This window comes from Macrosteles quadrilineatus, unplaced genomic scaffold (genome assembly GCF_028750875.1).
Source record: "Macrosteles quadrilineatus isolate MER2022 unplaced genomic scaffold, UCM_ALF_1.0 Scaffold_6__1_contigs__length_79288215, whole genome shotgun sequence".
In the NCBI taxonomy this organism is placed as follows: Eukaryota; Metazoa; Arthropoda; class Insecta; order Hemiptera; family Cicadellidae; genus Macrosteles; species Macrosteles quadrilineatus.
In genome coordinates this window covers 23,870,319-23,986,423 of record NW_026542599.1, presented here as the reverse complement: position 1 = coordinate 23,986,423, position 116,105 = coordinate 23,870,319, and the positions used below count along the sequence as shown (strand labels likewise).

The window sequence follows — 116,105 nt, the reverse complement described above, 5'->3', positions numbered from 1 at the left end:
CCGTACCCGAGGCCTAATGCAACGCTGGTAACAATTTGATTTAAACCAATAAAAAAATTTTAAAAAATGTCTAAGTTGGTAAATACTTGTAAGTAATCCAAAAACAATGATTACAATTCAATTTTAATATATTTTGTATCTTAATTACCAATACACCTCAGTAGTTTTATCAAATTTCTCAAATAGGGATTAAGCCACATGTTTTGAACATCTCTGAAAGAAGAAAATCATGGACTCATTGTGATGTAGATAGGATACAAAACTACATCCCGACCAATCATTACAAGCAATAAATGCTTAAGACACCAACATGTAAATTGATTGTAGCATGAATTTTTTTCTCTGTTGGTTCAAAGTGTCTTTATAAGCGTTCCGATTTCCTACATGCCTCATTGTCGGAGAGCACCCAAAGAGAATTTTTTAAACAAAGAAAATATAAGATTGTTTTAACTTCGTTTTGTATGAAAGCAAATTGGAAAATAGCTTCATAACCTACTTTCAAAGTAGTAGGACAAGTATCCAATTTAATTAATAGCTTATTTCCATCATCTGATAATTATTCCCAATTTTCGAAGTCATATTTCATAGCTGATAAATTATTCCACTATTCAAAAGTTTTCCCGAAAGGAGCAAAACAGCTGGTGAAACATTAAGATTTTTTTTATATTTTAGAGTCAGTCTAAATGCAAATTTGTTGTCTTGACGTGAAATAAGAACTATGTAAAATTTTCTTTATTCAACAACCAGAATTAGATACTGAACTAAAAATTTAATACTAAGACACTACAGTATATTAGTAATTCTTAATCTTTTTAGAGTCATTGTCCTTTTAAAATATTATTTAATGTATAATTTAATTCTTATGCCTGATTAAACCATTAGCATGAAAAGTATTTGTAATTACAAATGTACTAAAATAAGATCAAAATTTCTCAAGGATAAGTGACTTACATCTTACATCTTACATACATCTTACATAGGTCCTCTTCATCGCAGTCGTAGAGACTGGAGAATCGTCATTTAAGTTCCTTCTTTCTCTTCTTATAATAGCCCTATGTGGTAGTTATGATCTTCATAGAACTCTTTGATGGTGTAGTATGGTCTTTGAAGGAGGTAGTTTTTTAGTGCAGCAGTGAATTTTTTTGCGTTGTTTATTGTTTTGAGTTGTTGTGGAAGTAGGTTGTAGAGCTTTGCTCCCATTGCAGTGGGAGTTTTGTTGGTTTTGTTTAATCTGTTTTGTTGGGTGTTATAGTTCGATTTTGATCTGGTGTTGTGGTTGTGGCATGTTTGTCTGGTTTCAGGCGGATTTTGTTTTATGAAATTGATGGTGTCAAATATGTATTGAGAGGTTAGGGTTAGAATTTGGTGTTTTATGAAAAGGGGCTTGCAGTGTTCGAGGTAGTGGGATTGGTCTATGATTCTGGCTGCTTTCTTTTGAATGATTTGTATTTCTTTTAATAGGCTTTCGCTGGCACTTCCCCATGCAATTAAGCCGAATTTCAGGTGTGAAGAGAAGATTCCATGGTAAGCCATCTTAGTAGTTTCTTCGTTGGTGATTTCCCTGATTCTTCTGAGGGCATAGATAGCTGATGAGAGTTTTCGCTGGAGCCTTTCCAAGTGGGGGTGCCAGTTTAGTTGCTGGTCAAGAATGATGCCAAGGAATTTGGTTGTGGGGTTGGCATTTGTTGTGTCTTCTTGAGTTAGAGGTTTGTTTGTTGGGGTGAATTTCAGGCAGACAGTTTTAGATTTGTTGATTCGGAGATTTAGGCTATTGCAGATTTTTTTTGCTGTGTCTATTGTTTTTTCTGTTAGATTAGGTGTTGGTATGCCCGGGACTATAATGGTCGTGTCGTCAGCAAACATTATACATGTATTGTCTGCTGGTAGGAGGGTGGGGAAGGTGTCTATGTAGATCAGAAAGAGTAGGGGTCCTAGTACTGAGCCTTGAGGTATGCCTTGAGTGATGGTTTGCAGTTTTGATCTGGATTTGGTAATGAAGTTTCCACTTTGGTGTTCAATTTCAATGAGTTGTTGTCTATTGTAGAGGTAGCTTTTTATCCAGTCTAGAGCTTTGTTTTTGATGTTTAGGGCTGATATTTTTTGGAGAAGTAGTTTATGGTCTAGGCTGTCAAACGCTTTCTGGAGATCCGTTCTTGAATCTACTCAAATGTTTGTGTGCTGTATAAGAAAGCGTAAGTGTAAAGATAAACAGTACTCCTAAATATTTGCCCTTTGTAAACTTTTATGTATGTACAGCTAAAACAATTACTAAACTACTGTAGAATTTGACTTATTCTACGATCCTATGCAAAATGTTAGCTTCAAATAATCCACAAATAAAAATAATGCTTTAATGCATGATTATAATGCTTAAACACTGATGATAACTATATATTCAATGGAAACAAGAGGTAATTCTATGTCAAATAACAACCAAATCTCGCCTAAAATTTTACTCAGAAATGTTGTATACAAACAGGTACACCTCCTCAGTTTTTATCTCATTAAGATTCAACATTCTAATATGAATGTAAAAATATCTATCTATTTGTGGGAATTAGAATTGCTCTATCGCCTCTCAATCAATATAGATTTATGAGTGAGGTGAATTTTGCATAATTTCTTTCTAAAAATGTATAACCCTACAAAGACAATATATATATTTTTTAGTTTTTTTTTTAATTGAAGCACTTTAACCCTATATCTGCCAATCGGCTCATGCAGGGGGGGGGGGGACCTCTGTGATGTGCCATGGTTCATAAAATAAGATCCAGTATTTTAAAGTATAATTTTTTAACATATAATAATTTTGTAAAATGGTGCAATCCGTTGGGAAATAAATAAATTAAATAAATAAAAAAAATTACCTCATATTTTTCATTGACTTGGAAAATTTAAGGTCGGCTGATAAGTCATTTTATAAACAAACAATATAATAAATATAATTTTTATGGGATATTTTACAACAAACAATACCTATTTATTTCCAAAATGTAGTTAATATTTCCTATAAAATTGTATTGTATAAAATGCAGTTTTTATTCCGATAAATATATATATATTAAGAAGACACTTTTGGTACAACCTATAAATAGAGATGTATTAACGTTGCGGTTAAATTTAACCCCTTACAAATAACATAATAATATTCCCCATGTTTCTTCTTGAAGCAAATTTTATAGGTACAGGTTTACAATAAATTTCTTATAGATAATATTTTGTATTAATTTTTAAAATCGCAGCAAAATGTGCTGACATTTTAGCGAAGCGAAACTAATCGACAGTTCCAGGACCAGGGTTAAAATGTGAGATATACATCGAAAAAATCAAAAATGATCCTTTACTTTTTTGTATATTAATTTTACAGTATTTGTTTGATATCAATGGTTAAACTGTCTTAATGTAAAGTTAGTTACATTTAAATAGGTACAAAACATCACCACAATATCATCACAAGAAGACAATGCGAAAGGCAATTTAAAATTCTCTATTGTGCCAATTACACTGTACAGTAGTAAATCTCTATTGTTAGTGTTAGGGTAAAAAGGTTTACAATAATAGACCAATAAAAAAAGTAACAAGAACAAGACTCTCTTCAACCTTTGTCTAAAAAATAATATTTTTATTTGTTTAGGAATTTTAGGATGAAAGTAAGAAATGCGCAGCGCATGTATGAAGCACTAGGTCTACTTATTTGCACACCTTTATGCTTTAAACTTTTTCGTGTCCAACGTTATCAATCAATAGGAGATATACCTAAAGCTAAAGTAGTTGATACATTTATAATCTAATGTTAAAAATTAAATATGTAAAGCCAATAAATGAAACTGGGCAAATAGTATTGTTAATTATCTTTTTTTAATTTACAAACGTTTATTAAAATATAAGACATATAAGAAAACTTGATTAAATAAATTGTTTTAATAACAGTTTTCACACTCAACCAAAGCATTGGTTTTGAGTTTCGCCGTATCGACCAATCAGCATCGCCGGAGAGGTCACGTGCATTTGTTTATTGTCATTTCATCACGGAATCCATGTAATGCATAAGGGGTCCCCGTAGCTACTCTCTCGCTCTAGTAGGCTACTAGAGTGAGAGAGCGTGTCGTGTGTGTGAGAGAGTGATAGACAAGGAAGAACTGGGGAGAATGAGAGAAAAACAAGGCCACGCCATATTGAATCAGTTGTTAATTTTTGCGTGAGCTTAAAAGTATTTAGTGATTGATAATTAATGTGTTAAGTGTAAAAAATCATTTTCGGTTACTTCAAATACAACTTTTTGATGTGTTTTAGAGTTCGGTAACTTTTTGAAATGTAATATGTTGTTACACTGAAATTGTAATCAACACCTTGTCGGTACTTTTGTAATCGATTTGTCAACCAGTTAACAAATTGGGACGTCCTTGATTGACCCCTTCAGGTATGTTTTTAATAAAAAAATAAGTTTATAAATAGTTTAAAATTGCTAGAAGTTCAGTTTAAAGCGCCTCGATGCATTTTAAAGTAGTTGCTAGGTTATGTTTCCATTTATTTGCGGTCAAATGAAACCTGCACCACAGGATGCTGCTGCAAGTAATTAAACTAGCTTAAGCTTTCATTTTGTTGACACAAAGATGTCGCACATCACCTTCCAGTGTTCGAAAACCTTTGCATTTTATTTAAAACAAACGTTCACCCAGCATGGTGATATTGCTTTTGTTGGCTTAGCAGGTTAAGATAACACAGTTGTAATAGCAGAAAGCTTTGAATAATCTGCATCAACCATTCAAAACCCAGGTGAGTGAACTCACCTCTGAACCATCCAGCTACCAAGTTTTGTGATAGTTCTAAAGTCAAATTAAAGAACTTTGTAACTAAGTTAAATGATAAGCTCAACTTTGTTTGAACTAGGCATATCCTACCAAAAAGGTTAGCATTAAAAAATACCATGTTTTGAAGATCATAAGCTAACTTGGTATGCCTACTCGGGCCTACTTAAGTTGTTGACAGGTCTACTTTGGTCTGCTGTGATTGTTCATTGTTGTGTTGGAATTTTACTTTGACAAAAATGGATTTTGCTTTACACTTTGTTAATAAACTTGATCCTGATCTGTCAATAGGCTGTTATTCGAGTTATTTAAGTTAGCCTATGTTTAAATCTCAAAGGCTTGTAACTTAAGACATTTTAATTGGTTGTAGCACAGACTATTCGGTAGGCCAATTAACTTAATTATGGTCTATTTTGTCTGTGGTTGTGAGCTTTGTTTCTTAAGTTTAAAAGGCTTGGGCTGTCTTCTTGAATGTTTTTAAAGGTCTTAAGTTAGCATAAACAAATTCTTATGTAGAATTATTGGTTCAATGCCACATTGATTTAATATTTAATGTAAAGCCATTTTACTTAGCCTAACTAAGATAAGTTAGAGGTATTGAGTAAGTTTTGTCATGCAAAACGTTAAAATTCCTCTCTAGACTCTTAAGTTTAAAACGAAGTAACTTAGGCTAACTTGACCAATGAGCACTATTCTTACCTTAGGCTATTCCAAATCAGTTGATCAAATGGGTTGATAATCGTTTGGCTGCACTTTACTCTACGTCCTAGGTACACCCATTGAAATGAAAAATTTTGACATAGGCATATAGATTATTCTATATAAGTTATCGATTATTTCATTCAGTTACTTAGTTAGGTTAGAACCTAACCTATAACTCAATAATAACTCTCAATAACTCGTTTATTAAACCAAAGTAACAAATACAAATTTGCATTAGTCATGTCAAACAAAATATGTCTTTACGTCTAAAATTAAAATAAAACAATTGTGCTTTAATCAACTAGATTTACGAGTGACAATCTTCTTCAAACTTAATTAAAATTAAACCCATCAGCGACACATTCACGGACACTGTAGCAACTTTTGGCCAAGAGTAACCCTTTTACTTGCCTTTTGAAGCGGACCTAACTAACCAAACTTGATATATCGATTGATATATTCATTCGAATGAGTGTGGAACGTAAAGTGCAGCCCATCGTTTCTTTGGATTCAACATAATGCCATACCAGTAAGTAACTTAGGGTACAGTTTCTTAACTGGGCTATGCTAATATTGATTGAAACTATCAATTCGATTAGTAAACCTTCATGTGATTTTTTTCATTATCAGCAAGTTTGGTTGGTTAGGTTAGGTTATGATAGTTTAATTTTATAATAGATATATTTAAAAATATAGATTATTTATCAATATTTTCAATTTTACTTATAGTTTCAATCGATATTAGCATAGCCCAGTTAAGAAACTGTACCCGTAACTTAATCCTCAAGTCGTGCAACAGCTTTACTAGTGGGGTAGACTTCCGTATCTGTTGGCACAAACAACCGAACGAAAATATTATTTGATTGTTTCATTTGATATATCGTTTGGTTAGGTGCCCGTATTTTAAGTACTTATGGTAATATATATGGTATTACCTTATGGTATTATAAGTACCAATAAGGCAAGGCGTATGAAAGAAGGTGTGTGCATAGTGACGTCAGTGCGAGCAAAACATGTTTTATTTATTTTACCAAATCATATGTTTTCTTGTAATTTTCCAAAGACTTTCGAATGACAATCATTACGAATTAGCATTGAATATATAACACTATTTAGCGTTTTATATCCGATATATATAGTGTTGTATTCAATATTGAATATAGTCATAGTGTTATAGAGTCAATGGTGGTAGTATATAACATTTTGATATTGAGTACATTTTAATCGAAAAAAGTAAAGCGGTAAATACTGTAACTGTGGCTGCCAAACAGACAATATATTTTTAAGTGACCATATACAAATAGTTTTTAATATAATACCTTTTTTGCAGCTTTTTTTGCATGTTTTATATAATTGAAAAACTCTCATTTAAGTACCCTTAGTCAAAAATAAATAGTTACAAATAAATTGACAAGATTGTATTTACGTATATTTAACAAAAACAACACAAAACGAAATACAGTATATAGCTTAAGTTGTAGAAACTTTATTACACTTTAGTGACATACCCAAGTGCTATACTAAACCCGTATGAAAGCCCCTCGAACTTTGGTTTTTCTTAATAACTTCAAAAATTTACGAGACGCTTACCGAATGGTCTGTCTCGTTGCAAAATCGCGACCGCAGCAAACCATCGCGAATACAGGACGTCACAGCAATCACAAGAAATCATCACGGCTGTTGCCGCTATTGAGATATGATCCGAGATATGGCCGCAATCACAAGAAATCCATCGATGTATAATAACTCTACATTACAGTTAGTTATTATACATCGATGGAAATTATCACGGCTGTTGCCGCAATTGAGATATGATCCGAGATATGGCCGCAATCACAAATATTGTCATGGATTCTGAGATAATCGCGGATGCTGCCGAGATTGTGTAAGACACGTATAACGTGACTGCAATTATTATTATGTAGTTTTGTGCTGTTTTGTTAAATATATGTAAATACAATCTTGTCAATTTATTTGTAACTATTTATTTTCCACTAAGGCTACTTAAATGAGAGATTTTCAACTATATAAAACAAAAGTAGGAGCTGCAAAAAAGGTATTGGGCCTATGTTAAAACTATTTGTATGGTCATCTAAAAATATATTGCCTGTTAGGCAGCCACACTGACAGTATTTACTGTTTTACTGTTTTATCAAAATGTTATATACTACCACCATTGAATATCCTGTATAACACTATGACTATATTCAATATTGAGTACAACACTATATTGTATATAAAACGCTAAATAGTGTTATATATTCAATGCTAATTCGTAATGATTGTCATTCAAAAGTCTTTGGAAAATTACAAGAAAACATATGATTTGGTAAAATAAAACACGTTTTGTTCGCACTGACGTCACTATGCACACACCTTCTTTCATATGCCTTGCCAATAAAGTTAACCAAACGATATATCGAATAATCGATACCTATCGATTGATATTTTCATTCGGTTGTTTGTGCCAACAGATCCGGAAGTCTACCCACTTAGTGTAACTTAGGGCTAAATTAGGCATTGTAACACAACCTAAACTGCAAAACGGTAGGGCTAGGCCTTCAAAGTTATGGTAAGCGTTTGGATTGTTGGTTCAGGTTTTTTTAGTAGGCCAGACCCATTAAGTTAAAATTGAAATAATTATTTATATTTACTTACTTATGTTTAAGTAGGCTAAGTAAAGTTAACTTATATATGGTAGGCCCAAGTTATGTAAGTAGTTACAAAATATTAACTTACCTCCTTAGTTTTTAAGTTACTGTCAAAAGATTAATATTTATTGGGAGACTTAATAACTTAAATTGTTGAATTAGGCCTAACTACAGTGGTTATCTAGACGTAATTCTGCATAACTTAAGCTCACAAGATATGAGGTGAAATCTTCTGTCTCCATAAACTAACAATTTACCTACCAAATAGCCTATAGGCTATTTTTTCTGATTGCCGTGTATTTTTTACAGCAGCTCCAAGATAGGCATGAAGTAACAAATACGAGTTTAAACATTTTATTAATAACAATAAATATAAAATGGCTATTTAATGAGTCTTAACTCCGCTGTCTTTTTTCAGGATTAGGTAAAAAGAGGTTAAGTTTGTGAATCATATTGATAGTTGCTTGACTGTCTTTGTAGAGGCTATGTTGTTAGCATAAATGAAATATTAACAATGTGTGAAATGTTGTGGATCAAAAATTTACAACAATAGATCTTTACAATTGATAAACCAAAAGTTGTGAGTGGTGCTAGTACAAAAACTCTTTGGACAGTAATATAATCATTTTGTTGATTTTTTATGAATATTGACATTTTGAAATAAACTAACTGTAATTCTTCTAAACGCATTCATGAGTGATTATGCCACATTTCACAAAAGAAGACTTGAGCGTGATCAAAACGTGTTATGAGAAAAATGGTTGGCACGGGAAAAGGTTAGTCAGTGAATTTCCCGAGAAAGGCTGGTCGGCGCGATCAGTGAACAAGGCAATCAAACGTTTGACCACCAAAGGGTCGATTTTTGGAAAGAAAGGAAGAAAGCGATTGGATTCTGATAGCCCTTCTGGAAAGAAAAAAGTTGCAAAATCAGATACAAACACCGTTCAAGACTCTGATTCTCTAGAAGACGCAGAGTCGACCGCTTGCTCTAGTAATCAGTCAGACCAGACAAGGTAGGACGGCAACGTTGTTGGGTGTTGTGCCGTAGTGCGATGAACTAGTATGTGCTTGTGGTCAGTCGTTGTGTTGTAGTCTCCTCACTTTGGAATTTCATTTTGAACGTTTTATGTTACGTTTCCACTCTTAAGGTGTAAGTTATTTTATTTCACCATTACGAGTGTGTGCATGATCACTGTGTATTTCCATTTGTGTTTGTTACGTTAATGTTATGCACCGGAGGAATCTGTGTCCACATCGTTGTCTTAATTTGCACAGTGGTGTCACTGGTATCCGCCTATTTTATTGGGACTTACCTATTATAAATAGGCTAATGTTATTAGATATAGTATGCCTGTGTCAATTCAGTTTTAAGGAAACTGCTATTGTAAGTTTTTAAAATATAACATTTTATAGGCGGTTACTAATGTTATTTGGTTTATTATTAACAAGACTAATGTAATAGACTAATAATACGTACAATAAAGCATTACAAATCATAGTAAAATGCTAATTATTGTTTTTTTTTACTTCTCACTTGGTAATATTATATTAAACGGACCTACGTCATCTGTTTTGAATCCACAACCATTGATAGCAGTGGAACAAAGTTGCCTAAATGGGAGAAACTACACAAATGATCCATACTGTATACATACTTTATTCTGAAATGGGGACCATACGATTGACTAAATTGCATATACGGCACTAAATTGAGTAATAATATTACTCGACGATAATATTTTGCAACGCTATGAGATATTGATTTTTTTTTTCTTTTAACCCTGCTTACATTAGTTTTTGATGAGTTAAAAACTTTTTATTTTTATAACCATACACAACACAGTCAATTTTTATCATAAAATTTATAATATGTTACATAACCTACTGTACCTACATACAATTTAGTAGGTAGGCCTGGATACTATTTTGTTGTTTTTGTCTGTTGTTCAAGACTACCTACTTTGATTTTCAAATTTTTATTTTAGACTCAAGAAAAGGAAAATTCCCTCAGTAGAGTTATCTTAAACCATAAATAATAAAATACACCCACTGCAAACCTGCAGACTAAGCGAATTTCCATTTGCCAGATTGGATTTACACTAAAATGTCTCCTTAAAAATATCACATTTATTCCCTATTTAAACAGCATTAGTTTAACGAGTATTTAGGGTTGCTGCAATAGGGATGGTAAGAAACATGTTTTTTTGAATATGTCAATAGTTTAGTAAGTATTTTGAAATTTGATAAAAAAAATGTGATAAACAAGCAAACTACAACAGTTTACTTATTCTCCATAAGAATAACATGGGAGTTTTTTAATTACATTTTTTTGTAATTTTCTCCGTACCGTAACTTATTAGGCACAAAACAACGCTTCAATTCTACATTGTTAATTTTTTGAGCTCTAAAAAATGGGATGGAAATAAATTGAAAATTTTTATGTTTTGGGACAGGTCAAAAATGGGAAAACCCAATTTTTACCCCTTAAATCCCCCATAAAAAACGTTCCCATAGTCTGATCATGCTGGCTCGCGAACGCGTTCAAATAAATCTAGGTTTACATGTTTTTACCAAATTTCATCAAAATTTTTGCTCAAGTTATCGTGCTAGCATACAGTATACATGAATTTGAACAGATGGTGTTTTTGGTCTCTAGGGACCTCAAAACGAAAAAGTAAATCGGTCCCGGGTCCGAGTCTTACCATGAGTACTATAGCTTATTCCCAGGAAATTCGCTAAAACAAATCAAGAAATCTTTCTGATTTGTAGCTCTTACAATTTGTTAAATATTTAAAAATATGTCGATTGGCCAAAAGCAGTACCGGTATGTTGTACAGTATTATGAATTTAAAATGGGAAATTCCTACATTTAATAAATCAATGTGAAATTTTACACAAAAAACAAGATTTTCTGTCTGATTTGCACCCTCTATCTGCACCTCACTACTCCTTTCAATATTTCTTGATGTTTGCTCTATCCATAGAATCTGCTTAAGAGGCGTGCACCCCCACATTGCGCTGATCCCCTGGTGTTTATTAAGTATAAGTGTTATTGTATTTAATTTACCAAAGTAAATTTTTAAAGTGTGTAGCTAGATTACATAGACCTATCAAATTTAAGTATATAAAAACATTCAGCTAATTTGCACCGATACAGGCAATAAGATTTATGTTTGTACAAAAAATTTTCTTTATGTTGACGTGGGACGTTTTCTACATGCCTGCTGAGAGTGATCTTATAGGCCTACATGGATGAGTAATTTTCCTTTGCGATTAAACATGTTTAAAATTTAACAATATATCACATAAAGTTAATTCACAAGTTCAAACTAATATTTTGAAAAACTGATCTGACTTTAATACTAGGCTAGGTCATAAGTTGACCATATTGCCTTGGAGCCCAGCCAAACCGGGTGGCACCTAGGCTTTTGTTTGTATAAAGCTGAGTCAACTTATGATAGTAATGTAATACAGCAAAATTGTCATATTCAATTTTGTTTAAATTTCCACTAGGTACTTCACAAATAATAACCCAACTCAGTAGAAGAAGAATAAAAAGTTGTTAAATGAAATAAAATAATAATGATACAGTGTTTGCACGTACACACAAATAACAATGGTCAAAGACCGTCTGTTTTGTGGTTGTCATACTGATTTTTACAAATTCAATACACTTTAAAAGAGTCTGTGAATCACACCGTACAATTATTCATAAAATAAACTGATTTCCAGTATAAAAATATATACACAACTATACATACTACTTACTAGTATTTTACATACTAAAACAGAAAAGATTATTGAATAAAAAATAAAATTGAAATATGAGAAACAGTATCCCCTAACCCAACTCAGTAAAAACAAGGCATACAAAATGCAATAATGTAATTTACTCAATGTACAAAATAGCATAGAAATTCAAGGTAACAGCCTTTCAAAAGCTTCTAGCATAGGCTACATGTTTATTTATTTACTCGATTTACAAGTCCAGTGTTGCCTTTAATCCATCCACATTTTGGAGAGAGGCTTTTTTTAGATGTAGATTTAATCCAATGCAAATAATTGGTCCAATCCACTATGTCAAAATATTTTGTTAAAATATTAGTCTTTAGATTTACTAAAATTGGAATTATAATTAGCTGTAACAAACATCTTGGGTTGGAACAACTTAAAAGAGATTGGTTGCCACATCAGTGTTGTAAATTGGGAAGTTTTATTAATCTCGTGTTCGGCTTGGACTGAAAGGTTGCTTGAGCAATATAATATAGTTCCGTACAGATACAGAGATAACAAGTCTCTTATCTGTGAACAAATGTTTGAACAAGTGTGTTATTCACACAGAGGAAATAAGGAAGATGTATCTCTTGTTGATTATGGGGAGGAATGATGGTTTTTAAAAATTAAAATTGCTCTGATACAGTCTTCTAAGCGTAGTTTTAGCCTTTTCTGTTCACTAAAAGATTATTAGGAAAATAACAGACTAATAATTATAATAATAACTTGGGTCTTTAAATCTACTATAAAAAAACAGTTACTCACACTTGCCATGCAAATTATTCAGGCAAATATCAATCTTACTTTAATTCAAAATTTCAATTAATATCTCTTGTGTATTTAAGCATTAAAGTTTGTATGCAGAGTCAAAACTAATAACATTATCATAATGTAAACATCTATATTGAGAATCAAAAGATTAACTTAGGGAAAAGTAAACAAACAAACTAGCTTATAACTTATAGGCTAAGTAAAAACAAATTCAAGAGCTGATGCATTTTCAATATTTAAATTTGATTAAATAGAGCCTTTTAATTGAAGGTCGTACCCTTAGGAGAGGGTTTATCAAAATTAATTCCATTTGTTGATTTTAGATCTTAGCCTACACTGTAAAAATTGTGATTTACCTAACTCAACCAGTTTACAACTAAAAAAGTAGCCCATTTAAATTGATTTTCATTAACTGTTTTGTCTCTTGTTCAAAATTTTACTATGGTTTAACCTTCACAGGGTTGGTACGGTCAGGGAAAACCTGGAAAAGTCAGGGAATTATGAAAAAAATCTGGAATTTCTCCTGAAAGACTACCTTTTTACAGATATGCTACGTTTTGCTCTAAACAGGTCTTTGTCAGGGTGATGACTTATTGCAAAAAGAACTACATAATCACTGATGCACATTTTTATATTGATAGTTAGTTATCAGTAAGGGGGAGGAATCAATATGTATATAGTTTGAAACAAGTTTTGTATTTGGGAGTGAAGTTAAATATTTACATTTTTTCTAATATTTCTTGATTTTGATTAGTTGATATCAACTTACAGTATACCTGGAAAAAGTATAATATCAGTCTGGAAAAGTCAGGGAATTTTATTTACCAAATTTAGTACCAACCCTGCTTCAACTGAAGGACCTTTTTGTTAGATTGCAATAATACATAGGCTATACAAAACTTTGGAAAGAAAGTTGGCCAGCAATCTTTGATAGTGAACTATAGAAATAGTTGTATAATTTGATAGTTAAAACGCAAGGGGAGGCGAAGCCCTTAAAAAATTACCTTTTTCGTTACCCTTTGTCACTCCGCTAGCTCATAAGCTTTGACACCTCAATTGTGAAAATTGGTTAAGTAGGACATCTGAAAACCAGATGTTACAGAGAAAACCCTTATTGTATTAAGTATACTGGAAATCAGCAAACTGATACATAATTTCTCCCATTTCCTTTACAATAAAATTGAACATCCCTCTGCTTCTATAATAACAATTGGGTAAGCTGCGGAAGTAACTATGGGGTTTTATCGGGGAAATCTCCAAAATTACAATAACTTCTGAACCATAAAATTGATAGTGCTGGAGTTTGAACCATGATGTTACAGTCTTCTAGTGTAGTTTAGTTATCTTGGTCTGTTCATTGATAACTATCTTTTAGATACTGAAGGAAACACCCCAGCTACATACACCATCTATGGCTTTAAAATAATAGGTTACTTACCTGTCGTCATCAATCCTATATTTGTCGTGGATGACTAACTTAGTTTTGGTGTTAAAACCCCATTTTCAATTCCTCTATTGCTACGACAAATAACTTATAGGATTGATGACGACAAGTTAGTAACCTATTATTTTTGCCATTTAATCAATCCTGGAGGCAAATTATGAATAAACTAGTGTCCCTGTTGCTCGAATTCGAGCAATTGCTAAGTATTGCAGGCGTTATTTTAAAACTAATTTCAACCAAGTCAGCAAGTTTGTATAGCAAACTGTTAAATCAGCAAACTTATTGACTGTTTACAATTAACATATGCTCTTCTTCTCACTTTTGATTTCTGACAACAGCTGGAGTTTCATAACAATGTTTGTTTCCCATGTTAATCTTATGGAGAAATACGAAACTTTAAAGGGCTCCAGGGCCTCACTCTCTAATTATTTCCCTAAAAAGAAAGTTTCCTGCACAAATTCACGTTACCCTCTTTCCAATGACACCAAAAACATGTCAATCGGTTCAGTAGTTTCGGAGGAGTAATTGTCACAAAAAACCTGCTTGCGTATTAAATAAGTACTAGTGGTCGTCCTGTGGTCGAAACTCGACCAAAAATAATTAATGTACAGACTTCACTATTTTCTCCCCACACTGTAAATAAAACATGTGATTGGAATTTCTTCCATTTGTTTTGATTTTCTGTTTACATTTTGTTGTTATTTCGTCACCATCATGGCAACCCATATGGTCCATGTTAATTTTTTGAAGTTTTCAAATTCATTTTTTGTTCTTATTTGTTAGCCTATTTTAATTTTTAAAAGCATTCTGCACATCTACAGGAAAATATCTTTCCAACAGTATGCGTAGATTTCCCCTGCGATGCACACGAGCTGAGAAAAAAGGTTTTAAAGAAACATGCTTGCCTATTAATATATAGATAGATAGATAATAGATAAAAAAAAAATATTTACTTAGCTAAGGCATAGGTTATGTCAGTTATTTCATCTTGGTCTGTTCACATAAAAGTAATAATTAAATAACCAGGCTTTTAATACCTAATTAAGGCTAGACTTTCCATTTACGTATGGATCAATTAATGTAACAGTTTTTTTTCTTAGAGAGAACATATTTTGTAATGAGGGGTTTACAAAGTCTTCTATTATCCTCTTTACTTTAAGCTTGAAATTTCTGGTCAGCGGATGAGTCATTAAACTAAGAAAAAGTCGCATCAATAATATAAAGCTGCATAAATAATATTTTGCATTTATTTATAAATTAACTATGCAAAATGCACTGGCATTTTAGAGAATCTACCAACAATTCCAGGGTTAAGTAAGAACCTTGTATTTGCCTCAGATATTAACCTGTTTGCTTATCGTAGAAAGCTCGGTGGAGACCTTATGAATTTAACTTTTCTAATTGAATATTTGACTTTGTTGAGGCCTACTGTACAATGAATGTTGTTGATTCCAGTGAAAAGATGGAACGGATGGAGGTAGACGAAGATGCCTCCGTAGTAGACCTCAGTGTCAAGTGAGTATTGATTTTTTATCTTTGAAGATGGGTTTCTTTACTTATTATTTGAAATATTTTTGCGGGTGTAATTATAAACAGACCGAAGAACTGTTATGTTTGGATAATTTTTTTTTTTTACTTTCTATGTGGAAAGTAGATTGTTTTGATCAAAATATTTGAGTTTTGGGTTGAAACATCTGTCTTGGGTCCCCTTGAACCAAAGTGGAACCCTGTAGATCTTTGTTTAGCTCTTCTCTATTACATAATTTATAGTTTAATTATATAGATTTTTAAAATGTGTTTCTTAAGTCTCTTCACAGTGATTTGGTATATGAGTACTAATGTAAATAAAGATATGAATCACTTCAAACCCTCAATAAGAAAGCCAATGCCTTGATAATGATATTTAAGCAGCCCTTTTGTCAGATTTACAACAACATGCTTAAAACAACCTAAACACCCCAACACTTGATATTTCATTCGACTTGGGTGGACCAATGCTTCTAGGTGTCAAACGAGGTAACTCACCCCTCCCTCGGGTTTCCCCTCCCTCGACGGGTTCTTGAGATATAATTGAATATATTAAATAATTACTACATTAAAAAATTATATTTTAGGCCTAACTTACACAAATTATTACGTAGTATCAAAGCTCTAAAATTTACTAGAGATATTAGTGATTTAAATTTTGTCATGACTATACCTAAACCAAAAACGATTTAGCCTAATTAACTTTGTCTGCAGTAATCGCAGAACAGACAGCAGTCCAGCTGCATCCCAGCCGTCCCCTCGGCCCACCAACATGTCAGCACGCAGGAGTCTGCGGCCCCGCACAGAGCTGCGCAGCTACGCAGAGTCCCCTGACGTGGTTGTGGTGACTGATGATGAGCCGAGGCTCAACGGGTTCAGCAACGGCAGTATGGATAGTGATAGTGATGACGGGGAGATGCCTCCTCTACCTCCGATCAAGGTTTGTGTTTAAGATGTTAGTTTAGACTTTTATCAAGTTAATGTTTTACAGCCACCGTATTACAAAATGTGGTGGACTGAAAAGTTTTAATTTAAGGTGTTCCCACAAAAATTTTGGTCACAAAAATTAAGACTTTTTCTTTCCTTTATTGTTACATGGTAAAAACAAGAAAAATATTTCTCTTCACAAGCAAAAACGTAAAAAAATCAACTTAGATTTTAAAAAGACAACAACTTTGCAATGTTAACTATTTGCTCTTATGTATTGATCCTGTCGTCTGCAGGAACTGAGCCCTTCGGAAGTGTTGGAGCGTGAACGTCTAGTGAGGCGGCTTCGCGAGGAATTACGAAACGAGGAGATGAAACTGGTGTTGCTGAAAAAGTTGCGACAGGTATCTGCTTACGTACTATTTTGATCAACTTCCATAACAAACTGTAAATTTACTCAGAGGTGTTAGTATATTGGACGGGCGCTTCCTGGTCTGCTCTGGAATCACAACAACCCCTGTTCTGTGTAGCACTGCCCATCAGTTAACACTCAATCTCAAACACATTCTACAATCACTGTTGACATTTTAAATCTTCTAAATTTGCTTGTAAGTTAAGGCATTGTTTACGCCAGTTAAATTAAGCAGAAATGTCGTCTTCCAAGCCAAAGCAACCTAGAATTTTTTAATCTTGTTTAAAAAAATTTGTGGGCATGATTTACTTTTAAATTTACCAAATACTCATCCACTAGTCTACAATTATCAAATTGAATGTGTACTTTCCCACTTTCAAGCCCTTTAAATACCAAACTTATTTAATTAGAATTTTTTGTTGATTTACATTTTTGTAATGATCTTTGGTGTTTGAACCTTCCAAATCCTATCGTGTTATATTTGATTGTTCTGCACAGTCACAGCAGATGAAGGAGAACATAGCTGTGGTGCCGCCTACCACGGGGACAACCAGTGGGGGGGTGACTGGGGTGTCTGCCCCCACTGTGACAACGGGGCCTAGCAAACCTTCTAGTGCTGCTCCCCCGCCACCACCGCTAGTACGCAACAGTCACAGCAAACCACCCAGTGCTGTGCCTCATCTCCTACGTGGGGTAAGTTAATAGGCCTACCTTCAGCTGATGAATTTTAATGATAGTTCCGTCCAGTTCATGATTCGGGTCTCTCGGGTTCTGGCACCCACAACAGGACCCTGTTGTAAACACACCACACTAACATGACTATAAACTAATTTGTTATTTGAAATTTCATAATAATTCTTTTTGCCAGCAACCTGCGCCGTCATCGCGAGGTGCTCCCAACATCCATGCGCCGCCTCCCATGGGCATGATGTCCAAGTCACTGGCGCCAGGCATGCCTCCCAACATGCACCCCACCACCCCTACTTTGCAACGGGGTGAGTAGTCTGTATTGTTGTAAATTATCTAGTTAATTTTTTTAAGTCATCTTCCGTTCTGGTTAGTTCCAGATCTGACTACTAAGGCCTCTCCGTCTTCTCTTATACCTCTACTTCCTTTCCTTCCCCATTTGCTACCTAGTGCCCCACTTTACTCCTTTTTCTTTCCTCGTCTATCCACATTCTTCTTCATTCCCTTGGTCTCCTTTCCCCTGTTATCAGCTCCATTTTCCTAAGAATTCTTCTCACATTCTTCTTATACGTCCAAAACATTCTCGTCTTGCTTTTCCTACTCTCCGCCTTAAGCTGCCTTCTTCTTGTCTCTTCATTATTACCTTTCTACTCTTAATGATCTTTAAATATCTTTTCAAATCTTTAAACCTTTAAATATCCATTCAATTGGCCTTTTACTAGTTTTTTGTGTGGAAAATAAATGTTTGAATTGAAATTTTTATAGCTGTTGTATGGTTTTTAGAGAGATCTTTATTACAATCAGAGATAGTTCCCCTTGCCTAAAAATGTATCTCTTAGTCTTATTACTTGAGATGGGCTCTAACCACTTAGTCAGTGCATTTTCATATCTAAAAGTAATTTGTGATTGACAAATTAGAACCTGAACCTACAAAAAATACAACCCCCATGCTATGCTAACTAAACCAGTTGATTCCCTATCCAACCATCCAGTTAAACTTGACGAATGAAAGTCTGAGATTTTGTTTTAAAATTGTAATACTACACCAATACACATTTTGTATTTTTAAAATTATATTTGACCCTTCAAACAACTTATTAAATCATGTTTATTTACAAATGAAATGTTAATGAGCTTATAACACTTGGAGATGTTGGAATGTGAAACATTTTGTCAGCTGATTGACTGTTGTGTTGCAGGAAGCAGCAGCAGTGTGTTGGCAGGTAGAGGAGTGCCGCAAGGACTCAGTTTGTACACAGCTGACAGGACCAAGGACTCTCGCCACTCCCCCGCCCCCTCCCCAGCGGCTCAGCAGGTACAAACATTTGCCAGACGATTGTTTTACTAGAGGTGTGACGATTGTTTAATCCTGAGCCTTGAGCTTTGTGGTAATGAATTTTACGTAATTCAACACATTCACTACTGGGTGTCAGGACACTCTACATACATACTTGTGTGTCGGCTGGTAGTGAATATGTTTAAATTCAAGTTGAAGTATGATTTAGAGTTGATGATGTATGATTTAAATAATGTACAAAAAGGATAATAACAAGGACGTGAATTAACAATTTTACCTAACTTTATTATTTTCTTCAAAGGGCAACATTTTATGGTAGTGTAGTCATTAAGAAAAGCAAATAAATATCCAAATAATAAACAAATAATTCCAATAATAATAAACTTATCATATTAAAATTTTGATTTGAAATTAAACACAAAACTTATTATTTTAAAGAAATGTTTTAGACCTATAGGCATATAATAAAATATGTTTTTCAACACTTTGATACATGTCCTACGATCACACATTCTTCACAGACCGTCCTGTGATTGTGATGGTAAAAGTTTGCCAAAAAAATTTATCCGCACGCACACCTCTAGTTTAACTATGTTAGTAAATTGAAGGATTGAGATAGAATATATTGACATCGCAATCTTATGTGACAGTGAGACAGTGATTTTATTTCATGTCAGCCACTGAGAGTTTACTGCTGTTAAATGCAATTTTCATTCTTATATATGAACTTTGCAAAACTCAGCGTGGCGTATTGTAAACTGAATCATGTTTTTGTTCCATTAACTCTCATAGTGTGAAAAACTGTACAAGTAGGACTTCAAATGTGTGAATGGGATTTAAAAAGGAACTTATGTCAATTTTTCCCTATACTTAACCTGTTAAACTGGTATTTTGTAAAAATTCTATTATACACCTGTAAATTGAAGTATAAAACCAATGAGATGCTTTGAAATGTTGGTTGGTATGATGGTGAGACTAGTTGAGAGGGTGTTTGTCTGTTACAAGCTGTCAAGTCTGGTGGATGTCAAGTTGGGAGTTGGAATGCAACTCTCTCAACTATCAGAACAGGTATTTCTTAGGGCCACCCTCCTTTAACATACATGCTAGTGATGAGCAACGATGTACTGATAACAGCATCGTGAAAACAGGGCCAAAACATGAATTGTTGACATTTTTCTTTGCTTTCTTCGTCAGTTAATTAATCTAGATACTAGTTAGATAGTCTAGATTGGCAGTTTTTCTTTCGTTTGCATTATGCAAGATTAGTATTTATTGATTATGCTAGAGCAGGGGGGCTGCCGCTGAAATTGTTTACAAATGAATTGTTTTTGGGCAGCATTTAGAACAAGCGTTTTAACAGGGTAGATAGTTAGTTATATGACTCTACTCAAAGTCTAGTCTAGTTCCAGTTTGAATTATTTTTTGACTATATTTCACCAGCCTCTCAATAATAATAAATATACAAATATTCAACTTGTTAAAACTAACATTGATATTTTGATAGTTTGCTAAAAACATCTCAGTAACCTACCATCAATGTTTCAAAAACATCTGTTATCGATGCTCACCCCTAATATGCCCAAGTTTTTCCTGGGTCTGGGCATCTCCATCTTGTCCTATCCATCCACAGTTTTTCTATTACCATCTGCCATCTCTTTTCCTTATTCCTCTTCACCTCTTCCCTCCACCTTCTCCCTTTTGATCTCCTTCCCTACATCACCATTATCTCCTTTTTCCTAAGAATTTTCTCGCATTCTTACAAGTCCAAGCCATGCATTCTAGAGTATTATTTCTTAGGTTACATGCTTAGGCCCTACATGCCAAGCTCATGCTTATTGAATTAAACTTTGGGTTTTGTACTGTCCTAAATTAAAGTTTAATATTTTTTTATTCATGATTTGTAAAAATTGGAAATAGCATGGATATTTAATGGTTAAGTTATACTTCATGAGTCTTACCATATTGTCTACCTAATTTATATCAACACAATTGACAAAAAGCATGTAAATTCATGTAACATTTAAAAACTAATATCTAATTTTTCTCAAGTGTAACAATCCGTTCAAGCTTTTTTCACAGCACTTTTACAATATTTCAATCTAATACCCATTAGAAAACGTGTTTAACTCTGACACACAAATTGGTATAATTACTCAGGTACACACAGCTGGTTGTGCTTAAATGACAAACAAGTGGGAAAATGATCAATGAGCTGTACAACAAATAAGAGGAGGTTCTACAGTGTAACTATGTGGGATGTATGGGAAGCCTTTTATGCTGCTTACTCTTACACTGCAGTGGTTGTAGAGCAAATCTTCTGTGTACAGGACCGTCAGAGGATTGAGGATGCGCAGACTCCTGCGCAGAGACAAGCCGCAGCCAAACTGGCTCTGCGTAAACAGCTGGAGAAAACACTGCTGCAGGTAAGTGTGTTTTGTGTATCTACAGTGTGTACTTTTGGTCTGCTAGTGTATTTTCAGAGTAGCCACTCAACCATGAAAACCTAAAAACTGCTAATTTTGGGGTGGAACCTTGAGAATAGGGGTGAGCGTATTCTTGATTCTTAAACAATTTTAACACCAGTGATATTGAAGAATTGTCAGTTATCTGTTTTTAGTGATTTTGAAATCAATACCGTTGTTTCAACTTGTTTTTTTACATTCTTTGTTATCATTAACGATTATAAAATTTGACATTAGACTAAATAACGCTGCACTCGCCATGTCATCAGGACATAGGTCGGATCACAACCAACACCCCTCTTTATTCAAGTTATGACATGTATAATTTCCTCTTTCATGGCTTTGATGATCAATTATTATTAACTTGGGTTATCTTCCAGTAGAATATCCATTGGAGGCTCTAGGAGTACGAGGCTGTCTGAGGTTCAATAGGTTGGTCTACTTTGACTTCTTGACTTCAATAATGTCATTATTCTGGTTGTGTTGCAGATTCCACCACCCAAGCCACCACCACCAGAGATGCACTTCATCCCTAACCCCAGCAACACGGAGTTCATCTACCTGTTGGGGCTGGAGTATGTGGTGGACTTTATCACCAAGGACAACAAGTCGCCACCACCACCGGAGCCGTTCAAGTGTTCCCAGTGTGGCACCAGCTTCACTCCCGTCTGGAAGTGGGAGAAGAATCCGTCTAAAGGTCAGTGCTAGTGGTGTCCCGATTGAATACTTCATAGTATTTTTTACCAAATAGTCGAACCTTTATTAGATGAATTTCAAGGGGTAGGGTAAAATTTTTTATTATCGAGGTATTCTTAATGAAGAGGGAGGTTTAATACTGCTGTTATTCGTATTATAGAAGTTTCTCCACTGCACACACACGTGCCAAACAATGACTATGGAAGAGGGATGGATGGGGGATTCATGTTGAGACAAGCTTCTGTTAGTTTTGAAAACTAGGTACCATGGAGGTTGTTAATGAGAAATTTGTGTTATAGAGGTCGCATTTGTTAAAGATGTAATTTATTCATATTATAATGTCCATAATAGTTATGTTAGAAAAGAACATATGATGTTTCCTTGGCAACAGAGTTTAGTTGTTTGTTATATTTTGATGAAGTAAGATGTATACACAAATCTAAGTTTTTCATTCTATCAGTTTTACTATTAAATTAACTTAATTTTTGATCCACAAGACGACTTGTTATTTTAGACGATATTTCCAACATGGTAGCAGAACAGAGTGGTTAAATTAATTGAGAAGAAGTTAATAGAATAGTGAATGATGAGTAATGAAAAACAGATTGAAAAATTAAGAGGGACTGAGAATTTCACAACATGGAAAATAGTCATGAAGGTAATCTTAGAATGTGAAGGAGTTTATGGAATTGTTAGTGGAGAATTCGGAAAACCAACAGCAGGTACACCAAATTATGACGAAAAATTGGTAAATTGGTCAAAAAATGATGCAAAAGCCAGAAAATATATTGTTTTATCCCTTGAGACGAATCCTCTACTTAGAGTAAGCAATTGCTCTACAGGAAAAGAGATGTGGGAGAAACTTGTCCACATTTATGATGTCAAGTCAACTGAAAATATTGACATATTGAGAAATAAGTTCCATAACATTTCTTGGGAACCTACCCTTGGAATGAATGGTCATCTGGAAAAGTTTGACGAAATCCAAAACCAATTAACAATATACGGTAAGCCTATTAATGAAGACGATTTGTGTGCTCGACTCCTTCAAACTCTACCAAAGGAATATGATCACATATATGTGACTTGGCACGACTCACCAAGGGAGGTGAAGACATGGGACATTCTACAGAAGAAATGTCTCAACTTTGAATTACGTCTAAAGGACAGAGACGAGATGGATGTAGCAGTAGCCATGGTTTCCAAAATAAAAGTAAGTTCTAAACAGCCAAAATATATGGGAGCCAAAAATTCCAAAAAGGGAGACTTGCAAAAATTAGGAGCGATAAAATGTTTTTCATGTGGCAAAAATGGTCATCTATCTAAAAACTGTCGAACAGGTCTAATTTGTTTTAAGTGTCTCACAAAAGGACATAAATCAAATGAATGTACCCGTGAGATACAAAATGCTGCAATGATGACTCGATCAAATCTAGAGGTAGGCCTAATTGATAAGTCATTTTTCAGTGAATGTGACAACTGGCTTGTTGACAGTGGTGCTTCTCACCATGTGACAAACCGCAGGGACTGGTTCGCCACTTACAAACCATTTGATACTCCTAAAAAGATGGACAGTGCTCGCCAAGGTGTTCATATTCAGGCCTTGGGGTCAGGAAAAATAGACGTTATGGTTTTTGATGGTAAACAGTGGACTTACAGGTATTTCGATGATGTTTGGTACTGTCCTGATGTTGCTTGTAACTTATTCTCTGTGAGGAAAGCAGGTGAAAAAGGCATTCACCAGACTGTGAAAAACAATGGTAAGTCATGGGTGTTTTCTCAAAATGGAACAATCATTGCTTTGGCTATATTTAATACAGCTAATCAATTGTATAATATGGTTGTTAAGGTCATTCCACCAAAAGAGTCATGTTTTATTTTGAAGAAAATAAACAATAACGATGATAAACACTACTTTAACATTGAAGAGAGTAGCAATGATATCGAGCATGATCCCCTTGACAGTAGGCAATCAATTCTAAATGATGAGACCAGAAATCAGCTTGTTGACAGTAATCGGGACAATATATTCCATGAAGAAGAGCAAGATATTGTGTATCCAGGAACCAATGATACTGATGAGCAAGACATGTTGTGTCCTAGTGATGATATCGCTATTCCAGGTGATATATTACAAGAGGAGACTTATAACCTGAGAAAACGTGATGGAATAAAAATACCTATGAGATATAGAGATGATTCTGTCATGTGTGTCAGTGACAGAGATAAAAATGAGCTTTTAGCTTCTGCAATACTTACAAACGAAGTACCGGAAAATTATGATGAAGCAATTAGATCTGAGCATGTCGTCGATTGGAAATCCGCTATGGATGAAGAAATAAATTCATTAATAAAAAATAAAACTTATGATTTGGTTGATCAACCAAAAGGAAGAAAAGTCATCGATAATCGCTGGGTATTTGCACTGAAAACAAATTCTGAGAACGAGATCATTCGTTACAAGGCGCGTTTGGTCGCAAAAGGATTTACTCAGCGTCCTGGTATTGATTATGGTGACACTTTCAGCCCTGTAGCTCGGTTTAAGACGATGCGAACTATGTTAGGCTATTCAGTTCAGTACAATCTAGCTATCAAACAGTTTGATGTTAAAACAGCATTTTTGAATGGCAATCTTGATGAGACTATTTGGAAGAGTAAGCTTCAACGGTGTGTTTCCCAATCTTCAATGGAAGCAGAATATGTTGCCGCTAGCGAGACCTGTAAATCCCTTCGTCTTGTGAAAGAGATTGGCGCAATTGAAGAAAAGTCTATTCCTATACTACATGTGGACAATCAAAGTGTGATTAAACTTATGAACAATCCAATGTTCCACGATCGCTCTAAACATATTGAGACGAGATACCATTATGTTCAACAGTTGGTCTCTGGGAAACAGATCACTGTCAGATACATTCCAACAGAAGAACAAACCGCTGATATTTTAACAAAGGGCTTATCATCATTGAAACATGTTAAAATGAAAACTTTCATTGGGATGGTGACCTCTTAACTAAAACTTATTTTTCTAAAATGTATTATGGACATTACGGGGGTGTGTTAAAGATGTAATTTATTCATATTATAATGTCCATAATAGTTATGTTAGAAAAGAACATATGATGTTTCCTTGGCAACAGAGTTTAGTTGTTTGTTATATTTTGATGAAGTAAGATGTATACACAAATCTAAGTTTTTCATTCTATCAGTTTTACTATTAAATTAACTTAATTTTTGATCCACAAGACGACTTGTTATTTTAGACGATATTTCCAACAGCATTCATAGAGGTTTTGTGCTAAAAATATTCGCTGTATAGAGGTTAATCAGTCCTAGTCCATGTCACAAACAAATTTGTCTTATAGAGGTTTTCAACCTAATTGTATAGAGGTGTTTTTAGCATTGACCTTTATGAAAGTTCTAAGGGGATTTTTAAAAAATTGTCTCATCGAGGAATTTGTTTTACCGAGGTTCGTACTTAAGAGGTTCGAATGTATTTACATTTTACGATTAACTTTTGTATACTGAAGTAGACTCTCTTACTCTCATGTTAAGGACCAGCTGTACCTTCTAAGCAAATTTCCCCCATACAGACCTTTTTTTGTGAGCGAGTGTGCAGTGTGTGTGTGTGTGTGATGAGTTCTGTGTTTTATCCTCCCATTAATTGCCAGTTGCAATTAGTGAAGTAACCACTGTACCTATGTACAATATAATTGATGCAATGTAATTTCATGTTACAGTACCTTCAATATTTAATTAAACTGTCAAACAAAACCTCACATCTTTGGTAAGTTATTATAATAAGTCAATAAGTATAATAAGTTTACTTTGTTTGATTAGTATGAATTACGTTACAGGCAAAGAGCCGAAGGTGATATGTGAACAGTGTGTCACCACGAATGTGAAGAAGGCTTTGAAAGCTGAGCACACCAACCGTCTCAAGACTGCGTTTGTGAAGGCTCTACAGCAGGAACAGGAGATAGAGCAGAGGTATTGTTATTATTACTCCGATGGCATGTACACCCTAAACTCCATTTCATGTTTACTGTGTCTACTGACCACAAGGACAATTTAAACAAACATGATGTTTCCAGTAATGTCAATAGAATGACTCACTAGTCGCCAATAATACCTGAGCTGCATAGGGAATGTAGAATGGAATGCACGTCTATCCATAGTCAAAGATAGCTAAGATGGATTTCTCTTAGAGGTCAGTTGAGTTTGTTTTAACCTTGGACTGTTTGTCTAGACTGGCGCAGGGCTCGCCGCAGCCTACACCAGAGCCTGCTCTGCCTCCTCCGCCACAGCCCAAGGCGTCCACCCCAGCGCCTAGACCTGCCCCCACACCCCCCGCACCTGTCACACCTCCCTCCGCCAGGGAACATCCCCTGGCCAAGCTGGCGGCAGAGAGCAGCAAGTTCAACAGTCACCACGCGGCCGCTGCCCAGGCACTGCACCAGCAACTGATGCGTGGACTGCCTCCACACCAGCCCTTGCCTGCTCACATGCTGCCATTCTCACCACTCTTGTATCCCTATCAGGTATACTCAACAGTCTCCTCAGTTAGTTTTGTTCACCGGTTTGTTTCATATTTTACTCAGAGAAGAAAGGTACAGAGTAAACACGTCAATAGGACAACCGTGAGCTTTCATGTCTGGTATGTTCCGGAAATGTACTTGTGACAAGCAAAGATCCCAAACAGTGAGCACTGTGTGGAAATTACTATCGCACAGGGCACAGGGTCCTCCTCCACTGTGAGTGTTGTCGAATATGAGAGCGAGGGGGGCAGTGTTGGACTTTGCCCTAGACAAACACCACTAGTGCTAGACACCACTTTAGTGTACATCCTCTGTTCCTTACATCTCTGTGTATATCATCAATTTCACAACTATTTTATCTTAACAATACAATCCTTTAACAAACCATTGGTTTTCTTGTCTTATTAAACAAACAGAAAAGCACAAATTTAACAATCTATAAAGAAAAAAAAACTAATGAACTAGCGAAACGTCAGAAACATAAAACACATAAAAACAAGGTTAGTATTTTATTTTTTTCTACTACTAAGTCTTCTTTTGTTCTATTCAAAGTAAATGCTTCAAATGTAACAATAGGAAAGTCAATGGTTTTATTCCCCTGACAAATTTGATTTCAAAGGAAAGACAAGTGTTTTAGGAACAGTTTTGGAACATGATTGGGGTTAGCTAGCTTTTACTTGAGAAAGATTAGTGTCTAGGGACTAAATACAATCCATTCATGCTGAAAAATATAGCTTGCATTCTTAATTTTTATTTGCTTTACCATGAAGTGGATTAACGAGCGTCAACTGTTCTAGTCATTAATGTCCCACATGTTTTTTCAGCTGGCCATGGCTCAGGCGGCCGGGGGCAAAGGTCCAGTGGCAGCCGCAGCGGCCAACCTGGTAGAGCTACAGAGACAGGCAGCCGACATTCAGCGGCAATACCTGCTGGACATGATCCCCTCCCCTACTTCCTCACGTTCCCACCCCCACTCTCTCAACAACTGGAAAACGTGATCCTCCTCCACGCCTTCCGTTCGCTAAGCAATACGTGCAGATGGAACAGTGGCAGATTGAAACGGTTTGACCTGGAGAATATCACGTTCTCAGGATTTTATTTTTTCTAAGATGAGTTGAGAGAATCTCCATTCAGTATTAGAATGCTGGAGGAATTAGTTGCACAGTGTTGTTGCTATAGCCTGTTGTAGGTGGAAAGATATAGCAGGGAGTTTGGAAAATATGTCAAATTTGCTACAAGTGGCTAGATTAGAATGAAATTGGGGTGTAAGTTTACTTCTGCTGCAAGCTCGATATATTTCTGTTCATGGTCCAACTAATTTATCTCCCACAAAGTTCATGTTTGATCAGTTATTGGGGTTTGCTAAGATCACTTTAGCGAGTATTATTTAAAACTTGTAGTAGTAGGTGTGGGAAAGAGTAGGGAATTTCAATTGACGATCTTCACCATATAAGATGAATGATAAGATGCCTATGATAAATTACAGGCTGATAAGCTGTATTTTAGCCAGGCCATTTATTAAAAGCCCAATGATCAAGGGCAGCTGGGTCCAGTTTTGAACTATCAAAAAGCTACACACTTTTCTTATGATTGAACTAACAAAGTTTTGAAAATAATCTTCAACATGTAAAAGGCCATTGAAAAATTGTAGAAATAAAATAATTTAATGCATTTTCTTGTTTGATACTTTTTGAAATGTAATATTTTAACTTAGCTTCACTCATAGTTTTAAATACAGACAGATATAAGTGCAATCAGTGTGCAATTTTTTATATTTGAAACTCAACACTGTCTCCATGCTTAGTAAATTTGGATGTTTTGTAGATTAACTATTATGATTTAGTTGAGATGGGGAACACAACCTAGGTATTTGAACCCAAATATGAGTGTAGAATGGAGTGAGATCTCTGTAGCTTTATTACTGACTAAGATCAGCTGTTTCTTTATCCAGGATCATTTTTAGAGCCCAATTATCAAAAACAGCTGGGTCCAGTTTCGAATCATCAAAAAGTTACTGACTTTTCTCAGGGCTCAAAGATTGTATGACTTAATTCCGGCAGTAGCTCAATGAATAGTAAACTAGCCAATGTAACAACTTGGTGCGTTCAGTCTGCCACTGGTTTTGATCTGTTACTTTTCCAACTTTTATTGTGAGAGGTGTTTTGTTTACTACATGAATGTTAGATGGGACTCGAAACTACTTAATACATTCTGCAGTTATTGTGTGTTTAAATTTGTTGTGCTTTTAATTTTGTTCCTTGGTGTTCTGTTGTCGGCAACGCACATGTTATGTGTACACCTTTTCTCCATTAGCTTTACTCGTTTCATGTCCTGTATCTTGGCCTAAAATTTTACTGTGTGTGCATTTATTTTGTTGGTTTTCAATAATTCATTAATTCTGTGTATAAATAGTTTAATTTTTGTAAGAAACAAATAATTTAATGCAAAAATTGCATGCTTTGAATGGTTAAGTAGCCTACACAGATAGACAGTTCTTTTAGAGTTACTTCATTCTATATTTTTCTTAATTGCTTTAACGTAATTTTTTTCTTTGGTAATTGATTTTTTTCATTTTCTTGAGATTAAAAATATGAATGCGTTTGGCTTTTATATTACAATTCTTTCATTAACAATAGCTAATCAAGAAGTTATTTTATTATTTTCACTAGTGAGTGTTTTAAGGTGTTTTTGATTCCACTTGTTCTTTTATGGCAAAACATAGATTTGGTTGGGCTTCTTTAAATTTAATAAATAATAATTTCAATCAATTGGGATGGATATTTCCCTATGTTTTATAGCCAATACCTAATGCATATTTTGATCAGTTTATCGATTATTTAATTTTGTCCGTTTAAATTCTGTAATAAATGACGACACTATTAATAAAATATGGAATTATTTTAAATTAAAATCAACTTTTGTATATTGAGTGTTTGAGTGTATGTGTGAATACTTGCTGGTATTAAATAAACTGCGTAAAATATAGTTCACTGTAAAGATTAAATCTTAAGTTTTGTTTTGTTGCACAGTTTTGATTTTTATTTGCAGTTACTTAGGCGAAATAAGTTTTGCAATGGTTTGTAACTTAGTTAAGGATAGATGATACTAAGTTTTAGATTTAGCTGTGAAATATTTGTCCATATACAAAGTTAATATATAATTTATTTTAAATTTATTTAATTTATAGACGTTTCCTGTCATATTACTGTAAACATAAGCTTTTGATAGTTTATAGTAATGAATGGGGTTATTAAGCACAATAAGTATAATAAGACTGTTAAGTAATGGACAGTTGTATTTCTTAAATACTTAAACATCTTTTGAGTATATTATGAGGCTTTATGTTTTTCCTCGTAACCACACAGAAGTTATTGGAACAGCTTTTTGTATTCATTGCATCATGCTGTGATTCTTTTCATTGAAAAAATGTTCAATTTTTTTTATACAGCCAAGTTCGAAATAATATATTTATTAATTTATAAATAATATATATACATCACTAGGCCTAAGGTGACTCTTTTCGACCCGAGCTCAAGTTTCAAGCCGGCGAATCCAAGGTCAGAAATGAGTGAGGGTTGAAAAGACAATTTTTGTCCGTGTGATGAACTATATTTTTTGTCATATTGCAACATTTTAACAAACAAAGTTAGGAAACTATAATACTTTTCATGTAAATATAACCTCTCAAAACAACTTGTAACTTGTTTTAAATTTTGTTAATGCAAACAAGCAGCTGTTTAGTAAGTGATTCCATCATTTTGTATATGACGATTGTGTTACTGTACGTTATACTATCGATATGTTGAACTATTGACATAAATGCAACAATTAGCTACTGATTAAATCAATCTATACATAATTTTGATACATGCAATTGCTTACAAAGTTTAAAACAGTTTACAACAGCTGACTTTACTCCCTAGGGACTAAACAGGCTCTTACTCCCTAGGGGTTAAAAGAGCTACTCTAGACCTGCAACGTATGTATTAAAAACCGCTGTTTTTGCTGCAGTATGACAAAAAATATTAAACAGCTATGTAAGTTGGTGCACACAATAGCTCAGATCTAAGATTTTTATATTGAACATTCCTTTAAGGTTGCACTCTACACTAGTTTTCATTCAAAGTTATACCAAAGTAGCACCTCGGTTATCTGTCACCTACAGTTAAGTAATTATATATATGTTACCGTCAAAAGGGGAATAAGGGGGGAACACTTATTTTAAGTACTGTGTATCAAACAATGGGCACGCTCTGGGAACATGTACCGGTGCAGATTAACCGGTGATTTATTCACCGGTACCGCCCCGGGGCAAGAGTCTTGGTATCCCAGAACGGTTATTCACCGGTTTAAGATACACATCGGATTATAATATACACATTCACCTTTTATTTACTTTATAATCTTTAAACCAAACAAACTTGTTCTCACAGAATAAATTATTTGAAAATTATTCACTTAATACGTTATATAACATTCTCATAGAATAAATTATTCACTCATTACGCAACATAACCTATGAAACTGATGAACTATTAAATTATTCGTTGGACCCGCCATCTTGCTTGCCGTAGCTGCATGCTGTTGTCGTTGTCCAAGAAACTGACCAATCAGAGGCCACCGGTGTATTATGCACCGTAGAATTTCTCCGGTGCATAAATCTTGCACCGGTGGAGGAAAAAGAGGAAATAGCTGTCTGCTAGGTTAGACGCGCTCACTATCTTTGGTCTATGGGTAACATCATTCCTAGTTAGCTAATACAATCAGCTGTTTTAGTTTTAATTGTTAGGTACCCAATTAGCGCAAATGCTGTACACAGTATTTAAAAAATTAGTTTTCTCCACTGATGCTGTTACAAAATATCCTTTACAAAAGAATTGTTTACTTCCATTTCTTTAATTTTGAAAACATTTAACACAACTGTATCAATACTGAATTTTAATAATAGATAAGAGGGGAAATCAAACAATAAATCATTCTGGCTCTGGACATGGATTAGGAAGACCTGAGGTTCGGATAAAGGAGGTGCACATTTAATTCAAATTTTCTTTCACATATTAGCAAATTCTTAAAATACGCATTTCTTGAGTTTCATTGGTGTATTTGTTTACTTACTAGGTAATTAAAATTTATATTAATAAAAACACATAAATTATGATTAGCTTATTTTCCTTAACTTCCTTTTGAAGAAGGGATAATTTCTTAATACAGAAAAACCATTTTAATGACAAAATAATTGTTTCAAGTTGTAATGAAAGTTGTTATTGGCATTGGTGTACATTTGTATGTTTACATGTAAGCTAGGTGAACCATGAGGCAGTATTTAAATTTTTATATACGTAAAAAAGTAGAGAAAATTCTGAATTAGTTAAATATTTTTGAAATTGATCAATGTTGACCCTTAGGAAGTGGTAGTCCACTTAAGTCTTGTGATCTTTAATGTAATTATTGTCGATGTAAGTTTCTATTCCCTCTCAGTAATGTATTTGTTGATAACGAAGTAGTATTAACCTACATTTGATCAGTGTCTATACTTAACGCTGATAGGTGCGAAAGTCAGGCTGGAATAAGCCTGTTTTGCAATAATTATGATGATCTTTTTATGTATAGTGCAGCTTTTTGTATTAATAAATACAAAATGGTTTTATAAATACTTCTCTTGTATATATCTTATATGGTATGATATTGGTGCTCTACAATATTTTGTCCTTAGCTTTTATAAAGTTATCGATATATTATCATTGTTTTGTACATAAGTCTTTTTTATGATGTTAACTTAACATTATAATGTTGTAAAATGTGTCTATATTGATTTTTTGAGTATTTAGTTTTCAAAATGTTCTTAGTTGTGACGGTGATCTTGGTTGTATTTTCATTCCGATCCTTTCCTCGTGTTTCGTAACATGTATATTTTCTAACATGTTCGAGAATAAAAGATTGCAAAAAAGTAAATTGTATTTTGTTTTAATTCATTTTCACCCATAAGCTCCTCATTTTTACAATTTATTTTCCCTAAAACTTATCACGTTTGACATACCTACCTGAAACATAGGGGAATGTTGCTGAAAGTCAACAGTCCCGGAAGATCAAATAATTTATACCTGTGCCGCTAGGTCAAAAACTACAATGTTTGCAGTGTCTGTAGATCAAAAATCCCAGAAAGTCAAATAGTACAGTCCGGGCTAAAAGTTTAGTCTATGTTAAAGCAATTGACTTATTGGGAATTTGACCTAATGCAACAGCAGGATTAATATAACGAAATACGGTAAAATACAAGTTCAGTTTCGCTGAGTCAAAAGTGTCGGAAGATCAAAAGCAATAAAAGTGAACGTCGATTCAGTGTAAAGTAGACCTCCTGCAACGCTTACTACACCAACAAAACTCGCTTTTAGTTACTTCGTGTTTTGTCATAATTAGAATAGAGCTAAAATTATCATATTTGGTACATAGCTTATTTATTAATGCTTCTTGCCAACTGTTTGGTCAACACTGTAAATAGGTATAGTTTATGTAATGAAAAGCCTTTCGTCAAAATTTGTGGCATAAAATACACGCAAGGACGATCTGAACATTTCTGGTTATTATATACGTTTGTAAAAGGAGATCCATTTAATTGTAGAACTATTTTATGAGTTATAATGTAGTCTACATATAAACTGTGTAATGTATTACGCCACGGAAGGGTTGAAACCTGTCCAAACTATCATATATATTATTATAACGTAAATGGGGTTTTTTCACGATTCTGAATCAACCAGTCGATGGATTTTCATTAGTTTTGTGTTGAAAGAAAGACCATTTTGAGAACTAGATAATTTCAAAGCCATAATTTAAAATTAATGTCCCAGTTTTTTATAAATTAAGTTTTAGTTTTTAAAAAGTCTAGCAGCCGATGCTAACCTTCTCCAATAAGTCAATGCTTCTAGCTAGCTTTTAGTACATTATAATTTGCTTAACATAACAGCTGTAACATTCAGTATTTGTGACACAAATTCAGCATTTGGAAGATAATTCAAATACATACTTATGGTTGACTTATTTATACTATGTATGTGTAATGCTGACCATTGATACATTTAATTCTTCGGTACGAGGATGGCAGTTTAATTAAATGTGCATAGTAAAATACAGTAGTAGGATGTTCAAATTATTTTTTAAAGTATTCTTTGTAATCATCGATTTGTTTTAGTCCAATATAATTTGTTTTAACTAACAGCTGGTTGAATGTGCTATGTATACTCATGTATACTTATAAAAGGCAAAGCCCTCACTGACACACTCACTCTCACTCACGCATCATCACTAATTCTCCCACTTCCCATTTACCTAGGAGGCTGAAATTCGATACACCGATTCTTTGGGCATTAAATAGGAAAACTAAGTAGTTTTTATTATGATCGGGCATTCGGGCTCCGCCCCAGTGGCTCTGGAGTTTCCCATCTTAACCTTATGATTTTTCATATTTAAAAGGAATTAATGAATCATAACAGCTGTGTCAATTTAACAATTTATGACAACAGCTAATTTGCAACCAAAAGCTGAGTGAGCGTTTCGAACGAACTTCAACCTGGAGGCGAGTTAACCCCAAGGCAAGTGAGCTCAGCGAACGAGCTCCAACCTAAAGGTGAGAGAGCGTAGCGAACGAACTTCAACCAGGACTTGATTGAGCCATGCGAACGAGCTAATCTTGAAAATTAATTAGTTTAACGGGGCAAAGCCAGCGGGTACAGCTTGTTATTCTATAGAATTATTAGGTTTTTTAGCTGTCATCGTTATTCGGGGACCGAGCAGGTCCCTAGCAGCGACCACAGAATTAAAATTTTAATTTTAATTCTGTGGTCGCTGGTCCCTAGGGCCGCAAAATTAGCTGCCCGCTTACTTACTTAAAACATGAATGCATATTAAATACACAATCAGTATCCATAGAATTATTTTATTGTCACCGTTGCCTAGCAACAATTTATTTTTATTTTTGCTGAGGCCTCGAATTATTTCTTCACATAACCTTAAAGTTGTAGTTGTGCTAACCATCAGTGTGCATTATTATAGAGGTGAATAGTGGCAATAGGGTATAGTGTGGTGCAAAATAGCGTTCGTACCACGGACCGAAATGGTTTTGCAGCTCTCGATCGAGACGAAGTCGAACTATCTCGAGCCGGCAAAACCTTATTTTCGGCCCTAGGTACGAAATATACTATTAAATGGGTTGTAGCTTAATCGGGTTTCAACTTTATTTAATTTACAGTCTGTTTCAAAAGTAGAAAAATAAGCAAATACATTAACAATAATACAACGTTAAAAGTATAGTGATTTACCACTCTCAACACTAGCTGACAAAGATAATTTTGATAACACAGCCGAATCTGAATGGGAGGTTTAAATGTCGTAAATGGTGTTGTGATTGTCCAATAAATTTAGTGCAAGATGAGAGCTCGCCTTGTGGTCGGAAACTTGACCAAAAGTATGTATTTTTCCAACTTATCTATATTTACCCTATGCTATAAATAAGACATGTAAATGGAATTTCTTCTATTTGGTTTTATTTTCTGTTTACATTTAGTTGTTATTTCGTTACCTACATGGCAACCCATACGGCCCAAGTTATTTTTAAAATTTTAAATTCGTTTCTTGTGTTTATTTTTGAGCCTATTTTAATTTATAAAGGGATTCATCACATCTACAGGAAAATATCTTTCATTTGGTACCAACCGCGTGTAATTCGTTCCAGTAGTATGGTCAGGCTAGCTGTCATAAGTTTTGCAAAAGTTGTTTTGTATAAGACGATTTTGAATGATTTTCCAATTTGATTATCTTTTTTCACTAGATTTTGTAATTTCTTCTTTGACTTTTCAAATTCTAAGATTATTATGAAGTGTTCTGTTAGTAACAAACCAAGGTGCGTTGACAATTTTACGTAGCAATTTTGATTGGTATCGTTGAAAAATTTCAATGTTTGATGTACTTGATGACAGGGCCGGACTTACCTATGGGCGAAGGGGGCGAACGCCCGGGGCCCCCGAGCCAAGGGGGGCCCCGACAGGGGCCCCCTTTGTACAGTAGTTTTTATCATTAACTTCGAAAATTGATCAGACACTTACCAAATGGCCTTCTTTTGTAACAGCTTTATTTTCATTTTCGCTATCCTATGTTCAAGGCTATTGTTAGGTGCATTTTAAGGCATTACTAGGAATGAAATTCTTGACCCTAAGGGACTTTTTCTCAGAGTTGCACTGGCCCCACGCTTAGGCCTGGTTTACACAAGCATATGTGCTAGGCTGTGACGGACAAGTTTCAGTTTCAATGAAGCCGCTCGCCCGAACGTACGGCCGCGGCGAATGAGTTGAAGGGGGTCCCGCGCTTGGGGCAAAAATACAATAAATATGAAAACACTTGTCCCAACGTAGAACGTAACTTGTAAAGTTGTGTTGTTTTAAATGGAGATTCACTGGTGTTCAAATACTTTAAAAAATAAAAATATTGCTCCGTTTATGTTTTATTAAATGTTTTTCTTTTCTTTTACCTCTAAGTATATACCAATCAGGATTTTAAGGGGTAGAAGTATATTATCCGTCCAATCTAAAGGTTTTGTAAAATAGTAATTAATTAAGTTATGCGTCAAAATTTTGATCTCCAATTTAGTCTTTGGAGTCAAATTTAAAATAAGCGAATAAGCAGAAGCAGCTGCAACAGTAAATGATAATGAGCTGATAAGGGATCCTGTCTAGTCCTCTCTGTCTCACGCACGCGCATACACACACATAAAATGCCTTATCGCCTATCCAAAACAATTTAAATCACTTTACTCCCATAGTTTGTCCTTTGAGACTAGAGGTCACGTCAAGTTGGTTGAAATTGTCTTACGTTGATTCAATGCTATGTTTGTGTTGTATTAATCGATATTGGATCCATTTAAACATCTTTCAGTTTCTCATATAAATAGTTAGCTTGTGAGTGTTTATTAGACATTGCAAGATTTTGCTCGTCAATAAAAAACTCAACCTTGAAAGTCCTCAATGGTAATTTTCATGCTAGGACTTTAACATATTATAAAAACGAGAAAGATATAGGTACCAAAAACATTATGAAAATAAAATAATCACACCTATATTGTAGTAATATTGAAAAACCATACAAATCGTCGGCAATAATCGATAATTTAAATACGTAATAAACAAAAATATATCAATACTTCTAATCCAAATATATTATGGTAGCCTACCATGCTACAAAGCACTAGATTTTTATTTTTGTGTATAAAATTAAAATATGTAAAAATAGTTATATTTTAGGAACAATTTTTTATATAGAACTTATTGCTTATTTGGCCCTTAATTGCTCTATTTGAAGCCTAAATTTATAAATTTTCCCGGGGGGACCCCCCAATCTCACTGGAGGACCCCCCCCCCCGAACTGAAATCCTAGGGCCCCATTGGAAAATTTGCCCGGGGCCCCTGTAGTCCTGAGTCCGGCCCTGCTTGATGATCCCCAAAGTTGGATCCCATAAGTCCAAATTGGTTTTATAACTTTTCTGCAAAGTAACATTATTTTGTGTACTAAGTTTTGATTTAGATCCAAGAAGACAATTAAGCTTAGTTATTTTAAAATTTAGATATTGTCTTTTAGTCCAGATATGTGCCTTCCAATTAAGCTTTGCATCTAAGTGCATGCCCAAGTATTTTATTTCTGTTACTTTAGGGTGGTAAATATTGTTCATGGATACTGGAGGACATGTAGCCAGATTTAGGGTAAAAGTAATGTTTTCTGATTTATTTTCACTAATTTTGAACCTCCATGTTTTAAACCAATGTGAAATTTCATCCAAGTTTAACTGTAAATTTGCTGTAGTTTGAACCGGTTTGTCGTGGACAGATAAAATGGTCATATCATCCGCAAATGTGGCAACGATAGTATTTACAATTTCTGGTAGGTCCGATGTAAAGGGAATATACAAGTATGGTTCAAGTACGCTTCCTTTGGGGATTCCTGATTCTATAGGGTAAAGGTCAGTTAAATAATTTTGATGTTTAATTTGGAAAGTTCTGTTTGTAAGATATGATTTTTAAATATGAAAAACTGAATGGGGTAGCTAAATGTGGCATTCTTGTCAATAGTTCGATATATCGATAGTAATATACACTAACACAATCGTAATAAACGAAATAATTTAATTATATTTACTAAACAGATGCTTGTTTGCATTAGCAAAATAAATAACAATTTAGAAGTCATTTTGAGAAGTTATCTTAGTATTTCTGTTAAAGAAATGACATTTCTTCATAATCTTAACATCTCAAATTACTTTAATACTTTCATCTGAAATGGCTACCATACTAAATTCAAACTCACATAACAAGAAATTAAATAACATCTAAACATAAATTAAAAAGTTTTACACCACAATTAAAAAAACAAATGTACGATTGCTCTTGCTCATTCTTCGTCAGATTAGGCATAGGCACGAGACCCTCCTTCATTGCGCAGTCTGTAGTCTTGGAGATAAGAGAGATATGCGGTAAAGATAAGCAAGAACTGGAAAGGTCCGTTGTGGGTTTGCAATATTTATCTCAAAATTCAGCGCAAGGTTAACTAAATTTTGGAATTAGGGTCTGAATACGTGATTGGTGAAATCCAGGAGGCAATACTGAACTTGCACTACTTATGTTTTATCGCATTTTTTACCTTATCTACCAAAATTATGCTATTTTCCTTTGGCACTTTAGGGGGAAACGACTATTTCACCCTGAAAATCACGTTTGGAAATCGAGAAAAGCTTTAGAAATCGGCGATTATAAGCGCTTGAAAAATCTTTTTTTCTTTTAATGGAAGCCTATTTTTTATTATTCGAGTCATTTCAAACTTCTTTTCCTCTTGCACTTTTTCAGCAAACACATATTTCACCACGAAAAACACGTTTGAAAATCGTTAAAAGCGTTATAAATCATTAATATCGCCACATTTGACTGGTAAGTGTCAATAAAAGAGTGTAAAAGAGTCCTTGGAGCCTAGACGTTGTAACTCATAAAACAATGTAAGAACTACAAAGACAATTTATAATTTAACAATATACTAGATATTTAAATTACAATCAATCTGATGTTTGAAAAAATACTTTTGGACTGTAAATAAATCTCCAGCTGCTGTCTGAAATTAACGTAATTAACATCGCTCTTATGGGGGACAAATCCAAGATGGCTGTTAGCTTTCATTGACTCCACTGGAGAACAATAAAAAACTACAAAGAACATTTCTAATCTCACACTATACTCGATGTTAAATTATAATCACTTTGGTGTTTGAAAAAATATTTTTGGACGATAAATCGCTCTTCAGCAGCTGTTTGAAATTATCCAAAATGGCCACTAGCCTCCAAGGACTCCCTAAAATAACCTTTAGCTGAGCTCCTCAGCCCTAACCTAAGCTGGGTTTACCCAAAATCGGTAATTTTCGGCACTTTGCTGATCTAAGCATGGGTTAGGTTAGGTTAGGTTAGAGTAAGCTAGGTTGGATTACTTTGGTTTACCCACAAATTGGTAATTATCGGCACTTTGCTATTTTTTAATAAGTAAGGTAAATTAATAAGTACGCAATTAATAAGTACGGTAAACCATATTACTGCAGAGGCCGGTCTTTATAAGTTATATTGTCTATGAGAGATTTATTTTGGACCTATTTGCATAAGTATGGTGATGCAAATGCAGTTGTCATCGAATTTATAATCATCGATCAGTCTAAGTTTTATTTTGTCAATAAATGTGAATATCCTTTTTGGTTAACAAAGGATGCAACCGAATCTGTAAATTAAGACAAGTATGCGAAAAACTTAAGTTTTCCAACCACCATTATTGCCTTGTTTACAACTATAAAATCGGAAGTAAAAATAACAATTAGGACAGCGTATACTAACTATTTGATTTTTGTTGTGAGTTGTATACAATATCACTTCTTTTTGAAATTATGTCAAGTCCAAGAGACATACATCTAGTTTTGTATTAAAGTCTTCTGTCAAGAACTACACGAATGTAAATGTTACTGTGGACAAGGTAGCTGAAACATTTGCAAATAGGTGTAATAAATTTAAGAATATTGTATTAGTAAAAGTATCATATACATTTGTCATTGATATCACTGTATTAAATAATGTATTACCTAATTATTTGTAGGGAGTAAATTAGTTAGTAGACTATCTATTAATCGATTTGCAAGGTACATTATGAATATTTCATAATGTAGCTTGTAAATCGATTAATGTATTTAAACCAGACGCTCGTCAAATAATGCAGTTCAAGGCGGAAATGTAGTGAGGGATACATCAGGATTAGAATGTGTGTTACAGAACAAGAAACTGATGACAATAGTTGGAATAACTAGTCAATGTCAACGCACTCGATAAAAGCGCGGGATTAAAAAAGGCGCGAATATGTGCAAGTACTACTGTATAACCAACGACAACACCTATGAAAAACCAGACATAAGCTATATTACAACCAGGCCTACGAAAAAGTCAAACTATGTAAATAATGAATCACTGAATATGATTAGACGAAATCACAGAGGTACAAACTATGTTAGATATTTACGTGGTAAAGGAGTGTAGTTTCCTGATAGGTCTAAACAACGTCATCAGTTACCAAATCAATTATTTTTACTAGTTTTAGTCATACAATTGTTCTCATTTAAACTTGCGCTATTATGCTAATTCAACCTAGGGCAGATGTAGTTCCCACAATATATCTATACTTACACGAGGAGAGCGTGGTTTCGGTGATTTTGTAAAGTAAGAAATAATAGATGTAGAAAGAAATGTGTAGATTTTGAACTTTTTTCTTTTTTCATTGATTTACTGTGTTGATTATGCACCACAGTGCTTTGTACTGTAATTATTTTCTGCCATTATGAAAAATTCATTGCCAATATTTCTTTCAAGGTCCCTTGCATTATTTTGCGTGTACTAATATGTACTAGGTGTACAATGCAGTTGTCTGCTTGCAATTTTGAGCGGAGCTATCATAGTACTGTAATCCAATACTTTTGCAAAGTCAATGCTAAATATAGTTCACGTAATTGAGATGTCTCCTACAAGTCCACTAAGTCAATTGTATAATTGTTTCTCATAAATGGGATGACTACTTGTAGTATCCAAAGTCAATGCTTTATCTGTTTCTCTTAAATGAAATCTCTACTTGCAGTATCTAAAGTTAATGATAAATCTATGCTAAAACTATTGCCTTGGGTGTAGTACGCCAGTGTCACGGTGATAACGGCGGGAGTGGTCGTGGTAGGCACGGATGAGTCGTTGTTCTTGCAAGGCTGTTTTTTGCCTGTCTTCTGGCACAGTCAGCACTTACACCATCGGGAAGAGATAGTACATCCAAACTAACAAAAATAGGTTCCAAGGACCCATATTAGATTTAATACAATTGGCGGCAAACGTTATTGTTGATTAGTATGTTAAATAACAATAAAACTGTTGTAGGAGTTTGTTCCTAACCGTAGGTGCTCTGTATAATATTTAAATCGCTAAAATTATACCCCAACAATCAACGTTTACAATCGTGATACGTAAACAAATGATCCAATAATATGTAAGCCGAAGGATCGTCGTAAATTAATGTCTTTCGTGTAATACAACAATATGATAATAAACAATGTTACTATATCACTAATAACGTGTACGTAGACCGTCGTAATTAGGCTCAAATTAAAATATAATAATGCAATGTCAGTATTAAACAATCTTAATACTTGTGCGTAACAATATTGCTGTACTACAGAGAAACAAGGGTTTTCGAGTCGCTGTTGAATAATAGGACAACAAGAAATTTAATAATAATACGTTAATGAATACTATTACTATTAAACAGTTTCAATCCCAAATATTTTACGGGCAAGCAAGTCGGTTGTATTATGCAGAAATAAAGCCTATAGTAGAATTATGAACGAGGAAACTCAAATAGTAAACCGCACGAATACCGTTATCAAACAGCTGATTGGGCCCCTCTTATCTCTTGCCCATTCATCCAGAGTACAATTGACGAGCTTAAACAGTGTACAGTACATTTCTTTTTACGTACAGGTCTAGAAGGGTAGGTACAGGTCGACTAGCATTTACAATTCTCACCAAATATTTGGTAAACTGAAAGATAACTGAAAGATAACTGAATGCTCTGACATGAAGCAGTGTTCTTCTTTACCTATAAAACAAGGTTGACACCTTTCTTCACTGATCACGTAATGCGTGATTTTCTATAAAGTCTTGGAAAATAAAAGGAAAAATAGATAGACTACAGGTGTACTGTATGTGGTTTACACACAAATATTCATCAAACTGTGTGATAGTTTGTTATAGCAATGAACAGTTTGAGAGTACCTATCGTATTGTTTAAGTCGATGGAAAATCTCTGTTGATCCTGTTTTACAAGCAAACCAAAAAGATACAGTAGTCACCACTCTATGCGACATATTCTAGCCAGAATATTGTAATCGTATGATTCTATAAGCATTGGTAGGATTGCAAAGTACTACACAAACATTATTTCAAGGGTAATAACAGTCACAATTTCCGCTGACTTTAAAAGAGTCAACTAAACTATTATACTAATGGACACACAACTAAATGGAACAACTAATGGAAATTCTCACGATGTACATTCGTTCGATATAAGCATTGAGTATACACGTCAGTACATACGTGTATACCCAATGATATAAGCAACGGTTCTTGCAATTTATTGCTTATTGTTTTTTAGAGTTGTTTTCGGACTTACTCACACTCGTATAAGGTTTTCCACGTTTGTCATTGATAATGTAGCCATGTTGCTTTGAAATGGCGACCATACAAAATGTATGCATTTTAAGCCAAGTATGAATGGAGATGAGTGTGGGATGAGTGGAGCGATCTTGTTGTCCTGTTTGTGACTAAGGCCGACATAATCCTTAGACACAGCTGTTAATTAATAGTGCATACAGTCAATTAATAGCAGCAGAGGTCAAGTTTGGTATCAAATTAAAGGTTTTATTCATAAAAATACATTGCTGCAAACCCAAACTCAAACGAGGATGATGATTATAACGTTAATGATGTCGCTAAAACGTATCGTTTGAAATTTAACAGCTGAAAATAAGTGAAATAGAAAAGGTTTTGGTTAAATCCATCAAATTGTAATTGGACACTAGTAAATACTAGTGCACTTGTTGCTACCTCCCCCCTTCGGTTTCATGTATTCCTCTCAATCAGTTCAAACCTAGGAGGATTAAACATTAATGTTAATTAATGTTAAATCCTCCTAGATTCAAACCTGAAACACCCAGATCGAAACTCGCCTGTCGTTATTTTACCATCGCCTGTTTTTTAAATATATTTTTCAAAAAAGAAATATTATATTGATTTACTTTGGTTTTTAAAAATGTTAACGTTTTATTTTGTTAAAGATTTATGGTGATACGTAAATATTGTGGTGTAGTAGAGTATATTATATTGTAGTTAAGTGTTAAATTTTGAAATTTTAGGGTGAATCGAGATGAATCTTTGTTTATAACATGGGTCTCTCCTACCTTAACATACATACCAAGTTTGATAAACATCGGTTGGAAAAGTGCAAAGATAAATATTTGTATGTAAAAAATACAAAATGGCGGATATCTGGTTAACGAAATTATTTTGGAAAAAATGTTATCCTTGATTTTCTGTTTATTTTGACCCAAGGAATTACTAGGTAAAGTATCTCCCCGCTTATTTTAACACCCTGTTTATGATGTATTCTTATAAGTGAAAAATGTTAGCTGGTAATAAAGAAAGATGTTTTATAAATAATATGAATGTACTGGTGATCTGTATATTCACCTTTTTCTTGTCCTTAGATAAATTAAATTAGATAAATTAAAAGTCCACTCAGCAGTCGCATCGTACGATGTAGTTCTTTCCATGCGTTGCGAAATGCTACATTTGCCGTCCTCTTCAACCCAAGTTATCTACTGAACCACTGATTGTAAAAAATTCAAAAAAATATATTTTACGCATTACACTTTTGGCTACAACTTTGCCACAGACAAAACCTCTCTAACCCAAAAACAAAAAAAAATCTCGCATGCTAACTTTTTCATGTTAGAAATCACGATTTAAAACTATTTCACCATACAAATCATTTTTTATTAATTAGATCGGTAAATAGTTTAAAGTTCCAACAAAATAGTCATCGAGTAGGACTAACCAAGAAGCTCTGTGCCAAATTTCAAAATTTTAGCACAACTTTAAGAACACCAAAACACGAAATTATTGAAGACATGCGTCGAGAGGACTATCGTTGTTTTTAACAGATTATACTTTTGACCTTCCGGCACTGTTGACTCAGCGAAACTGAACTTATATTTTATCTTATTTCGTTATATTAAAACTGATGTTGCATTAAGTCAAATTCCCAATAAGTCAATTGCTTTAAAATAGACTAAACTTTTAGCCCGGACTGTACTATTTGACTTTCTGGGATTTTTGATCTACAGACACTGCAAACATTGTAGTTTTTGACCTAGCGGCACAGGTTTAAATTATTTGACCTTCCGGGACTGTTGACTTTCTGCAACGCGTCCAAACATAGAATCAAGAATTTATTTGACCATTCAACAATTGTGCATGCTATCAGTCTCGGCATTAGAAAAATTACAAAATGTTGTAAAAATACATAATTCATAAAAGCCTACGATGACAGCTGTGGGCTTCTTATTAGCTGAGGGAACGCCATTACCGTAACAATACGGGTTGTGGACATCGGCCTCGGTGGTCTAGAGGTTAGCGTGTCGGGCTGATGAGCTGAAGGTCCTGGGTTTGAATCCCGCTGGTAGCATTAACTTTTTGTCTACGAATTTCATTATCAGCAAGTTTGGTTGGTTTGGTTCGGTTATGACAGTTTAATTTTATTATTAAGTCATTATAAAATTTTAATTGAGCGATTTCTAGTTTTATTTAATAAACATAATTATTTTTTCTATTAGTAAACTTTTTTATATTATTTAATCATCAGCGAGTTTGGTTAGTTCGGTTAGGTTATCATAGTTTAATTTTATAATTATAAAATTGAATTTGAGGCATTTATAATTTTATTTCATGAACAGAACTATTTTTTTTGCGATTAGTAAACCTTGATTGCCAAAGTGCTCTCTACTACAGTGCTGTTCATGGAGGAATTTTGAACTAATGCCTCGTTCGTACCTCCCCTAAGTCAGACCCCAAATTATTTGCCTGTTTTAAGTAAACAAAATATTTTCTTCATAAGAAATACATTGGGATTTCGATGCCCTGTGGAGCAGAGCCCGAGGACTTTTATTACAGGAATTAGTGAAAGGGGGTGTCTACACAAAAAATACTTTATTTTGGCACGTCGTTTGTAAAAATCCTTTATTATTAACGGAGGAGTAGTGTTCGTAGAAACCGCCTTCACGTATTATATATAAGGATATATTGGTACTAGCAGAGTACCCGTCCTTCGTACGGGGTTGGCATATAAGTATAAAATGCCTATTGCAGTTATACTCAAGCTTTGCGTTTAGGGAAGGACAAAATAACAGTTTGATAAAATTTACTTCTTTAAAATTATGGTATACTATAGTATTACACATCTACCATAGCCATAATGTTCTACCTCTTCACCTAAACAATAGAGAAAAATAAACTATCAAAAATTTGCAAAGTATCACAAATTATCCATGAAATAAAAACATAAAGATAACTGTAAACAATCCTACTTTGACAGTTCTCTTTGTGTATCACAGTTTTTTGTTGCTGTTTGGTTCAAGTTAGCTGTTTTCATAAATGCAAAAAAATAATAGTGCTGCACCCTGTTGGTAAACTTTTTAATACTTTTGCATATCATAGAACCAACTTTTTTAGTTGAAACAGCTAACTAAATTCTTTAATTCCCTTTAAATATGAATACTCATAAGGTTGACGGGGAACTACAGAGCCACTGGGGCAGAGCCCGAAAGTATTTTTGAGATAAGAATATGCCTATATGTTAATCGTGAATGTCAGCTATTATCATACCAAATTTCAGCCTAATCTGTCCAGTAGTTAATGCGTGATTGAACTTCAAACAAACACACAAACTTTCACATTTATAATAGTAAGATAAGATAAGATATATATCACATATCACATCTTCCTGGGGAAGGAGGATAATCATTTCTCATAAAGGTAAAGGTAGGAACTTAAAATACCGTATTCATATTTTAGTCTACAGTTTTCACTTCACTTTACAATTAATAATAATTTAATAATAGTTTAGGTAATTATAGTTTTCGAAATACAAACAAAAAATTGGACTACCATTCAACCCCCCCCCCCTCAATGATGGGCAGGAGTTTTGATGATGATGAATAAATGATTTTATATCCATAAAAAAAATAAAAACAGTTTTACCATTGGGAATATAACTGACCTCTTTGTCAAGTTTTGTGTGGTCAGTAGAGAAAATTATTAACAATCTAAAAATAAACATAGAACCAGCCTAGCTCAACATAAAAAATGACACCTGGCTCTCTGTGATGTTTGACAATCCATTTATTAATTGATAAAGCTGAATACTAAGACCAAAAAAAATCAAAGGGGAAAAAACTATAATTTAAATTTGTATAAAAATTACATTTAGATGAGGTATTTTGTTGGACAATATCATACATCAGACTACTTCCAAAATTTTGTTAGCGAACTTCCCTAAATAGGGAAGTAGGAAGTAGGTAGCTATAAACGTATCTGTATAGATTTATATGCGTGAACACCCGATAACTTGAGTAATTTTTGTCCGATTTCTGATGAAATTTGGTTTGAAAGTGGAAGCGGGATAAACTTTATTAACTTTATTATAAACTTAATTTCGCGAACCAAAAAACCAACATGAACAGACCATGGGAACGGGGTTTTATGAGGCAAAAATTTGTTTTTCTCAATTTTGACCCTCAAATCATAAAATTTCCCGATTCCTCCTCTCTAGACTTTCTTAAAGAGCTAAAAAAACAAATAGTTCAGTATATCAAAGTGTTTTTGTATGGTTATTGGTTACGTATTTGCATTTGTCTAGTCTGGTGCTAAACAGCACTACTTGCAACGTTGCCAATTCTACCAGGCCGCTGCTTGGAGTTAAAGGTGGCCGTGATAATATGCTCTCCCACGGCCACCGGATAAATGTATTACAAGATCGAAAATAAAACATACAATTTAAAACCAAAACAATACTTAAATTATCTTTGTTACTAGATATATGGCGTGCTGCCTTGAGCTGTCTCAAGTAACGTTGGGAGGAGAGGACTATACAACCCTACTTGCTATGTTGCCACTTCGAAGGGCGCGGCCTGCTCTCCTCATAACTAGAACAAACATAGTTTATGGAGTCAAACATTTTGTTCTATAAGTAATTTATTTGGCCAGATTTAAATTTATTACATTGGTTCTAAACATTTCTATGTTAATGATGTCACTGACTGATTGAGAGTAGTAGACGCGTAACCAATTGAACCACTGACAGATTTTCGTCATCCTAAAATAATGTCATTTTGTTTAATGACAGTTTTATATATTTTTAATATTGACAGGCATTGGTGACATTATATTAATCTCTTCTATTGGAAAGTTTTTTTGTTAGTTCAATCATAGATAAAACATACTCCCTTAGTAACAACTACATAACTTACATAACCTTGTGTTGGTTAGTCTATAGCCCAAGAGCCCATGACTGCCAGACCTTCGTCATTTTATAAAAGCTGAAAGTTTCTCAGCAATTGCTCCCAGTTCAGTTAAGAATGATCGGCAACTATGACATTTGGATTTTGGTTACTTTGGCAATAAAAAAGTAACAAAGGTCCTAAATTTGCAAATAATCATCGTTATAGTATAAAGCTTGGTTCTTTCATATTTTCTTCAGAGGAGTGCTAGAAATCATTTCCCCCATTGCCAGACACTTTGTGCGGTTTAAACCCTCTGCCAGACACCCTTAAAAACTAGGTATGACGAAGATTAATTTTCGTCATTTTATAAAAGCTGAGATTGATATATGTTATTTGGGGAGCTATCAAAAGACGTTTTCTCAAAAGCCAGACACTTTCGTTGGTAACTTCATCTAGCCAGACACTTTAAAGTCTGCCGTAATAAGCTTAACTGTTACCTGCAAACAGTGAATTCAGTTCTAGTTTGGAACAGGTTTCTGTGCCAAATGTAAACGGTGAAATTACAACTTATTTCTAATCGTAATTGTTAATTTATATCATAGTATAAAAGCTGAATTTGATATATGTTACTTGGGAAGCTATGGAGGGAAATTTTCTCAATAGCCAGACACTTTCGTTGGTTATTTCATCTTGCCAGACACTTTAAAAGACTGTAGTAGTGTAATAGGTACAGTAGTTACAAGCAGTGACTTAAGTTCCAGTATAGAACTGGTTTCTTCGCCAAATGTAACAGGTTGAAATCGCACAACTTATTTCAAATCGTAATTGCGTTAATTTACATAATAGTATAAAAGCTGAATTTGATATATGTTACTTGGGAAGCTATGAAGAGACATTTCCTCAAGAGCCAGACACTTTCGTTCGTTATTTCATCTGGCCAGACACTTTAAAAGTCTGTTGTAATATAATAGGTAGTTGTGGGCTTAACCGCTACTTACGAACAGTGACTTCTGTTACAGTTTGGAATAGTTTTCTGTGCCCGATGGTTTTAGAATTTTATATGTTCAAAACACTGCAGGAATAAACAAACATTTAAATGCAAATATAACATATGTTTACATCAAACATATGGTTTATTATAAAAACAGACTGTGAGGAAGAAAGTAAGTAATTTAACCGTTTACATTTGGCACAGAAACCTGTTTCAAACTGGAACTGAATTCACTGTTTGCATGAAACAGTTAAGCTTATTACGGCAGACTTTAAAGTGTCTGGCTAGATGAAGTTACCAACGAAAGTGTCTGGCTTTTGAGAAAACGTCTTTTGATAGCTCCCCAAATAACATATATCAATCTCAGCTTTTATAAAATGACGAAAATTAATCTTCGTCATACCTAGTTTTAAGGGTGTCTGGCAGAGGGTTTAAACCGCACAAAGTGTCTGGCAATGGGGGAAATGATTTCTAGCATTCCTCTGAAGAAAATATGAAAGAACCAAGCTTTATACTATAACGATGATTATTTGCAAATTTCAGACCTTTGTTACCTTTTTGTTACCAAAGTAACCAAAATCCAAATGTCATAGTTGCCGATCATTCTTAACTGAACTGGGAGCATTTGCTGAGAAACTTTCAGCTTTTATAAAATGACGAAGGTCTGGCAGTCATGGGCTCTTGCTCTACTATGGTTCAATGGTAACATCGTACGTACATTAATTCTTTCGGAGAACCTATGGCATCATCTATAAGCATTGAATATTAATTTCCCAAAATACTGTGTGGATATACACAGTAATAATCAAGTCAATGATACCAGTATTCCTCGATAGAACTTTATAGCTTTTCTCCATAGACTGATCAAAGCTCACGAGAAAAACTATCTACAATATCAATACAAAATTAAATCGAAATCAGTCAAGCCAAAGCCGATCAAGACAAGAACAACAACCAACAAGCTGTCTTCTTCTTCTTACTATCTATCATCTTCATCTTCATACATAACCTCAACTGTTGTTGTCTGCTAATTTTCATAAAGTAGGATTACCGGCAATTAATTCATTGCACTTTGCACTATAACATTTCAGTTATACCTCAATTAATTTTCAACTAAAGTCGTTCTTGTATGTCACTATGATATTGTCAAGGTGTAAATTTGGAACTTTGTTGGCGAGGGTAAGTTATTTCCATGGTTTGGTTGCATCATCAAAACAGACTTAGGCCTAGGCCTATGTTCGCTACCTAGTTTGTTTTTAAAAGCTTACTATAAAATAAATAGATTAATAGACCGAAATGTAAATAAAAAATGTAGAAACTTACTAGATTAAACTTAGAAACTTACATAGCCTACATCTACAGAACTACTTGTGCCTAAGTTATGTAATTTACTTTTAAAAATGAAGGTTTGCTTAGCTTTAAACCAATTTTTGTTCAATTTAATTAATGTCCAGGCTTAGGCATACCCTTTGCTACCATACAACTTATACAATAGGCCTAGCCTACTTTCAAGGAACTGCATCATATTTAATTTTACGTGGTTTCGGTTATTCATCGTATTTGTGTTTGTTTTTGTCAGGGCACAGAGGATTGCTTTGGTGGTGTGCCAATAATTTTTAATGTCCCTCAAGTGAGTGACAAGGAGTTAACCTAGGCCCTACCGTACACAATTTCCTGATCGAATGTCTAAAGTTTTATTTGGTTTATGTCAAACTCTACCTATGTACTTCGTAGATTTTCTGAGCTCTGATAATTTTGTTCCCCTGAAAATACTTTTTGATCAGTTGTCAATCTTATTGTTTAAAGGCATAAATAGAATGCAATAAAACATATTCAATTGAAAGCATTAGGGCCATTCTAAAATTAAGTGGAATTTCCGCCCAAGAAAAATTTATGAAAGAATATTTATTTTTTATATATATTTTGAAGACTCATAACAAACTAAATACATACACCCTTTCAAGAGGTCAAGAATGGATACGGTATAATAATATAATGTATTACATAATTATAGTAATTAAGTTTAGGCCTATCCATGGGAGTTACCGGTACCTCTGGAGGTTTCATTTTTCTGTTCAATCACTTGTAAATTCTAACCTTTAGATTTATATATCTAGAGAGCTTATGTTTTCTGAAAGATAGGTAACAGGCGTCTCCCAAATAAAAAGTCGAAGTTAAAATTTTAGCATATGACATGCATTATTTGTTGCACACATGGAGGTTACAAATAAAAGGTACTGGCCTTGCAAGAAAGGAAATCCTGTTTATTAACATCAAAAGTAGGACACATGAGCAGAAAACAATCAACAGAAATACCATTACGGCTGCCACCTTCTCAAAACTCTGTCAATGGTCAGTGCTACTGTCCAGTAAGCATTTTTAGAGCTTTTATATATGGTCCATGGAGGTTACATCCAACCCAGTGGACAACTTTAGATATTTAATTAGATATTTTTGTAAACATTTTTAAGATGGTGTTGAGTCTAGGTTATATCATAGACTAACCAACAATAGACTAATTAAGGGAGTATGTTTTATCTATGGTTATATATTTTATTACTAAAATTGAGAATTTGTTACATTCAATGATTTTTTCATAAATCACTTGTAATGTAAGTGTTGCAAAAAACATGGGTGAAATATTCCATGGTGGTTACATTTCGGGTACCGGTACTTTGCAGATTTTTAATCTCTTAAATTCACTCTTGCTTCATTTACAAAAAAAAAAAATAAAGTTTATATAAATTAGTTTTTTTTTGGGTAGAAAACAATGGAGGGACAACAAATTCCGCTTAATTTCAGAATGGCCTATTACTGTAGTTTAATTCTTCCTATACTGGGAAGTAAGTTTAACCTCCAGCTGCGTCTGAGGATGTTTCAAAACCAGTGCCTCTGATCAACGGTGAGGCACAGAATATGAATTTACAGTTGACGTTGACATCCCGCAACGTGAGACGATGTTCTTATGTGAGACAATTTATGCAGACAGACTTAATTTAAGTAGGTAATCTAAAAACTCAATTCTAAAATGTTTCGTCAGTAAAGATGTACGGTACCAAGAGTTATTTAATGATTTTAATTCCCATATTTGCAGACTGTGTTGACACATCATGAACTTGCACCGTCGTTAGCAGCCAATGGGAAACAGCTTGTTAGATGGAGGCATGGCACTCCAATCAACACAGTTATCATGTTTGTTCCTCAACAAGAGGTAAGTTCTTTTGTTGAAATATTTTTGTTCAGTCTGTTTTACTTGTTACTAAATCAGCAGCCTAAATCTCTAAAAAGGGGTTGAAAAATAGATCTCATTTAGTTACAATGGTATAAATTGCCTACCCAGTGATTCAAAATAATTGTGGGTTCAGCGTCTTGATTTCAGCCATCTTTAAGAGAAACCCATAACAAGATACAGGCCTAGGCCTATGGTAAATATATAAACACTTGGAACATTTTTTATCCTACTAATAGTATAAGTTACAGTTTGTGTGTTGGTTTGGAGCTCAATCCCGCATTAACTACTGATTGGGTTGGGCTGAAATTTTGTATAATAATAGTTCATAATCCCGATTAGGTACATAAACAAATAAGCAAGACCTCCTTTAACTCACACAGAACACAGTGGGAATCGTGTATTTGGGCCGAGCAGATTTACAAGGTTAGTTATTATCAAGAAGATAGGGTGATTTGCCAGGGAAATGGGTAATTTGTGGCGATTAATGGATACGGTAATTATTTCTGGATAATGTGGTTTTTCCCAAACATGGAGAAGTTTTGTTATGCCTCCAGAATTTGTAATACATATACTCTCCCGTTCCGGCTATCTCCAGGTCTGGGTGTTTACTAGGCCTCAGGATAGCTACTATTTGTGCCAGAGACAGGCAAGTCTTTGAACTGTAGCCAGAACTCTTACTGCCGACACCTAAAGTCCTTCTTGGGACACTACACAAGCTAGCAATCTGCGAGGCCATTGGTGTCAAGTAATTTTTTTTCTGCACATAATTTTCCTTCTAATATGCCTACCTCAAGTTATACAGTTAATATTTTTTTACACAATTTTATACTTTGAGAATCACTATTTGAGTGTTCTGGGATTTGTGTATTTTTACCAGAAGGTCTACCATTCACTACCAATCGTCCTAATGGCTAGTCCTACTTATGCAAATGTCTGAGCTTGAGCCATGGCACGAAGGCATTGTAATAACTGTCAGCAGCATAAATGACTCCATAAGTATAAATGCCTGTGAGACATACAGTGTCCTTGGTCTTTTGCAGACAGTCTTCGTCATGAATTAATGAGAGATTCCATTATTACACGGCCTTAGCAGTTCTTTGGGTGTTCAGGAATATTGAAAACGACTTTGTCCAAGAAAGATAAATTACTCTTCCTCATTATTTTGCTCGACATGTATATTCCTTCGGATCATTTATGTATGAAATATTTTTCACATTGCACAAAGAGCATTTAACATAATTTATTTGATGTTCTAACCTCTACCAAATGGACTCCTTTACCCAGATTTATCCAATTTTATTTTATCTTCTTGAAAAAATACTTATATGGCATGTATATGTTTTATTTGCAGGCTTGGATTGTTGAAAGGATGGGGAAGTTTTTCCGAATAATGGAACCAGGTCTTAACCTGCTCTTCCCTATCATAGATAAAGTGAAATATGTTCAAAGTCTTAAAGAAATTGCTATCGATGTACCTAAACAGAGTGCTATCACATCAGGTAAGCTAAACAGCTAAATTGTAAATTGTAAATGGTTTTTTCTACTGAAGATGATTTTAAAAGTATAGTTTATGTCCTTGTACAGTTACTCTCAAAGTAACATGTTTTCAGAACGCATTTTTATTTGAAGCCTAAACCCCTCTCAGCGCTATTCTTTAAGAACCAACCCCTCCCCCTTTTACAGAGTTCTAACTACCCTTCTCTTATCATTTTAATTTAAAAAATTACTAAATGGTAAGATTTTGTATATTTAATTAACTTTGTAACATCTATTTATGTCTTCAGATAACGTTACTCTCAGTATTGACGGTGTGCTGTACTTGAGGATAAACGATCCTTACCTTGCAAGCTACGGAGTTGAAGATCCAGAGTTTGCGATCACCCAACTTGCCCAAACCACTATGAGGTAAGATAATCATCTACTAATAATACAATTTTGTCTGGGTTCATTATGTAGAATAATGATTTTTTTAAGTAGGCCTACAAAAAATAATTGATCTAAAACTCTGTTAAGTAGGATGGCTGGAGAAAACACTTATTGTATTAAGTATATAGAGTGTTATTTTACTAGACAAATTATTAAAAGCGGGTATTGAGAACGCTTATACAATTTCATAAAGAAAGTTTTACAATAGCTTACAAATAGCCACTCATCCTACACTCATCCTTCACTCATATTTGGGTTAAAATACGCACATAGTGGCGTCCCCATCTTAAATAATTGATAATTGATAATTGATAAAGATTTATTACTTACCTAACATTATATAATCACAGATGGTACTGTAACATTTTTACTACATGTCCCTGTGTTTGCTTTTTGATTTTCTATTTTTGGCTAGGTTTGAAGAATTGTGTTTTTGTTTTTGCATGTCAAGTATTGTAACAGGAGGGTTAAAAAAGTACAGACTGGAATCGAGGGAATCATCTTATGAGTTAGGTTTTTTAACATTTTATTTACCAATATTGAAAGTGTCAGCAATAATTCCTCAAATGTCTTACATCTACCATCACCAAAAATGGATATAATTTATGACGGTTCATGTTGCCGACAGATCTGAACTGGGAAAGATTTCTTTGGACAAAGTATTCAGGGAGAGAGAAAGTCTGAATGTTGGCATCGTGGAGTCGATCAACAAAGCTAGTGCAGCCTGGGGCATTACCTGTCTACGATATGAAATACGTAAGTTGTGCGTTGTGGCTGGCAAATGTCTGTCAACAATTCAATAAGTGGCAAAATAACTATCCAGCAAAAAAGCTCACATAAAAAAGGAAATAACAAGTGTTAGGAGGAGAGATAGAAATTATATTATTGTAGGCCTAAGAAAGTTCTGATTTTTTCATTTGTCAAATAAATTGTAGACTCCTATAAAAAATAAACTTGGCCAAAGAAAAAAAGCTGAATAAAACATCAACCCTTTTGAACCCCGTAGGGCTTTGCAGGATTTTTCCGTGTGTTTTGCAAAAAAAAAATTAAATAGATAAAAATGTAATAAATTTTAAGGTTAAGTTCAAATAATAAAGGATAAATTGCAGAGTTTGTTCCAAATAATTTCCTACGCTACTAAATTAAGCCAAAAATCCCTAACACAAAACCTGAATTTCCTTCAATAAAAATATATTGTAGTTTGTTGGCAGTTATATTTTATTTTTTGAAATGATAATTGATTATATAGAATATTTCAAATGTCTTGTGTGACCTTGATGGAAAGGGGCGGACTCTAGATTCAGGAAAATCAACCATAGTTTCATGTATGTGTTGTTGTGGCCCAAGTCTCAATTTTCCGCCTGGTATTTGAATAAAATTATGACTCCACAAAAAACACCTTGTTTTGATACGAGATTCAAAATATTTTTAGTAAGTAACCTCTGCCACTAATTCATTTTCTCCTTTGCAAAATTGAGCTATGTCTATTCTTCAGGTCTTCGTTTTTCAAAAATATTCTTGAAAAATTGTTGCATGTCAATTGAGTCCATTTAAAAATCTATATAATTAATATGCTACACGAAACTTTGTCGGTTGAACTCCTCCGCCATTTCTTAACCGATTTTATCCATTGACGTCTCATTTGAAAGAGCGTGTCGCGTAGATTTGCAAACTGGCCTTACATTTTTGAAAAAGTCCCTTGGGCTCTGCCCCAGTGGCTTTTAAAGTTCCCATGTTATCCTTATGAAGAACATATTTGTTTACATTATGATCAGCTGGATATTTAATTGCTTACGGAAAGTAAATAAAAGAAACGTCTTATAACACTTAAAACATATATTTACGCTTATACTGTTACTCACAAGACGGTAAATATACAAAAAAGATGGTGAGTGGTGATCGATTTCGGTTGGAAACTCCAATCATCATCAGACCCAATAGTCGAATGTCCCTATTATAGGCGAATTGCTGTTAATATTTAAGGTGAAATTCAAAGAAATGCGTCCTACAAAAATTAAATCATTTGAAAGAACCCATTTGCAAATTATGGAAACATAAAAAGGCCACTGAGTAGAAGAAATAGAGATAATATTTTTTAAAGAATTTATGATCGTTATTGGCCTATATAATGAAGAACACCTGCAAGATGAAGATTCCTACAAACGATGAACGAGGGTATTAGCCGAAGTGCTACAATTTATAGAAGGAAACATGGACTTAACTTTTCTAGGAAATGTTGAACATCGTGAGTATCTCCATGAGTTACACACCTGTAATCTTTGAGTTGACTCTTTTAAACTCTTTGTAAATATGGCTGTTTTTCATTTTGAAATAACCTCTGTAATAAATTGCGATTGCTCGAATTCGAGCAACATGTATACTAGTATCTACTAATAGTCGAACTTCTGTACTTTACTACTGAATACCCTGTGTTAACAGGAGATATAAAACTTCCAACTAGAGTCCAGGAGGCGATGCAAATGCAAGTAGAAGCAGAACGGAAAAAAAGAGCGGCCATCTTGGAATCTGAGGGAGTCAGAGCGGCTGATATTAACGTCGCAGAGGGAAAGCGAACGTCTAGAATCCTAGCTTCAGGTAAATTACCTCTCCATATGAAACTTTGAATAGAATGTAATATGTAAGCTAACAACATTTAACTTATGTGTGCATTAGCACGATGACTCAAGTAAAAATGATGCAATTTTGATGAAATTTGGTTTATTGCAGAGGCTGAGAAGCAAGAGCAGATCAACAAGGCCAGTGGAGAGGCAGCGGCCATGTTGGCTGTGGCGGAGGCCAGGGCCAAGGGACTTCAGATGGTTGCCAAGGCTCTAGGTGTCCAGGTAAAGGTCCAAATCGAATCAAACTCGGTCCCGTGGTAGTGCTTGACTGGACTCAGTTGTTCCAAGGTTTCAGTTAAAAATCTAATAATGCCCATGAAATGTTCTTGTAGAGGTTGTCTGTTTAACCGGTCCGCATACTAATACCTACCTCAGTAGGCTAACCTATATGGAGTGAAAACTATTGTTCACGGTGCCAGTAAGCGTAAATGAATCGTTTATCGCAGAAACCCCATAATCAACATTTTCACAGTTGTGTGATTTCTGCATCAAACGGTGTATTTCAATTTGTACATCATAAATATACAGTAGAAGCCCGGTTAACCGAAATAAAGGGGGGGGAGGTGTTTCGGATAACCAATTTTTCGGTTAACCCATCATATGTAAAAATAGCCTATGTATTACCACGGTCTGAAGGAAATATGAATTTAAAACAATGTCTATACAATACAGTGTTTTATTTCAGCTACAAAAATTTTACAATGTCTTAGGAAAGCCCCTTTCTAGAGAGAGGGGCTCAGCGCTACGCCTTGCTGTTTACATTGTATTGTACAATGTACAAACATTGTATGTATTTTAGCCCTGTATTAATTTATAGAACCGTTTCATTTAACCCAGGTTTTGATTAACCCGATTTCAGTTAACCGGGGTTCTACTGTACTAAAAAGTAAAAATCTTTAAAAAAATGTGTTATGGGGTTTCTGCAATAAAGGAATCAAATCAATCTTGGTTAGTTAAAATTATCCAATTTAATAAGTATTATGATGATTTGATGTAGACGATGGAGAAGTTATCATGTCTATAACTAATCGTGTTAATTGTATATGATGTATGATGCGTATGGTGCTTGTATGATGTGTTGTTGTGATGTTGTTTGTATATGATGTGTTTCATTATGACGGAGTGTTTTGTGTTCAGGATGGCAAAGAGGCAGCCAGTCTAACAGTAGCTGAACAGTACGTGGAGGCTTTTCACAACCTGGCCAAGACTAACAATACCATGATTTTGCCTTCCAACGCCGGGGATGTCCCTGGAGCTGTGGCTCAGGTAGGTGTAAATGTAAAACTTGACTGTGTAAATGCTAGATTATACAGGGTGATTGTACAAGCTACTAGCCGGAGAGTATGAGTACTGGCTGGCTTGTTGGCTAGTGTGGTATACAACTCTCGCTGTTAACCGATTCCTCTGATGTCATCGAGACTTATACTGGTTATCGTTTCCATACAAACTTGTCAGTAAACTAAGATTGTTTACGACCCAGTTCTCTCAAAAGTCGGTGAGTGTAAAAAAGTCCTTGAAAGAATACACTTTCCCAAAGCTGTTTTAGGAGCAGTTATCAAATTATCGCAGCGAGTACTCGAGACTAGGTTAAAAGTTAAGAAAGTGCTTGTTAAAATGTTGATTTGTAGCCTGTTAATTTGTTTTGTGTAATTGAGCCTGAATGGAGAGTAGGCTAGGTGGGATAATCTCTGGTTAAACCTTGCAATCTTTGATATTGTCACTTCTATCAAGCCAATTCTGATTCATTTGAAACACAACTAGGTTGGTGACTTCGCCCATCAATGGATCCTAGCATCGATCGCACAACACTTAAACAAATTATCCACCTGAATCATTTGACCTGAAACATTCCAGAACCTCCATAACTCACATCAATCCATAATTCACAGCGCCATCTTGCTTTGTTCTTTAACGAGGTCAAGTACGTTTGAATTGTTTACCCACATATTGATTTTTAACTTGTTCCAGGCGATGACGATCTACACAAACCTTACCCAGCAACAGCGCGAGGGAAGGTCCCTTAAGTCCGACCCTCCACCCTCCGCCAAAGAGAAAATTTGTATGTCTTCATCTTGACAGCTGTAGCGCCGCTTTGTATAAACTCAAATCTTTTGTATAATGTGTTGAAACCTCTTTCCGAAATGTAAGTGATTCAATAATGTTAATTATTTTAAGTTAATATGAAATAAAATGTTCCACAAGAATGTGGGTATATATGTAACACAAACTTCCTATAGGCCTAGTAATTATATTATTTACGAACAAATTTCTAACATTGACAATGAAGTGTGATATGCAGTAAACTCTCGTTAGTTCAGACTTGATAAATCTTCTTAATCCAGACAATTTTACAAAAGACAAAGTAAAGAATGCCTTCTTATGTACACATGGTTTGATGCTAGATTACAGTGCCTCTTTAGTTTATTTTGTTTTAAAATTAAAATATTTTTTTATTACAAAATTAAATATTGAATTTAGCTTCCAAGGCAAGGCCAAATTTGACATTTGCTGGTCACGTTCATATCTTTCACTTTGGGCTTGGGATGACTTCCACCACTGATTTGGAATTGTATAAGTACTATGAAGTAGGTACTCACAATTCCAAGAATCTAGAAAAAATCGTCTTATTAGGAAAGTAAGCTATAACGTAAAAACTATGTCAAAATATCTGCAACCTTTTGTAATGTGAATTTTGCGATATCATGGCGACAATGGAAGGCATTTAAGTGATCATTAACAATTTATATTCCTGTAATCACAGAAGATGATTGTGATCACAGATGAAAGTCATTTTCTGTGATAAATGCACATTGTATTAAATTGATTATTAATCAAGCAAATTATGCCATCTTCCTTATAGCAATATGAAACTTACTTGCAAATTGGGGAAATGTCACTCCTGCTAATCTTGACTTATTTTGTCTGAGGTATTCAAATATTTACTGTAGCATTTAATTTTATTAGATTCTTGCATTTTACGAGCTGATAAAAAATCATGCTTCAGTTGTGTCCTGATCTTATCTAGTCTCATCTATCCTAAGTAATTATACTGAGTACCAGTCAATCGTAATTTTACGAGTACTATTAAATTAAATGACAACAAGTTGGGCATACACACACCTGAAATAGTAAATCCATGTTCAGGGAGAGAAGCTTCAGCGCTGTTATTTTTATTTTTCGACTGTTATGCTGCATCACAAAAATGTTTATCTGTGAAAATAAAAGGTATAAAAAATTAGCTAGAGATACTAGAGATAAATTTATATAAATTACTTTATTTATAGCCTAAATTATATTTTTCAGGGTTGGCAAGGCTTTGTGGCCACAGATATTTACGTTTTTATTGATATAGTTGGTTTCCTGGGGAATCTGAATTCGGTGAATGCATATGATGCATTTATCTATATGTGTAACCTATATGCATTATGATTATTTCTTTTCATATATCCATCAGAATATAATTCAATAATGAGAAGGGTTCTTTCACATGTTTAAGACTTCATTTGGTTGGTAACAAACTGTTGTATTACGCAATCACTTAATAGTATAGCATATTATATAGTTTAAAATATCCTTCCAGTTTTAAAAGTTACTTTACTAAACTAATCATAATAACTTAATCACAAAGGATGCTGAAATATGATGTGAACTCACAAAGTTTTAATTGGTTTCTCAGCTTGATATAATTAACTCGATCTTTATAATTTACCTGTTGCTGACACCGATGACTTAAGTCTGTTCTGGTGCTGAGACGGTGTAAATACCACAAAGTTGAATTTCCCTGAGAATAAAACAAAATAAAGTACATTTTCTGATAGTTCAACCACTGTTTTTCCAGATTAAAATCCCGTGGTTATTTGAACAATTGTGCTTAGGGTAAGGTTAGGTTACGCTTGGTTGGATGGAACTGAGACATAACCTAACCTCAGATTGTGTATTTGTTACACACAACGTAATAATAAAAAATCTATATTTGTCATAAAAGAAAACATTGCATCATCGACGAAGTCAAAATCATGATCATACATCAAGCAAGATGCCAACCAAACAAAAAAAACAAAGACAACACTTTCAATATGATATATAGTGGCAGTTAATTGACAGAAAATGTCTTTAAAATAAATAAGAGAATTAATTTGAGTAGTTACATCGAATAAAAATACAATTAATCGATAGTTTTATTAGTACTTACTAGCTGTAACCCACAGGCCTCACCCCGTTTGACTTCATAAGTATTAATAATAGTATATTTCGTACCTAGGGCGGAAAATGAGGTTTTGCCGGCTTGAGATAGTTTTTAATTACTAATTTAATTTAATTTTTAATCTATCGAGAGCTGCAAAACCATTTCGGTCCTTTTTATGAACGCTATTTTTCACCACACTATACCCTATTTACCACTATTCACCACTATAATAATGCACACTGATAGTCAACACAACTACAACTTTAGGGTAATGTGAAGAAATAATTTGAGGAATCAGCAAAAATAAAAATAAATAGTTGCTAGGCAACGGTGACAATAACACAATTCTTTGCAATGCTATGGATTTTGATTGTGTATTTAAAATGCATTCATGTTTTAAGTAAGTAAGCAGACAGCCGTAAAAACCTGCTCGGTCCCCAAATTACGATGACAGCTGGCATGGCCAGCAAAACGTAACTTTCAGCCACCAATTAACGTATTTAATACAGCCAAAAACATATCATAGTGTGGTGAAAAAATATTGATTGTTTAAGTTAAGCTGAAATAAACTAAACAGAAATACAAATTACAGTAATACAAACAAATAATCACACCTGATTTTAATAAGGTAATAAATTGAAAGAATAACAAACAAATAAGTGCAGCTGAGGTATTTTTAACATGAGGTATATGGAAAGCCCCTTTAAACAGGAATTACAACCTTAAAGGATTTTTGAATTTTATTTTATTTTTTGGATTTTTGCAATTTATGAAATAATGGTCAGTTTTGCGCAAGGTTTCTCCTCATGATGAACATTTTAAGTACAGTATATGGTTAATGGGGGTGTGACTTTTAGTTTTGTCAAAGGTTCATGGGTAGGCCTACTTTGGGATTTATATATGGATGAAGTCAAATGGGGTGAAGCCCGTGGGTAACAGCTATAGTTCGGCCGCTTAGAAAACGACCTGCGCGCTAATGCTAAACCAATGCTGGAGGAGGTCGCTTTCTAAGCGGCCGAACTATAGTTATAGTTAGTAACAAAAAGGTTTCTAGTATTTCTAAACTTGTAAGGTACGTGTAATCATGTGGTCATTATTTTCTGTTTTATTTAATCTTTCTACTTATCAGATATTGCCCCAGCTGGCATAGGTGGGATGATATAGACTTTATAGTATTGCTTCTTTAATTCAATTTTTAAATAATTGCTTACCTGCCGAGAAGTCTTTTGGCTGCGGTAGCACAAGTAGACAATCTTGAATACGATTGTGGCAATTTCTACTGTAGTAGTAAGATAAGGGATTAGCCAGTTGTGGAAAAGACCTTCTACAAGTAACGTCCAAATGGTCAGGTAAAGAAACAGAACAAACTGTGTAAAACAGTCAAACATTCCGAGGAATATATCCAGTCCGAAACAAGCAGAAATCTCATCAACAAAGTCAGTTATGTTGTTGTGAGCGATTGCCAAGTTGCGTATGTAAAGAAGGAAATTCTTGGATTTACAATCTTCGTTAAATAATTGTCCAAGATCGTGATTGACTTGCTTATAAGCGTTTTCAGCAACTAAGGCCAAAGTCGCTACCAGATTTAGTATTACTATAGGGGCGAAATACGATAAGTAATAGCCATAGTAGAACAAAGGGAATTCGCTGTGAGAGGATGAATTTAACAGCAAGCGAATTACCACTAGAAGTAAAAAGCCGAAAATGGAGAATGTTGCTAAGGGTAAGCGAGAGTATGATGGGTTTTTGTGATTCAACAAATAGTAAGCAGAGTTTAAACACTTGGTGCTGTTTCTGCAGTTGATTATTGCAGAGAGTACGTTCAACAGGCCGACTGTAACGTGGATCATGAATATCCCGTAGATGACGCACTGGTTACCTCTCATACAGGTGACTTTGTACTCTATGGCGGTGTTGATGCAAAACATGAAGACATGATGTGTAGTCCAGAGAAGATGAACAAGTTGTAAGAAGGATAGAAACAGTCCTAAATGAGATACTGAGAACGGTCTTTCTGAAAAAATATACCTTGAATGTAAAAAAATTACAAGAAACTATAATTTAAAATGTAATTCTTATATCACACTATTATAGGTAATTATTGAGTTGGGGAAAAAAATGGAAATGTGTTTGTTATTTATTTAAATTTTTATTTTGTCTTTCTACACCAGTGGCATTTGCTAAAGTTTTTCGTTAGGGAAAAGTCTAAACCCTGGCCTTAGTACTGTTTAACATCAACCTGTTGTTTGGAGAGCATCATTAATTGATTGCCCAATAGTGTCCGAGTCTGGTTCAGTTGGATTCGAACCAGCGACCTTCAGATTTGAAGGTGAGCATTATAACCACTCAGCTACCCAGACAAGTTTTCATGTGCCATTTACTTTAAGATTTTGGTTTCGGTGGTATTTACAAATTCAATGGCACTATTTTTTACCTTGTGTATTTCCCCTACCTTTTCTAAATACAGTACTACTAATGCACTTCCTTCTGTGTAAAAAACTTTTTTTTATTTAAGTCGTGTTAGTTGCTAATTTTTTTTTTTTTTTTTTTTTTAAGAGGTTGGCGGCCTCTTTTAACCTTGCAATGCCCGTCCACATAGACTAAGCGCCCGTGCGTGGATCGTTTACAGCAAAGCAAGGGGTGAGCCGGTACAGTACAAAGGTGAACTGTACTGATAAAATTTAGTGGCAGTGACCAGGATCCGAACCCACGACATCGCTGCCTTGGGCCCGATCCGCGGGCTAGGAAGTCCGCGACGCTACCGACTGAGCCACCGACTCACCATAAATTTCCAATTCATCAAGATTAAGATAGAGATACAATCAGGCGTATTTAAACTCAAATATATGAGTTTGGGATGCCTTGTGAAGCTTGGTTTCTCAGATGAGTTGTCTCTTAGCCATGACCTTTTTTCAAAACCAAATTACCAAGATTGTGTTTTCTTTTTCTATGTTTTCTATACTTATTTTTGTTAAAACTTACCTCGAGAATTACTACAAAAATGTTTACATTTTGTCCCAGGACCAAAGTTGTAACAAAGAGGTAGCAAACCAAAAATCTTTCCGACATAAAATATTGGACCCATAAGAGCCATCCGACCTGGACGAATAGTCTTTGGAAACATCCTGTACAGTTTGAAAAATTATAATGGACAAAAGCTTGATGTCGGTAAAGCACTGAGCATTTTTTTTACTTAAATCCAACATAAATGTTATTTTTAGTTCAGAATGTCTAGTGTAATTTTCAGTAAAGAGTGATGGCTATTCAAGTCATCCGTGATGTTGTTTATATTATCGAGGAGGGATTAAAAACAACTAAAAGCTATAAGTTTGGACATTTCAGTTTAATAACTTTTCAAAGTCATCCTCTTTAACAAAATAATAAACATCTTTCAAATGACAACTGCAGTAGATAATCATTAAAGTTTACTTGATTAGGAATCTCTACAAAATATTTTACCAATCTATATTTTCTGGTTGTTTTTACTTTTATAGAAACTATACCTTTTGAAAGGAATGATTAAGTTTTTCCACACTTCTTAATTTTCTAGTTTTTTAACCATTTGCAATCAATTTATTTGCTTTCATAGTTAAAAGATGTATATGTTAAAGATCTCAAAATAAAATCCCTCAAATAAACAGCGGATTTAATAAATGAAGAATCTTTAAAAAATATTTATGAGGTTAAATTAGTTGGATGAAATAACTAGGTCCCCCCCCCTATAGTGTAAACTCATGTTGCTCTCTCTAAATATAATAGTATTTTGAACTTTGGACTTCTCACAATCTACTCATAGACCAGCTCGCTTCCAAAGAGGCTACCATTAACCACTGTGTTTGGATAAAGGACGAATAGCAGGATCAAACTAAAGGTTCAATAAGAATACGTAATAATTACTTATTCGTTTATTAATTTAATAATTAAAATGACTACTGTGTAGACAACAGAAACTGCCACACTATCACTATAAAGAGGTATTTTATTAAATTAATATATTTATAAAATAGTTATTATTTCCATTAACTATACAACCTATATAATATTGCGATACAATAATTACATTTTACACAATGTTCATTAAATACTTAAGCTAGACGAATAATACTATCTGTACAGGAAAATATAAAATACTTTGTTTACAAAATAAACAAAACGGGATAGGTTGCGATGGTAGATAAATAAAATGTGCAAAAAATATACAGAAACGTTAAAAGCGTATAAAATATACAAGCCACACGGTAATGTGGGGTAACAGGTACGTGAAAGGCAGCGGCATTCGGTTGTCATCGAACGTCACTGGAACAGAAACAAAACATCGTTAGTGGCGGTAAACAGTAAACAGAGATAGGCGCCTGTTGAGAAACATTGGCATTGAGCTGACATTGGTTTTGACAGTGAATGGAAAAAGAAAAAGTTTGTGTAGCCACAATACTATGCATATAATAGGGCGAGTGTACTATAGTGAATGACCCTATGCATGGCCAATTTTTTGTCATCCTTTGTATAAAAAGTACAGCAATAAAATAAGGGTCAATGATCCTTTGAAATGCTAAAGAAAATTAGTTTCAACCATTTCATCTTCAAGCTTCCTACTATAGCGTCTCATCCAATCAAGGTTGGATGAGTTTATCATTGTTCTTTGATTATTGATGGAAACTGCAATATATATACGTAATTCACAGTAAAACATGCTAATGTACAATTCTGTACTTGTTTTAAGACAAAAAAAAAACTTTTTACAAACGGTTTTCAACTATTTTATGACTGAGGTCCAAAAAAATCTTATATTAAGAATGCCCTTGAATTAAAACCATCAACTTGCATGACCCCCTTCTTAAATCCTCTTTATTAAAAGTGGAATCCTCTGCAAATGCATAGAGAACAAGGTTTTTCAAACGTAAAGATCAATAAACCTCTCAACTTGTAACTTTTTTTCTATTTACAACTGGCATACAAGTTTTACACAAATTACCTGTTAAAGCAATTGCTACGAGTGTCTGCTAGAACTCGTGGAGCTGTCCGAACTTGAGTCTCGACTATGGCGGCGAATATGCCTTGTTTTGTCCATCCCGCCTGAAAACAAAAACATTTATTATATTACTAAGTACAAGATATAGGTCTTTTTTGGATAAAAAAGCTGCATTTCATATAGGAAAAAATTTGTTTTAGCATATTTTAGTTCTTAAGTTTTTACTTCAACCTCTGAAGATGTCCTATACTAGAACAAAATATCAGTGCTTTGCTATGTGACCTTTTATTGTGTATGTTAGACCCTGAACTGAAGTTTTCTCGGGTATATTAGCTGAACTCTTATCTCTTTCTAAAATATTCACAGCTTAAAAGTAATTATTTTTATTAGACTGGAAGAGTTTGGGTCCACAGAAATTAGTGAATAACATCAGCTCAATTAAACTACGTCCGTTTTTATCGTAATGTTCTACCAAAGCTTCAATGTGGGAACGTGATGTGTATCAATATTCAAAGGTCACTATTTTCAAACATCAATATCAGGCTATTAAATAAATGTGATTGAGGGGACAAAAACAACTTGTAAAATGCTTGTCTTACCATGAATGGGCGTGCAGACCTCAACTTTGACCTTGGCGGTTGCTGTGACCTTCGTGGTCACATGGGGTTGTGATTGGGGCTGCGATGAATCCCTGTGACTTCCCCCACTACTGCTGTCACTACCACTGCCCGATACCTGAGCAAACACGTATAATGTAAAACTCGAAATGGTGACAGCTGGTAGCCTAAATATAGATCATACAATACATTTTTACTATGATATAGAAATGAGGTCCTTCGATCAAAAAGTATTGGACCAACGAAAATTTAACTTTACACAATGATACAGTGGCGATTCCAATATGGCTTTTCCCGATTCAACATCAAGGATGAACCCAAGGCTTTGTCATGGTTTGAGATGTGGAAGTTTGGAAATAAACACGAATGAATTGATTGATCTCCCTTCGTGGAGAAAAAAACTAAAATCATTCCGTATACTTTGAACATTTGCTTTGTTTCCCAAAGCTGGCTCAAAATAATAAAGTCATTAGTAACATTTTTTAACTTAAGAGGACTTATGTTTAACCTGAATCATAGTTTAACCTGATTGCAAAATAATACTGTTTTTATAGGCCTAATGAGAAGGGGTTTTCAGTTAAGAAGCAATTAAAATAAATCAACAAAACGTACCTTGTTTTAGTTAAAAAAATAAAATATTTAATAGTAAAAAAATTTTAATGGATTCAAAAATGATAATACAAATGAGAAATAAAGTTTTTTTTGCCCTGCATATCAGCAAGATTTCATTTACACCACTTTAGTTTATTTCAGTAAATCAACACTTTCACTTAGGCTAAACATTCAGAGTTTAAATTTAACATGGTTTGGTGTTAACAGATAAAAGTTTGTTTAGCGGTGATCTAATTACAGCTGCAGTGATGTAGTTTGGTAAGATTTAAAGGAGAAATTGATTAATTTTTCATAACTGTACCTCAAAGATTTAAAGTTAGTTAAATGTTATTGTACAATTTTGCTTTTAAATTGTTTTAATGAGCAATTAGTTGGAGTATCAGTGTATCCTATAATTTGGTTTTTAATGATTCCTATCCATGAAATTCAACCTAAGTATTCTAGGTTGCAATTAGATGGTGAGTAGAACATGATATATCTCAAATAATAGATTTAATTTTTTGGACTAAAATGGTTGCAAGTCTCAGTTAAACATCTAGCACAATCGAATAATAAGAAATCACTTTACTTGGGACCTGCAACAAATTTTATCTCCAAATTAAACTCTTTTCACAAAAATAGAATGTAAACTTACATGTGGATGGGTGCACGTCGTCGTCTCCACAACAAACTCTGGCTCTACCACGATGGTTTGTGTCGGCTCAGTCGCCTCATGAGTTTGCGAGTGCCAGCTCGGCTCCTCAGTGATGGTTGTGAGACTAGGCTCTCGCTGGGGCGGCGCGTGACGACTGCGCGAAGGAGGGGGAGCCACACGACACTTGGGCGCCGTTACGCTGCGTCGCACAGGCTCGGGCGACGGCGTGGAGATGCGGTCGGGGTGGTGCAGCGGCACGACCTCGGCTGCGGGTCCAAACAGCGACAACAGCACGGGGAAGAAGAACAAACCGTTGGTCAGACCAACACCAATTAAAGCTACTAGGATGTAGAAGAAATACCTGAAACAGAAAAGAATTGATTGTATTAATTTCAAGACCTAATTTTAATTTATTCATACTTACTTAACTCCGACAACACAATCTTATCCCCTAAAAATTAAAAATTCAATTCAATTCAACCTCTTTCAATCCTTTCAAAATATTAAAGATTTTATTTTTATTTTGGTGAAGAGTTTATCTTTAAAATCACATATGTTAATCAACTATAAAGAAAATGCACCGCGATGCAGAAGCCTTAGTGACCGCTGCCTAACAACTGTGGTTTCCTGTTTTTGTGGCTGGTCTAATGATCTGTGTAACGCACGGACCACACACCTCGTAACCCGACCCGACCCAACAGCGGCAGCCGCAGCCACTATACACATCACTGCCCCACAAACTCATTCAGTGAACTTGCATCGCATCTTGCCACCAACTAAATCAGGCTGTTCTAAAAAACATTAGCTGTTGTATTGACAAATCAGCTCAAATAAATCAATTTAAAAGTTTACTATGTAAAACTATGTATTTTTCTCTGCCAATGGTGTTTTTATGGTTCAAAAACCAGTCTTACTGTTACTATCTAGAGTCAACCTTTTGTTAGAAAGCATCACTAATTGGTAGCCAATAATAAATAGATCTGGGTCAAGAATCAAAGAATGCAACTGAAAAAGCGGTGCTATTATTCCGATACTGGTTGATTGTTGAACTTACCTCACTACAAACTCAAACTCTGAGAGAGAGAGCATCGCAATTGCCACCATTGTTGCCAACCCTCCCTGAACTATGGGCGTAAACATGTGGTCGACTGCCAACCTCATTCTGCGATTCCGCCTGCCGATACTTGTTAGGAAACTCTGCAACAACATCAGATGTTTAAGTATACACAATAATATGCTGGTTAAGAGTGGTTCATTATATTTATACAAAGTTAAAATATATTTCTCTGTTTAAGATGCTAGAATGGTTGAGGTAAAGAATATAACGTCGAGCACAAGGACGTAGGTTTTACGGACTTGTGTTAGAGTAGCAGCCTGACCTGAATAGGAAAAAGCCATTACAGCTCTAAGAAACACAAAAAGTCGTACACTACACAAAAAAGTTATTTGTGTTACTTATTTTCAAGTGGATTATTTCCAACAAAGATCCCTAAATAATCGTAAAAAGTTGGCTAATAGGCTAAATAATTTATAAGATTTTACTGCAATGTTTGTTTGATAGAAACAAAGTTGGTAGATAAAATATGTACGCATCCAAACAGTTGCTAAATTCTCATACATCTTCAAAACACTGCAACACCACGCAAAAACTTCAATGTAAACATTCAAACAGTATGTGATTAAATTGACTAGATTTAATAAATTAATGTTACAGTACATTATCATATTAACTTACCAAACACATGTGAACGGTGTAATGTGCTCCAATTCCGACGGAGACAATGAGCAACACAGCTGGTACAGCGCTCAGTTTGATACCCACAGCTCCCATGAGGCCGAGCAGTTGCACTATCATCATGGCAAGAGTCACGGTTACCACCACAGCAGCACGAATGTTCACAAGCATCACAGACACTAACACAAACACAGCGGCCAGCGCAGTCAGTAGAGCAATACCAAGAGTTTGACGTAGCGTGAGGTATTGCTCCCAGAACAGGAACGGAATCCCGGAGGGAAAGTTGGGAAGTCCTCGTGCTTCAAACCTCTGACACAAATCACGCACTTGTTTGATAAGCTTGGTTATCTTGGTCGTGTCGCCCAAGCCGTGAAGGTAGAAGGGAAGTTGCGCGTAAACTAGGGGAGCCGATTTGGGTATTTTCAGTTCGTGTTCACTCGGAACATGGAACCACTCTTTAGGCTCGGGGCGGAGGTTGGCTTGAGACGCTCCGTAGGCCAGAGCATCGTTGGAAGCCCACGCAGACAGGTAGTTGTAGAATGCCTTGGGATTGATGATACCGTCGCCATTCACCAGCCGCACTTGTGTGATGAGAGATTTGTCTACCGGGTTGTCGACGTGTCCCGTCTGAACTAGCAACTTGTACGCGAGAATCCCCTCGTCACTAGCATTCTTGAACCAGAACTCTTGCGTTATGCAGCCATTGCTCCAATCACGGTCAAATGCCTTCTGTAAGTCTGAAATGGTAAGGATTTATCAGAATTGGCTGTAAAAAGAAAACCTTTCACTAATTTTTTTAACATAGTACATTTTCAGAAATAATTAGTTTAAATAACATATAACTAAGGAGGAAAGAGTAAAGAATCTGGAAAATTTCCTAATACAATTACATACATTTATTTAACAGCTCTAGATTTTTTATATGTAGGCCAATTGTAATCATATCCAAATCCAAACATTTCTGTTTCAAGGTTTCTTTAAACCCTCTAATTTCTATTTTCCATACAAGCGTTTCAACTTACCAATAAGCCAATCCCGGAACAGGCCGAGCCAAAACTCGGGAAGACCGCCATTGTCATTTTTAATGACACTGTGGACTCTCATGAAGGACTCGTGATACTCGTAGAGAAGCCTCTGATTGGTCGGGTACTCAAAGTCTCGTCCGGTGACTGCATACATGTTGTAGAAACCAAAGTATCGACCTTGCGCCGCAAGAAACGAGTGTTCTGTCGTACCCTGAAACAGATAAGTGAATTTAATCTATTGTCCTTGGAATACAAAACATATTGTGGTGTGATGAATTCCGTTGCTAATATACATAGCTAAAAGAGAAGAAAAGTAAAAGAGAAGAAAAATAGATGTCCATAGGTATCTGCAAGTATTACTTTGTTGATGACTTGCTAATCTCATCCTGTTTCGTTATGATAAAAATAAGTAATACTGTATGTACAGTAGGTTATGATAAATACCAGTAATATTATTTAAACTTTTCTCAACCCCTATAAAAAAGTAATTTCTGGCCATATATGGCCATATCAAAATTCCATATATGGTTTCATAAAGCCATATATGGTTTTTTATGGACATATATGGAAGCAGATATGGCCAGATGTGGTTGTATCCATATATGGTGGTGTCCATATATGGTCATATATGTAGTCTATATATGGAATTATTGGCCATATATGGCCATACATGTTTTCTATATATGAAATGATTGTCCATATATGGCCATACATGTTTTCTATATATGAAATTATTGCCCTTATATGGCCATAAATATCCTCCATATATGGAATCATGGTCTTTATATGGCCATATATGACTCCCAGGTATGGAATTAAATTACTCATATACGGAATAATAATTTTCCATTTATGCTCATGTATAAATGAGTTTTTGACAATAACTGGAATTATTATAAGGAATAGTTGCCACATTTGGATTTTGTAACTGGACTCCCAAACACTTCTTATAATATATATAATACTATAAATCTTAAAGTTTGTGAGTTTGTGTATTTTCTTGTTGCTCTCGGAAGCACAAACTACTGAACTGATTGAGTTGAAATGTGGTACAGTGGGGGGCAGATAATATAGGCATTTCTCATTTAAAGTAATTAGTAGTAAAGTAATAAAGTATCCAGATTTGAACCCAGATGACAAAATCCTGTACATACATCTATTGTACAATTTTACTATAACGCAACAAAATCTTAAAACTGACGTATAATTTTAAAATTGTAAGTGTAGTAGGCCTAAATAAAGAGAATATTATATTAATAATTAATTTATTGTACCTTTGCTATCAAACAGCTGCAAATATCTATGTCACGTAGTTAGGCTATATTAATAATAAAATTCTTCAAATGACATAAAATGTCTAAGAAAATCTTGTTTTACGAGACCAAATACAGCTTCTCTTATTCGTAATGGGTTTTGTAAAGACATCTGATATGAAGCGGTTGTGGTGTAGTGGTCAAAGGGGTAGACTTCCACGCTGGAGTCCCGGGTTCGAATCCCAGTCGGCTACTTGAAAATTTTGTTTTGAAATTTTCAAATTAAAAATTTTTATTATGGTTTTAATGCATAGTTTATAAGATTTAATGTGAAAATATGTTTAATTGTAATTTTTTTATTTATTTATATATTTTTTATTAAAAAATTTCCATATATGGGGGATTCCATATATGATCATATCTGGTTATATTTGGTCCAAAACCAAATATAACCAGATAAAAAAATTTTATATGGCCATATATAAACTTTTTCATAAGGGAAAATTTGCTCAAGTGAATAAATTTTAAGTATTCACCTCTGGTTGGTGAGTAGTAACTCTACTGATTAAACAATTAAATTGCTATTCACAGGCTTCAAATACACCATAGATATAGCTGATCTGTCAGTACCGAGGTTACACAGATCATCTCACTTCATTCTACACTCATCCAAAATTTATCTGAATTCAGCTTAAAATACACATCAAGGCCACTCACTGTCTTAGAGAATTTAGAGTTTAATCTAGATGCGAGCAACTGTTATAAATGCTTGAATTATATATATTTAATGAAAAAATTTAAAAAAACTTACCCGAGGCACGATATCCGTTAGGTCAAGTCCGTCTGTCAACTTGGTGATTCCCCATATGCTGAACACCAAGACGCCAATCATACAGACGACGGCCGTGAATTTGACAGCTCCCTTGCAAAGGTAAGGTGCGTACCACGAGCCGACACCTCGCCAGACACACGACTCATCCAACAGCGACTCGAGCAGCGAGCCAGGCTCGTTTATCAGTTCGTTAGTTGAGCCACTCCAACGGTCATTCTGTAATGTAACAATAAACCTTTGAATTAAAAAAAGTCTTGAGTGCTTTATTTGAAACCAATCGAGAGGAACAAACCTTATAGTCTGTTAACAAAATTTTGGCGGTTACAGGGAAAGTTTTTCAAGGTTCCACCACCACCTCTCACCTTTCTTGCATAATGTATATAGCAGCCGATTGACGGTTTGACTAATTATTTGTTTATTTATATTTGCTCTTTTATGTTTACTATTTACTGTTTGCATTTTGCTACTATTAATCAGAAGCTGGTAAAAATGCTGCATAAAAGTAAAGTAATAAGTTAAAACTTTAAGCAAGTGTATATATTGTGTGCCCCGGTAAGATCTGCAAGTGTGTCGGGTGTTATCAGATCTTTTTAGTTTTTATCAATGTATTTTGCAATACCTTAGCTGTTGGGCTGTTGTTTTAAAGATAGAGGCATGTGGAAGAAATGGAATTGCTTCCCCTCAAATTGCCTAAATGTTGTGAAATGGGTATAGGAACCTTTTTATTTGGCTCAAACTATTTAACTATAACAATAAAAATCAGTTACAAAATACATCGGAATAATTGGTTTCAGACAATTTTTAAAAAATCACCCTGTCCCTTTGCAGTATTGTATCTTACAATTAAAAAAAAAAACTCAAGACAAAGATTGTTGATTTGAATTCAAAATTCATAACCTTACTTTTAAGAATACTTATTACTGTATGTATAAGAATACTTATACTTGTTTTTGGAAATACAACTGACTTTTGGTTTAAAGTTTCATGCTGGTTTTAAAAGACAAATCTTAAATGGCTACAAAAACTTGAAAAATATTACTCGACTTAAGAAAATAAAAAAAACACTAGCACTCACTCTAGAAAGCTGAGGTGATGGAGTAGCTGGTGCAGTCACGACTGACGTAACAGTTTGTTGTCTGTCCGGTGGCAAAGCTCTTGTAATCGTCTGTCGCTTCTCTGGAGTCGATCGTTTGAGTGGCGAGGTTGGTGATGGGAGGTAACAGCAGAGAAGGTCCGGACGACCAGCCCTGCGCCTCTTGATGTCGAGACTCAAGATGGCGGGAAAAACAAACAACATGGTTCCCAGGTTGAACAGGCACAAGATGGCGATCTGGAGAGAGAACACTCTTAGAGCGGGGATGGGGATGAGCGCAGCGGCGATGAAGGTGAGGACTTTGCTGAGAGAGGACAGTAACATCCCCACACCAGACTTCTTGAGCAGAACACCTATTTGCTCCTGAAACATGTAAACGTTACTTAGCACCACTCAAGTAATGGGATTCCAAAAAAATAACATCCTAAGAGATTTGTTCACGTCTAGCAACTAATTATTTATCATCTTTAGATGGTGACTATATGGAAGGTGTATACAAATATTATGCACTTTTGTAATTCATGCAATCTTATCTTGTTAAAAATTTACCATTACTCTAACATTTTTAAAGTGACACTTTTTCTCAACACAAAAATTATTTTCAAATACCACATTATATTATAATGTACAGCATGATACAAAATGAATACACATCTTGTACCTGCTCAGTAATTAAGAGAGAGAGAATAACGTGGCAGAAGCCCAAAGCCTAACACCTGTTGGCTCGTATTTCTATGTAATTGGCACAACTGTCAATACAAATAGCGACTACTACAGAGGAGCTCCTGATTCAATCAACTGATGCCTAACATAACTCATTTCAATAAGTTTTCAATTATTAATTATTGTAATTTCTCGCAACCAATGAAAAATTGTATAATAAATTCATACTGTAATTTCAGAGGATTCTGATTTTTTTTAATAAATAGTTTTGTTCCTTTCACCTATTTACGATTAATTTGAAATACACTTATTTCAGACACATTTCCTTTGCACTTTCAATGAACAGGTCCCTAATGTAAAGCTATTCTAGGTAGTGACAACAACTACGTTTTCTTATAGCATAGATGAAAATCATAATTCAAAACTTACATCGAACTGAGCCTCGGAACTAGATTGCTCCGCGTACATATGTGTGAGTAGGAACATATTGTCGACCCCCAGGCCGAGAGCGAGGAAAGGAACAATTTGCGTTATGGTTGCGTTGAACGCAATTCCCAACACCGCGCAGAGCCCGAGGCCTGCCGCGACACTGATGGAGACTAGAATGATGCCAGCGATGCCGACGGTACACTGGGACTTGATGGGGTCGTGCCACTTTACCAGCGACACGGCTGCATACAATATCTGTAACATGAAGAATTTTGGTAAGTGGAGAGTTTCAATTTCCCACTCACAATTATGAGTTGATAAGTTAATGGATAAAGTATGAAATGCTTGGCCTTGTGTGGTTACCTGAAACCTAACTACCATATGTGAATACTTAGTTTAATTTTTAAAATATAAAACTTTACTTTTACATCAATCATAACCTTACTTTATACAAAAACATAACCTTACTTTGGAAACTACATAACCAATATTGGGAATACTACATAATTTGGGAATTTTGGTTAGTGGAGAGTTTCCCATTTGAAATTATGAATTCATAAATTAATGGATAAAATATGCAATCCATAACCTATTACATTTGTGATTCCGTGACACTTAACTTTAGGGAATACTTATTTTTACTTAACCTTACATAACCGTACAAAACATAACCTTACTTTTCATAACCAGTTCTACATAATTGGTACCTAGCCTAACTATAAACACTTAAAAATGACTTAAACACACACACAAAGTCATATAAAATAGTTAGAGATCCATTCCCAACTCACCATGCATGCATAAGTGATGGCAACTTTGATGTAATTTGGTTCTGAAAACTTGCAAAGGATGTCGTTCAGCGTTGCCGTCGAGAAAGCAAAGAAGTTGTAGTTAGCGAGCAGAGAAGGATTCGCATCTCCTGATCCACTCATCTGCCTTTTAACCTCCTGAAAATCGAAAACAGAAGTTTTAGAGTGGTAAAATCACATTTTGTTTGTGAATAAATGTGAAATAATATTTTAACACAAGTCAGAACACACTATCAAGTTGGAATCGTTGGTTAAGAAAGATTGTCATACAGGACCAGTACATAATTATAACCTTTAAATTGATAGCTAATGTGGACACAGTTCATAGGAGGGTTTGTTAACACACCGAACAAAAAAAAAAACTTTTCAAACTCTCTCTACTTTTAACTTAAGATGTATTGTTTCTTACCTCAGAAAACCTCCTTTGCCATGTTTCCAGCACCAAAGCAGCCTTTTCTTGACTCCACGCCACATGGTGGACTTTGTAAGTATCTGACCAGAATTCATAAAGCTCTTTTTCCCCCATCAATTGAATGACTGTTTGCAAAGCATGTGCCCTGGAAATAGGAAGAAAAAATTAGGTAATCATAATGAAAGGTAGAAAATTTGTAATAATTCTGAACATAGGCCTAGGTTCAAAATTTATTTTGGCATTGTTTATTGAGTCTTTTTAAATTTAAAAACTAGCATGATAAAGTTTTCTTTGAAAATAAAAATTAAAAAGAGGGTTTAAAATGCCATACAATAAAACTATAGAGTCATGATTTGAAAAGTAAAATAGGTATTTAAAAATTTGGTAATATCTCCTCAGTATTTTGGGTAGAGAATAGTAGTGCTGATGGTAAGCATTTTGACATTAGTATTTCACTCTATATCCTATACATAAAATTATCTTCCAGTACTTTAGAAGTAAACAACTTGCTGGCTTGTTTTAAAATCCAATAGGTGTAAATCGTAATACAGCAACACTGATAGATGTGTGCAGTTCTTAACTATATTGGGGGAGATTATTATAATTACTTTTGTATATGTCCAGTCTTGTTTCTCTTGGCTCCCCCAACAATAAGGTCCTCCGGCCAATGCATGTACTTGGCAGCGAACCCATAACACCCCCCTGTCAGCTCAGCCCCGATGTCCGGGATCTAAAACAAAATAAAAAATCAACTTACTTTTTTAAGACGTAAAGCCCTTTTCCAACACCAGCAGAAGTGTTTAAAGACATTTTGAAAGAGAAAGGCCCAACAGATAATTTCTTATGGTTTCTCTTGTTTCAAAGTATTCTTGATTTAACAGCCCAACGGCAAATTAAACTCAATTTGGTACTTGAAATGTAATCTATTAGGTACTAACTATAGAAAAGCAATTACTATTATAATTTTTTATTTTTGTTTCCAAACAACTGAATAAACCTCAATGGAAATCGAAGGGTGACACAGTCTATTTTCACTTCAGATTCAACCCACTCCAAAGGACCAAGACCATAAAATCCTGAAACAGCTCAATTAGACTCTGGAGGGGGATTTAGAGGTTAGGAAGGGGACAACTGGACATCCAAAGCCATGACCCCAGACCACCTGCCAGGTTATACAACCTTCCTCAGTTGTGGCTTTTTATTTTGATTCCTTTGAATTATGGGCCAGCAATAAAAACTGCTCAAAGCCTTAGAAAAAGCTTGGCATAATAGCAAGAGGGTGGGTGAAATATGACCCATTAGAAGATAGGTGAACATTCCTAGAAGTGACAATGGGGTGTGTGGGTGTAGCCCACCCAGGGCATTCCTTGGGAAAAAGTAAACAAAAGTATTTGAACCACCTGATTGTAAGCCCCTTCATTTACTGTGCATTCAAAGTAGCCGAGATGGTAAACATATTTTACCTTTGAACATTCAAATTGTGCCTTTGTGATAGATACATGAAGAAAAAATATGTAAAAGTTTATTATTTAAATAAAATTGTGGTTGTGGATGAAATAATGCTTTTAAAGTAAAAAGAATAAAAACCACATACAACTGCAGTATTTGAAATTTCTTTATAAAATGCAACAAAAATCATTTTGACCTCAAAGGTATCAAGGTATTAAATTTTAGCGTATCAAAATCACAGCTTAACATAGAGACAGTATTTAATGAAAATCGAGAAAATATTAAAATTATTTTTCCATGGCTTATAAAAGAGCTTGTTCTAAAATTCAGTGACAGTTAATTCTTCTTGTGAATCCTATCATTTTTGGGCAATGGCAAGATAATATAATATTGTGCTTGTGTTGGAACACAATTTATTTTGGGTACTAAGTGTATCGGATTAGTAGGCCTATAATAATTTAAGAGACTTGTTGCTTTGTAAACTGATTTTGTTATAAACTATTTTTGGTTGAAGAAAATCCTGTGATTTTGTAGAAAAGACAGACTGGGACCAGGTAGAGGTCTAGAAGTTAGACTAGCAGATGGCAGATGAAACACCCTTCTTGGGGGGGGGGGAGGGACCCTTTGGCATTTGATGACTTCATTCTGTCCTGAAAGCTAAAAGAGATGTCTTGCTTCTTCCTTCATTCCGATTTACAATTCAATTCACATTCTAATAGAAAATTTTGTATTCTTCAATCCATCAAACATTGGCCAAATACTTTTTATCTTGAGTTCCATTTGTAATAACTGTTCCCAGGTTTAAAACAGCCCATTCATCTTAGCCGAAAATATTCCGACCTTAATTTGAATTTACAATATACAGATGGACTGGCGATCCTTTGTCTCCTAATTCATTAACATACAATAGTGACTAAAAGAGCAAAGAAATATCCCAAGTAATTTTAAATTCCAATTTGCAGTGTCAGACATTGATGTAATAATTTAGAGGGGGTATGTGAAAATGATTTGATCATGAAAATATGAGTATCCGTTTTCAAACATAAAAATTTTAATCATGAGAAATTTTAGTTATTGTGTCAAGGCAAAGTTTTAATGAATTAAGAGTGTAGTTTAACTGTTTAGGTTATTAATATAAAATGCTGTATATTAAGTAAAATAATAAAATGTAAATTCACTAACCTGGCCTGTAGCTTTGTTGGGAGAAGAAGAAGGACATTCAGAATCCTTAGGGTTTAGACAAGGTTTCTCTTGATATCCTGTACTGATACCAGCCTGAAAAAATACCAAGAAATTAAATAAAGCTATACAAAATTTAGTAAGAAGACATAAAAACCTAATGACAATTTGTGTAGAGGAACACAATCAAATAATTCATTACATTAACCCCACAATCCCAAAAACAAAGTTAAAATTAAATTTAATAACAATATAAAATTACAACAGAATATCTATATATTTTTCAAATATAAATAAATAACAAAACTACTTGTAATCATTAATTAATTATAATAATAAATAATATTTGTTTGCATTGAGATAATGTATGCATATCACAAAGTATATTAAAAGAAATTAAGGTAATTCATTCTGAAATCAGTTATTTAAAAAAAAATCTTAATACATGGATTGAAATGGGATTTTGATTTTTTTTAGACAAGTTGCGTAATAATATCTTTAAATAAAACCAAACACAAAATATGGACTGACAAACATAAATCAAGAAGTAAATCTCCAAATTATAAAGCCGATTTGCACAGTCAATTAAACAAATTGGCGCAATAATAGAACGACTGTTGGCTGGTTGTATCCAAAGGCCAACGGCTCATTTAGGCGAAACTTCCATCGTCGGCGAAACAAAAGGTCGGGTATTTAGGTTAGAGCGGGAGCTGGACCACCCACAAGCGGCTTGGGTGGTCGTGGTCGTTTGATAGTGACGTGCAACTCTGGCACAGGGAACGTGGAAACCGGAAACAGTGATGCAACTGTTGAAATGTTAAAGTAATATAGGCCTGTATATATATGAAAATTAGTGAACTGAAACTGCGAGTTATGTGAAATTAGTTTTACTTTATTTTTACGACGTGCAACTCTGGCTCAGGGAACGTGGAAACCGGAAACAGTGATGCAACTGTTTAATTAATATATGTATATATATATATGAAAATGTGTTGACTGAAACTGCGAATTGTACATTTGAAATTAGTTTTACTTTATTTTTACATAACCAAACTGTTGAAAAATTACAGAATTGATAGAGAACGTGGCCGATGAACCTTACAGTAATGCAACTGTTGAATTGTAAATAGTACAGTATATTACAGTTGTGGAACTGAAACCGCAATTTTGTAGATATGAACTAAAGTTAATTTATATTTAGAGTTTAGATATTAAAACTAAAACTCTGGAGTATGGCCCTGCCTTTTAGAAGTAGCATTACCTACATCATAACAGGAACAAGTTGGGAAATAAAAAATAAATAAAATTATAGAGTAAAATTTTCATATAAAACACACCCTTTTCAAATGCTGCTCCAGCGTGCTGAATGGAAAAGATCCTGGTTCGTAGTTGTTCTTCATTCTATCCATCAACCTAAGTGGGTTTAGATTCGTCCATTTGACTTTGGTGCCTACTCCCCTGTGGATTAAAATTGGTAATTAAACAACAAGAAAATGTTTTTAAAAGTATTTTGTTAAGAAGAAAAAACATTCTGCACATACGAATCAAAGTGTGCAATTTTCCAAACAAAATAGATCGGCACAAACCGTGTTTATAAATGAGTTGTTCTTCATTCTATCCATCAACCTAAGTGGGTTTAGATTCGTCCATTTGACTTTGGTGCCTACTCCCCTGTGGATTAAAATTGGTAATTAAACAACTAGAAAATGTTTTTAAAAGTATTTTGTTAAGAAGAAAAAACATTCTGCACATACGAATCAAAGTGTGCAATTTCCCAAACAAAATAGATCGGCACAAACCGTGTTTATAAATGAAGAATACAATCACTAAAATAAATGAAAGCGACACAACATGTAGGGTCAGCCAAAACAAGAATAACTGCAACGAAAGTGAGAAAAGAAAGTGTTAAAGAATTGAAAGTAAATAAATCACTTGGAGGGGGGAAGCAGGTCTAGGTCGAGTTCAAGGTCTTATTCCAGCTGCATTTCCTCCTCCAGTGTTGCCAATTTGCCGTACTTATTTCGCAACTCTCATTGTCAAACCCTTTTCATATTCCCATATACACTGCGTTATACCACACTACTCACCAATCCCCCAAAATAAAATGGGCTAACTATGTCTACAAACATACTTAGTTGGATCAAAAATAGTTTTTAAACGTTTAATAATTTTAAGGGTATGAGAAGAAGTCCTATACGCAATTTGAAACTCGTTTATCTTTATATAAAACCACACTGAAATAACCAAGTTATAAGACGAAACGAAGTGTAAACAATCTAGTTAGAATATTAAATGAAAAAGACTACTTACGGAATCGCTACAGGATAGTCAGGTCCCAATAATTTGGAACCCTCCCAAAAACAGTCTAAAGGTGTTATTATTGCACAGGGTATCATGTTTTCGAAAATCTGTAACAAAAGAGACATTGATTGTAATATGCATTTAAAACATACAGTGATATGTTAAAGATGTTAAACACACAGTTTAAAGCTTTCATAAGTTTGACAAAAATATAAGTTGGACGAGGAGCGAGCTTGTCGTAGTAAAGAGCAAGACTTCAGCCTTCGAGTTCCCGGGTTTAAATCACGTCAGTCACCAATGGCTGTTTTTTTTTTATAATACTGTACTTTGAACCGCACGCCTCTAGGTCCAGCCTTATGTATTGCATTGAGTTAAACAGACCCGGGCTAGAGCATTGCGTTGAAGGATGTGAAGGATTAAAGGCAAACAAAATTTGGACGATTTACCGATAAGTCACGACTACAAACGTACGAAGTGAAAACCGAATGCTCAACATCGGGAGGAGGGCGCGGTAGCTGTTTATGCAGACGTAGACGCCAAAGATAGAACGGAAGTTTTTGTTAGATCCCGTACAAGATGATTAGGCTTAAGAAGCCGCGGTGGGTGGTCGAGAATAAACAAGCCAAGGCTTACACACGCGCTGGAGCTCACATGCGCCGAGTGCTAGTGAACCGACAGAAAGTGAAATTACACAGTTACAATACAAAACTGTAAATTTGCTGTTATGAAATTACAAAATAATCATCAGAAATCAACGCTTACAGCCCTTATTTGCACTAGATTCTGCACCACACGATATCAAGTTACAAGAAATAAAATGCACAAGCACTTACTTGATCGATGTAATGGATGTCGAAATTCGGAATGCTAGGGGAATAGCACATGTCCTTCAGTCTCCAAGTTCTGAAATATAGGAAAGCATGTTAGCAATATGTGGCAAACTAAATATCCGGCTAAATACAGAAGTTATGAAAATAGAAAATAGCAGCAATTTCTCAGGAAATCAAGGACAATTGGAATTCGGTTTCAGTATGTCTAAAGATCAGAAATTCGAATACAGTAACAGACAACAGTAAAAGTATTTTATCATAAAATATGTTGTCTTCTGGATCATTCATTTATCGGATGATCTAAATTGAAGTCAAATTTGTCATGCCTTGAAACCTTAAACTTCTGGCTGCTCATTCAGTAAGAAAACTTACTATCCAAAGTGATAGAATTTTCAAACAAAATCCATGGGTATTTTCTAGAAGAGGGCCGCCACTATTATTCGTTGTCCAGTTAAAAGGAAGGTAGTGTAAATGAGGTGTATTGACGGAAACAACTACTGTATATTAAACGTTAGGTGAGGTGTTAGGTTCATGTTGATTAACAATTTTTTTATTTAAGTAACATAGTACTGGGGAAAATTTTAACAGTGACATCTCTTTCCTTAAAAATGCCCCAATCCATCAACACAATTTATTCAGAGACTCACATGTCGAAGAGGTTGACTGTGACGCTGGCCGCCGCCTTGACGACGTCCAGATGGCCCAGGAGAGCTCCTGGATGCAGCAGCGACGCCTGGGCCTCCTTGGGGGTCTGGATGATCAGCTGGTGGGTGGAAGCCTCAGCTTCCCCTAGGACACTGTGGGAATAACGGAGTTCCGCCTCTAGTCGGCCACCCTCTGGAACATGACGAGGAATCGGTGAGGAACAAGACGGCAGATTTGTGGTTGATGTGATAAGGAGGATGACATTTAGCAGATTGGTGGATGTAAGTTGGTAATCATGGTGATGAAGTCAACGAGAAAAAAAGTTTTAAAGTTAGCGAGGAAGATTTGTGGATGCTGTGATTAAAGGACAGAATTAGGGAAGATGAAGGAGGACAGATGTCAGTCAGTGGTTAAGGGGTTGATGGTTGGGGAAGAATAATGCAAATGATGTTTCTAAAAAGAAGTTGGCTAAGGTTTGTGGATACTGCAGCAACTGGAATTTGGTAGTTAACAGAATGTGAGGGATGGAAGTAATTAAAAATCTGAATTGGATAAGTATCATTGATAAGTAAAGATGGAATTGAAAAAAGATGGAGAAGGTAGGAGGTTAAGGGAGAAAAATGTGAATTGTAGAGGTTGTTTTAGGATTTTTCGGGAGACAAATAATGATAAATATGGACGTTTGGATAATAAAGTTTGTATGTTTCCCTTATGTGCTGAAGAACTCGAGAAAATAACGAATAAGAATAAGAGAAACGAAGTAACTAAATACCTATATAGCTTACAGAATATACAATATTTCGAATGTATGCCGTGGTGCGACAAAACAGAAAACCAACGAGGTTGGGTAAGCCTGCAAACAATACAGGTAATCCCTTGAAGAGACTTGACATTGGCTCCGATTGAGAGTTCACAGAACGAAAATACAAATGCCTGACAGAGCATTGCGAGTGCAGAGCTTATTGTTTTGGCCAAAGTGCAAACGTAAACTACTCAGCACAGTTCCGATACTGGGAAACTGGTTGGGAGGAATGCGCATGCGCCGTCTTCCGCGTACCGAGCGAAGCCGAAGATGCCCGAACAAGGCCGAACGAGGACCTCCCCGACTTTCACGGCGGCTTCGCCACTTTGTATGGCATTCCTGCGTTCTTCACCCGTGACGTCATTATATAGCCGATAATCCTGTGGAAATTAAATTGTTCCACTGATAGGGCTTTCCGGATTGAAACTGTAAATTAAGACATCAAATCTGCCATGCCTACTGGATAATATAGTGACTTATATGCATGTAACACGTACAGGCACAATTTTATGCAAGAATGCTAGGTGTCTTGGATATTGGTTTTATTATTTTTAATTTACCGCTTAAATGGTGATCTTGGGTAAAAAAAAACATCCCAATGTTCGGTAAATGCTGAAGAAACAGGTTTGTTCAGGAAAAAATTACCCAGGAAACAAAAAGTATCTAGTGAACTTAAAATAACTGTACATGGAAAACAAACTAGCAATCCAATGATTTTTCATTTAAAATTGTTGACTATACAACATACAAATTAAAACCAAAAACCATTTGCCTTGTACACATACAATACAAAAAAATTGAATTTGAATATGAAAAAAAAAACAACTGCAGCACAACAAACAACTCGTTCGCGACTATTTCACCCAACTGAAGTTTCATTTCGCCGTTCCCAAAACTGTCAAAGGTAGAGTCGTGATAAAGACATCGACCACCTGACGGCGTCTTAATTTGTGGAAATGACCACACCGAAGTGATTTCTCGCCGGGTGCCGCCATAAAGACTCTTTGACAGCTGAAAGGCAGCTGTGACTCCGACCCAGGAGCGGTTAGGAGTAAGAAGTCAAGACGTTTGTGAGGTTCCTAGAACTTAAAGGGCGAAAACGGGCGACCGACGTCTATTGTGGCACGCATCTGGGGGTCTAGAAGTCAGAGATTGCGAACTGATAGCTCCTCGCTATAATATGACTCCTTCTCAGAAAGGGTAGACTTTGGAAACCCACCTTGGTGAATTTTGCTCACCTATTGAGGATATATTTGCAAGTAGATATTTTTTCTACTAGGTTGACTTTTTTCGTCGTGTGTAATATTTTTAACCTTCTTCTTTGAACCAGCCGAATTAATTAGTCGATATAATGAAACAGGTGAATCTTGTATCGAGGTTTTCATTGTGTTGTGGAACAGGTGTATCAGCTATTATGTGAAAATCTTTAAGTGGAGTTTATACTGTTCATAAGGATTATCGGACACAATTTTGTAAAACCCGTAATTCTTTTGGATTAGTTCAAATCACTCTCAGAAACAAAAAACAATTATCACACTCACGCATGGCGTAAAATTTTAAAGTCAAGTTGAAGGATTTATAAATGTTTGCAGTTATTTGTAAAAAGACTTTAACGAATGGAGCGTCTGAAGGACAACATACATGGAAAACAACCGAATTATAAATAAGCCAATTGATAAGTAATGGGAATTGAATCAAACAAATCGACCAAAGATATACGAGGCTGCTGGCGTCGAGGTGGGCCGCGGTGTTGAGGTTATGTTTGGACAGCTATCAGCTGACTGGGTGGTCAGCCAATCAGCTGTTTGACATCCCCCCTCCACCACTGCCTTCTAGATACTGTGGATTGTCTTGCAAATGTATAACAGAAATAATTCTTTTCGTCAGTATTCAAAATTAACCAAACCAAATCATTGGTTTAGTTATACTCTCGAATACCAAATCAACCTGGTGTATGTGCGAAAATTCCCAGGGTATTTTCTAACTATAAAACTATACTCCGTTCACACAGCCGTGGCTCCTGACGGATTAGGACACCCCATGGAAACCCTTGGGGCCTCCTAATCCTTCAGGTGCCACGGCTGTGTGAACGCACTATACGCGATAAAGTGTGTAGACGGCGTCCCATAGCTCCGATTCCGATTCCTTTAACTTCGATTCACGCTTCTATTTAAAAACTAGTTTCACTGTAAGATTTCAAGATTTCCCAGTTTATAAGTGTTGCAGAGTTGGCGGGTGGCAACCGGAAGAGGAGATGGCGGTTATTACAATACCGGAAGTAGCTTGCGCGTGTGTGACACAGCGGCGGAATACGCAACTAATCGCTAATATTAACATTGCACTATGCATCGGACACATCCGTCCTAGTTGCAGCGGTCTGTGCATAGAAGTTGCAGTTCGATGGATAGAACCGCAATATATTCAGGAGACGGAGCTAGTTTTGTATTATGAAATCATTAAGTGTAAATTGTGAATTCAGGAAAACCCGAATCAAACCACTATTAATTTTTTAGATTTTTATTATTTTACCAGCAACTCTGCAATCCAAAACAGAATCATCCAAATCAGTGTTCGTTGTCTTCAGTGAAGTAGTTCTCAAAGATACCAATACAGTACGTCTCCACGCTAGTTTCTACTTTTGCTGTAAAACGGTCGAGCTAGTTTCATTGATGAAGTCATTACTGGGAACAAAAACCGTGAAATTGCAGCCCGCTAATTTGCAGCGGAAATGAGAAGATACTTCAACTGGAAAAATCTTCCAATTGAGAACCAATCTGTTTCAGCATTTGTCAACACGACCGTCGGACCGTTTCAAACTATCGAAGTGTTCCAAACTATCGAAATGCATAATATTAGTTATATTATTTTTTAAATATTTTTAATGGATAACTTGGAGCTTGAATGTGTCAAACTAAGTCCGTTAAGCCGAATGTGTATGTCACGGCAAAGGTTGTGTATTTTTATATAGGTATGTTAACAGTTTTAACTGTAGGCCAAAGCTATGTTCTAATAAATTCAACAATTACGAACTAGCAACTTTACAAGTCTTTTACGTTGGGAATTGGGAAACGAACGAAAAATAACTGGGTATAGTTCTTCAAAATGCTCGTGGGAAAACTACTTAGGATGCATTAATTATGTTCTGCAAGGAAACAAGAAAGCTGTGCAACCAGGGGTTTTTCGTAAGAAAAGAATCTTTATAGAGACAGTGTGGTATTAGGTCATTTATGGGTTGAGTATAGATGTAAGCTACTAAATTGAACAAACCCATTTTCTTCCCCCCCCCCTCTAAAATATACTTATGCATACGAATTTTATCACTAAGGTTTTTGGGATATGTGAATTATAAGCTTAACATGGAAACTGCATGGCTTACCGAGGACAGGAATAAGAATAACAAATCCAACCTACAGTTCACTTATAATATCTATCCCCAAGTCAAATTGCATTCACATATCCCAAAAACCTTAGTGATAAAATTCGTATGCATAAGTATATTTTCGAGGGGGGGAAGGAAATTGGGTTTGTTCAATTTAGTAGCCTACATCTATACTCAAACCATAAATGACCTAATATCACACTGTCTCTATAAAGATTCTTTTCTTTAAGAAAATCCCTGGTTGCACAGCTTTCTTGTTTCTTTGCAGAACATAATTAATGCATCCTACATTTACAACAAGTTCTATTGGCTTTTGAACGCCACTTCCACATCCTTACTTGGGAGTTCTCAATATCGATCCCTGATGGTAATACACCATGGCCCGGGTTCTTTTTTACCTTTACAAAGCCAGACACAAATAACCGTCCCCATTCAGGTCTAGCCGTCCATAATTCCTCATTCCCTAACAATACGCCACGCACGACCCGGTCCTGTGTGCTGGCTCCACTAAACGTCTCAACACCTGAACAAATCCATCTACGTGGAATGCCGAGGTTTCATCCACGTTCGATACAGCTTCAGTGGGATTTTGAATAGTTTCAGTGCCTTGGAGTTCTGGCCACATTACATAACATGAGATCCCAAAGAGACTTTCGTCGTGGTGGCTAAAATCATATTCATTTCTTCCGTTCACCGACAAAATTATGAGAGCCTCAGACAAACGCACTTACCACTTCAAAGATTTCTCTAACCTCGTCCTCTGCTTTGGTGATTAGTGATTACCCCCAATAAAGTTCAACAAAGTCGTCGAGAGATGTTTACAATCCATTTCCGTCCGTGTCACAACTGCGGAGGGAAAGATAAAAGAGACTTCGTGACAAAGCGAGTGATCAGAGGGCTGTAACGGAAATAGAGAGCGGACAGTCCAGGCGGAACACGCGACCAGTGAGGCAAAACTGACCACGAAACCAGTCTTACCAACTACAACACTAAACTTCATTTGGACATCATACTCGGCTTATACTATATAAAATCCTCTATGGACCAGTGATGCAAAACTTCCCACAAAACTAGTGGTAGGCCTACCAACATTGAATACTTCACTTTGGTTGTTAGATTTTTTTAATTTTAGAGATTTACAATTTAACTTTAATTTAATTGAAAACACCGATACATTCTTCTTCATGTCGAACAGGGCTCTATAACGACGCAAACACTAGTCTAAAACCGTTAAGTAAGTAGATGAGAGTACTACTTTTGTAGACTACCAGCGAGAATGACCAATGACTCAAACTTCCGCGAACCGGTGGCGACAGTGGTCCGGAGGAAATGGAAAATGAAGTAGTTGGCCCAGTTATGAGAGGACTTTTCCTGGAAGTCCACAATGAAAAGTAGTTAAGGTAATAAATATGTTTTGTTTGAGCGGACCCCTCAATTAGGCCAAGAAGGCTAGCATTAGTGCCATTACAGGAGGCGGGTCGAGACTGATGGATTATTAAAATATAATGACTGCCTGAGGTCTTCCCTCTGCACCGTCCACATTCCCGCATCAACTTCCAACCTCCCGACATCCGCTCCGTCCCACCCTGGGGAGGTGGCCTTTACCGGACCGTGCAATTCTAGGGCAGAATCCAAAGGATGGGCTTCGGAACTTATCACTAACTCAAAGTTTGCTTTGTAATCCGAAGCAGAACTTGACACTGTACTCGCAAAACGAACGATGAATATGTCCAAATGTTTAGTACTACCAGCTGCAAAGTTGATTTTCGCTACGAAAGAGTTTAGACGGCTATGCACATCAGCCTAACAACATTTGAAGACATTACTTGTTCATCACAGTACTTCAAAATGTATATTTGTCAAAAATATTTCTTTAATGACACAATTTGTCGGTATGCTGTTTATCAACGATAAACGAGTAAATAAACACGGATATTTGCATCCATGGTTATAGCTGAAGAGGGCTAGACGGAGAAGAAAATCATCAATTCGAGGTATTTATATGGTCCAAACAAACTTCATAAGCCCTGAACGTGCAGAGTTCTAATGGAAGAGTTTAAGAACATGGCTACGACGTACATTAGATAATTCGTTAAAACAACAAACGTCATGGAGGTGAGAGGTCTTGGTTTGGGTATTTGATTATACCTTTAATCAAGTTTGCCATAACTTGCGAATTCCAAAATACCTTTTGAACCAGAGCGACCTCTGAAGGATCAACCCCGAAGAGGAAATTCGAGAAACCGAGTGATTCCAATTACTTGCTTGTACTCCGACACCGTCGCTACCTGGAAGCCCGGACCCATACGCAAGCTGACGTATAACCGATACAGCTCCTTCGGTCGAGTGGAACCATTAAAATGCCTGCTGGCATGCAGCTCGGCGTGCGTTCGAGGAACACAATCCGGCTGTAGCTTCCACACAGCATCCCACTAACCTACTGATCCTTCGGTGCGTCTTGCGTCACAGCGCCTTCAACATGGATCTACGGCTTTTCCTGCGACGCAAGCGTGGCCGACGAGGGATCGATTAATCTTGGAACTAAAAGGAGGCAATCTGTCGAAGCCAACTCCCTAAACTCAAATATGAGTGTTACCCCAGATCAGATTAGATTTTTATCGTATCGGCTCTTATTTTTTCAAAATCCAACGCGCATTTGAAAAGTTTACTCTACATTCTCATGAAAAAGGACACAGTAATCTCAGATGCCTTTGATACTAAACAATAATTTTCATTGCATAACAAATTGACAATATGTGATTGGCTCTCTCTGTAAAATCTTCTCAATTGCCAGTGACGAGTGACAACTGGGTCTAGAATATAATTTTCACACTGATTCACCGGAACACTTCCGAAATTTATTTCGAGAAGTACTAATTTTTACTACCTGCCAACTTGATGAGTGAATAAGTAGGCAAATACAGTATTTAAAAAAACAATAATAAAAAAATTAACAGAAGAAGGTGGTTTTGGGAATTCGTCACGATTTGGCGAACTACCGACCCATTCTCATAACGTACTGTAAAGACGTTCAAAGATTCGTAAATATCTGTCTACTGTAAATCATGTGAGCAATACTAAAATCAAACACATGCGTATTTTCAGTGTATAGGCATAAATAGGCATGATTTAGTATTATGTAAGCTTTCACGACAAACAGAACCTAACAGAATAGAAAATGGTTTTGGACATGGACAACCAATACGGTTTGGCAAACGATCGCCTCATTTCCATACTAGAAATACATGAAAAAGTTCGAAAAAATCCGTGACTGTAAATCTGTCAATAAAGACATGAAATTATGTGACAACCAAGTCGATTCTAAGCCCCTACACAGAAGAAAGTGGTTTCGGACAATCAATACGATTTGGCAAACTATCGACCCATTTCCATACTCCAGACATTCGGAAAATTCTTAAAACCCCGACCGTAACTGTAAATCTGCCAATAAAAAGATAAACTTGGGAGACGACCGTAAATTCCTAGTCGGAGCCAGGAGTAGGTTACGTGTAGAGTGGGCGAAGGCGCACCGGACCACCCCGTAGCGCACTGGGTGGCCGCACTACTACCCGTCCTGTGACCATCAAGCGCGACGTACTAGCCGTCCCAACAACATCGTCCGCTACATTATACATGCTAATTTGAGACCAACTTAATTGTCTGCTATCTGAGCTAGATCGGCCGCGCCCCGGCTCCCTTTGTTGGTCCAGAGGTTTAGGTACATTCATTGAGTGGGTAGGACAGGTCCGTTGTGGATAACTTGTTCGAGAAGTTAAACGTGTACAATGTAGTGGTGGAAAATGTTGCCACATGTATTCTGGTTGGCACTGTTGTATGGGCAATAGTGGGCGAAAGTTACTTTGGAGGTTTCAGTGTATCTAAATATTAGCTGGATACAGTTATTGCGCGTATCGTCATTGTTAACACTACAAGTATCCCTTGCGTTGAATTACAATTGTATATTTAAATATGTAGGTAGTTGGGAACTTTGAATACCTACACGGTACAAATATTTCGATACATCGCGCTAAACTGAATTTAATACCGGTTGATTAAATTATTGTTAATTAAAGTAAGCAAAAGCTATAATATGTATACAGTAGTTCTAAATCCATCATCTATATAATAATGCTTGCCGCGTTTCTTTACAACTTTTTTACTCAGCTAGTGTGCATCGCAATGGAAATCTACGTATACTGTTAGAAAGATATTCGCCTGAATATGTTCAAAATCCCTTTATAAATTAAAATAGGCTCAAAAATGAGCAAAAAATGAATTTGGAAAAAAACATTAACATGGACCTTAAAGGTTGCCATTCTGGTGATGAAATATAAACAGTAAATCAAAACAAATTAAGGAAATTCCAATCACATATTTTATTTACAGCGTGGGGTGAAAATAGAGAAGTCTGTAGGCCTACATTACAAATTTTGGTCGAGTTTTTTACCACTGAACGACCTCTAGTAATCAACTAATCATAAATCAATAATTCCGCCAGAGTCCCTGTAGAAAACTCCCATCTAATTGTAGACATATCCTCAGTGTGAACATTGTCAAAAACCCTTTCCACAGTGATAAACTGATTTGAATTACTGTGCTACATAAACTATGTGAAGATCCTATGTTTAATGTTTAATGTTTTCGCTAATGTTTAAAGCATTCAAGGAACTATTTGGCCTAAATGGCTAAAAGATACTTTTTGAATGTCTAGAAAGCTTTATCGACTAAAGTACAATTTAAAAGATGCACATTGTGTCCGCCTTTTGGGATCGGCCATTTTTAGATTTTTTGGAAACCCTCTGATCAAACATCATCCTACGATCCAATCTTTATTACGCCTGTGTGTGGAGGTGGCGCGGCGGCTGTTTTGAGACATGAAACCCTCCTCTGGACGTGGAATGTCCGCATCAGGCTACACGGAGTTGATGACTTCATCTGTCTGTGACTCTGGGGTCTAGGGTTCGATACCCAACATGCCAGAATATTTTACTCATTAGCTATAAGATTTTGTTTTGCACGGGGATGAATTCCAATTGAAAACTATCGGCAGAGTAAAATTTATTAAAAATCTAAGATGTACATTATAACGGTAAATCATTCTGGAGATACAAGTTAAGGTATGGCAGTGGGGGATATTTACAGTATTGATAATTATGAGGAAAAAGTGTGTAATTTATTTGGGAAATAATCGTTTTAGATGCAACGTGGTGTGAATACGTGTGTAAGTGCTACGAATAAAAATGGCAATTGTTAAAAACCATACCGTATAAAGCGTTTTGAAAATCGCCAAAAATTCCAAAATTACAGAAATAGGTACTCAAATCAGAGTTTAAAAAATCCTCGAAGTAACTGTTATGACATGACACTGCGGTTATAAGATTCCTTTTTTACAAATATAATTTTTCCAACAAATAACTATTTACGTAATTACTACCTAGAGAGAGTTAAAATATAACAAATTAAGTTAGAAAATGAAACCAATTAGTTTTATTAATTAATTATGTTTAACTTTGGCAAATTGTAAATTAACAGTGACAAATTGAAAAGCTAACAGTCTTTAGGATATTACAAAATAGAACAGTTTAGACGTCTTTTCTCTCAACGACGCAGAAATGATTGGTAATAAAACCGTTCAGACATGAAGCAGCAATTGGGCCAGGAAATAGCTCGGAACGTCCTCTCGTAAAATACGTCCAGTCGGGAAGGAATGGGCGATGTGCAGTGAGGTCCAAGGATACACAAAACACAAATAATTCAACAGAAATAATTGTTCGTAGGGCATAGTTACAACAATCGCACCTTGCACTGAAATAAACCGTCTAGAGAAAAAGAGCAGGCTCGTTTATGGCGTACGCAAATCGTATGGGCTCCCCGTAAAATTTAATCAGTCGGAATTCATCTCGTGTGTCACGATCTTGTAGGTAGTTTCAGGTCGGAAATAAACGGGAAATCTTGACGAATTTGTAGAACAAAATTAAAAGGACTAGAAACTAAGGAGGACGGTTTCAATATTATTTTCATAACGAACAACTTTTCATTCATTTCTACAAGTTTTTTTTTTTGCGTTTCTAGACACAATTTTTCGCTACCTATCGATTTTGTCGAACTAACAAAACCGATTAAATTTAGAGATCCATATCCATACGGTACTTGTGCTATAGCCACACGGGACATCCAATGATTGACGTTAGCATCTAAATTCCTACACCCACGGTTCGTCAAGCGCATGACCGATTTTCAAGTACCTCTTTTTGCTTCAGCAGGTGCTTTGCACGTTATCAAATTGATTTTACTAGACGAGAACCCAAACCCTGTCCTGTTCACTTAAGAGTTTTAAGTTGCATGCGTTAAGGGAGTGATCTGCTTCGAACGCGACTGGGAAACTGCGAGTGTCGCGTTGAAAACGAGCAACACTAGATAGGCAATGTTCACAGACTTACGTCAATATGGATCAACATTTGGCATGCCTCTGATTCAAGAGAGGATTTTACAACGTCTCAAACGTGTTGGAATACACCTTTATCCACTAATCCCCAATATTCTCTGTCCTCTCTGCAGACACGTTTTCCATGTTCTCGAAGGCGGCAGGTCGTCGCGTAAGACGATCGACCGACCGGCTGGCCGGAAGCGGACATGAGGGTATCGCTATAAGGGCAGATGTTATCTCCTGATCAGACACCCTCGCAACAATGCATTATCACCCTCCTCTGACAATGCCCTGACCAGAGGGTTCTAGGAACATTCAGAACGGACTGGGACGCTAGTTGATTATAACGGTGCGGTGCGTCCTTTGAAGGGGTCCGACAACTCCCCTAGGGCTGGTGTGAAATAGTTTCGTCTGTCAGGCGTAACATCTGTATTGGGCTCTAACGTAACCTTGGAGATGGTGAATTATTCAAATATGAGTTAGTCTTTTTCTTGTTTCCTTAAACAAATCCTCTAGGGTTTTTCATTTTCCGTGTATATTTCTTCATTTTAGTTATCTTATTATTTATTTCGTATTCTCAAGCACGAAAACTAAGCCTGTTAACTAAGGTTTGTGTGTGGGGGTAAGCTTGTTCAATTTATACTGCAATAGCAATGTTATCTTGCTTGTTTACGGAAAAGGCACATACACGTCAATCGCGGTACTGCAATAAGCTAGCTTAAAAATAATAACAGAAACTATTACTCACCTTCAACCCACAACTGCTCGGCACGTGAGTGTATAACAGCTGATTTGAGTCCAACACAGAAAGACGAGAGAACGAGTAAAGCGACGAACAAAACTTTACCGGCGTGACGATGTAGAAAACAACCCAGCTGGAACAACTGTGACTGAAGTCGAGCCCGGAACCATAGAGCAGTTCTGCGGCCCTCAGCTCTGCCCTGGAACAGATCATGGGTGTCAGAGTAAGTGTAGATATTGTCTAGGAACAGAAGTGTCAGGAACAACGGAGAGCGAAGAGGAAGGATAAAGAGTTTCAAAATATATTAGTAGAGATGTTGTTGAGGAACAGGAGGTCATAAGATTGGCAAAGGAGGATCAGGAGTGCAAGATACAACTAAGAGGGATTAGAGTTTTAAAATATTAGTGAAGATGTTGTTGAGGAACAGGAGGGTTATAACATCAGTAAGGAAGGTCAGGGGTGTCAGAAAAGGTGGATATTTTGTCTAGAAACAGGAGTGTCAGAACCAAATAAGAGGAAAGTAAAGGTTTCAAAATATTAGTAAACATTTGGTCGAGGAACACCGGTGGAAAAGGAAGATTAGGAGTGTCAGAATATTAGCGGAGATTTTGTTTGATTAAGATTAGAACACCGTAGGTGGATAAGGAGTTTTAGCATCTTAGAGGAGCTTTTGAAGAGGAACAGGAGTGCCAGAAAACTGGGTGGATGTAGAGTTTCAGCATTTTAGCGAATATTATATTGAAGAACATGAATGTAAAAACACCTGACAAGAAAGATGATCAGGAGTGTCCGAATATTGGTTTTCCAAATATTACATTAAGATAAGGGATAAAGGTATCTGGGACGAGGAGACAAAGGATATTAAGATGTATATTATTAGGATTATAGTTTAACTATTTATTGTGATATCAGATCAGTTGATCTACATCTACAACAGTCTACAACCAAATATTAAATAATCAGTAGGTAGGCCTCTAGTGGATGAGAATAGCATAACGATGTTTGGAAGCCTCTTAACGTAAACATGACAAGGAGGTTAAATACATTGGTGGTATAAAAATAGGACATGACTCACGTGAGAGAAAGCCCCATAGTGGTCTAAACTGGAGCATTACGAGAAATATCAAAATAGCACACAGTTGTAGGACCTACATCCAAATACAAAATTAGGCCCTAATTGTCTAAGAAATAGCTAAAGGGTTACCAACAGTACCTTATTAACTGTGCAAGCGTGATTAACATCAGGTGTAATACAATGTATACCCACGAAAATTATAGAGATCAGTATTTTGCTTTACTGATACAATCAAAACAATCTAACCTTCAACAAAAACAGCCTCTACAATATAACACTCGCCAGGAACGCTCAGGAATCACGGAAATCAGCACAAAAATCTCAGTCGGATTGCTACACGTAAATTTGCAAAACCAGCCATAAACGACACAGTCCTTAAGAATGGGACTCGAATAAAATTCCAGAGAAACTTAAACCATGTCGGAAAGGGTGTTAAATCACATGTTTCAAGTGATAAAGATTGCGTTAAACGTCCGAACAATTTATGGACGCAGGTTGTCGTAAAACGTTCAAACCGAGTGTGGCCAGGGACCACACACGTTCAAACATGTCTGTCTGAGCGTCTGTCTGTCTAGCGTTCAGTAATTAGATTAAAAGTGTCCACGCGTCGCGGGTGCGGCTAGCGTCTTGGCGCTGGTCGAACATACAGATGCCAGCTCACGACGTCACAGACACAAGCGGGTCGTCGCACGCAGGCAAGACCGCTGGTGGAACTTAATTTGATCAAAATAAAAACCTAAAATGTTGAATATAATGTAAATTTCCAATAGGGATTCATTGGGTTGTAAAGCGCATGTGGAAGTAAATAGGTAAAGCGTATGATGTAGGAAACTAATTGGATAATTCAGTCAAAGGTGTGCAACTTAAAACGATTAGTCTAATTAAGAAAATATATTAAATAATTTTGTAGCACGATTACATTATTTATCTGACACAATTTCAACATTTATTTTTAGTTGCATAATCGTTATCTATCAGACCATAATTTGGGAATAGATCGATGCTTGCTTCTTCGAATATTTTTCAGCAAAGTAATTATGGCGGGGGCTTATTATTTGTTTTCCCTCTTAGATTAGATTTAATGTACTCCTTAAAATTTGTCCAAAGAGAATATTGTTTAACATTTTTAAGCAATTGAATTCCTGTCTCTAACACAATCTACAAACATTTTATTTACATTACGTACCGATTATTTAAACTCATTTCAAAATTGTGCGATAAGTATTGTACACTCACATTAAAAAAATACGCAAACCCCACCAATAACACAAATACAAAACTACCGTTATATAAAACATGAATGGGAGGCGGTCAGAAGCAGAGCGGACCGGAATGCAAAAAAGGTAATGGCAATGAATGAAAGAGGAGCGCAATTAGTAAACAGAGTGGAGTGAGCTATGAAGACATGATGCGAACGGTCGAGCGGCGACCAGGCTTTGTAGATGTGGCAACACCGATGACGTCACAGACCACCGGCGTAGTCAGTTCCCCCACCACAGCTGCGCAGTCACTGCGCCGTCGCGCTGCGTACTGCGTACAACAGTCGGAGCGTGCGCCCAGGACGTATGAAGTCAGATTTTTATGAAAAAATGCGTTTAAACGGGAACATTAAATTCCTAATCGTGAAAAAAACTAAAAGTGTTCTTCAGTATGGCCTGCCTAATAATATGATAAATAATTATTTAAAAAATATTAGGATTTTTCATCTGTAACACGGTTTGAAACGCTGAGTTTTGTTTGTTTTATGTGTTCTTTGTGGAAAAAAACATTTGTCGTCATACTGCAGCAAAAACAGCCGTTTTAAATGCATACGTTGCGGGTCTAAAGTAGGATTTTTACTCCCTCCATTTCTAGTCTCTATTGAGTAAAAATCAGCTGTTGTAAACAGTTTTATCAATTGATTTATTAGGTAAGGTTTTAGCCTTTTGTTGTCAATTGCTCGACACATCGATGGCATAATAACGCATCGTAATAGAAGAAATAACTGAATCACTTACAGTAATAAACAGCTGCGAAAAATATAGTTCACCACACGGGCAAAAAGTGACTTTAACCCTCACTCATTTTTAGACTTCGGCTTCACCTCGATCGTAAATCTTGACCTCGGGTCAAAAAGAGTCACTTTAGGCCCTAGTGATGAAATATACTAGGCTATTATGAGTGCCAACTTTACATGGACATAGACTGATATACTCACTCCTTCACTTCTATTATGGTACTTCAATAGTCTGTTATAGTTTTACACATAATTTCAGGCTAGGCCGAGAGGATTGCGGCATTATCACTTTATTCACTTAGATAAAATCCACTCGTGGCGGGATTTGAACCCGGGACCTCGGGGAGCAAAGTCTTGCGCTAGCTAGACCAGCTCGCTCCCCGGTAAACATTATAAGGGTTTAGCCTAAGTAAAAGGTGTTCTCACACTGAAGTCCTGACGTTCCCGTGTTACTCCTGTCCATGATCGGGCATCACAACAACGCTCAGCACGCGCCCAGCAGGGCAACGGCCCAACGCACGGAACCGCGCTATTGTTTACAAATGGATTTTCTTTTGAACCACGTAAACAAGGTCTGACCGGAATATGCTGGTTCATTACCGTCTTTGTCGTATACACGCCGCAAATGTCCAGGGGTGACCACAGAGTGCGTGACATGTACAGGGTGGTAAGGATCTACCAGGATCTACACTTTGTGTCCCCCAAACACCTACTTCCCGGAACCAACGGGACAAGCGTTAGTGGCATGGGTGGAATCCTACGGACGGAGTTGTAGAATTCCGTGTATATAAGTCCTAGTCTTACAATTTTGAAACTATGCAGTCCACAACTATTTGGAAATCAAATAAAGGCATTGAGTTGTAGCATTCTTTAAACATGATTTTAAACTTGATAAGACACGAAATTATTTTTAGATACTACCACCTTTCACGAGCTGCATTATTTGTTATTTAAGAGTATTTATAACCTTGATTGTTCCAAATAGTGTATGATGTCTTCTTAAATATTGCTTGAATTTAATTTTTTTAAACCAAAACTCCGACGTGGCAGTAAAAAGACAATTATTTAAAAGTGTATACCGGTATGCTTTTTAAATTAACCGCGTATTGTTAATTCCGATCCGACTGTAAATTTTAATTAGCCTATTTATACGGCCGTTTTTGTTATCACAACGTGGTTTTTCACATCGGTTTAATGTTTTCCGATTATAACAGTTAAATAATTTATTTCACCACTTATTTTGTTTTATTGACTTCATAAAACTAGTTTGTTACCACGTATTAAATTGCCTCTTAAATAGCATCATATAACAAACAATGTTGTACTGAAAGTTTTCCGTTTTGTTGTTTCCCCTGTTTTTTAAATATGTTTTTCTCCTCTACAGTTGTTTTACAGTTTTATTTATTCATTCATTTTGCATGGTGTGCTCTTTGGACTTTTTGTTTGTGAAGAAATGCATCTCTGTTGTTATTTTCAGTTTAGGTTTAGTGCCTTGGCCAATTGTAAAAAACCGAAAGGCTGAATGAATCTTTAATCAATTTATTTGAGACGATAGTTGTGTTCCTGTCGAATAAAACATGAACAAGTTTATATAGCTAAGTTTAACTAAGCTATTCCGCAAAAAACTGAAAGTTGCTGGTTGGATTCAGGACCCAGATGCCATTTTTGTCTAGAGTGTATTAATGATGCTAACAAAGGTAAGTTGAATCATGAGAAACGAGACCAACAGGGTTTGGACCGCTCCCTTATTACAATGTAAAGTGTAAACTGATTTTGGCTAAGCTAACACTGATGTAACTTACTTCTTCATCAGTTACAGTTACAGTAGGTACATTATTTTACCACATTGACCAATGAACTGTTAAATTACACTATTAAAAACACATAAAATCTGTTGGTTCCAAATTGTTTGACAGAAAGAGTTGATAAAAACAACAACTAACAATGCAATTGTACTATGGAGTAGGATATCAAAGTTTAATGCTCTAATGTCATTGAATTGATTAATGCCAACCAATCACACGACCAGGGTGCCAAAACAAGCACAATCAAAATAAACAGAAGCGGTCCGAAGACACTGCCCTGTGAGCTACCGTGAGTCGTGAGTGTACAGTTCAGTGGTGGGGTGGGGGACGGAAGGGACGCACGGCCTTGGTCTCCGTCAGCTGCTAGCCCATGGACCACACACGCGACAAGGCAAAGGCACCCGGCCACGGCTCCACTTCCACGAACAGAACACCCAACAGGGCTAACAGTTGCACTTCGGCGAAAAACGCTGGCAATGCAACTAATGGACAATAGGTAACAACCAATAACAGAGATTGGAGCGAAAACTAAATGTAGTGTAAACAATGTGAAACCTAGAACTTGGGGAACGAGCCTATGACTGATGTGGTAATATAAAGACTACGGAACTGTAAATTTGACAAACATGCACTAAGGTGGAAATCGCTAGCAAATAGAAAAGAATTTACATAGGAATAGCTAACCAACAGCTATAAACTAACTGCAAATGTGAATTGGCCAGGGTGTAATGCTACTGTGGAGTTAACACCGCGATGGAAATATGATCATGTGTGGGACTATGTTTATATTGCAATTGTCCGTATTTGTATCTGATGTAAGAAATTGTGGTTGTGTATATAAATGCAATTTGAAGTTCATATATGGAACAGCACTATTTTGAGCTACAGATTAGATTAAAAGTGACTTGATATTACTGTATATTCATTGCAAACTCGTATATGACAATGGGGGTTTAAAAACACTTGCTTGGAGAGTAATCAAGTAAGATATTAGTTGTAGAGTAGCAGGGGATGTTTTATGAATGAAAAAGCGTTGAAAACTAACCTGTTGTTTATGTAAAATAATTTTGAAAGATTGGTAAAATCATGGGCACGAGAAATTTTTAAGAGAAAGAGAGAACACAAGATCACTCAGAAACACAGAAAGGGACACTCCGCGCTACCTAGTAGAGAACCGGCAAACTAGCAGCACCAACTTCTGAACGTGCCAGAAATAGGGCAAACTTTTCGTCCAAGCACATAAAACTCTTACCGTACACCACAACTAAACCAAACGAGTGACCGTCTCTTATCAACAGTTATCAGTTACATACCTTGTCGATTTGCGAAAGAGCGAGACCTGCGTCTATCCAACTAGTCCTCACAAAGAGATCTGATGTGTGGCGTGGTTGTTCGAACACCATAGCGGCACTTCATACCGTCCCGACCACCCTAATATCCACATTAGAACACACGTTAACACACACACGGCGACGGCGGACACTCACTTAAACAGACTACGAGTGTTGAACTTCCGAACAGCGCGAACATCTCGGAAAGACTGAGCTGCGGCCACGGTGCCGTCTGGCAAGCGACGTTCTGATTGGCCGAGCCGGCGGTCGCATAGCAACGCTGCCTAGCGCCCTCGCGGCCATTCACGGCGACGACCACCCACATGGCGGAGAAATCAAGAATACAAAAACAACATCGGCGCTCTCTCTCGCCGCACACACGCGGTCGCGGTGATCATTCCATCCCGCATTTCACCGCTCCATCTCGCACCTTGCCTTCGCCTTGGAGCCGGAGCGACGGAAAATGTCAGGATGAAATGCTGGATTGGTCAAAGTATATGTGCCATTTGATTTAGTACTACTATGTTGCAGTAATTGATCGTATGGAATTCAAAATGTGGGTTGATTCTGTATTAAATTTGAAAGCCCGGACTTTAAAACACACCAAAACTTGCTTAGAATGTCTAATTTTGTAGTATCCACAGCAAATAGTACCATTGATTATGCATACCCCAGGATGTATAATAAATCTTTGAAGATATATAATCAATGGTAATACCGTACTTAAAAGTCGATATAGCAAGGTGAGGACGGTACTGGAAATATAAACCCAGGTGTTATCATCTGTCAAGCCAAGTTATGTCTGAATGGTTTTAGAAAATGGGATACAAATCGAATACTTCGTTACATATCCATAGTCAATGGTTACGTCAAGGGCTGTTGGTGCAAGTTGCACAGTCGTGGCGACGAGACATCAGGTGTTCGAGGAGCAGAGTACAACGCAATCGTATACTAGGAGGGAAGACGTCACGATTTGCCATTCACAGACCTTGATGTCAAATCTAATCTGATTGCCTCACCAAATCAATACATTCTCATAGTTTCACATTCGAAATTTTACCAGTTTTGATTATATAAAAATGCGCGTTCATTTTGTTACAGTTGTGGAGTTTGATTACTCTAAAGACCTCTGGTTCGATCACAAGAGAAATCTGAAAATGTAAGACTTGTCGTCTAAATAAAGTTATTCGGATTGGTATTTTATTGTGAATCTGAACTAGTCGATTAATTTTGAATTCGACGGTAAACAAGCCCACAAAGTACTCTATAACACATTTTCTGTTCCCCGAGATTAATTATTGTAGGCTAGTTACAAATAAAAAAACAAATAAGAAAAATATGGTAATGCGATAGAAGGAGTAATAATGTGGGTTAAGGTCGTCCACACGCAACGTTGTTCAATTTACCAGTGAATTGAGGACGACGGCCACAGTAGACCACTGTTTGCTTTACTAATCATATCCCATTGTGGGATAGATGGGAAACATTCAGCGATTTAGTCGCTTTTTAGAGTATTCTTCATCATTCTCAAAACACCGGGATCTCTTCCAACGTTTGCCTTAAAAAAGATACTTTATAACTGTTAAGTCTGATATTCATCAAGGTAAGAAGGTACATCAATTCCGACATAGTGCGCTGATATAAAATAATGATTTCTGCCGAAAGGACAACTTATTGTCAACTAACGTACTTTCGCACTATCAAAACGCAAGAGCATTTTTTGAGAATATAAATTTCAATCAACTATGTTATTCAGAAGAAAAAAAACTGGCTACAGCTACAGTCCATGATACGATTGTCTACAGTACTACAGTATCCAAAATAGTCATACTCATACGCACCCTTACCAATTTACCCTGCAAGAACGTTCCAAGAGCCACGCAAACCTATGACATTTCCAGGTAAAGGTCACAGCTCCTATGTTCCCTGCCACAAAGGCCATATTAAGAAGTCACTGCAGGACGGTGATTTCTCTCTCCGCGGAGAATTGTTTCGTCACTGGAGGTGACAGTTGGACCTCCTTTATCCTGCACCTCGCCATTGTACGCTCCCAGCTGGGGCGAAGCCCTCCTGGCTGCACCCGCGGCCTCGGTGGTCCCGCGCCGGATATAGTTTGATGGATTGGTAACGGTGTCTAGGAGTTTGCTCGCAATGTTACACAGTATTATGTATTATATTGAGGCATTTGCTCACCTGGGGATGGGATAAGATTTAAGATCCAGACAAGTTGAAAACTTTGTTTTTTACTGATTGTGATGAAAATCTCTTAGCATTGACTTACATCGCCAAAAATGAACATCAAAGATCATCTGATTTATGACAAACAAAAAAATACGCTGAGATGGTCCTCTTAAAATGATTGGTGTTGATATAGATTACGTAATTTTTGCTTCCTTTAGCTTGTATATCTTTATGACCTTTCGCCCTAAAGTCTGTCCGGATTTTTTCTTGTAAATTATTAAAGCCGAATATTAGAGCTGCACAGTTTGTTCACGTTCGCAATGTCAGACTATAAAGGACACCTGTGCACTATAATTGTTATAAAGAGTATCACAATTCGCGATTTAACTATTTATAAATCATATCGCCACGACTTTCTAGTGTAAAAAATACCAAACCTGTAAAGATAAAATTTACTCTAAGGTGTTAGGTGACCTCCTCTTTAAGATAAAAAGTTAACTCCCACGGACATTTAATCAGGTGTTTTCACGTTGTCACTATTAGGATTCTGGGAAAACCAATTTTGTCTAGCTTGAAGACCTCTTGGCGTTAATGTGTCCTTATTATTATAAACCTGGAAATAACACTATCCAAAATTGGTCCTTCGAGCCGGATTTAAGTGGCTTGATAACGGTCTTGGTTTTGAGCTGACGATCAACATGTTCCATTTTAGACTAAAATCGACTTGTGTTGAGAGTGGAAAACGTAAACCATACACCATAAATAACAAATTTGTTACCAAAATTACATACGGGCGGCTGTTGGCCCCGGCGGGTCCCGTAGGCCGTAAGGACTGCGGCCTCCAGGCGGGGGTTTTGACCTTGTGGTGAAAGTGAACCCCCAAGAGAGACCCCACGCGTTGTCGCCAATTTCATCCTCAGTGCAGTGATCGGCCTCAACGGAGAAAGCGGGGCTTCGCCCTCCCTCAGCGAGCCTAAACTGTCATAATGAAGTTCTAAGCCTGTTTGGTTGAAGAAAAGGGTCTAAGGGCTAATGAACCAACCACATTTGTATAGATTTAGATCTTTCTAAAACTGAATTGGCCACTACTGAACTAAACCTGTCATGTGTTAAGCCTTAGGGATCAATGAACGTTTAGATCTTAGGTGCGTTCCGGATTTAACGAAAATGACGCACTGCGGTATTTTTACAGTTCATTTCCTTTCGATGTGAAATTCTAGTTATAACGACGCAGTGTATGCCTAAATACAATTCTATAGCCCTACTTCATGTATATTCATCACAGTCTTTGCAATATGAGCAACGTGCGGCAGTGTAAATTTGTATCCAAATTACCACATGTCACTCTAAAAAAAGACACCCCCTAAAAACAAACATTCTTTAAAATAATTAGACACCCCATACGCTCTAACACGTGAAAATCAAATAAATGCTACTTTTGTGCATATATTTCCATGGTTTGGCCTAGCTATGTGAAGATTGCAAGGAAAAATGTAGTACCAAAAAGTCGAAAATCCTACAAATTGGATTTATCAGCAAACGTCAACTGATAAATAGTCTTGTCTGATGCATCTACTGGTAGTTTACGCAAAATTTGCATAATCTCAATGTTAGTTTAAATTGGAAATAATTGTGAGAAACGTAAACGTGACCTCCCCACACTGACACTATGGACACTGAACTGAGTCGCGTTCATAGAACAGCCCACCCGCGGCCCGTAGGAGGTATTAAGTTACAATCTCACTCGGGATCCGATTTCCTTGATTAAGAAATTTACAAGTTTTACTCTCGAGCATTCCAAGAAATCCGAAACCTAGAAATCCGTCTCGGGAGGTCTTTAAACACTGAGAAGATAAATCGGAGAATTCTCAAGTCGCGTCGTCACCTCGGAGTTATAAATCCATGCTATCGGTCGGCGTAGAGACAATCTTGTTCTTTCAACACCATAAAGAGGTTTAGAATTATGTACGACCGTATTGCTACGCTTTGTTTTCATAAAATGTACGTATGGGTAAAAAGTCAATACCTGTGTAGCGTACTACTGTACTAATTGGCAAAGTAAAGGTTATTAAAGTCATGAGGAGTAAAGAATCGTACTTGTGATTCTTATTTCATATACAGCCAAAATCACGATTAATCATGGTTGCAATTGTAAATATGTGAGATTACAAAAATTATTCGATATAAATAATTATTGATAGCGTACACAGATTCGATATTGGATTGACAAAAATGCGAATCTCCAAGATAGATTGCAGAGAAGAGTATAAACCAAGCAATATTATTGGCCTGAAATATCTTCTTAAATTAATGAAATACAATTTTGAAATAGAAAAAGATCAATTTGATACGCTCTCTGTGGACGAAAAAAAATACTCCGATGAAAAACATTTATAATTAGAGAAATTAACTTTTTACAGTTTTTTTTTAGTTTTCTCTATATAGCACTAGCAGAGTATCCTTCGTACAGGGTTGCCGTATAAGTTAAATGCTTATTGCAACTTTACTCGTGCTTTGCATTTGCAATAGGAGAGGACACGGTTTATGAAAAGTCGGTATGCTATAGTATAGCACATCTACCATAGCCATAAAATGTTCTACCACTGCATTTAAACGATAAAAAAGTTACATTCTCATTTGTCACAGCTTTTTGTTGCTAGTTGGTTCAAATTAGATGTTTATGCAAAAAATTAATAGTGCTGCACCCTGTTGGTAAACCTTATAATTTTGTAATGCCATTTTCACAAATCACGTCACAATCCTCCGAAGAACTTAAAACGAAAAATATCCATCCCCACTCCAGCACAAAATCCTAGCCGTACATAACCGAAAACCACAATCTCGATTTACGACGATTTTAAATCAGCCAGTGGATAAACAAATATAAATAGCCGGGGGGATTTATTCAACGGTATATCTTGCGTGTCGCAACACCACAGAAGCACAGAAGGGAGCCAGTTTTGTAGCGCTAATTCAGACATGTAATATAGTACTGTACAAGGAGCGGCGATGTCAATCCAGTAGGCCGTGGCATCGGCGTCCCGCTGTTTCCCGCGCAATCAACTGTCACTGTCGCGTCACTTATGTAAATAAACACAGGCCTTCGTTCTAAACATGTATGATTAATTTGCAGTTTGTTTCTTTCAGGAGCTATTCGGTGGCCGTACTGTAAATACGCTTTCGTACTGTATTCGAGTTTTGGTAAGGGGATTGTTTTGGAGTGACAAAAATAACAAAATATAATCAATAGGATATAGACAGTTCCATCACAAAAAAACTTTATCTAAATTTAATGGCGTGGATTGGACACACAAATACTCTTTGAAAAAATTAAATAGGTTAGATAATACTGAGACATCAGGGCGAAGATCAAAAGAGATTATAGCTTTTTACAAGAATCAGCTAGTCGTTGACGTCAAAGCGCTTACTATAGATAGAACAGTAGAACTAGACAGCCCAGTCCTATATTCAATTTTTAGCCAGTATTAAAAATGAAAATGAACTAGGTAAATTGAACCGTAAGAGTGTACTGAATGAATAAATTCTGGCTTCTATTGTATACACAAGCTGTTAACAACCCAACGTTATAGCATTGACTCATGACTAATAGAATAGTCAAAGGTCATATCAAGCACTAAGAGAGGAATTCAGTTGTGTACAAGGGTTGAACAAATATTTGTCTACAGTTTGTCGATACATGTAAATGGGATTTCTAGCCTGGAATATTTAAGTCAACGCTTTTCACTGTTGAATTTTGTGTTAGCTTTATAAGTGTGCCTAATCTTACACCTTTAGGGGAGCGAGATGGTCTAGTAGATAGAGCATGGGACTTCGGTTCCAGAGGTCCCGAGTTCAAATCCCGTCAAAACACAAATTTCATCAATGTGATAATGCCGCAACCCCTAGTTCTAGCCTGAATTAATGTGAAAAACAATTCCGGGCTCGTGCCTAGCGTCCTAGGAAAAAAATGTTACACCTTCATGTTACTTAGCCGTGTTAATCCTCGTATACTATAGCCAGTCATTCACCGAATCCATTATAGTAAATTTAAATAAGTTTTGGCCATATTCTATCTTTGACCCACAGTACATGTCAAGGGTCCAAATATGAACTATGTAAGATTTGATGAATTAAGGGGAGTGGTCCAAGACCTACCTCATTAGCAGCCACACATTTACCGCCTTGTTCAGTACATAATTGTTTTATCACATCCCAATAACTCTGGACCTCACACACGTCTTATGGCTCTCGACATCATTTTATGACGCGTTTTATGATTGAACGGCCATAAACCGTTTAAACCCGTTGAGCAGTTTCTATGTGATAACCTCGCTACAACCGGTCAAGTTGGACGGGATAAAATGTCTTTATTGCAACTTGCAATCAAACAATTGACTTGGGAATTTTGCATTAGGTGTGCGATGGTCTTTTCAATATGAAATTTGTTTGTGTCAATGTGTAACATCGGTTAAAATAATTGTTACGTGTTCAAGGGATTGGGATGAATAGATAATTATAATAATTCTGATCATACTTTATTTGATTTGACTATAAACTTTGGATACTACTTGCGTACGAGTATGGCTCTCATCCTAAAACATGAAGCAGGTTTGGTATATTCAAAGAATGTTTCTTACTTTAAGGTAGATCTTCCAGCAAGCTCCTTCAAATATTCGTAGTCCAATATTTTAATCAAACCTCCAAACATAATTTTACGTAATAATAGCCATACACAACCATTACAATAAATGACCATTTCTTTTATTTGTCATTATCATTGAGATTGGGACGCCACCTAGGTGAGTATGAGCCCCAAATATGAGTAGAGGATGAGTGTAGAATGTTGTTAGATGACCTACAACATGTTGTTAGCTTTGTTATTGACTTTAAAACAGCGTTTTCATCATATCATTCAAATAATTCATTCAAAGCCATTTATTCAAATGATCAGGAATAGCTGGGTCCAGTTTCGAACCATCATCAAAAAACAAAAGCTACTGGCTTATCTCAGGTGAGCACTATAACCACTCAGCTACCAGCCAGTCGTATTACGGTACATTAAAAACGTAAAAATGTTAAATTCTCTCCATATTACCTTTTTAAGATTACGCCATCAAACAAAAGTGGGCAAAAACACATGAATTTTACATTCAACCATTTTCGTTCGGAGCTATGTCGTTTTGTAAATATAGGTGGAACGTGCGAAAATCAAGTCAGAACTACGTGTAGGGTCTCGACGTAAGTCACCAAAGTGGGAAACAGCTTGGCCAATACGTTGCACAGTTAAAACGTAGATTCTTAGCGTAGCTCGTTACGTTTTACAACTTTAGCGAATGGCAAAATGTCAAAGAACTGCAGTATAACCTTGTGGTCACAACAGGAAAACAGACATCTCATTCAGTGCTGTGTCATTCATTGATAATATTATTGTAAATATCAACGAGTTTGCTAAATTTGCCACTTAGTTCTCCAACTATTAAATTTTCGATGGTAGAATACATTTATCGTTATATAAAACATTTGTTTATTGGACATTTGTTTATTAGACATGCAATCCCCAAGTTAAAGTTGTTGCTAGCTTTTAAATGAAATTATGAGTCATTGAATTGAGCCTCAAAGTACGCTGATGTTGATTGCTAGTTTCTTAAGAGTCGTTAACTTTCTTAACATGTCTAACTGATACTCCTACTTATTGTAAAATATGGAAATATGTCATATCAACTAACTCAGTAACAGATATAAAGTGTAACATTTACACAGCGCATTCTGTGTGTGATTAATTCAACTATGTTCTTTTTGAGGGGTAGCGGATTTTTATCCCCCTGGAATTTTACCCCCTGGGCAAACGTGACGTCACAAACCAGGGGGTAAAATTCCGGCCGCGAACTTTTGAGTTTCGCGACATCAGCTCGATGGATTAAACGCGGAATTAAACATATATTTTCACGGTTGTGAATTTAATCAGAACGCATCAAATTATAAAAACCTAGAGTGTACGGCCCGGATTTTTACCCCCGGAATTTTACCCCCGGAATTTTACCCCCCCCCGGATTTTTACCCCCGGATTTTTACCCCCCGGAATTTTACCCCCTGGCCAGATGTATAAATTACTGAGAATGATTAATTATCTTCATTCTGTTTTAATTTAATACTAAACATTTTATTATTAAGTAGCCTATATTAATTTATTTGTAACATTAACTAATCGAACAAGTTTTTAATTTTAATCTTGAGATTCTAGTAGCCTATTAGAATTCGATCTTTGAAGCCAACAGTTGGTTAATATGACGTATAAACAATCAACTGAACGATAATTGTTTCGAACATTTCTTTACAAAATAAATAAATAAATAAAGATAGACTACTAAATAATGGAATGTTTACAATTAATTAACAACAGAAATAAGAAAATCAATCAAATTTCTAAAATCGGCCAGGGGGTAAAATTCCGGGGGGTAAAAATCCGGGGGTAAAATTCCGGGGGTAAAAATCCGGCCCGCAAATCTTCAGTTATCTAAACGCTAGTTATATGGACAGGGGGTAAAATTCCGGTTTTTATCGCTAATCTAATTAATCACGCTCTGGCGATTTTCATTAGACTTCCAAATCCGCGGGGGTAAAATTCCGGCCGCGAACAAACTTTTGGCCACTCAGGATACTACGTCATAGTGACGTCAGCTTTGCCCAGGGGGTAAAATTCCAGGGGGATAAAATTCCGGCGACCCCTTTTAGCGAATTTCCCAATAGGGAAGTAGCTATTACCGTAGGTCTCATGGTAAGACTTAGGCCCGGGACCGATTTACTTTTTCATTTTAATGCCCCCCAGAGGCCAAAAACACCATTCGTTCAAATTTTTATATATGTATATATATATATATATATAGATATATATATATATAGATTTATATATATATATATATGTGTCCGTGAACACGATAACTTGAGTAATTTTTATCCGATTTTGATGAAATTTGGTTTGAAGGTGTAAGGCGGGATAAACTTGAATGAGTTCGCGATCCAGCATGATCGGACCATGGGAACAGGGTTTTATGGGGGGTTTTATGGGGTAAAAATTGGTTTTTCTCACTTCTTACCCTAAAAACACAAAATTTCCCAATTTTTCTCTAAACCTTCTTAAAAAGCTTAAAAAAACAAACAATTCAGTATATCAAAGTGTTTTTGTTCGGTTATTGGTTACGGAGAAAACTAAAAAAAATGGTAAATTTAAAATTCCCATGTTATTCTTATGGAGAATATTGTAGTTTGCTTGTTTATGGATATATTTTGACCAAACTTGGCAAATTTATTTATTTTATAGTAAGCTATCAATATTTTACTAAAAACAGACTACTTTATTAGTTTCCTTGTAGCAGCAAACCTAGGTACTCGTTAAACCTAATGTTATTTAAATAGATCAATTGAAAATCAATTCGGCCAAATGGAAATTCGCTTAGACGGCAGGTTTGCTGCGGCGGGGGTATTTGAATAAAACCTTTGTCTTAATACGTAAAACATGCACAACAAAAAGAAAATGCTACAATTGGTACATATATATGGGATGTCTACTTCAGTTTACAAAAGTAATTTGGTTTAATTATAAAATCACAAGCAGTGCTGCCAATTGCAAATAGCCACTACAAAATTGCCAATTGTTGGTTGTTAAGAACAGATTAATTAGCCCATAACCGTAATTGACTTATTAGCTACAACAAATGTCTCGGCTCGGTAGCATTGCAGACCACCAGCTATGGTTACTGTTATGACTTCCGTTAAAAAGACTTTCACTAATATTGAAATGGCAGAACTGTTGATTTACTGTTGCACATTAATTACGGTACAGAGTTAAAAGGTCCATTTAACTCTTCCTGGAGATAATTAGCCTATAAGCAGCCCGATTATCTGTACAATTCTAGAACTAAATTGAAAAAAAATATTCATTATGTCATAGTTAAGTATATTGTTGATTGAAAATGATAACTTAACAAGGTTTTAAATTCGAGTAATTATCCAGAAACAAGTGTTCCTTGACCACGAGCAAAATAAACGAAAACACATATCAAAATGTAGATATATTAATATTGAGGAGTCAAAAATGTTCCAACTGTATTTCCAAGTTATTAGTTGAAACATTGGCTGTATCTAAACTTGAAGGAAACCTAATTATTGTGCCAACTCCAAAAAAGTTTACAATCATGTTTTAAAATGTTCTATATAATATAAAAAACTTGTAGGTAGTTTGTACTGTATTAAGTATGTTTTTCAGATAGCGACTATCTTTCCACTTTCTAAAACTATTTGTCTGCAACACTGAAATTCTATATGTGTTTTCAAATGTCTAGACAAAGAATCATTGGTGTTATACCTATTCACACGTATTTCTCTGAGCTAGCGCCGACACAAAAACGAAAAACGTATTGGGTTTCCTTCTTGTTGTTGGATCCGATTTCCTCCGATTACAAATTTACAAGCACGACCAAGATCTCTGAAATGTGAAGCGGGTTTCTATCGAAGATAAAGTTGTTTTTTTATAAGCTTAATTGTAAATCTGTCTTTGTGTCAATGGTTTGTGTTCAAATGTTGTAAGTGTTTAATTGTTGTTACTGTATATTCTTTTTGATAAAATATCCCTAGATTGTATGGAAAAATGTATCATTTAATTAAAAAAAGTAAAATTTTTATTAGCAAATGTATTGTTATTAAAATATGTTCTTATCGTTAAAATATCTTCATTGTACAGAAAATGTAGGGTATTTGTTTTGGTTAAAAAAAACTGTTTTAGAAGTACAGTTTACTTTAATTAATTTAATTATTGCTGTTTGATATTTATTTAGGTGCTGATGATCAGGTACGCCAGCCGCAACATTGCAGGTAGTGCTAAGAATGTCATTGTACTCACTTATTTTGTAAATAAAAGCACTTATTCATTCATTCATTCAATGGTTTGTCCTTTTGGAATATATGTTATGTTATCATTTAAATCATATCCTAAGTACACGAAGGTCTTCAGCTAAAACTGGGTTCTTCGGAATTGTGATCATATTGTGATGAGGTGTTGGTGATCGTTCATGGCTGGTCATGAATTGGTTATAGAGCAAGAAACTTGAGTTTTGAGGCTAGGATTCGAATTCTGCCAATCACCAATTAATGAATATGAATGATGTCTTTTAGGTGAAGATAACTTTTTCACTTTCGGACTCGGAGTGAAAATTAAGTGTGTTGTTATCATTGGCCAAGTAGATGCAAGTAGATAGTGTCTTGAAGTGAAGTGTGAGGGGAAGGGATGGATTATACAAAATATTCTTGCAGTTTATAAATGTCCAAAAAAATTGGATGTGTTTGGACCTCTTTCTCTTTAAGAGCGTTTGTGATACCATCTTTGAATATTCCACTTGCGGAAGCACAAAAAAGAAAAAAAGATCACGATCCTTAAAAAACTAAACAATAATTCATTACGAATCCAATACCAACCAATACCGTTTTAGCTGGCCTTACACAGTTACAGTCCGTCAATCCACAAAATCAGCAGACACATAAAAATCTAAATTCCCTTGCCAGGAGACACTTTTTCCAGACTCGTAAAATACTTTCACTCCGCAGTCTGGCTCTAAAAGCGTCTGGGTTTGATGTGACGCCGGAGAGAGCGGATGAGAAGACCGCTACATGGGTGGCGCCTGTGCGACGCTTGGTGGCGCCCGGTGGCCAAGGGTGGCGCCTGTGCGACGCTTGGTGGCGCCCAGTGGCCATGGGTGGCGCCTGTGTGGTGCTCGGTGGCGCCCAGTGGCCAAGGGTGGCGCCTGTGTGATGCTCGGTGGCGCCCAGTGGCCAAGGGTGGCGCCTGTGTGATGCTCGGTGGCGCCCAGTGGCCAAGGGTGGCGCCTGTGTGATGCTCGGTGGCGCCCAGTGGCCAAGGGTGGTGCCCCAGCGCCCTGTGTGGCCCATTGTGAGAGCGGTCTTATCGATAAATCATGAGATTAGTAACCTGAGACGATTGTACAGTTCAAAGATGAGGGCCCAGTATACCACTGGAGAAATCGACCTATCGATAGTGGAAAACCGCCGCGAATCGCAGTTGCAATGTCTCTTCTTCTCGGTTTTCTTTTAGAAAATATCTCACAGCTTATAACACATAACACATTTGTATGCTCACATAACACATTTTACGACACACATAGCACATTTTTCGACACACATAACACATTTTACGACACACATAACACATTTTTCGACACACATAACACATTTTACAACACACATAACACATTTGTATGCACACATAACACATTTTTCGACACACATAACACATTTGTATGCACACATAACACATTTTACGACACACATAACACATTTTTCGACACACATAACACATTTTACGACACACATAACGCATTTGTATGCACACATAACACATTTTTCGACACACATAACACATTTTACGACACACATAACACATTTGTATGCACACAATCAAGCATAATCTCAGTTCTGAACGTCAAAGTATCACTGTGGCACAGATTTAAACCATGCGTGACCCTATATTTTAGTTTTGACCACCCAGAAACTAATGCATTATGATTCGGTCCTCTAATTTTGGATAATCGAATGAAACAAGGTTTGACAATAACTTTTATCTTGCATTACACATCAACGACTTTCTCAACACCTTGATAGCATTATTCGATCAGATAGACTAACGACTCACAATTCATTTTTACTGTCCCCTTTACTACACTTTAATTGTCGCTACAGCGTATGCCGTTTGCCTGCGCTAGTAAAATTATCGTTAAGGGAAGGATCTAATGGCTGTCGGTTCAAGGTCTTGCTAATAAACTTGCTAGAAGATTGTGCAAACTTTGGCTTAGAGAACAATTAGTACTGTGATCAGATCTACATAAGTTGCCGGCAAGTTAAGAATAGTCATGTATCGAGAACTACTAAAGTGAACCAAATGCACTTACAAATTATTGATAGAATCATTGACTAATTGATTGATTGGTCAATAGTCAAAGATGGGGGATATTTAATAAGGCTACCTCATAAGGAGGTTTTAAAACTCTGTAAACTCTATTAAACTCGAAGTCATTATAATACCTTGTCGTCTAAAGTAATGAATCAGAACAAAATAAATCCCATAGGAAGAAAGGTACTACAATTCCGGGACCTTTTGCTTCCCCCCATATAATGAAGTGCACCAAAAGTATATGATGAAACATCATTTACAAAAAAAAGTTAAATAGCGTGAGATTTAATTTAAAAAAATGTTAACAACCAATACCACTACTTTAGAAAGTAAACAAAAAACTCTGGAATCTACAGTACAGTAACATACTATTGAGCTCATACTATTGATGACTATGGCTTATCATACCATACATTTTCTGAAATTATCTATAATACATCCAAACTGGCGTCAAACGGCTGTGAGAATGAAGTGAAGTCCGTATTATTGATGGTCCACTGAACAACCCGATATATACAAAATTGACAACATAAGTATATAATTTAGTAAAACAAAATTAAGAAATCAAAGGAACTAAATTTTCTTCAAACTACTTTTTCCCCTCACACAAATTTCCCTCTTTCGCCAATACCCGATTCCATTGAATAAACAAAAAATGCAAACACGTTCAAACACCTCCGATCAAAAACACCCTGTAAAAACCCGCGCGGCGGCGAGGCGATCTCATATCTGATTGAAAAGCAAATAACGCGACGCTGAACAAATCATAATTGGCGCCAATAACTCATGGGCCGCGTCCAATTAATCCCTAAAGAAGCCATTATAATCAATCACGGCGGCAATTTTAATTCCCCGCTGGCGTAATTGTGGCGGGCGACATTGATAAATAAATAGAACGGCCGAAGCTTGTGTGCGATTAATTACGCTATACAACGACACGCGACCAGTCGGGTAATTAAATAATAACAGAGAAGAAACCGGTTTGAGCAACATCAGCTGATAAGAGGTGATAAGGTCAAACTTCCACTGGGTGCGCCACTGTCGCTGGCGCCGAAGAAGGGAGATCCGTGTAGCTGTTTGAACATTTTTCAGAGATAGAAGTAGGTAATAAGAACAAAATATTTCCTGATATTCTTGAAGGAGTGAAGGAGTTAGTTTTTTCTCTTCAAATGCATACTGTATTTCAAATTTAATTTCTTTTGTGCTAGGGAAGACTAGGTTAGTTCGGTAAAAGAAAGGTTGGTTCAGGAAATGTTAAGTACGCTTTGGTCATCTCAATGTGATAAAGAATCAAATTGGTATATTTTATTTGGACTAAATGTGTATATCAGCATATCCATTATGGTTGTGGGATACGAAACACAATTATAAAAAATTATTTTCGTATTATGAATAGACATAACCCTTAGGAATTCTGTTTTGTAGAAATATCTGCCAAAAATGGAAACATATGGAAAGTAAAAATTCTAACTGGAATATTATCTAAGTCTTAGATTATCTACGAAAATCTAAGTTTTAAGACAGTTGGAGTTACTACATTTTCTATCTTGAACATCCGTATCCTCGTGGTTTCCTTTGAACACATTATTATTAGGATTAGGTTAGGTTAGTTAAGGAAATGTTAGGTTACATAGATTAGTTTAGTTGAAAATCCGGTTTGAGGGAAGTCAGAGAATGGCTGATAAGAAATAATAAGGTCAAACTTCCGCTGGATATTCCACTGTCGCCGGCACCGGGTTGGGGAAATTCGAGAAGTTTGTGTTAAAATAGTTAGTTAAAAAACAATAAATGAATACTGAACATCACGACCATACAATAATATAACCTTATAACCATTCTACAAAACAGAAGACACTTAACGCGCCTTTAAAAAATTAAGGATGATAAATCTATAAACTAGTATATTTAATCAATGGCTTAAGCGAGTGACGCAAGACCAAACGTCGATCGCTATTTCCCGCGTTTTCCACGCCAGTTGCCGCGCAGGCGGGAGTCCAGTAATGGCGTCCTCGGCGCCCCGGGCCTCTACAGTCCGTGTAATCAAATCAAATTAAATGTTCTGATAATTACTGGAATGTGGATGTTATTATGTAAATGATGATAATTAGCTGGTGGATGGCGGGGTCGTCTATTATACGGAGAGGTTCAGTTGTTTAGTTCCACATCAGTCATGAGACAGAAGGGAGCGCCAGCCGCAGTCAGTGCATCTCCGTGGCCAACTCAGCTGATAGAATATCAAACTACACGGCTACCTGGTGTAATAATTCGTAAGAGATTAGGGACAGAAGAGTTTTATCATATATACAGTATGTCTATGCAATTTTGTCATTGCCTCCTAAGAACTTTTTGAGATAACCTCCTAAGAACTTAGGTACCTTGTACACTCAAACACATGCTCTATTAACTCGTCCACAGGCAAAGTAACCTATATTCGCGTAAGCAATAGCTATAAAACATGCGATTTCATTTACATAAGGTTTAAACAACAATTTAAAGATTATAAATATGAAAATACAAATTACTTAAATGGAAAAAAGTAGGCCTACTCCATAGCCCGTGTGCTCCCGCTATCTCTGCGTTCCGCCACCTCCGAATCCAAATCTGTCCCTCCATCTCCGAATTCTTGAGTGACCCTTATAATTCCGTCACTGCCTGCGTTGGTAGCTGTCATTGCATCCACGGCTGCGAAGCCCCGTGGATGGGAAATTTAATGAAAATTTAACCCGTGGGTTTGGTTAGGTTAGGTTGGGTTAGGTTAGGTTAGGTTAGCTTAGGTTAGGACGGAAAGTCTTAACGCAGGTAGTAACCGAGGATTATAGGGGTCACTCTGAAATTCGGAGGTGGCGGGACACGGAGGTGGCGGGACACGGAGATAGCGGGAGGTAACCCCATAGCCAACCCAACTTTACTCATTCTGTGAATACAATGCCAAACAGTGCAGCGAGAATTTCGGATACAGTACCTAAAAATATCGCCCCGCCAAAGCAAACGAACCTGCAGAGTAAGTGAATTTCCATTTACCTGTTTTTTGGGTCTCACTAAAATATTTGAATACAATTTCAGATTTATTCCCTTTTAATGAAATAAAGATTAATGGGTAATTAAAAAGTAAGTGGTGTAATTCACCTATAGGGATCGATCACCATTCACCATATTTTATATGCATTTACTATATTGTGAATTAACAGTATAAGTGTGGATTAATTGGTACGTATCGATCGTTCGACGTTTAAAGATGTTTATTAAGCTGTAAACATGTTTACTTGTATTTTCGAAGAAGGTATTTTCCTAAGAAAATTTCTTATATAGTGATATGCTGTTTCTGAGCTAAACAAAGTCCAGTGATGAATCGCCACACAACTACGGTGACCACATTTACTTCCTTTGTTCAGGGAAAAGGACGTATTTTTAGCAAACGCAAATTAAACTTTTCCTTGAAATGATAAAATACTGGCTAAAAAAGGGAAGTTATATGTTACATAGTGAAATCAATGTTCCATGGATGAAGACAATGTCAAACCTTAAATGATGATGAATGTTGCAATTTCCAAAACGGCTAAAATCATTAAACAAACCGCTCATTTGTGGACTATGGCAAGGCAATGTCAACTCAAATGATGATGGT

General features: G+C 35.8%; 3 protein-coding genes across 6 annotated transcripts; 2 read left to right on the top strand and 1 right to left on the bottom strand.

Moving 5' to 3' along the window:
* Positions 1–4,094: 4,094 nt before the first annotated feature.
* LOC128996354 (transcriptional repressor p66-beta-like) lies at positions 4,095–32,645 on the top strand. Of its 4 annotated transcripts, none has more exons than XM_054421626.1 (14): positions 4,095–4,420; positions 8,580–9,174; positions 15,606–15,665; positions 16,392–16,617; positions 16,901–17,008; positions 17,515–17,709; positions 17,885–18,011; positions 18,903–19,018; positions 20,006–20,068; positions 21,328–21,423; positions 21,952–22,159; positions 26,013–26,145; positions 26,405–26,696; positions 27,518–32,645. In XM_054421626.1, the coding sequence occupies exons 2-14, from the start codon at positions 8,864–8,866 to the stop codon at positions 27,689–27,691; spliced, it is 2,109 nt and encodes a 702-aa protein (XP_054277601.1). In that variant the 5' UTR covers positions 4,095–4,420; positions 8,580–8,863; the 3' UTR covers positions 27,692–32,645. The 4 variants fall into 4 exon arrangements, with proteins under 4 accessions (XP_054277601.1, XP_054277603.1, XP_054277604.1 ...); XM_054421627.1 differs by lacking the exon at positions 4,095–4,420 and adding an exon at positions 4,688–4,776; XM_054421628.1 differs by lacking the exon at positions 20,006–20,068 and having other exon boundaries at positions 4,096–4,420.
* Positions 32,646–49,335: 16,690 nt separating this feature from the next.
* Positions 49,336–58,316, top strand: LOC128996828 (stomatin-like protein 2, mitochondrial). The gene is made up of 9 exons (XM_054422317.1): positions 49,336–49,512; positions 51,428–51,544; positions 52,917–53,064; positions 53,350–53,470; positions 54,120–54,247; positions 55,931–56,086; positions 56,219–56,334; positions 57,250–57,378; positions 58,081–58,316. Exons 1-9 carry the CDS (start codon positions 49,471–49,473, stop codon positions 58,186–58,188), a joined length of 1,065 nt encoding a protein of 354 aa, XP_054278292.1. The 5' UTR covers positions 49,336–49,470; the 3' UTR covers positions 58,189–58,316.
* A 5,895-nt stretch (positions 58,317–64,211) lies between these two features.
* On the bottom strand, positions 64,212–99,748 carry LOC128996885 (protein patched-like). The gene is made up of 20 exons (XM_054422412.1): positions 99,325–99,748; positions 93,142–93,334; positions 81,788–81,977; positions 81,144–81,213; positions 80,320–80,417; positions 79,347–79,467; positions 78,013–78,105; positions 75,990–76,111; positions 75,379–75,526; positions 74,952–75,107; positions 74,161–74,415; positions 73,051–73,431; positions 71,955–72,191; positions 69,888–70,101; positions 68,866–69,602; positions 68,185–68,327; positions 67,131–67,491; positions 65,867–66,002; positions 65,271–65,371; positions 64,212–64,594 (listed from the first exon to the last, which is right to left on the bottom strand). Exons 1-19 carry the CDS (start codon positions 99,412–99,414, stop codon positions 65,286–65,288), a joined length of 3,831 nt encoding a protein of 1,276 aa, XP_054278387.1. The 5' UTR covers positions 99,415–99,748; the 3' UTR covers positions 64,212–64,594; positions 65,271–65,285.
* Between the last annotated feature and the right edge of the window lie 16,357 nt (positions 99,749–116,105).

What these genes read in the sequence shown, in the direction of transcription:
- LOC128996828 (XM_054422317.1), top strand. Translation starts at nt 49,471, where the DNA reads ATGATATTGTCAAGGTGTAAATTTGGAACTTTGTTGGCGAGG. An exon ending in CTGTCTACGATATGAAATAC is followed by an intron (nt 54,248 to 55,930) that starts GTAAGTTGTGCG and finishes CTGTGTTAACAG; the next exon opens with GAGATATAAAACTTCCAACT. An exon ending in GTCTAGAATCCTAGCTTCAG is followed by an intron (nt 56,087 to 56,218) that starts GTAAATTACCTC and finishes GGTTTATTGCAG; the next exon opens with AGGCTGAGAAGCAAGAGCAG.
- LOC128996885 (XM_054422412.1), bottom strand. Translation starts at nt 99,414, where the DNA reads ATGGTGTTCGAACAACCACGCCACACATCAGATCTCTTTGTGAGGACT. An exon ending in TGGAGCAGCATTTGAAAAGG is followed by an intron (nt 78,106 to 79,346) that starts GTGTGTTTTATA and finishes GTATTTTTTCAG; the next exon opens with GCTGGTATCAGTACAGGATA. An exon ending in GAGTTTGAGTTTGTAGTGAG is followed by an intron (nt 67,492 to 68,184) that starts GTAAGTTCAACA and finishes TTTCTGTTTCAG; the next exon opens with GTATTTCTTCTACATCCTAG.
- LOC128996354 (XM_054421626.1), top strand. Translation starts at nt 8,864, where the DNA reads ATGCCACATTTCACAAAAGAAGACTTGAGCGTGATCAAAACGTGTTAT. An exon ending in TGCCTCATCTCCTACGTGGG is followed by an intron (nt 17,710 to 17,884) that starts GTAAGTTAATAG and finishes TCTTTTTGCCAG; the next exon opens with CAACCTGCGCCGTCATCGCG. An exon ending in TGGAGAAAACACTGCTGCAG is followed by an intron (nt 21,424 to 21,951) that starts GTAAGTGTGTTT and finishes GTTGTGTTGCAG; the next exon opens with ATTCCACCACCCAAGCCACC.